This window comes from Pinus tabuliformis, chromosome 6, assembly GCF_031772625.1.
Source record: "Pinus tabuliformis cultivar Carrire ecotype Pingquan chromosome 6, CPIR1, whole genome shotgun sequence".
NCBI lineage: Eukaryota > Viridiplantae > Streptophyta > Pinopsida > Pinales > Pinaceae > Pinus > Pinus tabuliformis.
This window is the reverse complement of record NC_142292.1, coordinates 721840446-721962341: the sequence shown is the minus strand read 5'-3', so window position 1 is coordinate 721962341 and position 121896 is coordinate 721840446. Positions and strand designations below refer to the sequence as shown.

Genomic DNA, 121896 nt, shown 5'->3' with positions numbered 1-121896 from the left:
AGGACTTGAACCTGGAACTTTGGGGGACCATCGTCTTTGCTCACACGACCATCACCGATCAAGATGCCTCACTCGAGCCAAACTTATAAACACTTAAATATAATCAAGATTTTTGATATATCAATCCATAGAATTTGACATGGAATGGTTTATGAATAATTAAACTTCAACAAAATTTACATATATCTTGATTAATCTAATTATTTAAATGAATTTTTTATTTGAGAAATTTTTTATTATATTAAATAAATTTTATTAAATAGTTAAATAACAATGCTATTGCAAACACTACATTATCATGTTGCAATAATATGTTAAATTTGTAAACTTACCATTCAAGTCTTTCAATATAAGAAATAACACATACCATCGCGAGTCAAGATACCTCACCTGAGCTAAATTTATAAACACTTAAATATAATCAAGATTTTAGATATATCAATCCATAAAATTTGACATAGAATGGTTTATGAATAATTAAACTTCAACAAAATTTATATATATTTTGATTAATCTAATTATTTTATTTTTTATTTTTTTTGAGAATTTTTATTATTATATTAAATAAATTTCAATAAATAGTTAAATAACAATGCTAGTGCAAACACTACATTACCTTATTGCAATAATATGTTAAATTTGTAAACTTTACCATTCACGTCTTTCAATATAAGAAATAAAATTTCATTTTTAACTGATTTGAATATGTGAGAAACACTTTTATGTTTGAACCTTGAGCATATATTGTTAGGAAGAACCTATAAAACATCTACATTCTTGCTAACTATATAAACGAGACAACAATGCTTTGAATAATCTCTCAACAATTGAGTTGTGACAAATTTATTTACAACGATGGCGATGTTCTCAAATATTTTTATTATTACAACAAAAAAACGTAGAGTTAAGTCTCATCTAAAGAGAAAAACATAATTATTAATGATTATGGTGCCACTTAAGGTTTGTTCCATTAACAATCCACTAACATCATCAATTACGATGGCCATGTTCTCAAATATTTTTATTATTACAACCAAACAAACTTAGAGTTTGTGAAAGCTTGTAAGTCTCAATTGAAGAGAAAAACATAATTATTAATGAAAAATTAATATGGTGTCACTTAAGGTTTGTTCCATTAACAATCCACTAACATCATCAATTACACCTATGGCGATGTTCTCAAATATTTTTATTATTACACCCAAAAATCTTAAAGTTTGTGAAAGCTTGCAAGTCTCATCTAAAGAGAAAAGCACAATTATTAATGAAAAAATTAATATGGTGCCACTTAATGTTTATCTATTAACAATCCACTAACATCATCAATTCAAAGGTTTTAATGCACAACAAAAACAATTTTTTATTATTACAACCAAAAAAACGTACAGTGTGTGAAAGCTTGTAAGTCTCATCTAAAGAGAAAAGCACAATTATTAATGAAAAATTAATATGGTGCCACTTAATGTTTGTTCCATTAACAATCCACTAACATCATCAATTCAAAGGTTTTAATGTGCAATAAAAACGAATTTTTATTATTACAACAAAAAAACTTAAAGTTTGTGAAAGCTTGTAAGTCTCATCTAAAGAGAAAAGCACAATTATTAATGAAAAAATTAATATGGTGCCACTTAATGTTTGTTCCATTAACAATCCACTAACATCATCAATTCAAAGGTTTTAATGTACAATAAAAACAAATTAGTATTAGACGTTGGTTGGGTGATAAACCAGCATGGAATGTTTATATCATCGATTCAAAGGTTTTAATGCACAAAAAACAAACTAGTATTAAACGTTGGTTAGGTGATAAATGAGCATGGAATGTGTATATCAATGATTGAGATTTTAATGATAACAACAAATTAGTATTACACGTTGGTTAGGTGATAAACCAACATTGGAAATCTTATATGTATATGCGATGAACCAACATTGGAAATCTTATATGTATATGCGATGAATGATCTTTTTCTTTACCCATTCAAACTTATGTGGTTAAACTCTCATTGAAAATAGTTATTAAATTCTCATTGATAATTAGTGTTACTTAATTGACCATTAAGTCACTCCCATACCATGATTTGTAACCTACCAAATCCCTAACCTATGAGGTCTCATGCACCACGACAACAACTTATGCAAAGGTACGGTTAGCATAAAAGACATTGGACAAACAAAACATGTCAAATAAATAATACGAGACACTAGCACTAGTTGCGTGACCTTTGGTTTCAAACATATCTTAGTAGACAATAATACTTTGCATATCCTTTTCATGGTCTTTAAAGGAGTATAACCCAAAGACAATGCCCATGAAGGTTAGGACCCACTAATGATAAAGTAACAACCCGAGGAATGAGAGACACTAACACTAGCTGCATGGTCAAATAGAGAATGAGACACAACACTAATTGCATGGTGACCTGATGATTTCAAACATTTCCAAGTAGATGATAATATTCTCCATATCCTTTTGTGGGTGTTCAATGCATTATAACTCCAAAACAATGCCAATCAAGGTTGGGACCCACTAATGATTAAGGAAACACTTAATATTGGCAATTCCTATTTCCAACCCCATTGAAACATAAATGCAGCCTGACATGCAAGGGATATAGCAGTTCTCTTGTATTTATGTTTCAATGGGGTTGACTTTGGCATTTTAGCAACAAAGCAACTGTTATTCCCCGCATGTCAGGTTGCATTTATGTTTCAATGGGGTTGGAAATAGGAATTGCCATATATTTCACCATAGCCAAAGATGAACAATGATAGTCACATCCCCACTCGTGGTCAATAATGATGGCTCAAAGGTGCTTGATTATTTATGGTTTATGCCTTTGGTATTGTGCCCTGTAGCCCTTGAAAGCCGTGATGATTGTCTTTCTTATTGTTGTACTCTATACTCTCCTCCATTGTTTTCGATTTAAAAATAATAATCTATTCAAAGGAAAAACAATCTTGTGGAAGAGGATAAATATAGTTATCCTCCTTTGAAAGAGGAAGGGATTTATGTGCTAAGAGTACGGCCACGCCTAGTAGGGTAGTTCGATAGCCTAGCAGAAGCAATATAATGCCAACATAAAACTACACTACACTACCCTAAGCATCAATATGTTTTGCCTTTGTTATAGCTTGGTTCATACGCCAAACAATACCCCTCTAGGCATACAACATTGACTCGACACTAAATCTCATGCAAGTTCATATATAAGATAAACTCTCTCTATCCTGGCCATGCGAAAGCATTATGCAAGTTCATATATAAGATAAACTATATCTAACCTTGGCTATGCAGAAGCTCAATCATTGCTAATCATGGTCAACCTGAAGGACACATCTGGAATGGGGGTAAGGCATGGCGACTAATGATGAAAGAAGGGCATGACCATGCATATAGCTTGACCAATTCCTCCCATTGCATGCCATATACACCACACCACCAATTCCTCCCATTGCATGCCATATACACCACACCGTTTAAGCTACTCCACGCCATTAATACCTGTCGAGAGGATAGGTACAGCGCATTGATCGAAGATATCTAAGGTCACGCAATCTTTAATGCCTGCATGGCGGATAACGAAGAAAGAACGGCATGATCATGCATATCGCTGGCCCAATTCCTCCCATTGGATGCCATATATACCACGCCTTTTAAGTTACTCCACGCCATTAACACCTGTCGAGAGGCTAGGTAGCTTTCACTATAAGTGCTTTCGGCAATGACAGGAAACGTTGCAAAGATCAGGATGGTGGAATCCCTGTGCCTCCGACCAAGTAGATATTAACGGTGCAGCAATGTGAAGCTGTGAAGCAAATCGTTGCAGAAACTACGAGTAGATAATAACAGTGCAGCAATGTGAAGCTGTGAAGCAAATCGTTGCAGAAACTACGAGTAGATAATAACAGTGCAACAATGTGAAGCTGTGAAGCAAATTGTTGCATAAACTACGAGCGCCTCTAAAGCGAAACCGAAGAAGGAAGCACAGACGCTTTAGAAAGAAGCACAGACAGAAAGTGTGGCAGAACTTGCTGGCACTATCAAAGTAAAAGAAAAAAGCACACATACAAAATGTGCCAGAAACTGGTAGTACGTTTTCTTCGCCACAGAAGTCCGCTAAGACTTAGCTGCTCATATTGGATACCTAAAGGCTAAGACTTAGCTGCTCATATTGGAGTAATGGAGTCCTAAAGATGAGTTCACTTTTTTTCAATGGGCTTTCGTCTTAGACAGGAACGGTCTTGCGGACTTGCCTTCTAACATGATTTCTGTTATGATTATGTTAAGTCCTTGTTAGACACACAGTTTGAGAATTCTCAGTTATTTTGTAAACTTAGACGCTCTAGGCCAAGTTCCAATTAATCACTGCTAAGATGGAAGTCAGTAACTTCTTCAAAAAAATAAATAGCCTGCATCAAATTGTTTTGTATGGTATTTAGAAGCCATTGTTTTGTATGGTATTTAGAAGTCATTGTGGGTGAAGAGGCAGGCAATGCATCTGTCGATCGTAAGGGGAGGAAGAAGAATGGAGTTGAGGTACCAAAGGAAGATACTAAAAAAAATCACATGTGAGAAAGACTAACGAGAGACAGAAGGCAATGCATATGTGCACAAGCCAGTTGAGGCAGAGAAGGTAGATACCCAAAGGAAGACGTGAATAAGAGCAAGGGGAACAAGAAGAGTACTGAGAAGATAAACCGACAAGAAAGGATGCACAAATAGGTCCAGAACAGTATGATCAATTCTGTGCTGTAAGGGACGCTTCTCTCAAGGAGCTGAAGGATGTTATTCAGAGGATCTTCAAAGACACGCAATCAGAGGTCAGTGCTATGCTGCAGGGTTGTCTCCATTAACACTGATATGTTCATTTTCGTCTATCAAGTGATGTGATGCTTACCGGTTAAAACTGGACAAAAGTGCTTCCTTTGCTTGGTAAATCTCTTATGTCCTTGTCCTAATAGGCCTCTTGGAGGAACATATGCCTCCAAAATATCTTTCATACTGTGACAATCTTCTCATTGTTGCTATAGAAAAGTGGAGAACTTCCAGAGTCTTCATTTTGTTATAGTTACCTAATTTCTAGGTGGACTTTCTTATTTTGCATTTCTGTTGGACAGTTCAGTGCTGAAAGGGACGCTGTTCTCAAGGAGCTGAAGGATGCTATTCAGAAGATCTTCAAGGACATGCAATCAGAGGTCAGGGCTATGCTGCAGAGTTGTCTCCATCAACACTGATATGTTCATTTTCGTCTCGTCTATAAAGCGATGTGATGTTTACTGGTTAAAACTGGACAAAAGAGCTTCCACTACTTGGTAAATCCCTATGTCCGTGTCCTAATAGGCCTCTTGGAGAAACGCGTACCTCCACAATATCTTCCATACCGTCACAATCTTTTGATTGTTGTTACAGAAAATTGGAGAACTTCCATAGTCTTGATTTTGTTATAGTTATCTAATTTCTAGGTGTACTTTCTTATTTTGCATTTTTGTTGGACAGTTATGTGCCGAAAGGGACGCTGAAAGGGGTCCTCTCAAGGAGCTGAAGGATGTTATTTAGAAGACTTTCAAGAGCATGCAATTAGAGGTCAGGGCTATGCTGCAGTCTTGTTTCCATTAAGACTGATATGTTCATTTTCGTCTACCAAGCGATGTGATACTTACTGGTGAAAAATGGACAAAAGTGCTTCCACTGCTTAGTAAATCCTTTTTGTCCGTCCTAATAGCCCTCCTACCTAATAGGCCTCCTAGTGGAACACGAGCCTCCAAAATATCTTCCATACTGTGACAATGTTCCGAGTGTTGTTACAGGAAAGTGGAGAACTTCCAGAGTCTTGATTTTGTTATAGTTATCAAATTTCTAGTTGGACTTACTCAAACTATTTTTTGAGCATCTTTCTTCTCTACCTCAACTCCATTCTTCTTCCCTATGCTCTTCACCCCACAATTGCTTCCAATGCCATACAAAGCAGCTAGATGCGGGCTATTTATTTTTTGAAAGCTATATTTATTGACCATCATCTTAGCCGTGATTGACTGGAACTTGGCCCTAGCGCGTCTAAATTCTTAAACTGTATGTCCAACATGGGCTTAACATAATCATACACAGGAACCATGATAGAAGGAAAGTTCACAAATCTGTTCCTCTCTCAGAGAAACAAAAGCCCATTGAAGAACGTGAGCTCATTTTCAGGACTCCAGTACTGATCAGCTTTCTTAGCAGACTTCTGTGGCGTAGAAGGGGTACAAATAGTTTCTGCCACATTTGGTATCTGAGCTTTCTTATTTAGTTTCTGCCACATTTTGTGTCTGAGCTTTCTTATTTAGTTTGATGGTGCTAGCAAGTTCTGGCACACTTTCTTTCTGTGATTCCTTCTTCGCTTTGGAGGTGCTCGTAATTTCTGCAACAATCGTTTCAAAACTTCACATTGTTGTCCTGTTATTATCTTCTTGGTCAGAGGTTCAGGGATCCATCATTTGCCTGCTCTTTGCGGCGTTTCTTCGCATTACCCCATCCGCCGAAATCACTTTTACTACTGAAAGCCGATGGGATTACCGATGGCTGCTTCTGCTGCTGTGAGTTTGTAAGTTTTTTCAAATTCAAAAATGAGCGCAGCAGTGAACAGGGTAGAGATGAGGCATCAAAGATTGCGTGACCTTACGTCTCTTCAATCAAATTGTTAACGGCTCGGTGTATATGGCATGCAATGGGAGGAATTGAACAAACTAGATGCATGGTCATGCCCTTTCATCGTTATACGCCACGCCTCACCTCCATTCAGGATGCATCTCCATTCATGATGTAGAGATGTACTTTAGTTGACCATGTAGATGCCCACTTAGGAATGACTGGGCTTCTGCATGGCAAATAATATTCGTCATATTATACATGATTGGTCAAACTTTCTGAAAAGGAATGCTCAATATATGTGCTAAAATGCTAATCCCTTATGTTGTGGGATTGTTTGACGCAACGAGGTCTAGAGGCTTTGGTATATTGTTATTTACTAGGGATGTGCCAAAACCTATGGGATTTGGATGCGAGAGTAAATAGTTGTACGTTTTGAAATGAGATCTTGTTGATGTAGTTCATTTCCCTAATTTAGGGAAACTACCTTATGCCGAAGGCAACAAAATGAAGTATGTTTGCCACATGTTTGACAAATTGTCTCACTAGATATTGTTTGAATGGATCTCAATATTATAAGATATAATTTCGGAAAAACTAGTATTACAGCCATGGAATTTAATGAAATAATGTTTTCATCAATTGCTCAGCTTCAATCATGTCATTCCAAACACGTCTTAATTTGGTTTCTTATATTGAACTGATTTATCCGCTAATATGAAGAACAATTTCACCAATTTAATAACATTTCAAGAAATTAGAGATAAGTCATCAAAAAATTAGAAATAAGCCATCCCCACACAAATCAAAGTTCTATTCATAATTATTAATGCCTAAAAAGTAAAAACATTTAATTCGAAAAATAAAACGTGGGAGAATTATTATTGGTTTTGATATGTTAAACCACAATTATGTATAGGATATAAATGAATACTCATTTTTTTTCCCGTTTTAATTTTCTGTAAGCTTCCACGTATAGGGATTTTGAACCAAGAATTTTGATTGTAACATTGCAAGGGTTCTCTAGTTATAGATAAAAAAACAATGACTTTGTACAAAAGAAGGCATAACAACGATTTTAAGAGGATCTTCATCAAACGAGGAAGAATGAAATTCGATCAATTGCAAAAAGCATAATTATTTTCATGCATATCCCCAACCTTACGAGGACACTTATTTTTCTCTGGGCACTGAAGCCAATGAATACTCTTATTGATCCTACAGTGAAAAAGAATGGTGCCTCCATTGATTACATATGGAATTTAGGGGTTCTTTTCCTGCCATTTTTTTTGCAAATTATAGTACATGATTCTTTGTTCATTGCTTTGTTTGGCGCATGAGCATGTAATCATCTAGACCCTGCGTAAACAAAGATGTCATTTGGCAAGCAAAGTTAGAGATGAGGCTTGGAAAGAGACTACTCGTTTTGACCTTGGCAGCTTAACAGCTAACAGTTGATTCTGCTCATGGCAGCTGACAAATTTATAATCACCCAGATTTCACTATTTTCTCCCATATCTTTATCTCTACAAAATTTATCCTTTTTGACTACATCTCTACATAAGGAAACCAAATTGCAAGTCATTATACCTTGTCTCGGTACGAATTATAGACTGGTTCTGTAACAGGTTCCACAATTCTCTCCTCACCTGCAAAGAGTATTATGTAAGTCTTGGATTTTCCAGACATAAATTATACAATTCTCTTGGAAGAAGTCAAGAAAATAATAAGCGATACAGATCTGATACGGGATGAAGACTTACATGTATTTTGAAACGGTGGACTCATAAAAGTATCCATACTTGATGAAAAAAATGTATGACCAGAAAAACTCCCTGAAAAGGGCAATTGATATATCGTCTTCTGAATATCCACATAAATTGAATTTCAACTTCCAAACAAATTCAAATATTCAGAAAAGATGCCATACCTTGGTTATTTGGAAACTCTGTATTTGACCCTGCTGTCCTGCGAGTCATGGAGAACTGCTCAGTAGGTCCTGGCAACTTTTCTAAACTTCCCATGTGTAAAAAGCCATTCCCATCCAGACCACCTACATTACAGGTAGTGAATGGTGCACCCAGTGGCATTGGTGGGTTAGAGGAGAACGCTTCAATACTAGGCACTGCAGAAGCTTGATTGAAACTCATGTTTCTCATGGATGAGGCATCCAGTGAGGATGGTTGCATGAACGCAGGCACTTCCATGGCCCTTTCAACCTGACTGCTGTAAACAATTGGGTCAGTTTTCAATTGGTAGCTTCAAATCGTTGAATCACAGAAACATGTACATAATAACGAGAACATAATCTAGCTTTGAGATCTTACTTTCCAAAATCGTCACGTGAGAAATGTGTGATCTGTGGTGTAAGCTGAGTAGAGAACCCACTAGAGACAACATAATGTTGCTTGCTTGTTTGGAGCTGTGGTTGTTGAATATCTGGTAAGTATGAGTACACGATATTTCAATAAGATTCTCAACACAGTGGTTGCTATGTCATTAAAATTTTGTGAAAAATAACTGAGTGCAGCAACTAAACAATTTTGAAAAGCTAGTTCCATGCCAAATCCTGGTTGCACGCATCAAATGCTTTACAAAATTCATCTGTTCAAGCATGGAAAAATTGAACATAATTAAAGATGGTTAAGTACTTACTAAGCTCAAGTCTTTGTGCATCTACTTTGAAAACAAATAAAGATAGGATATTGGTTGGTTACCTAGTGCCCTTTCCATCACTATGAGCTGGTGTTGTTGCTCAAGCAAACGGTTGAATAACAATATCTGCTCTTTTACTCTCAACCATATGTAGTAATTCCTGAAAAATTCATGATTTTCCCTCTCGAGCCTTTGCCACACTGTAAAATTCAATAACAAATTTCATGTCAAGTTTAATGACACAAGCAGAACATTGAAGTTTCAACATAGTTGAATCTGATTCAGAGAAGCATGACATGGATTTCCTTCACCTCTTGTGTATAACAGGTCCTGTCCTAATGTTGCTTGAGCTTTCTGGAGATAAACTCTAATTTTTTTTAAATGTTAAACATTTCAAGTGGGCATTCCACTCATCATTAGGAACAAATAAAGCATAAATAAAAAAGTGCTAAAATTAAGATTAATATTTAATATTTATAGGTTAAAGCTTAAAATTAACCATTGTGGAAAATAGTTGCAACTCTTTTTGACACCAGTTAATTTTTCCTTTCTATATTATTTGTCCCTGATGATTAGTGAACTGTCCACCTGAAACATTGGATGTTTCAAAGACTTTTACACAGTTGATCTCTAGAAAGCTCAAGCAACATTGAGACTAACTGTAAAAACCTACATACTCAGGTCCTGTTCTGCTGAAACCGAGTGCATTGCAGTGGAGAAAAACATAAATATTCCATATGGTACATTGAAAGATAGAAGTTCCAAAGATGGCTAAAAAGTTCAACAACGAACACTTGCCTAGTTGTGACCTGTTACTGATAATCAATATTCAGGTAGATCCTCAAGATGTGAGACAAGCTTGAAAATGTTGAAGTGCTTGGCAGGTATTCAAATCTTAAGAGGAGTGTATTCAACCTATGGACCAATTCTATAGATCCTAAATATTTTTCAAAGGTTGAATGTTGAAGTGCTTGGCAAGTAATAAAATCTTAAGAGGAGTGTATTCAAATTTCAACCTGTGGACCAATTCTATATATCCTAAATATTTTTCAAAGGTTGACTGTTCTCAAGTATAATACCTTTTATATGACCCGAAGCTCTTTATGACAAAGATGAGTACATGAACTACGATTGAAAACAAGAAAAAAATATATGTAATTTTTTTCTTCTGGATATTTAAAAAAAGGGGACATTGCAAAGAGATTAATCTGAAATCTAAACGTAAAACTTATTCTACTATGTTGGGAAAAATTCAAGTGCAAAACAACAGCTAAACAAAATGTTAATACTGAAGCTCAGGCTGTGAATATTTCAACTTGCATCATAAAAGTTCCCACTGGTTAAACTGTTGCAGCCCTAAGTTTGATTAATAGAAAACTGTTCATTAATCCACAAGTAACTTTTGCGGTGTATGCTTTGATCAGTGAGAGTTTAGATGTTGATAAAAAAGGGAGATATTAGCCTCAAAAGCATATCCATGCTTGGCCATATTAAGTGGTTGGATCCAGTTTACATAAGTAGGGCATTACAAACAAAGGCGTTTACATAGACCATTATGTTAACAAGTACCCAAAAGTCCCGGATATAGAAGGACCTGGACCTATAACATCAACTGGAACCTGGAGGCTGCCTACAGCACTGCAAAACTACTATAAATAGCCCTCTTCTAACTTCAAGTGCTCCTAATTATATTTACATGCATTGATGAGCACTTATTTTGCTATAAAAGGGGTTTATTGGCAGAGAAGTGACAAACTATTCTAGAAGTGTAATGATCTGCTTACAGTGGCTGTTTTTTGGAGCCTCTCATATCATCTATTATGAGCTTTCAACCATGACGACTGCAACTTGGTCTGGAAATGCAGCAGTTGGGTTAAAGCCTTTGGGGAAATTTCTTCTATTCTGAGAACTATTCTTCCATTTTGCTCCTAAAACACAGCTAACTGCAGTAAAACCTCAGTAGCATGCATAATAGGAAACATTTAGTTGGAAATTAGATCGTATACTATAATGCTTGCATTATATAAGGGGTGGTTTGGACAAGAAAACAGATATAGGGTCGGGTCATTTGATTACATTCCATCCTTATTTTGCATTTTTAAGAGAACTTGCATAACTATCTACCTACCTATATCTCGACTCTTAACTATATAGTGTGGATGGAATGTTTATGTTTTATGGTGGACGTATGGTGATGGTTCATGTGGCTTGTTTATTTGGAATGATTATGAGGAATATCTTGTGGATGTTTATTGTCGATGCACATGCTTTCATTTTCCACGCACAAGAAAATGACGAGAGTGATCCATTGAGTTCATAACTTTTCGAGATGATTTCATCATTTTGGCCATGTTGATCACAACAGTGAAATGGTAGAGCCATGCATATTCTCATATTGCTGCTATGATTTTGCTTAGACTTTGTCTTTTATTATAATTGGATACTATCATATCACCTGTGTTTCCCATGTATTGAGGTAATTTGAAATTCCAACTGGGCTGAGGGGTGGAGCCTATATAGAAACCCCATTTCTTATCTTGACTCCTTGCACTGTATAAAACTGTGAAGTACTAAGTTTATGCTATCCATTAGTGTTAAAATTGGCAACTAGGCCAAATTCCATGTGGGTCATCTTATTTATGGCCGCTGATATTTTTCTTGGACCCCTCTCATCGAGAGGTGTAGGATTGATCTAAAGATCATCCAATTCCGATAAGTATTTACGAAGATATGAATTTATTTGTGTTATGGAACAATTCGTCAAGGTCGGCCAGCAACCAAATAACCCCCATGTGTGCTCAACATTTTAGTATAAAAGAAGGTGACTTGATAGTCATTTAAACACACACTTCACTTTTGATTTCTCTTCACTTGTTTTTGGTTTTAGTGGAAGAGAAGTCTAAGAGGAGGAAGCGTTAGACGTAGTAAGGAAGGCGCCTAAGCTTTAAGTCTAAACACAATTCTAGATGATGCCCTAGCAAGGAAGACGCAATCATGTTGTGAAGAAGAGATGCCCTACTCCTCTACGCTATCATCTATACGCTGTCCCAAGGATGCCCTAACCAACAAAGAGGGACAGAACAATGTGGTGTTTTAGGGTTGTTTCTAGGGTATGTTTGAGGGCCGAATTGCTGTGAGGGGAGGCCGAGACAACTCCCTAAAGGGCCGAGGCAAGGAGAGGCTGGTTCAGCCTGCGTGGAGGTGTCTTGGGTGCAGAATTCTTGAAGGAAGGGCAGCGTATGGTGTTGTAGGTGGGCTGCAGGTCCTAACTCTCTTTGGAGGGCAGCGTGGAGCTGTTTAGGGGCTATCTATGCCCAGGACAGCAGCCAAGGGTGCTAGCACCTCTTCAAGACTAGGCCGCAACAAAAGGGAGATTGTTTGTGTAGGTATTTAAGGGTTGTTGCAGCATGCACATGCCCTAACTGGGGACAACAGTACAACAAACTTGGAGCAGTAATTGCGATGTGTGTTGGATCCGTTCTTTGGGTCACAGTTTGGATCAAATTGTTGGGCAGTCTGTGGGAATCAAATTGGTGGCTTGACATAGCAGCAATGGTACATAGGAGCAATGGTACTTGGTGCAGCCAGTACATGGATCCATTAGTCTTGTTATTATAAGGTAGTGACTCGTGAGATGGAGTAACAAATTCTGCATGTCTATTAATTCTTCCAGCTTACCATTATGTGCAAGGACAATATGGCACTGACTACGGAATGAGAGACCACTTCTGAGGGTTAAGTTGATAACGATGCACTACATGGACAATATTATTTTGGAACATCACACACCATTAGTAAACGAGTATGCAATAACTAGCATGTAGGAGCCATTTCATAAGAAAAAGAAATACTACAACTCATATAAGCAGCCACAAAACCCAGAGTAAAGTAATAGACCTTTTCAAAAGTATCCATAGTATGTAAAGAAAAAGGCATCAACAAAAAAATTCCTTAAAGAATTAGTACTCGGCTCCTTTAATAAAAATTAGGATTTAGAATGGTGTTCTGTTCGAATTTTGAGGTACCATCAATGTATCTATAGAGGATAAGTTTGAAGTGGCTTAGATAAGATTAATTTTGTAAATGTCCACAAATGACCAAGGAAGAGGTCATCTGACTAGAGAGTATAATCGTAGGTCAAAACAACCATGGAAGTCTCTAGATTATAGAACACTCTGATGCTAAAATGTTGTACAAGAAAGATATGAAATATGCTAAAAGAGGGCAAAAAGCATGAGCTAAGTAAAGCAAAAGTGAAAAAACCCTGTGAAACTCAAGGTCCAAGGTCAACATCAACATATGGATGGAAATAAAAAAGAGATAGAGGAAGGAAAAGGAGGCATCCTTGTCTCCATCTATCATTGTGAAGAAATTGATACAAAGCTTAATGGTGTCCTTAAAGAGTGCTTGGGGTTGAGGGGGTTTGACTGCATTACCTAGGAGGTGCCATGGAGTGAAACAATTCATCTCTCTTGACATTTGAGGTAGAGGGCATGAATCTCATGATAGAGATCTAGTTGTTGGGTGTGATTGTTCAGAGGTTTTTTGTTACATGTTTAATCGTTGTCAAGGGGTCCAGGGGAGACAACAACTTTTATGATCCCCCCTCCCCCCCCAGTGGGGGTTCTTGGGTAGTGCCCCCCAAAGCTAAAAATAGATGAAAAATTGCCTTGTAAAATATTGTAATTTTGTAGTCAATCTGTGCCATTCATTAGGCAGATGATCTGACGGTAGAAGTTATGTTAATTTAGGGTTTATTTACCCTAGAAAGCAACCCTTGGTTTATATGAGGGAATTGTATTGCGGCTGTGTATTATTATTTCGAGTGAGAGAGAGAGAGGGGAGGTTGTGTGAGTGCAAAGAGGAAACATCGGATCTGTTGTAAGTTGCATTTCTTCATTTTGCTGGATAATATAAAAGTATTGGTTGTTTCTCCGTGGATGTAGCCCAAATTGGGTGAACCACATATATCTGTCTCTCTTGTTTTATGCGTTTTTGCATTTGTGGTTCCACAATATTTTATATATTTCATTGCTCTGTTATTTAATTTCTAACACTTGGTATCAGAGCTGAAGGTTTATTTCGCTGATAAACTAGCAGGAGAGAAGGGTTCTTGGTTTGAGTGGGAGCAATGGCAAAAGATGGTAGGTTTATGGTTGAGAAATTTAATAGTCAAAACTACTAGCTGTGGAAGATGCAGATGGAAGATTATTTGTATAAAAAAGAATTGTACCTACCATTGAGCGGAAAATCAAAGAAGTTGATGAGTATGATGGACATAGAATGGGAGATTCTCGACAGAAAGGCACTAGAAACAATACAACTGTGCCTGGTAGCGTCAATGACATTCGATATTTCAAACGAAATGACAACAAAAGGTTTAATGACGGCATTGGCCAAACTATATGAAAAACCCTCGGCCTCAAATAAGGTATTTCTTATGAAGTGTCTATTTAATATGGAAATGTTAGAAGGTGTATCTGTTGCTGATCATTTAAATGAATTTAACACAGTTATCAACCAGTTAAGTTTTGTAGGGGTAAACTTTGATGATAAAATTAGGGCTCTGTTATTTCTGTGCTCATTGCTAGAAAGTTGGACTGGCCTAGTTATGGCTATTAGTAACTCTGTCTTTGAATCTAATACTTTAAAGTTTGATGATGTTGTTGGTGCCATCCTTAGTGAGGAAATGTGACGGAAAATATCTGGTGAGACATCAGGTAATGCTTTGACTGCAGAGACTAGAAGAAGAAAAATGGAAAGAGGAAGGAGGCCAGGAAATCGCCATAAGTCAAGAAAAGGCAGATCCAAATCCAGATCAGGGATAATGTGCTAGAAATGTGGGAAGAAAGGACACCTGAAAAAAGATTACAAATATCGGAAGCAAAAAGAAGGAGATGGACAACAAGAAAACAATCATGAAGTGAATGTGACAGGTGATGTGTTGCAAGATGCTTTGATTCTTTCATTAGAGAATATTATTGATGCTTGGGTGGTAGATTCAGGGGCCTCATTCCATGCCACACTTGATAGGAAACATTTTCATGATTATGTTCAAGGAGATTTTGGACAAGTTCATCTGGGTGATGATAAACCCTATAAAATCGTTGGAATAGGTAAGGTTTTTATAAAACAATAAAATGGAAACCAATGGCTATTGAAGGAGGTAAGGCATGTTCCAGATCTAAAGAAAAATCTAATTTCAACAGGGCAATTGGGAGGTGAAGGCTGTATAATTACTTTTACAGAGAAAACTGAAAAGGTCACTAAAGGAGCCTTGGTAATAGCAAAAAGAGAAAATGTTGGTACATTGTATTTATGCAATAGTATTTCTAATTCTATTAATGCTTTAACCTCCACAAGAGCATATACGACACTCTGGCATCATAGGCTCGGGCACATGAGTGAGAAGGGCATGCAGATTTTTCACTCAAGAAATTTGTTGTTAGGTTTGAAACATGTTGATTTGGATTTCTGTGAAAATTGTGTTTATGGAAAACAATAGAGTCAGATTTATCAGAGTTGGAAAGGAAAAGAAGAGTGGAAATTAGAGCTTGTGGATACAGATGTATGGGAACCAACTCAAGTATCATCTCTCGGTGGCTCTAACTATTATGTTACTTTTATTGATGATGCAACTAGGAAAACCTGGATTTATTGTATTCAAAATAAATTTGATGTATTTGATACTTTCAAGAAATGGAAAACTTTGGCTGAGAATGAGACAAGAAAGAAGTTGAAGAGTCTTAGATCAGACAATGGAGGTGAATACTGCAACAAAGAGTTTGATAACCACTATTCAGAGCATGGAATTCGCAGAGAGAAGACAATTCCAGAAACGCCACAAGAAAATGGTGTGTCAGAAAGGACAAATAGGACAATCATGGAGCGTGCAAGGTGCATGAGATTGCATACAAAATTGCCCTTACAATTTTGGGTAGATGCTATAGATATTGTTGTTTATCTAATAAACAAAGGGCCTTCATGTTCCTTGGAGGGTGGTATTCCAGAGGAGGCATGGACAAGTAAAAAGATAAACTACTCATTTTTTAAGACTTTGGGTTGTGAAACCTTTGTCCACATCAATAAAGAAAATAGAACAACGTTTTAGGCAAAATCAAAGAAATGTACTTTTATTGGATATGTTGTAAATGATTTTGGTTATCGCTTATATGATTATGAAAATCACAAAATCATTAGGAGTAGAGATGTCATATTCAATGAAAAGGTCTTGTATAAGGATCAGATGCAGGGAAGGAAACAGGAAAAATAAAACAAAAAATACGTAGTGCTTGATAAGATCACAAAAAATGTAAAAGTGCATGAAAATCATACTAATCAGCAACCACAACAACAACAACAAGCACAAAAACAACAAACACCTGAAAGTGGCATTAGAAGATCTACCAGGATAAGTAGACCCCCTAAACGATACTCACCTTCATTATATTATGTATTGTTGATTGATTTTGGTGAACCAGAAAGATATGAAGAAGAAAGGCAGGTAGAAACTAGGAAGAAGTGGGAGCAAGCCATGGAAGAAAATAGGGACTCCTTGATGCATAACCAGACTTGGGACTTAGTCAAGTTACCTGCAGGTAAAACAACATTGCAGAATAAATGGGTTTACAGGTTGAAGGAAGAAAATGGGGTAAACATAAGTATAAGGTTAGACTTGTGGTGAAGTGGTTTGCACAAAAGAAAAATATAAACTGTGAATATTCCTAATACTCAAGGAACCCCTACTCTAGCAAACCTGAATCAAATTCACCTACTTGATTTTAATTACATTCATCAAGTTATTCTTTTGAATACTGAAGCAAATTACTTCTGCAACCTACACTACTTAAATTTGATTACATGAAACAAGGAAACTGAGCAAAGAATAAGATACATAAGACACAATTATTTTTGGATAAAATAGTCCCCGGAAAAACCCAATGCGGGAAAACTGGTGCAACAACTCTGAGGGTTTATTATTATGCAGGAGAAAATTCTGAATACAAATCTAGGATGCTTCAACTAACAACCCTTTACAGAGAAAATACTAGACAAAAGACTAGTGAAATAATCTCACCTTGTCACTGGAGAATCAGGGACTGATCCTTAACTCTGGGAAGCTCTGCGTCACCTTCTAATGGCCTTTGCGTCAAATTGCATCACCCCTCCTGGGTATTATGCTGCTTCTCTGCTCTGGATCTTCTGCTAACTAAGAATTCAAATTTCTTGCCTCCAGTCTCACACTTTGGCTTCCGGCACCTGAACTTCGAATTCCCTCAGTAGAAACTCGACTTCCCCTCACTAACTGCGTTGCCTCTACATCAGCATTGCGTAGGCCAGCGTCAACCCTCCTCTGGATATCTTTCTGTCCTCTCTCTGCTTTGGACTCTCCGAAAACTCCTCCTCTTGGATTCTCACTGCCCTTCTGCTGCAAGATCTCCCCAATCGATTTTCCTCCTGAGAATTTCTCACCTCAAAAAATCGATTTCCTCAATCTCTCTGTGTGTTTCTAAATGAACCCCAAACCTCCTCCTTATACTTTTCTTGTTGAAACTCCAATGAGAGAGATTACGTCTCTAATAAACGGCTAAGATTAAAACTTGACTTGATCCGCCTTCTAGATCATTCTCACCCATATTTTGATTAATACCCATTAATATTTTAATTTTCCTAAGTTTAGACTTTCTAGATCTCCATTAAAAATATTATTTATTTTAATAAAATACAATCCGGGTGGAATTTCACCATACGCTTTCTAGGTTCTTTAGAACTTATGTGTCTTAGCCTCTACACCAGTTTTCAAGGCTAGAGAATTTTTGATGCTACAAAAAACCAGTGTTGATAATATCGGCGATATATCGCCGAAATTTGAAAATATCGCGATATTTTCAGGAAAACGATATATCACTGAGTAAATATCGCGATATTTTCCGTTTTGAAAAAATCACGAAAACGGAAAATATCGCGATATTTTGAAAATATCGACTGTGTTTATAAATCTGAAATAAATAAAAAATTAAAAAAAAAAAAAAAAAAAGAAGAAGAAGAAAGAAAGATTTTTTATGCTTGCCGATAAGATGTTTTCTGGACCCTTGCCGATATTTTGTTGATACCGATATTATCAACACTGCAAAAAACTAACATAAACTTTGATGAATTTTTGTATCCTGTTGTTAAAATGACTTCAATCATAACCATTTGAAGTCTAGTGTCAACAAAAGATTTGCATCTTGAGCAGTTAGATGTAAAGACAACCTTTCTCCATGGGGATTTGGAGGAAGAAATATATATGCAACAACCACAAGGGTATGAGGTCAAAGGGAAAGAGAAGTTAGTGTGCAAATTGAAGAAGAGCTTGTATGTCTTAAAACAGACTCCAAGGCAATAGTATCTAAAATTTGACAGGTTTATGTCTGAACAGGGTTATACTAGTTGTCACTCTGACCATTATGTTTATCTTAAAAAGCAAAATGATGGAAACTATATTATATTGTTATTGCATGTAGATGGCATGCTTGTTGCAGAGTCTAACATGCAGGAAATAAATGTGCTCAAAGGAAAATTGGCATTTTTTTTTGCAATGAAGGATTTGGGTGCTGCAAAACAAATCCTTGGTATGAGAATAACTAGACATAGGAAAAATCACAAATTAACCAAATGATGTTTTTGAGGTGAAATCCTTGGTGTTTGAGGTAAAGTTGATCATCTTTCTATGAGATGGTCATTTATAGAAAGATGATCAACTTTATAAATGACCCCCCATGTTGGAGGAAAAGAATTGCATGGGACCTCTTAAGATCCACCACACCCTCACCCTCTTAATGGAGGAACTCTTGGAAAACATCACTGAAGCCATCCAATCATAATTCCTTCTTTGATTCATTAAGGGGCCTAATTTATTCTCTTTAAGCGGATAAATTGGGAATGATGATCTTTAGATGAGATGGAGGTTTTGACTTGCTCACAAGTAGTCACATCACAAGGTAGGATTAAATTAATTTTGTTTATCTTTAGATTTATTTTTATTCACCATTTTTTTCCAAATGGGAATTCATTCCTTATGGACAATGAACTTGGACATAAGATCCACCCCACCCTCACACACTTAAGTAAAGAATAGGGTTTGGTACCTTGCCAATGTCATACAATAATTTACCTAAAAGTTACATGAAAAAATATTCAATATAATAAATATTGACATCCGCAAACCCCACAAAGAAGAGGAGCATGTTGTTGAAGAATCTAGGCCAATTAGATTATAAGATTCTTCTTCACGATGATAACTATTTGTGAGGTATTTTTACTTTTCCTTATTCGCACAATCTTCTCTTTGACATTATTAGAGTGTGCGTTTCTTATTTCATCAAATAGCTACCAAAAAAAAAGAGACAAAAACACAAGATGTTGGCTTTCTGCCAGGGCCAAAACCTCTCACTCTTTGAGAGGAAAACCTGCACACAATTCTTCTTATAGAGATTTCAATTGACGAATACCAAGACCATGACCCTTGACCTGTTTTGCCACTCCAAGACCAAGACACCAATCCTCTTCTTTGTCACTGCTAAGATCATCATCATCGCTGCATCACAGAGGCCATTACTACTACACCACCGAGATCTTCATTACTGCTGCAACATCATTGTTGCAACTTCACTGAGGTCTTCATGAGATCTCCATATGAATGAGAGTTGCTCTTAGATTCACCAAGATCATTACTGTTTCATCATAGTTGTGCCTTCCCCGAGATCATAAGCGCACTCCTACTGAAGTTATCACCATATCAACGAGGTCTCTAACTTATTTTCATCATGACTTTATAATATGTCTTTATCACTGTATCGAGATCTGCATCATGACCTTGTCTTCACTAGGATTATAACTGAGACCATGGTTGCCATTATGATGGAGTCTAGTATGTCGAGAGTGTCTTATTGTGGGTTCACAATTATGTCGAGACAATGATCATTACTACTATGAGACATAGAGATGCTTGATTGAATTCCTTATGATTGTAATTACTTGCACCATGATTATGCCTGAAATTGCAGAGACATACTGCACCCATCTGAAATACTGTACTTATGTACTCAACCGAAACACTGTAACCCTGTACCTTATCCGAATTACTGTACCCTGTAGTTCATCCGTAATTTCAGAGATATCTGAGATCCTGTATGACCCTTCCTCCAGCTAAATCGAATTTCCTTCTGGAGGTCATTGTGCAACCTCTTTATGGCTATCTCTACCTCTCTCCAAGCTACTCTCCGGAACTAGAAAATTTCCTCCGAATTCACTTTTGTTCCCCTCTCTGGCTCAAACTCTTCTAGTAGAATGTTGCTCTTCGGAAATCGAATTGCCCAAGAAAACTTGCTCTCCAAGTGCGTTCCTCCATCTACCCGTCGACCTCTTCTTATAATCTCTAATTGGGAATCCAACGACCAAGATTAAATCTTAATCAATGGCTGAGATCATTTCGTAGTCGCTCCGTGTGAGTTTCTGGAGAAATCTCACCTTCAATTAATTCGTTAATTAATCATTTACCCTAAGTTAGACTTAAGAAAAAAATAATCACTGATTAATTAACTTAATTAAGGCGTCTCTAGATGGATTTTCCTGAAACTTTTTCCAGGTTCTGGAGTCCTAGTGTTTCATAGCCTCTCTGACAACTGTCGAGACTAGAACACCATCTGATGCTACAAAAACTAACACCAAGCAACAAAAGGGCAAACAAAAGAAGGAGAAGGACATGAGAAAAGTGAGATGCTTTGCTTGTCACAAGATGGGTCACTATGCCTTTCAGTGTCCCAATAAGAAGGGGAAGAAGGGTGTTGTAGCTTCAGCCGAGGTGGATGAGTTTTTCATCAAATTTCATATAGAGTTTGCTTTAGTGGTGAGTCTTGCCACTTGTGTTACATCTTCTAGTGTCTAGTTTGTTGACAATGGAGCTTCTTGCCATATGATTGGAGTGAGAGAGCACTTTACGAGTCTTACTGAGGATGATATAGACTTGGAGGTGTGCTTGGTGATAATTCGAAGGTCAAAGCAGCAAAAGTGGGGATTGTATCCTTTTAGAGGGAGTCATCGCTTAACTTGAAAGTGACAGAGGTTCTATATGTTCTAGGGCTGAAGAAGAACCTGATTTCAGTCTCAAGTATTGAGGATAGGTGATATGTAGTGGTGTTCCGGGATGGACAAGTGCTTATGTATCCCAAGGGATCCAACATCACTTGTGCTAGAGTGATGAGTCCATAGTGGGAGACTTTATAGGTTTATGTTTCAGCCTACTAGAGCCTTAGTGGCACAGATCAATAATAGTGTGTTGTGTGAGTTATGGCATAGAAGGATGACCCACTTGTACCATGGAGCATTCAGAATGCTAAGGGAGATTGTTACCAGTGTACCATATTTCAGTTGAGCATCATGAAGTGTGCAGGGGTGTGCTTTGGGAAAGTGCACCAAGACACGTCTCCCAAGCAATGAGAGCAAGGTAGTAGGTATCCTGGACTTGATACGCCTATGTCTTCTGTACCATTGAGTGGATAAAAGTATCATGTGACTTTCATTGATGACTACTCTATGAAGACCTGGATTTTCTTTCTGAAGACCAAGGATCACGCCTTCAAGAGGTTCCAAGAGATTAAGGATCTTGTGGAGAACCAAGCAGGGAAGAAGATCAAGGTCCTAAGGATAGACAACGGGGAAAAGTATACCTCCAATGAGATGAAAGAATTTTGTAGGAGTGCAGGCATCAAAAGGGAGTACCTAGTTCCATATAATCCCCAACAGAATGCGGTGGCGGAGAGGAAGAACAAGGCCATAGTGGGGGGGCAGCGAGAGCTATGTTGCATGATTAGGGGCTACCTTTCTTCTTATGGGTAGAGGCTTATAACACTGCAATGTATTTGCAGAACAAGAGTCTGCATCGAGTATTACGGAGTAAGGCTCTCAAGGAGACTTGTTTTGGGAAGAAACCTGATATTGGGCACATCAAAATTTTTGGGTGCCCTACTTATTCACACTTCCCTAAGGAGAAGAGGACGAAGCTAGAACCCACTGCAGAAAAGGGTATCTTTGTGGGTTACAATGAGACCAACAAGACCTACCGCATATACAATCCTGCGTAGAGGAAATTTGTCCTGAGGTGGGATGTGAGATTTGAGGAGGAGAGGGCCTTGAAGAGGTCTCGAGAGGTTGATCAAGTAGAGCAACAGGGCTCCTCAGCAAGGGAGCACACCACAGGTTACCTATAGGTTCACCAAGGTCAAGAGGATCACTGACTTCGGGGGTGACAGGATCACAAAGTTTAGGATCACAGTGCACAGATACCCAGAGTACAGGTTCACCACAGGCCACAAGAGGGGCATCCTCATCAGGAGGCTCCAGGGGAGCATTTTCACACACCAGTTCTGGAGGCCACTTCAAAGAAGAGGAAGCCAAGATGGCTTCGTGAGACCCTGCAAGAAGCACAGGGGTCATTGGGGAAACCCAAGTGGTCAGTGAGGGAGGGCAGAACACTAGAGAGGTTGGGTGGCTATGTGGCAGATGTTGTGGAGACAAAGCCAACTAGCTACGAGGAGGTTGCAAGCCAACAAATCTGGAGGGGTGCCATGGTGGAAGAATATGCTTCCATCCTGAAGAATGATGTGTGGGAGATAATGTCGAGACTTGAGGGGAAAGTCAATAGTGACTTACAAGGGGCTCTACAAGATCAAACATGCTGCAGATAGTAGCATGGAAAAGTTTAAATCCAGATTTGTGACATGAGGGTTCTCATAGGTAAAGGGAGTTGACTATGAGGAGTCCTTCGCACCGGTGGCTCGATATACCTATTAGACTAGTGATCTCCATCGTAGCTGAGATGGGGTGGAAGATTCACCAGATGGATGTGAAGACCACTTTTCTCAGTGGGGTCATATAGGAGCAGGTTTACATTGAGCAGCCACAGGGCTTTGAGGTGCATGGGAGAGAGTATCATGTGTGTAGGCTTAAGAAAGCCTTATATGGAGTGAAGTAGGAATTGAGAGCACTCCAAGTCTCCTTTTTTGTTTCTTTGCCACCAACCCTACCTTCTCATACAAGACAATCAACTTTTAACACTTCAAGCTTTCTCTAGGTTTTTCCCTCTCACAAACCCTAGCACCTTCCTCCCTTACATCAACATAAGTGCAAAGACTCAAGACATGTTTACTAACGAGATGCAATGATCTAATGAACTTTCTTCTATGATGCTTCTTGTTGATCCTATATGGTTTGCATCCCACAAACCCTAGGTCTTCTTCTCTTGCCTCACATAATCACCAACACTTGTAGGCAATGTTGCAATGGAATATAAAAAGTACATCAACATAAGCTCCAAGTCTTCTTCAAAGTAAGCATCAAACCAACATCCAAGACTCCTTTAGCGCTTCATATTCTTGCTTTGGGTTTACATCAAACAACCCTAAGTCTTAATCACTACAATGCTTCTCTGAGATAATTGCAATTATAGAATAACAATTACATCAATGGTAAGTAATGGCAAAGACTCTCTCCATCCTCTATATAGAAGAGATGAGGGAGGCCAACACAAAACATAAACTAGGTCCACACAAGTAACTCTAGACCTATATCAACAAAGCAACCTTACATGGAGCACTCTACAACACAAGGATGGCAAGTGTCATACTAGTGTTTTACCTAACCCCAAGGTGTTGCACCCTCCAAGCATGATGGTCCTTTGGGTCTAACACCCCTCCTCTAAGATGTTGTGCTATCCAACAAGTTGTTGGACCAACACTTCTTTTACATTGTGGTTCTTCCCCCAAGTTTCCTCGTGGAAGGTGTTCCTCCTCTAGTTGTGTGTCAAGTGCCAAACATTGCATAACATGTGTGCCAAGGTAGTTACTTTCTCCAATGCGTCTTGTCAACATATGTCTCTATGTCCACAACCAACCTCCATGAAGTATGCTCCATAACCCAAGCATTCTCAAGTCAAGTATCCAACTTCCAAGGTGTATCTCACGTGGTCTCATGCTCTTATGGCTAAGTGCTCTCTTCCAAGTGCCTAACACTCATCCTCCTAGGGAGGTAACCCTTCTAATCAAGCAACTAACTCCCCCATTGTGTGCACCCAATGGGTTAGTCATCATGCCATATAGGATAAAAATCTCCTAGATAAGCATGCTATAGTAGCATTCTATCCAAGGTCAAACATCCCACTCAAACTAAGCCATCCATATGTCCATCAAGCATCACCAAGGGACTAAGAGACCTAGCACACTCCTCACTAGGTGAAATTTGTTTTGCAGTAACCCCAAAAGCTGACACCAACTTCAAAGCAAGTTCAATAACAAACCACTTGACATCATCCAAAACTACAAATGCTTGGTCCTAGGATTCAATTAATGGCTAAATAAGCATATGTGCACAAGGAATAGATTCTATGTTAGTTTTTGTAGCATTGTGTTCCAGCCACAAAATTTTGTGGAGAGGCTAGAATACATGAGATCTCCAAAACCGAAAAATCGTTTCTAGAAATTCCACCTAGAAGTGTCTCAATTAGATTATTAACGAAACTTCAAAGCCATTCAGAATCTACATTCCTAGTAGTAGGAAGATAGTAGTAAGACGAAACGTGAAGTTCATGGAGGACTGAGCTTCCAGGAGGTCTCGAGAGATGTCTGCCAGTGATCAGAATCAATCAGCAAAAGCTCCTTTAGTCCAGGAGCAAAGGCAGCCACAGGGGTAGCCAATGGGACAAGCAGGAGGGCAGTCACAAGGATCAAGTACTGTGACCAATACCAGTATTTCCTTAGGGGCAGGAAATCTTGGGAGTTCTCAACAGATGGAGCAGCAGAGGCAGGGTGAGAAGGAGCTAGCAGAACCTCCCACGAATAGTGGTCGAGCCAGCAGAGAGGTTCGTCAGACATTAAAGAACGTAGAGGAGTTTACTGGGACTCCTAAGACAAGCAAGAGACAATGTAGACAATCTAACAGATATCAAACATTGGTAGCTCAGGTTACAAAACCTTCCAGCTTTTAGGAGGCCGCACAACATCAGGTGTGGATAGATGCCATGGTAAAAGAGTATAGCTCTATCATGATGAATGATGTTTGGGAGGTAGTGCCCAAGCCAAGAGACAGAGCAGCTGTAGGTTCGAGATGGATCTACAAGATTAAATATGCGGCAGACGACAGTGTGGAAAAGTACAAGGCTAGGTTCGTGGAAAAGGTGTATGCACAAAATGAAGTGATAGATTATGAGGAAACCTTCGCCCCAGTTGCCAGATACACTTCCATCCAATCAGTTATATCTCTAGCAGCTCAAACGGGATGGAAGATTCACCAGATGGATGTCAAGACAACCTTCTTGAATGGAGCAATAGAGGAGGAAGTGTACATAGAACAACCAGAGGGCTTTGAGACTCATGAGAGGCGCACGCATGTGTGCAAATTGAAGAAGGCTCTATACAGGCTCAAGCAGGCTCCCAGGGCATGGTATGGTAGAATTGACACCTACTTGCAGTAGATGGGGTTCGTCAAGAGTGACGCAAATCCCAACCTTTACTATTTGATGGTAGAGGATGAGCCCCTCGTTCTAGTTTTGTATGTGGATGATCTATTCTTGATAGGATCATCAGGGCTCATAGAGAAGTACAAGAAGAACTTGGTAGCAAAATTTGACATGAAGGATATGGGGTTGATGCACTATTTCCTAGGATTGGAGGTGTGGCAGAAGGATGGGGAGATCTTCCTTGTGCAAGGAAGATATGCTACAGAAATTCTGAAGAGGTTCAGAATGCATAATTGCAAACCCATGTCTACACCCATGATTACCAACTGGAAGAATATAGATGCATCAGATGACAAGGATGTCGAACCCACCTTATATAGACAACTCATTGGGTCTCTCAAGTATCAGGTCAACACTAGGCCAAATATTTTCTTTGCAATCAATAACCTTAGTCAGTTCATTGTGGAACCGAAAAGGGTACATTGGGCAGCGGCGAGGCATATTCTGAGATATATTCGTGGCACAGTCAAGTATGGGTTGAAATATACTCGAGAGGATGACGTCAGACTTTCTGGGTACACAAATGTAGATTGGGCAGGCAAATCAGTGGACAAGAAAAGTACCTCTAGGCACTGCTTCAGTGTTGGATCAGGGATGGTTTCTTGGCATAGCAGGAAGTAGAAGTCAGTAGCACTGAGCTCTGCAGAAGCAGAGTATATGGCAGCCAGCACAACTACGTGTGAAGCTATATGGCTTCGGAAGCTAGGTTGCAGATATACTCACAAAAGCTCTAGGGAGAGCTAAGTTTGTCTATTTCAGAGAACATATGGGTATGGTGGAGAACCCGTTTTAGTAGCAGGGACAGACTATTTTGGATGTTGCAGTTGCAGCAACAATAAATGAGAGGGAGTTGAAATGCAGATGCAGTGTTGGCAACAGTTTTGCAAAGTCAACAACAACACAGATGCAATGTATATTAGAGTTGCGCAGTAGTTGGTAGGTAGCAGCAACCAAACATCAACAACGTAACAGGAGATGAAGGAGAGACAAAGTGTTGCTATAGGAAGCAACAACGTTAGAACACATTCCTCGCTAAGAAGGAGTGTTATTTTTTGTAGCATCGGATGTGTTCTAGCCACGAAATTTTATGGAGAGGCTAGAATACATGAGATCTCCAAAACCCAAAAATCGTTTCTGGAAATTCTGCCTAGAAGTGTCTCAATTAGATTATTTACGGATTTTTAAATATTTCCTAAGTCTAAACTTAGGGAATATGGTTAATTAATTAGTATTAAGTGAGATAAAGCGTGAATCATCTAAAAACTCACACGGATCGACCCAAAAATGATCCTAGCCATTGATTAAGTTTTAATCTTGGCCATTGGTGCTGCAACATTGGATTATAAAAGAAAGTCAATGTGGTGATGGAGATCATTCAATGCAGATACTTAGTTGCACAGGCAATTTGATTTCCTCAATAGCAACAACTCAACAGAGAAGATAGAGCTAGAAGGTGAGTAGCAGGTGGAGCAGGAGAGCAACAACATTCCGGGAGAAAGTTTTCAGCTCCCAGAAAAGTCAAAGGAAGGAACGTTGAAATATTCAGAGGGCCAATGTAGGGACTGCACAGAGGATGATGTGGGTCTCTCACATAGAGGTTGGGGCAAGCTATTTCGGAGGCAAAAAATAGATGTGGGGTGAGAAAAAATTCTCACAATATTTTTGCTAGTGTTTTATTCAAATTAGATTGCCAATTGGGCATCTAAATTATTGTACTCAAATTTGCTACTAAACATTAATAATAAAACCCTCATCTGCTGCCCTAGTTTTCCCAAGTTGGATTTTTCTGGGGACAATTGTCCAAAAATAACTGTGTCAATTTTATTGTGTGTGCTATAATTTCTCAATTTCCAGTATTTTATTTTCCATAGTATTTGTATGATGAAAATTGCAGCTGTGATTTTATTCGTTATTTGTCGTAGTAAATAAACTTTAGAATTAATTTCAAAGTTAGAAGAAAAAATTCGAGCAGCTACAATGGAAAGAATTTTCACATTCTATGCATGTGGAAAGTCACTTTCCCACTACATCATAGTTGCAGTTCAACAAAAGATAGGTTTGGGGATAATCAATTCAATATATGGACACTCATAATGCCTATGTTTTGTACATATGTGATTTATTGTCCAAGCATATCATAAAGTGGTGCCAAATAAAAAGAGTTCAAAATCATATAGTGACTAACTTTGTATAGTTAAAAGCAACTACTAGCTATGAAATAATGTTAGTAGAGGCCCACAAGAGTGTGGTCTAGTGGCAAGCAACAAGAGTGTGGTCTAGTGGCAAGCAACAAGGTGATTGAGCGTATTAACATGGAGAACCAAGTTCAAAACACCTTGAGTGGATGTAGATGAGGGTAGGTGCAAGTCCTGTGTGACTTTGGCAACATAGATATGCCCATCATAGTGTGGCAACTTATCTAAAGAAATTCTATAAGACATATTTCTAAAAAAAGAAAAACAAAGCTAGCAAAATTAGGCTTTGTAGCCACTTGCATTGGAAGTCATAAGGGTGCTGAATTTGTATAGGCAAAGAGTCGATAAAATAAACAAAATAATACCTAGTCAAATATACAAATAAGGAGAAATGCATAGAAGCTCTTCAATAAAAATGGTTAAAATGTTGGAATATAGAAAATAAAGAATATTTTCCAAATAAGAAGGCAATGAAAACCACAAACATGTTTGCTAAAAGTAGGCAAATGAATGAGAAATGTGAGGGAAAAAAACAGTACTACATAACCAAATTCAACACGACATGCAAAATCAAAGTGCAAGAATATCCAAAAATCAGTATGCCATGAAAAGATAAACATATATTAGCACCACAAGCCAATTTTACTGAAATAAATTATTGAATACAATGAAACCTTTGACCAGGTTGCCAAGATGGATTCTATCTATGAATGCTTCACAAATATGGCAGGTTCATCAGATAGATGCTAAAAAAAATTCCCTCATGGTTATCTTTAAGAAGAAATCTATATGTAGCAACCACATGATTTGTTCAAGAAGGTTCAACACCACTGGTTTGTCAACTTAAGAAATCTTTATATGGACTAAACTAAGCACCCAGTGCTTGGTAAAAGAAAATCCATAATTTTTTTCTCAATTCTACATTTTCTTGTTGTAAGAGTGAAACTAATTTTTGCATTTGTCAGTAAGAAATCCTTATTATTATGGTCTATGTAGAAGACTTGAATACGGTTGGCTACTCCACCTCTTAGATTAAAGCATTGAAGTTAAGGCTTCAAGAGTCTTTTGAAATGATTGATCTTGCTACACTTCTCTACTTTCTAGGAATACAAATTACTTAGTATACCTCTGAGATCTCCCTATCTCTCTCTCAACCTCAATGTGTTCTAGATTTGATGCAATGCTTTACGATGGAGGATTATAATCTAATTAGTACCCCTCTTGCCACTGGGATGAAGTTTTAGGAAATTCACCACTAGTCTTTATTCGATGCTACTATCCATTTCTTTTAGTGGGTAGTCTTCTCTACCTTACTCATACTCGACTAGATGTTTTCTTCTCTATTTGTTTGTGTTTTCAGCATCCACAGGCAACTCATGAGTTACAACTACAAATAATAAAGTGTATTTTGTGCTATTTGAAGGGCACTACTCATTTGGGTATTCATTACAAGGTTACTTGAAGTGTCCCCCCTTGGTCCAACTAGAATTCATGCTCCAAGTGGGGTATTGTTGGTTGATGTAGCTCGAACAAGTTTTCTAACCTTAGGTGGTGTCAGTGAGGCCTGGAACACAAGAGCGGAAAATATCTCCAAGCCCAGTTTATTTTATAAAGTGAAAATGAATTAATCAGTTTTAATTATTTTCCTAAGTTTTAACTTAGGGAAATAGATTACTTAATTAGTAATAATTGAGACATGCTCGATTTTCCTCCAAAGACTTCTAGTAAAGTTTCTAAGTGACCTTAGCCATCGATTAGATTATTTCTGATCTAGATCTTGGTTGTTGATTTCTCAACAATAGATTATAAAGGAAATCAATGGGAAATCTTGGAAATCAAACCATTGCAGTGTAAAGGGCGCAATGATAGCATGGGGTTTGACACCAGTGAGGATTTCAACAACAGTTGAAGCAATAAATATTTCCGAAGTTTCTTTCATCAGTATTCTTCCAGTTTCCGAGATCTGAAGGAGGAATTCTCCCAGAGTTATTCTGCAGATAAAGACGCTGAGATTACCAGGAGAGGCTTCTGAAGCCACACTACTTCACGTTTTGTGACACTAGTTGTGATATACTCTGCTTCTGTTGTCCTGAATGTGATAGAAATATGCTTTCTACTAAACCAAGATATCGTAGATGATCCCAAGCTAATGTAGGACCCCTAGGGTGCTCTTTCTGTCCTCTGCACTCCCTGTTCAATTTGAATCCATATCTTCCTGCAGTCTTACTTCACCACCTGGGACATATCTCAAACCATATCCAACTATACCACATAGGTACATCAACACATGCTTCGTTGCAACCCAATGTACATGCCTCAACTCAACCATTAACTAGCTCAAGGTGCTCATTACAAAGCCAAATATCTAGCCTGGTGTTAACTAGGTACATCAAGGATCCAATCAACTACCTATACATCATGAGATCCACCAAATCTGAATCTCCAATCCCAAGAAATAGTGTATCTGGCTAGAATCCTTCATTTCAATCTTCAAGCCCAACTCCCTCTAACATTGAAGTAGATCTTCCTGTGGTAACCTTGGTTTCTTCCTCTGCCACGAAAGCACATCCTCCTGCCACTATTGCTTTGTCACATAAGCAAGTCCTTCTGCCACTTCTGCTCCCTTTGTCACGTAAGTAAGTCCTTCTGCCATTGCAGCTCCCTCTTTCATGTAAGCAAGTCCTTTTGCTATTTGACATGGTTTCCTCAAAGAAAGCATACTTCTCCTAGAGACCTCCCATCTCTGAGCGTTTAGTCTGGAAATCATGACACCCTCTTGGAAGATTGCTCTTTCCACTATGCCTAACTATCTACTCCCTTGGTATTGGAAGCTCTTTTTATCATCTGGCACAGTCTTGGATGTATGTACAATTTCTTCATCTTGAACATTAATCACTCTTGCTTAGTTTATGCTCAGTCCCTTAAGTCATACAAGAACCTATCCATCGAAGTCTAGAACAAAAAATATCCTTGTACTCCCTCTTACTGGGAGAACCCTCTTGCCACAAACTTTGCTTCATTCTTCTCGGTGCTGCCATCTGCTGCCAGAATAATTCCCTTGACATCTTTCAAGATGTACCTGCAAACCTCGTTTTGGAGGCCATGGAAGAAAAAATTATAACCAAGCAAAAAATACAAAGACAAGAGGCTCACCAAGGAAAAATAACAATAATCAAGGGAGAAAGATATGGACTACTTATCTCTTGATTAAGGAATAAATTGCTAAGGGTTGTAAAGGATTGTTAACTTCCTATAGATCCTTGCCTCCTTGCAGAAACAATGAAGTCTATCTGTAATCTCATCAAGCTTAAATTCCTTTGTCTTCTTCTAAGGTGGATGCTCATCCTCATCCTCATCATCAAGCTATTCTAGGATTTCATTCCAAAAACTTCAATACAAACTGTAACCTCCGAGCCTTCTCAAGGGTTTACAAACCCTTAGTCTTCCAACTCATGTAACACACAAACATAAAGACTCCAAAATAAATACATCAATAAAAACACCTCAACTCACTCTGGATGTAGAATAGCTTCCTTCTAAAACCTATATTCCATCTTGGGCTTGTTCCTTCAGCGCACAATCTTTAGTACCACTTGTTGTCTTGGTTGTAGCACTTGTCCTTTGGCTGCTACAAACTTCATCCAGTCTTGGCTGTCCACTTGGCAACCCTAAGCTCGATCTCCACGACAAACTTCTTCACTTGGGAAGATCCTTTAGCCCTTTTATACCTTGTTGTAGCCTCTACACTAACCCTAACCAGACATTTGTTTGTTCCTCCTAGGCTACGACATTACTATCCAAACTCATGGCCTCCCTATTTGCATTAGTGTGCTACTGCAACAATCATCAAATAGAATTAGCCTCTCCTAATTAGTTGTGGGTCACTTCAAGGATCCTTTTTGACTCCTTGGCTAGCCCTCTTAAGCCCTTTCATGCCCTCAGCCTCCCTGTACAATCAATGTTCAACCTTTGGTGCCCTACCTCAGCCCTGCAATTGGTCTTTACTATCTTCAACCTCCAAATCTAGGACTCATCCCTTGAACAAAACTCTATTACAACTGTGGGGAAGATCTTATAGCCCTATTCAGGCCTCGACCTCTCTAGAACACGTAGGTCTACCAAATAGATCCTTAACCCACACAATGGAGACCCTCGATCTTCCACAAGCATCCCTCATCTAGCCTGATCTTAATGTCTAAGGCCCTCAACTTGCCTTGCTTTCCCAACAACCCTTCTCCTAGGGCTAGGGAAGCCTATAACCTTGCTTCTATTCATCCATAGAGCCCTCAGCCTCTCTAAGACAGACAAACTCTCCAAACTCGGTTTCTCTCAAACAGAATTACATAGGTCTCCTCCTTGCTGCAACCAAAACTAGGGCACACTCCAACCCTCTTCTAGCGCTAGTTACCTTAAACTCAAACCAACCCTTGATCAAATCACAGAAGAACTTCAACCTTCTCTAGGGTTGTCCTTTCAATCTTATTCAATGAAACATAACTCCTAATTCAGCCTACTCATGCTAGTTGTGGTTCTTCTTTTACTCCAAGGCTACGACCGCTTAAGGTTGCTCTTCTTTGCATAAGTGAGTCCATCCACATTGTCTATTACGCAAACTTCAATGGTTGCTCTTGTAACAAGCTCTGATACCATGTTGAATTTTTCTACATGATGCATAGTAGAAACCAATCTTCTGATTTGATAATTACAACCTAATGACCTTCAAACAGCTTATCTAATGCTACTGATATCATTGAGCAATTATACACAGAAGATTTCAGCAATAAATACAACAGAAACAAGAAAGATCATAAAGAGACAGCCATGTACAATAGAGACAACAAATTTTCCACAGGAAACCCAAATTTGAGAGAAAACCCTAGAATTTTTCTTCTAGGAGAAATTATTCTTTAGCAAGGTTTACAATTCCAAATTGTCTAGAAATTTGTGCCAAAAATCCAAGTCCTCTATCTGCTACCACATGTGGCTATTATAGAAGAGAGATGATGATGAGTGAGTGATCAAGTGAAGTGTCACATCATGTATATATATACAAGTTGAATGGGTGCATTTAGCCCAAGGGATATGTCCCTTCATGAGTTGGGTCGTCTTGTCCTTTTTGAGCCTACATGAAGCCCAATAAAAAAATTGAATTTTTATTTTATTAAATTTTCTAGGCCGACTTAGGAGGACTCTTGGCATGCTGGAATAGCTCCTAAAGCTACACAAAAATCAACAATGATTTACAAATATACATGTTTTAATATATTCTACAATTAATTTGGCATTCTACATAGTTTGCCTTTTCATTTTTTAACATTAAATATAATTGTATATATATATATATATATATATATATATATATATATATATATATATATATAATAGATTCTTCTAGGATGCTTTGCTTCTGAGGATTTCTGGAAAATGGTAACCTTGATTCACTATACAACAAATTCCCCTCTTCTTCTTCAAAGATTTCTCTAATGCACATGAGGTTGATGATCTTGATGGGCATCATTTCACCTTAGGTCACTCATTTACTCTTGGTTTTGGACCAATTCCTAGTGTTATAAGAAGAAATAGGTTGTGGTTTTGTTTTCTATATAAGCCAAATATGCAAATGTTCTTCGAGGTAGGAAGCCTCTTGTCTAGATGAGGATGGTTCTTGGTTAGTTGTGTCTTCCTCAAAAGGGACCCACCTTGTTATATTGTGACAATCAAAGTACCATCAAACTTATTCACAATGTTGTGAATCATTAGAAATCTCAACATGTTTAGCATTGAATGCATTATATCTACCAACTCTATGATCTAGGATATATTGTGCTTATATTTGTTCCTTCAACCGATCAACGTGTAAATTATCTGCTCCAAAATATTGTCAAGGTCCACCTTCACTAGTTTGCAACGTGGTATAAATGGGATGTTGTTTATAATCACATCTCTTCATGGCCGTTGTTCAACTTAAGGTGGTTGTTCAACTTAAAGTGGGCTATTGGAATTATTAGTGCAATCTATGCTAGAAAGGTAGCCCAAAACCTATATCAACAATAATTTTTTCCTAATTCCACACTAAAAGGGATCTCGTTGCTTTCATAAATGATAATTTCAATGTGTTTTTGTAAATGTAAAGTATTTGTGTTTCATTATAACATTGATTTTAAAAGTACTAGCATTTTTCATAATTAAAATTTTCCATTTACAACATTTTTCTATATTTGGGATAGGGTCCCCTATGTTAGGGTATACCCTCAATGTACCCTTTTGTCTTTTGGAAGGTCTTTCGAGATATACTAGGTAAGCATTTTTGCATACCTCTGTCCCCAAAAACAAAAAACTTGGCAAAACATGGCTATTGGTATGTGATTTAAATCCACTTTCACAAACCTTCCTGGTGTGCAAAGTTTCTTTCATTTGCTTTTGGTTTGATACCTGAGAGAGATCTTTTGGGATTGAATTGAGGATCTATGTTAAACCACATCATGGCAATTATTGCATTTGTTCTCTTGTTACTTTTTGAACTCTATTGAGATCTAGGGATTGATTAATTCTTACTTCTTGAGATCTAAAGTGTATCAATTACCCTTGTGTTGCATGAGATTTCCTTTTTGTTTGCTTCTTATGGTTCCTTATATATGGACCAAACCATGAAAACTTACCCTTCTTTTGTAGATTTCTTGAAAAGAAGAACAAAATAGAACAACTTAGATTGAACTCTTTGCGATACAACAAAACATCTTTGGAAACGATAAATGCGAAGGAAGGCAAATAGGAATGTATTCTAAAATTTAAAACAAATAAAAAAATAGTGGCCAAGCAAGGATTACAATTTATTTCATTGTTGCAACTGAAACCACTGGGATCCATTTGGTTATGAAAGAGGATAAAAAGGTAGCTAGGGTTTTGACCAAATCTAAGCCCTAAGTTGGTTAGTTAGGGATAGCAAAGAGCTATAAATAGGCATTTGGGGTGCTCATTGTAAAGCATGGGTTTTTTCTTACCAACTATCTCTTGAACTCTCTAGTCTTATCTCCTCTTTGTACTCTTATTCTAGTGTATATAATATCTATTTTATAATATGTAACAGAGTTTATGTTTGAATTTGTATTATGGCTATTGTTTTCAAGTTTATTCTATTTGATCTTTAAAGAATACCAACATTTGGGGATGTGATCAATGAAATACAACTCTTGTTGGGTTATATGTTGTGCATTGTATGAAAATGGAAAAGCCATAACAAACTCTAAAATATCTATAACATAAAAGAGAGTCACACTCACCAAATTTGAAGATAACAACAAGAGCCCACCAAAGCATTCTACATGAAGAGCACACGATACTTGTCCATGAGTTGTATATAATGAAGAGATTGACCTATAGATCTTGAAGTCATGCCACTGTGAAGAGAGTGAGGTCATTGAACTTGTTAAACAAACAACTTGTGCAAGAGAGTGTGCAATCAATAAGCTCACCCCAAAATGGGTAGGTAAAACTGTAAAAGGAGCTTCCCCAAAGAACAAAGATGTAATGGGAGACCTCATAAATTGATAAAGCTTAAGGAAACAATAGAGAAAATTGAAGGAAATATAATGAACCAACTGATTGATGTCATGTTCATTGGTCCACAAATATTTGCATGAACCAACTAAAGAACCCTCTATGCTACCCAACCTTGTCCACATCAAATGGCACTGAATATTGCTTCCATACCTAGCATGTTCTACATACACCCTAAACCTATTATCACATGTCAATTAGTCCATCAATCAATTTCCCTCGAGAACATTAAGAGCAATTTAAGATGCCCATACAACTAATGCCAAAGCGTATTAAGGTTTGATGCAATTTTGGCTACCAATGCATGCTCCCTGACTTATCCAATTTCAACAAGTCTGAACACTCCATGATCCTCCACAACAAGAGAAATAGTCTTTTTGTTCAACTTGTCAAATATATAGCATTTGTGATTGATAAAATTGACATCTTAATCTAGCTAGGGGCAATATCTCATAATCTAACCAACTAATAGTAGATTAAGCTCCATAATTGGCACCTGGTACATATTAAGGAAAATCAACATTTTCCCTTGAAAGGAAATATGCACATTCCCTTTTCCAACTACTTTATATTCTTCCCCTCCACCAAACATCCTTGAATTCTTGGAGGAACAAGTAGTATACTCTGTGAACCAATCCTGCCTATTGGTGAAGTGTCATGATGACCTAAATCAATGTACCAAGTGAAGGAATGGAGCTAATCTTCTAGCCGTTTCGCCATGAATGCAAATAAGATCAATTCCTTCTCCTCTATATGCTCTACAACATGAGCCTTCTACTAAGGCCCTCCTTGGTTTATTTGATTATCAACCAACCTCTTTCTACAATGTTTTCTCATATGGCCCACATTGCCACAATAGTGACATGTGATGTTCTTCTAACTCTTGGTTGCAACTTTACTGCTAGCTTGATTTTTCTTATTTTCCTATTTTCATTTGCCCTTGATATTAGTTGCAAAGGCTTGTTTTGAATCCTCTATCTCATTGCAACTACTAAGTTGTTTCTTCCATTTATCTTGTTGTGAGAGCTTATTGCACAATTCATCATAAATATTTGTAGTGGTCATGTTCAAGGTCTCAATAAAGTGCTCATGAGCATGTGGTAGGTTTTTCAGTGCAACTACTACCATTTCATCTTCTTCAATCTTTTGACCAATGGAAAACAAGTATTCTTGAATATCCTTGATCTTGAGTAAATGCTCCTACAAGGATGAACTCTCAACCATCATGATCAAGAACAACATACTCTACAAGAAGAAGGCCCTTATTCAAAATCTCATGCAAATCTTTTAGATGCTTCCAAATCATCACTGAAGACTTCCCTATTTGGACCTTAGGCATCATTTCATTTATCATGGAGAACTTAAGCAACATTATTGCATGTTTATCTTGCTCATAAAACCTGTCTGAATCCCAACACCTAACTATTGGTCAGATATCTTTACCAAGGATGATAGTAGCCAAGCACCTGTACTAAAAATGACCCATGTATGTTGCTTCATGTTATGCTCTTGATCTGCGAGAAATCTAGAATACCAGAAATACGAAGCAATATAGCCTGAAACACAAAAATATCACATGAAATCAAACAAGTTGAAAAGATAGTCCTTTCGCGTTATTTTTTTCTTTTTGTGGGAAAATGTCAAAAACCTCTTTCGTATTGAGGGTAAAGGATGTTAGGATATTCCGACACATAGGAAATAGTTAAGTACAACTTGGTCTAGTATAGGGTTAGGTAAAGTGTGTTTCTTTACTATGTACATTTTGTAACTTACAATCCGACGGTCACGATATGTAGTGATCTGACGGTTCATTCTCTCCTCGGTATTACTGACACTTGATCCGTGGCTTGACACCCGATTGGTCCATGATTTCTATTTAAAGCGCATGGAGGGTCATTTGTAGGGTAATCCGTCTATGAGAGAAGCTTATGTAAATTTTCATTCTTTTATTAATAAATTGCCTGAAGTGGCCGCGTTGGCTCAGGCCGTGGACTGTTTCCCTATTTGAGGGTTTTGACCACGTCAACATACTGGTGTATTGATCTGCGATCTGGTTGTGAGCGGTGTCCTTTGGTGTTCTGTCTGAGGAACTTACCCTGTAAATTCCTACAAAGGACCCCATAGTTTCGATCTGAGGTGAACCTAAAAAATGTCACTATCATCAAAAAATAAGGTTTTCACAGTGAACTACGAGATAAAAGTATAATCCCTAATACTAAGTTGTAAATTGCTTATGTCGTATTGCTTGTCACTTGTGTCAACAAAATTCATTTCAATTATATTTGATTCAGGAATCACTAATTGGTTAGCACATTTAGTACTAACATAATTAGTATCTACAATATGATCGATAGAGATTATAATATCCCTTCCTACCAGTGATCCTTTGGTTTTAAGTATTGCACCAACACATTTACTAAAGGCTTTAAGAAATCTTCCATTACTAGTTCCCATTTTTCTTTTTTCCTGGATGAACTTAAGATTTTTTAAAGTAACACTTTTTAATACTTAAGAACAAAATTTGTAATTTTTTTTATTTTTAATTCTCCTTTTATTAAAGCCTTAGATGTTAGCCTTTTTATCTTTACCAAAGTCACTTTCCAAAATATAATGAGCCCCTTTGTTTCTTTAAGTATTAATACCTTCTTCAAATGTTGACACTTTATATAACCCTTTTAAATTGTAAAGTCTTATTATAGTAATAATACTTATGAAAACCTTCACCTTCTCTGCTTATAATGAAGTTTTTTCCCTTTCATATATATTTTCCTCTCCACTAAAACTCTTTCTATATATAGAGGTGCTTTTGGAACTATACCAAAATAAAAAATAACTTTTTCCCTCTCTACACTTTTAAAATTTACTTTAATGTGCTTTTATGTATTAATCAACAACTTTTATAAATCCAAAAAGACACTTTTTAATTTCTTTCTATCCTTATAATATAAGCACCCCACCTTATTCAATAATGTAAAAAGTCATGTCTTCCAAATACAAGGTCGTGGCTTTTCTCTTACACCCTGTTGATTGTATGAATAGCAAATTTGACGCAGATACGAAAGGCGTAGGTGTGTAGCTATTAAGGTGGTGTTTGGGATGGATGGTATGTGACAACGGAATAGAGACAATGCAGCTAGACAAGGGTGCGAAATACATAGACGTGGAAGTATGTACAATGGCAGATATGGCTGTCGTTGTGGCTGACAGACGATTGCCGACAGTGGTTGTTGTCGGCGGACTGTGTGGTAGTTGGCAGACGATGGTGTCGATGGTGGTTGGAACTGTGGCGTGTGGCATTGAAAACAGTTGCAATGCAGCGGTTCGACGTTGTCGAGTCGAGTCTGTTGTTGATGGTTGCCGGCGACTGAGTGGGCAAAGGTAAGTGTTGCTTCCTTTTTTCATTTTAATTATTTATTTTTATTTATTTTTTCTATTCTATTTTTTCCCTTTTATTTTTTATATTTATTTTATTTTATTTCAAATTTTCTAATATCTAATTTTTTATTAATTTTTTTATAAACATTTTTTTCTTTTTTATTTTTTATATTTATTTTATTTTATTTCAAATTTTCTAATATCTAATTTTTTTTTTTTAGGTATTTTTTTTTACCTTTTTTTTTTTAATTTTATTTTTTGACTATTTATTTATTTATTTTAATTTTACATATGATTTTATATATATATATATATATATATATATATATATATATATATATATATATATATCTTTTTTTTATATTTAATATATACCAATGTTCCACCAAGTCTCCGGGACAGGGAGACGGGGAGATGTCGAGGTATATATAATATAAGTTTTAATTATATATATTATAAATTTATATATATGTATATAATTTTGAAATTTTCATGTTCATATTCATTGTTCAATAATGCTAATTCATCAAGATTCAATACCATAAGATTCAATAATAAAATTCAATATGAAATTCAAATATTCAAATACAATGTACATTGATCCATATCAATTATCATTCATCAATCATCATTCTATAATTTACATCATTCTATAATTTACATTGAAAATAATAACTGAAACTAACATATATTCCAAACAGTTGTTTCTATATGATTAAATCAAAAAGTTATAAATAAATTAACTTCTAATATATCTAACCAACCTCTGCTATTTCGCTTTGGTTTTCACTAAAAGAATGACGATAGATGAACCACATACCTGTAATCTTACAATGCTCTTAATTTGTTCACGGTCTAGAGGTTGGAAAACAATATACTCATCAATGCGATTCATGAACTCAGGGCGGAATGTCATTTGAGCCACTTCCATAACCCTGTTCTTCATTCTCTCATACAGTTCCTCTTTTGAGCCGGGTTCATCATCAAGCCTACTCAGAATGTACTGAGAACCAATGTTTGAAGTCATAATAATGACAGTGTTGGTGACGCTTATAGTTCGACCCTGAGAATCAGTGACCCTTCCGTCATCTAAAATCTGAAGTAGAATATTGAAGGCATCTGTATGTGCCTTCTCAATTTCATCAAACAGAATCACTACATAAGGCCTTCTACGTATAGACTCAGTCAACTGTCCCCCTTCTTCATAACCCACATACCCTAGTGGTGCTCCAATCAACCTTGAAACTGCATGCTTCTCCATGTATTCACTCAAGTCAATCCTCACTAGAGCTTCATCAGTGTTAAATAAATAGGATGCAAGAGCCTTAGCTAATTCTATTTTGCCAACACCTGTTGGGCAACGACTCCTAAGTGCTAACAGCAAGCCGCTGCGTGGAGAAGAGTGAGGATGCGCTGAAGCTCTCGTGGGCGCAGTGAGAGCAGATGGAAGAAAAATATGCGTTGAGGTAAGAGCATAATGAATGGCGGCAGAATGAAAACTTGAAAAGTGGAGTTAACCCTAACTTGTTCATGTAATTTTTTATTTGTAATTGTTAATTTAGTTTATTTTTATTTTTTATGTTTTTTTAATAAATTAATTTTCATTTTTAAATTTTTTTTTTGGTTTATAAAGGGTAATTAGACAAAAATGAAGGGGGGACGCCCAGAAGAACCGCATTTTCGGGGGGACGCCCAGAAGAACCTCATTTTCGGGGGGACGCCCAGAAGAACCCCATTTTCGGGGGGACGCCCAGAAGTACCCCTTTCGGGGAGTCGAGTCTCCCACATTGGGGAAACGCACCCCCTTGCGTCTCCCCGAGTCTCCCCAAAAGGGGGACGTGGGGAAACGCACCCCCGAGAGTCCCCCCGTCCCGGGTGCGTGGGGTGCGAGGGGTGCGCGCACCCCACCCTGGGGGACGCGTCCCCGTGGAACACTGATATATACTCCCTTTCTTTTTAAATAATCTCTTTTGTCTTACTTTTTTGTTCCTTTTTTATTTTTTTCAATAAAAAATCTCTCTTGTATAGTTTATATATATATATATATATATATTCCCTTTATGGCGAAGGGCCAATTGGCGAGAATGGAGAAACTCCAACTTGTGTAGTGAAACGCTTCACTTGCGATGACAACAAGGTTGATGGAGGATTGATGGCCAAAGGCCAGATCATATTGGTTCTCTATGCAACTGTTGAGCGGCCAAAGAATCGACCAACTCTGATACCAACTTAACAAAACAAAGTTCGTATACTCAAAGGAATGCTCTGATACCAATGTAACGAACAAGGTTCGTTATCGTAAGTTAAACACTCCAAAAGATTTGGAATATAAAGATCTCCATTGAAGATACAATAATATATATTAAAATGTATAAAAGAGAATGATGTTACAAATGAGAGTGAGGGCCTTTTTATATACCCTAGGTAGGTACCCCTTTATGAAGAGTCATGTCCTTAGGGACATACCTCTTCATTAACTAATTACTAATTAATCATTATTTATGATGTGTTATTATCATTTATATCTTTATTTTATTCATAACAACTTTTGAGAACATGTTCTAAGTTGGCCTCCCTGGATAACATTTATGATGCCACTGCCACCACCGCGATCTCTCTTGGTCCAAGTAAAGGGCTTCCACATGTAATTTAGTTCCATCCTCCCAGATATTATTAAGGAAGAAATATTGTTCCATTTGTGCCACCCATACTGCGAGGTTAGAGCCATCAAATTTGTACATGTCTAGCTTGGGTGTTCAGTGGCTCAAAGATTGGTGATCTCCATGGAAATGAATGTGATGGCTAGATTTTCCTTCTATGTGTGCATCAACACTATGCTCTTCCCTCATGGGTTTGCGAGGCATCTTTACAGCGGTCAATACTTGTGAGAGTTGGGAGGTAATGAACTCCTAGAACTCATTGAATTTTTTCTCGAGGTTGTCAACTTTTCAACAACCCTTTCTGTAGCCATAACTTGAAACATGGTACCGCGCATACAATAGCCCCGATCAAATTTTGAGCTTACTTAAGAGTAGTATGCTTGGAAAGAGGACAAGCTCAGGAGTCTAGTGACGTGGGTCACTTGAAGCCACGTCGGGAAAAATTTGGGACTGCCTGAAAATTGGGGGCTTACAAGTGAATGGTACCATTATGACCAGCTCGTCGTCCTGAATCTTATGGGCTAGGTCTCTTGCAAGTGTCCCAAGATGGCCCCAGACTTCTTTTTAACTCCAAAAGGAGTTTTACTCCCTGCCGATCAATACTGTAGTGGCCGAATTCCAGAAAGCCTGATACTACCAAATGTCTTGCGAAAATCGACCTGGATTGTATTAACAAAAACCCCAAGGTCTTAGTACTACAAAATGTGTTGCAACAATCTGATCTAGACTATGGCGGCCAAAACCCTCACTGCACAAGAGTTTGATATGTGTTGTGAAAACCCCAACTGCTGACTATGATCTGTATGGTGGCGAAAAAACCCCAACTACTGGATTTGATCTGGACAATGGCAGTCGAACACCAACAAATGGATCTGATTTCGAAGAAAAGGTAGGGGACGATCTTCAGATTGCTAAGGGAACTGTGGTCTCAAAGAAGTGTCAAGTGATATATATCGCAATATATGCAAGGGTCCAACAATAGTACTCGGTCCAATCTTTCAGGGTGCTAACTAAGGAGGATCGACTGTACCCTTAGTTGTACTCCCCGACTACCCTATTGTACGTGCGAGTAATCTCCCTGAGTGTTGTTCTCAGTGTACTGTAGCAGCAAAACGACTGACAGCGTATCTAAGGTTAGGTTTCAGGTTACCTTAGGGGGCTTCCGATATACCCAAGGATACATGGAAGTGCAATCTGTGCACGGTTCTATCTAGTGCGCTACTACTCAAAGGGGTACCCACAAGGGTTATAAGGGAAGTCCAACAAGTGTGACCACCTCTTGTAGTTCTTGCGTGCATGCTTCCCCAAATCCACAGGTTTATGCGCTCAACGACAAATCCCGTGGTTTAAAAACGTCGGAACATGTCTCTAGCCTAAAAATATCTCTGCGAAAATTGGAGGTACAATTGGCCCTGGAAAGTGCTCGAATACCACTTGTTATGCTCTTGACCTGAGAGAAATCTAGAATACCAGAAATACGAAGCAATATAGCCCAAAACACAAAAATATCACATGAAATGAGACAAGTTGCAACGATATTTTATTATTCAGAAGCAATATACAATGTTCACTTGCTTCTTCGAGGGGCAACCTCCAATAGAGCAAAACTCAATTACAATAAGACTCCATGATTCTTCCCCTACTAAGACTATTTATAACTTAATGACATCCAAAACTCTAACTACTAGTGGTCCCTTGCATAACACAGGTTAACCACTTTATTTATTAACTATGGCCCATTTATAACTAATTGTGATCCCTTTTCTATAATGTGGGTCAACCACTTAGAATTATTATTAATGCGGATAACTGCTTACGGGCTTTATTGACTCAACTAACTAACTATGACACGGACTAGGCCTCTTGGGGTTATTACATAACTAAAAGGGTTAGGGTTGGACCCTAACACTTCCACATATTATAGTTTTTTCCAAAGAGCATCTCACTGCCTTCTAACATGACGTTATGTAAAGAAGCCATGGATACAAGTAAAAAGTGTGCATCTTTACAATAAATTTGTCTAGAAATAAGCCAAAAACCACATGGATTTTGCCAAATCTACTTTAAAACACTCAATAAACTATAGATATGCTCTCAAACAGCTGAAAAACACACAAATCTTGACAAATATGTTCTCAAACAGATTTAAAAGAATCAATTCTGCTTCCAACCAGCACCAAAATTCTCAATCTCTACTTAGATCTGCTTGAAAAAATCAGCATCGAATTCTTCCATATCTACAAATATGAGCAGAAATAGAGGTAAGAACGAAGTCAATCTGCTCCAAAATCCATCATATAGGTCCACATTTTAATTCAAGAACTCCCTAGTGGCATTTGTATAGTTCTAGTGCCTACAATTTCTGTGCCATATAGTTGTACAATTGAACTTGATGTCTGTATGATTCAATGTGGCTGATCAATGATTTTATGGCACACGTGGATATTGTACGACAATTGTATGGCTCACATGTGATGGCTGGACAGTCATATGACCGAGTTTGTATGCTTTAAAAAATTCCCTTATTTTCTTCTTCTTTTGAACTTGGATTTTAAAAACTGAAATTCAAATGATCCTAGTTTCAAATGTTCCAAAACCCTTTTGACTCTTTGACGTGTCATGCTGGCAATTCCTTAATCCATCTTTGTTGGGAATTGTCCCTGGGTCTTCATGCTTGCACAAATTTCGTGGCACCCAAGCTATTGAGGTCACAAAAGTGGAAGCCTCGTCTTTGAAAGATCCGAGACCCTTGATGCAACTTCAAGAGTACTAGGCTCTGATATCATATAACGATGACATCAACACATAAAGGAAATCAAGATTGCATTAATAATAAGAAATCAAAAGGTCTCTTATTTTTTTATATTTACTTTAACAAGCAAGCTGAAAATGATCATCAAATGTGAAGACACCATATTGCAAATAAGACGAAATTAAACAACACGTATAAAAGAATGCACGTTACAACACTAGAGAGGACCAAGCCATACCAGCTTTAAACACATGAAGCCCACTATGCATGTCACCCGTCCCCCCCAAAAATACTCACATACCCTGCGTCCCCGCGGTTTGGGGACTTTTGGACCCTTAGGAAACGCCCCCAAACTGTTGGGGACTCCATTGGGGACTTGCTAGCCGTCCCCAAGATGTTCCGGACAGATTTCAAGGATGCTCTGGACATATTTCAGAGATGTTTTTGGCAGATTTCAAGGGTTTACTGGGCAGATTTCTGGGATGTTCTGGGAAGGTTTTAGGGATAATCCAAGCACAGAGCTTCAATTTTGACAATCATGGATATTGATGATTGAACAATATGATCAATTTTCCCATTCTTTTTTTTGGAATGCATTGAATCTAAATTTTTTGTACAGGTTGCAACTCAAAACATGGGTTTTGTATGACGAGTTTCATTTTGGATTTCTAGTGATTTAGATATTGGATTTTCAATGGTAAAATTACAAGTGTCAAGAAAACATGAAATACAACATTTTAAAAGGATGATCCTTGTGGTTATTTTTCTTGTTCTTTCTTAGGATCATCTCAACTTTTACATATTGTATGTAGGTTTCAAGGACTCATTCAAGTTTAGTGCTTCCATCATCCCAACCCCAAGCATTGTGAAAACAATCAGATAGTTGTGAATTGGATCGAGCACTAAATGTTTAAATAAATTCCTATTCAAATTTCAATCCCCTTCTTAATCTGAAATATGAATTTAATATCATTAGAAAACCAAATTATTTTATGGTGGTTTTCAACACAGCTATAAAAGTTTGCAAAACCTATTGAAAAGGGAATGCCTCTTGTGTTTAACATAGTCATCATTAACAAGAAATATGAGGAAAAAGAAATATAAAGACAGTTTTCCTTGATAGATTGTTCATGGACCTTATTACAAATTTAAAGTAGTTACACTTAAGTTTCCTAAAACTAAAGCTCATGTCTAGTGGCCAATAATGGAATGTCACTCAACCCCTTTTCAAATCGTTTGAGATTTTAATTTGCGAGTGTAAGGGTTGCGCATAATACTAGCTTGAAACAACTACAAATGTTAATATTGAATTCTGCATAAACAACTACAAATGTTAATATTGAATTCTGCATATATATATATATATATAGTCGTCCCCAACTCCCCGTTCCCAGAAAATTTGGGGGTGCGCTCTCGCTGTTCCGGGGACTCGTCCCCCCATCCCCATCATTCCCCTATCCCCAAAACTAGTGCAACATAGCAAAAAAATGAGTCGAAGGCACTAGCTGCAATCGCTACAACTTTTAATGCCTTGGATAATTGAATCATGTGATGATGAGGTTCACACAATAATTATATTAATTTTTTTAACCTATAGTGTCTCTACCGGTTTTTAATTCATCTGTCATTAGTGAAAGTGGATCAAGTTGTCAAAATTAACATTTGGTGAGTTGACATCCACAAGCTACCAATGAATTTCACTCTTCCACTCAACCTATTTTGTTGGTAGACTGCAAAAACAACCGAAATTAAAGATAAGTTGTCAAATTTCATGGGTTGAACTTTGACAAGCTACACATAAATATACAACCCAATGCACTACATATTATGTAGCACTTGAATTGTTTGGTTATAGAGCTTTGTCTGAAGTGCGTTGTGGCCTTGTACATCAATCAATACAAATATTGTGGATTGCATATTGTAGAAATTTCAAGAATCAGTTGCTCAATGCAAATTTAGAAATTTAACCTCAATGTTGAGGTTTCTCAGATCTATTTCTTATGAACTTTTAGCCTTTGGGCTGAATCTGAAATATTAAATTACAGCAGCAAATACTTATTTTCTCTTCAACCCAAATCATAAATTAGCCCAAGAAAATAAATACCAAACAATTGTAGATCAATGCAGCAATGCTTCAGTCATTAGGGCACAGTTCCCTAGCAATTTACGGATTTAGAAAGACAATAAATTATATTATTACAGTAGCAAATCTATCACTTTATATTCTAAATGTTTGTTAAATTACTTAACAAATTATACTCAATGTTATGTCAAATAAGCATGCATAAACAATAACCAACACTAGAACTACTCCATCATCAAGATAACATAAGATGAAATTCAAATCTACAACTACATAAAGGTTTTGTTACCGCTCAATCTAGCAGGGGTCCTAGGAGGGGCTCCTAGAGGGAAACTACTAGACCAAATGGCAACAATGGGACAAGGACCCAGTGTCACCTCAGTCGATGTCCCTTGCTCTTTACGGGCTTTCACTGATGGGAGGATCCCGATATAAGGGAAATCACTACAAATGGTAGATCAATGATGGAAAGATAGTGATTTCAAAATCCCCTTCACAGGAGAGGCTCAAATGATGGGGCTTCCTTGCTCAAGAAGCAAGGTATAGGGCTCTACAAGAAAGGCTTGAGAGGAAGCTTAGACCTAGGGATGAGGGATATTCCTTGATAAGGGATGCCCTAGATCTAAGATTCCTATGATAAAAGGGTTAGTAAGATGAACCTTGTGAAAATAGAATGACAAGGTTGTGGGACCACAAAGAAACCCTAGTGGACCCAAAGAAGGTCAAGGGCTTACGGTGACACTTCAAACAAAAGGTCTTGACCAAGTGAGGGAGGAGAAAAAGATCAAAGAGAATGGATTTGACTTGAATTTTCAATGAAATGATCCTTGATGAAGCCACTAACCTATGAAACCTAGTACCAAGAGTGGAGTTGGAGCTAGGGCTTGGGATAATTCCAAATCTAGCCAAGGGAATTCTCTCAAGATTTGTGAGGGCCTAGAGGACACCCTAGTGCAATTGTGCTCCAAATCGCTCACCAAATGGATGGTTGCAATAAATTCCGCGTGATGCCCTAGGAGACACTATGGTTAGGGCCTAGAAAAAAGAGAGAGGGAGGTGAAAAGATTTTCGTTTAGGTGATCACCAAGGATAGGACCAATGCCTAGTCTATTGCGAAAATGGAGTCAACGAGATTTCAACCTTTGGAATATCTTTTGCCCAATCAAGAACTTCCCCAACAACTTCGCATAGCCCTAAAGTCAACGACTAGGTTGCTAAGAAAATGTATACTTCCTATTTCTGCAATTTGATGACTTATCAAGGCAATAATAAATCCCTAGGAACATTCATTCACCATACTAGACATGTAACATTTGCAAAATCCTCACAAAATTAACTTCGCACTTCAATTAGGACAAAAACTTAGATTTCGTGAGCGAAAATTCCATACGTTATTCATGTGACATAAAATAGATAAATATATCTTGAAGAAGCACTTACAAGTATAGCGAATATATCCAATCATCAAAGAGAGACAAAATTGAAGCTCTAAGACCAAGAAAAGATATCCAAATGTCAAAATGCATCAATGCTCATCCAATTTGTCCTCCAATAGCTATAGTGAAATTCCAGAAGAAAAAAAGATCTAAATCCAAGTGATCATTAGAAAATAATGAGCTTGTCTTCAATTTATATCATCCTCTAAGGGTTCGATTTTCCTAATTAGGCCTAATGATGCCCCAACTAATAAATAATGTGCAAAAATAACATTACTTGGTAACAAGCCCACCAAGATAGCTCCATAATACAACAATAAGCCTCTTAAGAGGGAAAAATGATAGATACAATAGGTCGAAGGGCCATTGAAGAGGCCTAGTAGAGTCCAATATGTGCCAAAGTGAACATATGAGCTCCAAACATAGTGATAAAAGGGGTGGTCCCTTGATATCCAAGCAAATGACCTGTGGTGCCTCCAAATGGTTGTTGGGGCACAAAACATCCTCATGGGTCTCCAAATGGATTGAACATGCATGTATCCCACATCTATAAGGGCTAGAAGAATGATGCAAGCCCTCCCTTTATCTCCCATGGAGAGACATATCCTCATCTAGGCTTTGGATCAACTACCAAGTGTGTGGTGCAAGAGTGTAGTTGTCGGGCAAGGTGGTCCAGGTGCATCATCATCGTCAAATAAATGGAATATGAACAAGCAACAAGTGGAATTGAAGGATCCATGATGTGGCAATCTGCTCTTTGCTATAGTAGAGGCCCATGGCTCTCAATGCTCACCCTACAAATGCCAATATGACCCTCTAGAGGCTCGAACCTCGTATAGGGAGACCAAACCCCAAATGAAGACCCACCTGCAATCTTGTATAAGATCAAATGTGTCTCCTCACCTTCCAGTACAACAAATCATTAGTGCAATCAAGTAAATGAGCTTACAAATCATGGAACCAAGCAGACACTTCATAATGGCATGCCTTTCAATAATGGGCTTTAGAGTATACAAGTGTCTCCAAGTTCAAAAAGAAGGTTAACCAAGGACCCTATTAGGTTCTTTCAACCTCTACGGGAGTGACAGGTCTATGGTACATCCCTCATGTGGCAAGTGTCATGTGATATAACGATGGAACAAAATAGGCGCATCAGGGGAGGGTCCAAGCCACGTGCCACAGTACAAGGGTAGGTATGATGAGGAGAGCTCACACTTGGGTATGTAGATGTAGGAGGGAGAAATCCTGGTACATGAGTCACCCCGGCCTTTGTTTTTCCACCCTTCTTCATATGTCTTTTGCCTTTTATTGTTTTTCCTTTATAACTACTTGGGGTTCCAGGGGATGAGAGCATGATGTGAATGATATAGCAATGAATAGCCCCTTAAGGTTGGGCAGTTCATCGCCCACCAAGGGTTGGAACAATCATGGGTTCCGTAATGATGCGGGGGGGCCAATATGAGGGGCCCTAGGAACCAGGATGATGGCTATGATAATAGGGGTATAGCTCATGATGGCTTTTGCCCACGTGCTAAATTTGTATGACCTGACCATATTTGGCATTTTGTGGTACATTTCTTGTTGAGAGTGACCAAATTATGCTTTTTATTTTCTTTTTAGTTGCATCAACCTCCGAGGCATCTTTCCAGCCCCGACCCAAAGTGTGGGCAAGGGGAGAGGGAGGCTAACTCCTTGTGGATCCAATTGATAAATGTGGACCCAGATGGGAAATATGTGAGAAGGGATTATAATGAGCGGAGGGGAGTGATGTATATGGTGTCGTGAAGTGGGACCACACAACCAAAATCAGGATTTCCCATGTAGTGGCACTCCTAAAGCTAGTAGCTAATAAAGGAGATCCCATGGGACTAGAATACAAGGTTAACCACCAAATTGGACAAAGGGACAAGAGCACAAACCAAACCCATTCTTTTCACCAAATCCCCCCACTAATCCATCTTCAAAAGTGTCCATGACAAGCAAGCAAAAATACCCAACTACATAATGGAAGCCATACCTTCGGAGTTGGAAGGCCCACCTTCGGAGTTGGAAGGCCCACCTTCGAACATATGATCATAACAGATGGGCGAAGAATCATAAAGGTTGGCTCAGGTGGCAGAGATGGTGGCACATCGAACTATCTGAGGCTACAAGGGGTTGTTGGCTGCCAGCTAAAGACAATCTAGGAGAAAAAATTCTCCTATGGGTATCACCCACAGGTGGTGGGTAACAGGTCTGACAACCATAACACTTCATACAAGTACATACCATAGCTTAATACAAGCTAGTACAAATCAATCTATCTTATCTCTCGCTAGGGTATCCACCAAACTAGCAAACCCTAGCAACCAACTCCTCCTAACTAGGAACCTCTCCAAGTTAAGCTAGTTGCTCCACTTAAGAACCATAACAAGCACGTATAATACACAGATGAGTCCAACTTGGCACCTTCACTTGTATCACACAAATGTATAAGATAGTCTTCACCTATCTTCTCCACACTAAGTAATTTCTGTTGATTTTTTGGGTAGCATCGGATGTGCTCTAGCTCAGAAATTTTGTGGAGGGGCTAGAACACATGAGATCTCCAAGACCCAGAAATCGTTTGGCGAAATTCCACCCGCATTGTATTTTATTAAAATAATTAATATTTTTAATGGGGTTCCTAAGTCTAAACTTAGGAAAATTAAAATATTAATGGGTATTAATGAAAATATGGGTGAGAAGCTTCTAAGACACGAGGATCAAGTCTAATCTAATCTTAGCCGTTGATTAGAGATTAGATCATGATCGTTGAATTCTCAACAGAAAAAGTATAAAGGAAGGCTTGGGGTCAATTGGAGAATACACACCGGGAGAGAAACACTAGAGCTAATTCAAAATTCTGGGGCGCAGTTTGCTGAGAATTTCAGAGTGAGTTTCTAGTGCAGAGGGGTAGTTTGGTAGAGGGACTTCAATCCAAGGCCGAGAATACATACAAAGAGGCAGCACAACACCAAGTAGAGACAACACAGCTCCAAAAGGGGTGACGTAGAGGCTAAAGGAGCTGACGCAGTCACTTAGAGGCAGCGCTAGGGTTTCTGTGAGGTAGACCGGGCATCAGTTTAGCAGACCAATTTCCGATCCAGAAGGTTCACTGGGAGAGTGACACAGCTCCTAGAGGAGGTGACGCAGTTCCAGCGCAGAGCTGGGAGCAACCATCGCTGCATAGCGCTAGGGACAATGCAATCACCTGTGGGGTTTGTTCATCCAATCGCTGGATTCACCAAAATATCTGTCTCCGGATAGAGGTACTTATGCCGGGTTTATTCTCTGTTGGGTGAGCTAAATTTGGTGCCTTAGTTGTATTAAGAAATCTACCTAATAATAAAACCCTCATATCTGTTGCACTGGTTTTCCCACACTGGATTTTTCCGGGGATGTTTAGTCCAAAAATAAGTGTGTCCTTTGCGTGATTGTCTCATTTATTTTTCAATACTTGATTTGTATATTGGTGTAGGCTGTAGTGTATTTGCGTTAATATTTTCTGAATAATTCTAAAAATAACTTGTTAAATTGAAGAACACATGTAGGTAATGAAAATCAGTTTATTGCAGCAGGATTTTTGGTTTGTTAGATTCAGAAATTTTCACATGGTATCAGAGCGATTGCAGATCAAGGACTGAAGCCATCGACGAAAGGACGGAGGAAAATCTGTGTGTGAAGACAGTTGTCTCGAGAGATAGTGCAGTTTCTGGCTGAGAGTGGAGGAGGGGTGACTGTAGGCTCACGCAGAGCCCGCGTCAACCTAATTGGGTGACGTTACTGCTGCAGAGGGTAGCGCATTGATTATCGGGCCAACGCAGAGACTGTTGAGTCTAGTTTTTCCAATTGTCGTGGCTAGAGGTGCAACACAGATTTTATCTAGAGTTGCTAGTGGGGTGTTGATTCTGTTGGTGCAGAACAGTACCTAGTGGGGCTGAAGTAAAGTAGAGGGAATCAGTTCCTTAGAAGATTTCTTGCCAATAAATCTAGATCCAGTGCTGAGCAACAACAAAGAGAGATCATAGAGGGGGTGGTTTGATAGTGGTTGGCAGAAGGATTTCTGTGAAGGAAATCGAAATTCAGAGGAAGCTTGTTCCTTAGAGGATTTCTAGTGCCAAAGAAATCCAAATCCAAGTGTTGTTGGGGCAGCAACGAAAGAGGGAGAAGAGAACTAGTTCGACATTCATTTGAGCAGAGATGACTGTTAACGGACTGAGGGATCAGGACAGGTTGGATGGAGCATCCAACTTCATCATCTGGAAGGCCAGGATCCTGGTAGTCTTGGATAAAAATCACATCGAGGATTATGCCTTGAGGACAGTTGTTGTTCCAGTTGATGTTGATCCTCTAAAAAAGTACGAGGAGGCTCAGGCAAAAGCAAAGTGCATGATCTTGGACAAGGTCAAGGATCATGTGATCCCACATATTGCTAAGAAGGACATAGTAAGGGAAATATGGGGGGTGTTGTCGCGCAGATTGGCACGACAACGCTCAGACCGGGGGCTGTCACTCTGATCCCCGATCCCTCCGTTTAAGCCTGTTTCCCGCGGCTAAGGGGGGTAGTCCCTGTGAGATGATGAGGCCAACTGTCGACCAGTTGGTTGGGAAACACGAGATACGATATAAAAAGGCTCGATGGATTTGGTTAATTTAGCGGACCAGTGCTTTGTGGAGTCAATGCTTAAATGATTACTTTTTAAATGATAAAGACACATGGACCATGAACAGCAATCATCTATCATCCGCTAAGACGCAATGCTCTCAGAATGACAAAAAAAAACGATATCCAGCAACTAAAAATTTGAAAAGATGAATACTTTAAATCACCACGAGAATAAAAAACCATCAACCAGATATCAATTTCGCATCTCGGCTTGAAAACTTTAGATCTCAGCATGAAAGATATATCGCGAAAGCAAACTGAAACTGGCAAAATAATTTTCCACAAAATTTTAATTTTTTCAAAATTTTTTTTTTTTTTTTTTTTTTTTTTTCAATAAAAAATGATAATTAAAAATCTAAAAAAAAAATTAAAATTTAAAATCTATTCTACAACTAAAATCTAAGAAAATTTACTATACAAAAATATAACCCTAAGTCTAAAAACTGAATAAAATCTTTTTTTTTTTATTTTTATCTCCTTTTTTATAAAAAAATCTAATCTAATTAAGATCTAAACTAAAATATAAAACATAAATAAAAAACTATACAAAATTAAAAGTTAAACAAAATTAAAATCTAATAAAACATCTCATTAAAATCTAATTAAAGCTATGCCTAAAAAATATCTTTTTCATTTTTTATTTTTATATCATGGAAATCTATAAAAAGAAAACGATTCACTAAGAGCTTAAATCTAAAAGTCTAACTATTGAAAATAAAACTAAAAAATATATTTTTTCATTTTTATTTTATTATAAAAGAAAATCTAAAAAAAATTTACAAATAAATCTAAAGAAAAAGTGAATTAAACTAAAATCTAAACTAAAACACTAACGCTAACATATTAAAAAAAAAAACTAAATTAAAACGAAACTAAATACAATAAAATCTAACTGAAACGTAAGCATTTCCCTTTTTTTTTTTTTTTTTATTGATTTGAGTGTTAATGTATCCAAAACGCATCCAAAACAAAAGAAATAAAAACAGACTTACGCTATACGCAGGCAAAGAACTGAACGACGCAACCCTGAATCGAAATGCAACTGAGCTCACGCCAGAACCCGTGAGAAATCCGCGTGGATGTTTGCCTGAAGCGCAGACGGAAGCTGGGGGTTATTGTTTCTCTGCGTATGCATCTGAGGTGAGGCCGAAACCCTGAGGCGCGTGACAGAATGCTGGAGCTGAAGACCCTTGTCTGCTGGTTCGATTCATTACCATGAAAAACGCAGACATATAACATCTGAGCCAGTGATAGCCTGTGGATCGATTTCCCTCTGCGTATGCATCTGAGTCAAGGGCGTCCTTAAAACGAAACCATTCGAATGTGCATCACAACCGAATGCTCAAACCGTCAAAGGCATTACGCTTCACTTAAACGCAGTCAAATGTGATGAACAGTTATGATATGCAGAACGTAATGAATGAAGCCGTTGTTTGCCTGACGTTTTCTCAGTGTGCCCAATATGTCAGAACGTTATGCTATTTGCTTGAAGCTTCTCACGCTGAGCGTCTTTGTTTGTGTGATGAAATGAGGGAGCCCGTATAGCAGTGGCTGTGAAAGGATTGCATGCACGATGGCAGTTGGCAGAAATAAAATCTTGGATTTTCTAGCCGCGGCGATTTGATTTGATTATGGCTTTGCAGCCTGCTGCGAAACCCTGCAACTTGAAATGATGAAATCACCCAAAAAATAATATGTACATAAAACCAAAACAGAAAACCCTAATGGAAAATTTGTGAAAAGCAGAAATTTTTAACCCCAGATCATAAAAACTGAAACCCTAGATAGCTAATTGATTAATGTACAGACTTGGCCCCTTAACAGCCAGATTTAGCCATAAATACAGAGATTTTTCAGATTTATCAGAAATTTCGAACTTCACTATGAACAGAAAGAAAATCTCTCAATGTAAAACAGAAAAGAAACTTTGAATGATTAACCCAGGGCCAAGATCAGCTGGGCTCTGCAAAGAAAAGCCTGTGGGAGTCGGCTGGTTCAGCCTAGAACTTCCCCAAACGCCCACGATTTCCTTCAGAAAGGTTGTCCTGCACATCTCAAGCAACCATCAGCAAAGAGAGAGAGAATGCTGCTAGATCTCAGGAAATAATGGAGATACCTGCCATTATCCCAGAAACCCTAGCAACACTCAAACCCTAGCAAGTGAACAAGATACCTGTGTTCACAATACTCTAAAAACAAGCTAGAACTAATGGCTGAAAACTGAAATATGCGGAAAATTAAAGATCTCACAGCAATCCCAGAGAGTAACACCAGCCAGTTTTGAACCCCAAAGTCTTTTTATTAATCAGAAAATCAGATTGCAAGAGAGCTTTTTCAGTACAGACTCACATATCAGATGCTTTGAAATGGCCCCCTAAGACCCTATATAAAGGAAATGATCCTAACGGCTAGTTCGAGTGATCCATGTAGAAATGATCTCGACCGTTGATGAGGATCAAGACATCTCTTGATCTCATCCGTCGATTTATTCACTTAAAATATTATTATTTTATTAGTTAGGGTTTTTGCTTGATTTTAATTTTTTATTATTTTATTATTTTTATTCATTTTTTTAATTTTTTAATTCATTTTAAAATGGATCACTGAACTAAACCTTCGGAAACATCACCTAGGACCTAGGACTTAGGACTTAGGACTCATGAGGGGATTTAAAACATTTCTCGACCCTCAGGACACATTACATCATGACTTTTACAAAAATACATCTTAAGGGACAAACCCATTTAATACAGACCCTCACAAAACACCCAGCTCTGCGACACAACGATAATCTAGCAGATTTAACACACTAGGATTTTCCTAAAGTTCTAATGACAAAGTCAATCCCGGCTTTGGGGTCAGGTTTGAAGGAAAACTCTGCCGATCCGTGGATCGGTGAGACAAAAAACCTTCCGGGACGAAGCTTATCATCAGAAAGTTAGGTCCACCTAGGCAAATTACATACATGACTTCATGTCTGCTAAGATTATTTACAGTTAATACATGCAGACTGGGTTTACAAAAAAGATCAAGCTGCTGATGATGGCAGGATGGCACGAACATGCTGATCAGGTGCTTTTCTTTCTGTCAAGAAAAGCGGGGTGCACTGCATGGGTAGTTGACCAGTAGAGGTCAACAGGGGGCCTTAACAACATTGTACGAGGGAACTTTCGTTTAGTGGAAGATGTTGCTTGAGAGTCAGCTGAGACAGTTTCAGATGCAGAAGGGAGAAGAAATCGATCCGTTCCTTCTCAGTTTGCAAAGGATCAATGACCAACTAACTTCCGTAGGAGCTACACCAAATCTTGAATTTATGGTCAGGATTGTCCTGAATGCAGTCACTAAACACTGGGAAACCTTTGTCCAAAGCATCTTGAGCAAGGCTTCTTTTCCCAGTTGGGAGGAGATGTGGGCAACTCTTTGATAGGAACAGATCAGATGGTTAACCAAGGCGGGAAGCAACAACAAAGGGATCAGAGTCAAGGAGGAGGAAGGGAAGATGCGGCTCTCGCATCAGCAGGACAACAAGGGCTACAGAAACGAAATAAAAAGGACGTATCCAAAGTCTTATGCTTTAGATGTGGAGAAATGGGTCATTTCGCCACGTAGTGCCCTTAGAAGAAGGGCAAAGAAGAGGAGTCCGATTCAAAGGCTGCTCCAACAAAAACTGACGAAGAGGACGATGATGATTGCGCCATGAGTGGTCATGCACCTCTAGAGAAGAGGTGGGGCGATATTGAGCTGTAGTCGGGAGGACTACATGCGGGGCAGAGTTTGAGGTGCCCAAACTCTTGGATCACGTACGGTTGCGGGAGCCCTTAATGACAGTAGTAGAATGACGGGAGTCAGTTGGTGCAAGAGATGATGGAGCAACAATGGCAGTGCTAGAGTGCCAAAGTCTGAAGCAGTGCAGTGAAGCGTTGCAACAGTGGGGAAAGCACTAAGCAGATACAACAACAGGGCAGTAGCATCAAAGGGTCAACACAGATTAGCAGAAGAGGTAGCTTCAACGTCAAGGGGCATCGAGACTGACCAGCATGTCAGCTTTTGGGTGACTTTTCAGTTGCTTACTTCTTAGCAACTGAGTTGCAGTGCAACACTGAGCAGTGGCAGTGCTATGAGCAGCATGATGCAACATATTGAGAGGGAGTTGTTGTACAGATGCAACAATGACAGTGGCAGTGTCATGGGCAGTAGTACAGACTACATCAGCGCATTGGATGAAGGGCAGCAGGCCCAACATCAACAACGCAAAGGACCAATGTCGTGGATCAGTGTGATACTTCTGCTGGGAAGTATTTCTAGAGCACATTCCTTGCGAAGAGGGAGTGTTGATTTTTTGGGTAGCATCGGATGTGCTCTAGCTCCGAAATTTTATGGAGGGGCTAAAACACATGAAATCTCCAAGACCCAGAAATCGTTTGGTGAAATTCCACCCATATTGTATTTTATTAAAATAATTAATATTTTTAATGGGGTTCTTAAGTCTAAACTTAGGAAAATTAAAATATTAATGGGCATTAATGAAAATATGGGTGAAAAGCTTCTAAGAGACAAGGATCAAGTCTAATTTAATCTTAGCCCTTGATTAGAGATTAAATCACGATCGTTGATTTCTCAATAGGAAAAGTATAAAGGAAGGCTTGGGGTCAGTTGGAGAACACACACAGGGAGAGAAACACTTAAGCTAATTCGAAATTCAGGGGCATGGTTTGTTGACAATTTCGGAGTGAGTTTCTAGTGCAGAGGGGCAGTTTGTTGTGAAACCAACTCACAAAAAGACAAAAAATATTAGATAAACGCCTTAGAATTCAGGCTCTTCGAGGGGGCAACCTCCTTTACATTACACAAATGAACAATTCTTGGATGATACAAATGACAAGACCTCCTTTCTATATATAGGAGTCTAAGGGGTCATAATATAACGAGAGTAGACATAACAATAATAATGTAAGGGCACAATAATAACAATAGTGGGCTTCTATGGGGCACAATAATAACAATATGTGGACTACATGGGTACAACAATATAGTAAGGGGGTTGTACTAATAACAATAAAGGGTTACACTAGTAGTATAGGGGCCTAACATGCCTCTCTCCTTCAAAACGTGTTGTCCTCAACGCTTGGGTAGTCCTTGATACTTATGTATAAAATTCTTGTCTTCCCATGTGGAATCTTCAATGCGTAAGTTCTTCCACTTGATGAGATACTATGAAATTAATCGATTTTGTAGCTGTCGGGTTCTTATTTCTGTGACTACTCCAGGTTCTAATATCATTTTTCCTTCCTCTTCAAGTTCTGGCAATATTGTTTGAATTGGGATCTTCTGTAACTTTTGAATGAGTGGCCACACTTCTTCTTCCTTTTTCCAATCATCCCTTGCTTCATTTATCCAATCTGGTTGGATAATAGAAATAGCACAAAACAATGCTTCCAAATCCTCATCCTTTCTTGAGAGTGCATCTGCAACAAAAATTTTCTTCCCTTTTCTGTAGAGGATGTCAACGTCATAACCCAACATTTTTGTGACCCATTTTTTATGTTCTTCTAAAGATAATATTTGTTCTAAAAAGTATATAAAACTATCATGATCCATTTTTACCTTGAAATGTCTTCCCATTGGGTAAGGTCCCCATTTCTTAAGTGCATGTAGTATTGCCAACATTTCCTTCCCATAAATAGCTGGCTTGAGATGTAGTCGTAAAAATACGCAATCACCTACATCAAAAGTTTTTTCACTGTGATGTTGATCTACCTATTGTTTCATTCGATTCTGCACCAAAGTAGCGTTATCCTTTAAAAGTTGGAGAACTTTTTGTTGATGCTCGATGTGATCTTTCACTGCTTGAACCTTTTTCTTCTTGATATGCCTTTTATCTTGAGAGTTTGAGGAGTGGTAATTTCTTCCAATGTTTTACAAGATATGGTCGGATTCATTTCTTGATACTCGATGTGACCTTTCACTTCTTGAACATTTATCTTCTTGATATGTCCTTCTATCTTGATAGTTTGAGGAGTGGTAATTCCAACCAATGCATTACAAGATATGGTTGGATTCATTTCTTGTTTCTCGATGTGATCTTTCACTTCTTGAACCTTTTTCTTCTTGATATATCCTTCTATCTTAAGAGCTTGAGGAGTAGTAATTCTTTCCAATGCTTTATAAGATATGGTCGGATTCATTTCTTCTTTCTCTGGGGTTGGTTCCTGGAGTATATGCTCCTCTTTTGACGTTTCTCCTCTCCATAATCAAGGTAAAATAATTTCTTCTTGGCACACTTATGACCTTTAATGTATTTGTTATCAAAATTGTAACAAAGCCCTTTTTCTCTCTTTTCTTCCAATTGTTGTGGTGTAACCCTTGTAGATTGTGGAAGGCTAGGGGAAAAAACACTTCCATCTTTATAGTTATGAGGGGTAGACTTCCTTGTTGCCATAATTTTTCTTTCCACTTTGTAACAAAGCTCTTTTGCTCTTTTTTCTTCCAATTGTTGTGGTTTTGCTCTAAAGAAGGTGTTTCTCTTTGTATCCTCATAATGTGCTACCATTTCCTCTGTGAAAATTGACCATGTAACAAGTTGTTTACGAGAACAAAGCCCTTTATACCATAAAAATTGATCCGGTTCTAAATATGAAGATGCAATACATACCTTTTATAACAGTGGTACACCACGTATATCAAAGTATTGCTCCATCTGTAGTATCCAATTTACCGGATCCTTACCGTCAAACTTCCTCATCTCGCTTTTTCTTGATTTTAGGAGCTCAATCTTGAAACGATTGTAACTCTGTAATTTCAGATTTCCAAGTTCTGAAATTTCATCTTGTAGTAGCCCTCTGTGTCCTCTTTCCAGTGCCACTAGTCTGATTGAAATTGGATTCTCCAAGAAAGTTATGCACAATCTCCCAACATGACTTGATTATATACCTTTTCAGAAAAGCGAACTTGTAGGAAGTGCCATGTGTCACTGTTTTGACCTTTGGATCTAAAAAATATACACAGGAAACTACAGTCCGTCCGCTTTCCGTAACTTACGAAATTTCAATTTGATGCTCAGGAAGAAAGTTATGACGATTTTCCTAAGGTCACCTATTTAGGATGTAATTCGAGAGCCTGCAGAAACCCTAAGTTTCTTAGATTATATCTCCGAACATATAGCGAGACAAGATCTGAAATTTGGACCTGAGCTTCACCACAATTTCCGTTCAAATGGGTTTTAATTTCAGAGTCTGAAACTTCATAGACTAAATATTATAGCGAAAATTCCACGATGACCTGTTTTAGATGAAATTCTAGAGCTTCCAAAAACTCTAACTTCCTCAAGATCATATCTCTAAAAATATAGCGAGACAAGATCTGAAATTCGGACACAAAGTTCAGACCGATTTCTTCTCAAATGGGTTTTTTTTTTTTGCTTCTGAGATTTTATTGCGAAAACGTTATAGCGAAAATTCCATGATGACCTGTTTGGAGCAGCGAAACCCTAAAATCCAAAGCTCTGATACCAAATGTTGTGAAACCAATGCACAAAAAGATAGAAAAGATAGATAAACGCCTTAGAATTCAGCCTCTTCGAGGGGGAAACCTCCTTTACATTACAAAAAGGAACAATTTTTGGATGATAAAAATGACAAGACCTCCTTTCTATATAGGAGTCTAAGGGGTCATAATATAACGAGAGCCGACATAACGATAATAATGTAAGAGCACAATAATAACAATAGTGGGCTTCTATGGGGCACAATAATAACAATATGGGGACTACATGGGTACAATAATATAGTAAGGGGGTTGTACTAATAACAATAAGGGGTTACACTAGTAGTATAGGGGCCTAACACAGTTCAGTAGAGGGACTTCAATCCAAGGCCGAGAATACATAGCAGAGAGGCAGCACAACACCAGGGAGAGACAATGCAACTCCAAAAGGGGTGACGCAAAGGCTAGAGGAGCTGATGCAGTCACTTAGAGGCAGCGCTGGGGTTTCTGTGAGGCGAATCGAGCATCAATTTAGCAAATCGATTTCTGACCCTAGAAGGCTCACTGGGAGGGTGACACAGCTCCTAGAGAAGGTGACGCAGTTCTAGCGCAGAGCTGGGAGCAACCATCGCTGTACAACACTGGGGACAACGCAGTCACTTATGGGGTTTGTTCATTCAGTTGTTGGATTCGCCAAAATATCTGTCTCCGAATAAAGGTACTTCTACCGGGTTTATTCTCTATTGGGTGAGTCGGATTTGGCACCCTAGTTGTATTCAGAAATCTGCTTAATAATAAAACCCTCATATCTGCTGCACTGGTTTTCCCACACTGGGTTTTTCCGGGGACATTTAGTCCAAAACTAAGTGTCCTTTCCGTGATTGTCTCAATTATTTTTCAGTACTTGAACTGTATATTGGTGTACCCTGTCGTGTAATTGCATTAATATTTTCTGAATAATTCTGAAAATAACTTGTTAAACTGAAGAACACAAGTAGGTAATGCAAATCAATTTACTGCAATAGGATTTCTGGTTTGTTAGATTCAGAAATTTTCACAATTTCTCCTTGGTATCTTCACTTGTATCCAACAAGTGTTCAAAATAGTTTACCACTATATTCTCTACATCAAGCACTCCAAGTAGTACCACTATATCCAAATGCTACAAAACCTAATCATCTTCTCTCACAAGAACTACAAGATCAAGTCCTCCTTTTTCTCCTCTATGGTTTACCCCAAACCCTAGCTTCCCTTTTCTTCTTAAGGCAAAATCATAACCCTATTCTTCCCTTGAATTTACTCTAAAACCCTAGTGCTCAAGACAAAGAACAAATAAAAATGAGGGGTACAAAGAGATTGGCTCACTCTAGTGTTCACATCTCTAACACATTTTTATTAGAATCAGATCGGAACTAGCCGTTTCGACCCCAAAACTAGTCTGGCCAGTGGCTTGGAACCAGAAAAGGCCGGTACAGTAACACAAATCGGTCAGTCCTATACAAATTACAATGCAGCCAAGGATACTTCGAATGTAAATTTAACACACCAAAAACAAACAAACAAATAAACAATAATTTATGATTGGGGCAACCTAATATTTATCTCGAGGGCCCCACTAACTCTCCCTCTCGACATATGAGTACCTATCCCTTCTGAAACATCACAGCAAATCCTCTATCCTTCATAGCTAGGACTAACATCAATTTCTTCCTCAACCCTAGCACATAGAGCACCTCTTTATCCTCCAGTGACACTCAAGACTCAAGTTGGAACATGATGGTTCCAACACCCCTCACTGCTTACCTAGTATCATTGCCACGCTCCACATGTAATTCTAAGTCTTTCTCTGTAAAACTACCAAAGAGCTTTCATGTTGTTGTCATGTGGAGTGATGAACGACTGTCCAAGCACCAAGCACTCCCGATGGTAGTGCTAGTAGATAGACAAGAGACCAATGAGAAGTCATTCTCTACCTTTGCTACAAACTCATCAAATTCTACCTTTGCTAATGTTTTTTTCCACTGCAACTTCCCCTTCCCCTTCTTTTTCTCTGAACATTATGATGCATAATGGCCATTCTTGTGGCAAATGAAGCACTTGATTTTAATCAATTCCTTATTCTTTCCCAACTATGAGGTTGGCCCCTCACCCTTAACCTTCTTACTAGAAAACTTTCCTTTGTCTTTCTTATCGTAACTAACCAAGGCCAGATTCTCCTCTCCACGTCTTTTCTTGCTAACCTTAGACTCCTTCTCAACCCCTTCCTAGATGCAGTCATCCCAAAGCCTCTCCCAATTGGGAAGGTGTTCCTGACCACAAATTCTCTTAACAAATGGTTCCCATGACTTGGTGGACCCATTCAGTGCCACATTCACTTACTCTTCATGCTTCACTTTCTCCATAATTGCTACAAGTCAATCCCGTATTTCAGTGATCTTTATGAGGAAACTAGTAATATAATCTTGACATCTGGATGGATTTCAACTTGTTCTTTAAAATCATCTTTTAGTGCACATTATCGCTCTTGAATAATTCCGCTAGAACCTTGAACATTCCCCTTGTTGTCTTCTTTTTTGCCAAGTAAGGGAACAAGTGATCCTTCACAACATCTATAGTGGCTTGCTAAGCCATAATGTCCTTTTCATGGGCTTCTAATGGTGTTGGATCTGTTGGTAGTTGAATCTTCTTATCAACAATCTCTCAAAGGTCATTCTCTTTCTGTAAAAAGGTAACCCTTGCCTTCCAAGATAGGAAATTTGAAACCCCATCCAACTTGTCTTCAAATCTGAGACTGGTTGCTGCCATTTTTAGATCTGAACAAAGATACTGTCGCCTGTTATTCCTTCTAGAATTCACTATTGTTTTTCTACTATGCAAATTAAGAAATCAACCTCCTCTTCGAAGATTCTCTGATACCATGTTAATTTTCTAATCCCAACAAATTACCATTTATTTCCTAGTAAATTTCCTTGCTCATCCTCAAATTTAAATTTCAGCTTTATTGAATAAAAAATACCACTAGGATTTTAACTGGAAAATAAATAAATAAAACAACAAAAACAAAACAACCTGTTGACCACTCATGTGTCAACTACCCCTTGAGCAGAGTATAGTTCAAAGCAATACAAAAAATTTCAGATTTCATCATCATCATACAGTTTTGGTCATTATGATGTAATTCAAATTATGTTGCCCTATGGGCCTTGATATAAAAATGATTCTTGTCAGTTTATAAAGCCATGTAAAAAATCTAGGCAAGCCTATGATTTTACCAGAGAATTTCACTCTAGGGAGTTGTTTTTCCTCCGCCAATTATTTGTGTTTTTAAACATTTATAATTGGTAGAGTTTTTCTCCCAAGCATGCCCCAAAGCTAGAGTGGGGCTCAATGGTAAGGTCTTAGGTGAGTCCTAGTGTATCGAGCCTATGCAAATTGTCATACTAGATCATCTGTAAAGTGTTGCAGAATTTGGTTGAATCTAGAAGTCATGTTTTTCTTGTCAAAATTCCCCTCCCGTATGGGAATTTCAATGTAATATTTCATGTAAAGATGTAAAAAGTGTTGCCTATAGGAGTTCTAGGGGGTATGGGTACTTAATTTTACACCTCAACTCCTAAAATTTCTATCTAGACATACTTTTAGGGTGGAAAAATATGTCTAACCCCCTCTAGAATCATTATTATTATTTTCTTACAAAAAATGGCAAAATAATTAGCCAGAAATTAGTCAAAAAAATAAAAATGCGAGAAACTAAATTTTCTTCAAGTGGAAAAATAATTAAAAAAGGAATATGCACATATTCCAAAAAAGGGATCAAATTGAAAGATGAGAAAAGTCTCATTTCCAAGGCATAAAAGACCCAAAAAAAATTCGTTGGGCCAGAAGGAAAATATTTTCTAAAGGGAAATCAAATTTTTTGGTTCAAGTGGTTTTTTTGAATGAGGGAATTTCAAGAAAAATATTTTTGAAGACATTCCAATGGTCCAAAACCACACAGAGGTCAAAGATTGGTCCATCCAGCACATCAATCAAGGAAGTCAAATTATTCTGGTTATTTGTGGAACAATAATCAAGGGTTCGAATTAATTTGAAGAGGATCAAGTCAAGTAGCTAGTTTTTCCACTTGGAAGCTCTCATGCTCTCATTTTTTCTTATAAGGAAGCTCTAAACTCCTCATGTATCATCATGTAATCTTGAGCTCTTGGCTAAGTGAAGCTTTGCTACTGTTGTAATATTTTTCTGAGCAATATAATAAAAGTCTTTGGGGCAAAGCCATGGTGTTATTCTTCAGTTATATGGTATAATTTTTATGATCTCTTGCGTTTAATTTTCTACTAGCATTTTAATATTGTTATTTCCATTAGCTCTTGAAGACTCATTGGTGTAAAGTTATCTTGCATCATTGTATAGATTCGAGAAACACACAAGGTGGAATAGATCTATTGGTTTTTGGTTAAACCCTTAGACTCCAAATATCTGTGGATCTAACAATTATCTTTCAAGTGTGTAGAAATTTTATTGTTGATCAGATCTTGGATATTTGGGGACATTCTCGATTGAATTAACCAATTATTCAAGCATAGAAGTTGAAGAACCCATAGTGGGTCACTTGAAGACTTATCTTTTGAAATAATAAAAGGGGTTTTCCTTACCATTTGCTTTAGATCTAAATTTAAAATATTTTCAAAATCCTTCAAAATTATTTGAAATCTTTAATGAATAGATTTGTTGTTAAAGAACTTTTATTTGTGAATTTGTGAATAGATCTTGTATATATATATATATATATATATATATATATATATATATATATATATTTCATTCTAACCTTGTATATATTTCCATCTATTTGTATATATCCGTTGGGTTTTCCTTGAGTTTTTATTGTAGATTTGAAGGAAGGCATCGATTTAGGCTTGGATCTATTTGTATATATTGTTTGCAAGCTTGATCCCATCAAGATCTTGAAGGAGATCGATTTCTCAAGCTAAGATTAGCCTCCTAGCCTAGACGGATAGGGCTTTGGAGGTCAACGAAATATTTTTGAAGGGTGATCTAGCCTTTTCTTGAAGGCCACAAGGGTTTTGAGGGTTCCTTTTGCCTCAAGACCGGACTATCCAAGGGATTTCACCTGTATATTCTTTTTGCAAAATTTTTCAAGGGTTTCACTTAAGGTTTTGGGCCTTGGCTATTATTTTCTTCAGATCTCACTCTTTGGGCTAGTCGCTAGTCGTGAAGGGTTATACTTGGCATCAATAAGGGTTTCGATATTATTTTTGTGGCTCATATTTTTTTTTGAGGCTCTTCCTTGTAGGCCGCTAGCATTTCTCCCTCTTTTCTCTTGGTCACAAGCCTCTAGGGCTTTGATTTTGCATTCAATATTTTTATGCTGACCCTTGTTGATTTTGCAGATATTCCACTAAATTTTGTAGGGGTCTTTCAATAAATTTTTTCCACAAAAGTGATTTTCAAGGGCTTGTTTTCATTTGCAAAAGATTTGAAGGAAACCGCATAATATTAGGCATATTTTCTCAACTCTGAGGGCTCCTAAAGGAGCCTCCTCTTCACTTGGTGCCAAAATTTGTTTGATTTGGTGAAGCCGAATTTTTCTGAAGTCATTTGAGCTTTGAAACATTTAAGAATCAACATAAAAAATTTGATAAAATTTTGATTGAATTTATGGGCTGGGCGTGAGGGTTTTGCAGGCTTTCCTCCTCAAGCTATGAGTTCTCTTGTGATTGGTATAATCTTTTGTTAAAGGCCAAGTGCCCTTGAGGGTTGGATCAACCTTGTTTCAAGTGCTCTTTCATCATTGTAATCCTCCTTAAGATTGAAGAGTCCTTTCCCTTTGTCAAAAGGACTTCTCTTAAAGTAATATAATAAGATCTTCTCCTTGAGGGAGATTGGGATCTTAATTCCATGGTATCCCACCTCCTTATTTAAGAGGGAGACATCCTCTTTTCTCCTCTTATTTTTTTAGATCTAGCTTACTAACTTGTTTCTCTTGCATTGTTAGTTTCATTGTTATCATAGTTTAGATCTCATCTCTTAGTTGCATTCATCCATTGAGTATTTGATCTATCTATTGCACTTGAAAGTGTTCTCTTTGTTTCATTTGCAAGTTAAAGATTTAAAGTAGTCTCTTTCTAATCTTGTTAGTAATCTCATTTGCCATCATTCACATATGCTTTCATTGTAAAACTTTACTTGTTCCATTGTCTAACATAAGTAAAGTTATCTTAAGAAGCATTTATTGTTGAAGGCATTTGGGACATCGTTCTATCATCTAATCTAATTGCATTTCTATTGTTTTATTGAGTAATATTTGCTTCATTGATCATTATTGTAAGCTAATCATTTTGTGCTCATAAGTGTATATCGATTGTAAGTGAAATGGCTCTTTCTCTCATTGAAGCATTGTTGTAGTTGGATCTAATTTGCATTCCTAAAATTTACCTCCAAGCATAAGCTTGGTTGATAAGCTTCTTCATATCGAATTTGAGAAGCCTGACCCTTAAACAAAGGTTAAAACGAGTGACCTTGCAGTTCTCTTGTGGCCGAGTCCTTTGTAGAAACGGAGGCACTTGGGTTGCTAGAACACCTGGGTAGGTATCGTTAATGAGGCCTTGGCCTCCTTCCCCTGTAGTTGTTCCAACAACCTTGTTCTAAGAATTGCTTCGATAATTGAGGAGAAGGTTTTCACCATAGAATAGACATATAATTAAAATCAACCACGATCTCGCATATCAGATAGGTAGATCTTACATTCATCTTGCATTTCACTTGGTTACTGTAATTGGTATTGTGAGCTCATCTATTACTTGTGAAATCTTATAATGTTGTACTTGTCATTTTCAAAGTCTATTATTTCTTGACTATTATCTTTACTTGAAGTGCATCTCTTATTTGCAATGCAAGTTATCTCTCATTGCTCATATATCCAATTATTTTAATCTTTTGATTTCTCTTGCTAACCTTGTCTTGCAACATTGCTTGTCTTATAACTTGAGATATAGTTTATATTGTGCAAGTACTTTAATTTGTATTTGAGCATTGTTAATTAAGGCACTGGTCTCTCACTCTATCATTCTAAGTGTCATATTGATCTAATTAAATATATCCCATAACATCTCACATTACTCAATAATAATAATGTTTACTTACCAATTAACTCTAAATCAAATTGCCTAGAGGAGTGATTACCTTGCCCTTAGTCTCCTAGTGTTGATTTCTGGTAGCATCGGATGTGCTCTTAGCCTCAAAATTTGCAGGGAGGCTAGGACACATGTATTCCACAATACCGATAAATCGTTTTGGGAAATTCCACTCGGAGACAGTTTTATTAAAATAATTAATTATTTTTAATGGAGGCCTAAGTCTAAACTTAGGGAATTAATATTTAATGGGTATTAATCTAAACTGTGGGTGAAACTTCTAGAAGAAGACGGAGATCGAGTCAAAATGATCTGAGCCATTGATTGGAATCTAATCTGGGACATTGGTTCTCAACTGGAGGATTATAAGAAGGACATCAATGGGCACCTGGAAAACACATCGAATAGAATTTAGAAGATCGAATTTCTAAAGTAGAGCAGATGCCAGTTTGAAATTCGAAGTGAGCTTTTGCAGTGAGGCGCAGGGATAGTTCCAGTTGGAGATTTCTCCTGATCCGAGAATACTCAACAGAGGAGGCAGAGAGAGATCCGAGAGGGGTAGTGCAGAGCCAGAAGAGGTTGATGTAGGGCCACGTAGAGGTAGCATAGGCTGACGCAGAGGCAACAAATCAAAAATTTGCTAGAGGCATCGATTTCTGTAGCTGGAAGCCGGGGTGTGAGACCGGGAGAACAAAAGTCGGAATCTCAAAGGCAAATTGATCAGCCGGGAGGAGTGACACAAACCCTAGACAATGTGATGTTGGGCTGACGTAGTGACTGCGCAGAGGCAACTAGGGGCTAGTCATTCAGTGGCTGGATTAGCCAAGGTCTCCTGTGATAGTGTGAGGTAAACTCACTTATCTCTCTGTCAGTGATATTTTCTATATTGGATAGCCAGGAGCGCATCCAGAGATTGTATTCAGAAATTACTACTGCATAATAATAAAACCCTCAGTTGTTGCACCAATTTTCCCGCATTGGGTTTTTCTAGGGACATTTGTCCAAAAATAACTATGTAGATGTGTTGTGTATTTCCTTCTTGTTCAATTTCTTATTTCCACATTTTATTTAAATGGTGAAGGCTGCAGTGTATTAGTTTCGATGTTTACTGTAGGAAACAATAAATAATTTTGTTCAGTAATTAACAAATAGAACGTAATCAGTCACCGCAGTAGAAATTTGGGGCTTCCAGATTTTCACATGGTATCAGAGCTGTAGGTGAAACATGAGAACAGAGCCGGAAGAGCCCAACGCTGAAGGAAGAAGGGAAATCGGAGTGCTGCATTGGCAACAAATTAAATCCCAAGAGGGATTGCATAGTTCAGGCCAAGAGGGCAAGATTTTTGTGGTAAATCTCTCTCTGAGTGAGTCGACAAAGAGGTAGGCTTTCCAAATCGAAATTTGTCAGTGGTAGAGGGAGCAGCGCAGCAGTAGCTTCAATGAAGAGGGGTTTCTGGTGCGATGCATTTTTCTGCAGGAAATTGCTGAGCAGAAAGACATCAGAAGAAAGCATAGACACTTGAGGGAATTTCTTCCTCAGAGAATTCCTAGCCAGGGGAATTCGAAATCTCATTTGTTGAGCAACAGCAGGAGAGAGGAGGTCATTCGACTTCTCGATTGGCAGCCAGTGGATTAAGAGATCAGGATAGGTTGGATGGGGCATCCAACTACGTGATTTGGAAGGCAAGGATGTCGTGCCTTCTGGATGAGCATTTTCTCAAGATCTACGTCAACATTGTTGAAGAATCTCGGGCAAGTGTGATTAATGTGATTCTTCTAGACTTGATAACAATTTGTGAAGTGCTCTTTCGCTTTATCTTAGCTTGATCTTCTTCTTATTATTAGTGTGTGTGTGTTAGCTTCATCAAACTGCTACCAAAACAAAGAGACAAGAACACAAGATGTTTGGCTTTCTGCCAAGGCCAAAACCTCTCCCTCTTGGAGAGGAAAACCTGCACGAAATTCTTCTTATGGAGTTTCAATTGACGAACACCAAGACCATGACCCTAGACCTACTAGGCCACTCCAAGATCAAGACACCAATCCTCACTTTGTTGCTACACCAGAGGTCATCACTACTGCATCACTTCATTACTGCTGCAACATCTTTGTTGTCCCTTCACTGAAGTCTTCATCAAATAGATCTTCCATGTTGAGATATGTATTGGAGAGTTGTCCTTTGATTCACATGATCATGATTGTCTTCTTGTAGCCTTTACTGAGATCATGACCACGTTAGGGTCATGAATGCACCTTGACTGAGAGTGTAGCTATGTATGTACAACAATCATCCTTATCTGCAACTGTGAGAGTATGTGAGAGTGTACAATAGTCATCCTTATCTGAAACTGTGAGGGTATGTGAGAGTATACAACAATCATCCTTATCTGAAACTGTGAGGGTATGTGAGAGTATACAACAGTCATCCTCATCCTAAACAACGAGGGTATATGAGAGTATACAACAGTCATCTTCATCCGAAAAGCCAGAGGGATCCTTCCCTAACCGAAACATTGTCCTGCACCTTTTCCGAGACATCTGTAACCTTTAAACTTGACCGAGATTTCAGAGAGTAGTGCGAGAATCTTCTTGTCCAAATGTGAGGGTGTAGGCTCCTATATATAGTAGTTTGTCCCTGTATTTGAGCCGACATGTCATTTATATTTATCTTGAGGCCAACATGTCTTCCTTTCTTCATCATTTTGCTGGCAGACATCTTCGTGCTTGTCTTTGGAGGATTGTGCTTGTCTTGGAGGGCCTTTTAGACTAGTATATATATTTACACATATGCTCAAGAAGAGCTCTTTACATGTCTTTGACTCATTGACTTTCCTATACCTATGGAATGAGGAAGAAAATCATTCTTATAATTTACAAAAAATAATATTCCTTTTTCTTAACAAATGCAAAGATCAAAGTTACAATTGTAAATACCAAACCTAGTTACACTTTCTTCAACGAACAACGTGGTAGCTGAGCCCGTGGATCTAGATCCACTCAAGAAGTACAAGGGAGAAATGGCAAAGACCAAGAGAATGATCCTCGACGAAGTGAAGGATCATGTAGTTTGTCACATTGCTGGCAAAGACACCGCCAAGGATATGTGGGATGCTTTGTCGACATTATATCAGGGATCTTCTGAGCAACGAAAGATGTACTTGGAGCAGAAGATGAGATCTATGCAGATGAGAAAGAGGGAACGCATTGATCTGTTCCTTACTAAGCTTTAGGAGACCCAAGACGAGCTGGCAGTTGTGAGGTCCACACCTCAAGCTTCCGAGATGGTAAGACTACCCCTAAATTCAGATTTTGAGGAGTGACAAGTTTTTGTCCAGAGCATCCTGGGCAGGGTGACTTTCCCAGACTGGGATGGAATGTGGGCAGCTCTTAAGCAAGAAGAGCTGAGGAGAGACTTGGTCAAGTGTAAAATTGAAGGAAGCAGTAGCAGTGGGTCGACGCCCAAGGAGAAGGAAGAGAATGTAGCCTTCGCATCCAAGGGGCAGCAAGAGTAGTGGAAGAAGAAGAAAGATGTTTCGAAGATTAAATGCTTCAGGTGTGGTGAATTCAGTCACTACGCAACACGGTGTCCTCTCAGAAAGAAGGACAAAGATGAGAAGCATGATTCGAACGTTGCACCTGCGATGATCGAGGAGTAGTTTGCCATGACAGCCAAGATTCCTCCAGGAGGGAGGTGAGCTGATTTAGAATGTGGTTTTAAAGAATTGCAGATGGGCAGGATCCTTGAGGAACCCACCTCTTGGATCAATTCCTTCCTACAGGAGCCTAGATCAGTGGTAGCAGGATGAACCGGGTCAGTTGATGCAAAGGAGTGTCGGAGCGACAGTTGCAGTGGCTAGGAGCGCCAAAGAATGAGCAGCGCAGAGCTAGAGTTGACAACAGTGCAGTTGGCACAGAGCAGAGTTAGTAGCAGCGCAGAGGCTTCAGAGGGTCAACATAGAGACTAGCAGCAGTCAGAACTCCAGCAACAAATGCATCATGTTGAACACCAGTTCAGTAATTTGGGATGCTTTTTCATTGTTGATGCAATAGTAGCAGCAGATGGAGAAGGATGCAGTGCAAATGCAGTGTTGTCAGTGGCAAGGCCAACAGGAATACAGATGTAGAATTCGGGATGGAGTTGCAGTATATATACAATGTTGGCCGTGGCAGTGTCAGCAGCAATACAGATGCAACATTTGCACAAGAGTTGGTGGGCAGCAATGTCAGACATCAACAGCATAGAGGGAGATGTTACAGAGAAGGGTGATGCTTCAGCAGGTTGCATTACTAGAGCACATTCTCGCAAAGAGGGAGTGTTGATTTCTGGTAGCATCGGATGTGCTCTTAGCCTCAAAATTTGCAGGGAGGCTAGGACACATGTATTCCACAATACCCAAAAAATGTTTTGGGAAATTCCACCCAGAGACGGTTTTATTAAAATAATTAATTATTTTTAATGGAGGCCTAAGTCTAAACTTAGGGAATTAAAATAATTAATGGGTATTAATCTAAACTATGGGTGAAACTTCTAGAAGAAGACGAAGATAGTCCAAATGATCTAAGCCATTGATTAGAATCTAATCTGGCTCGTTGGTTCTCAATTGGAGGATTATAATAAGGACATCGATGGGCACTTGGAGAACACATCAAATACAGTTCTGAAGATCGAATTTCTAAAGCAGAGCAGCTGCCAATGAGAAATTCGAAGTGAGATTTTGCAGTGAGGGGCAAGGATAGTTCCAGTTGTATATTTCTTGTGATCCGAAAATACTCAGCAGAGGAGGCAAAGAGAGATCTGGGAGAGGGAGCAACATAGGCTGACATAGAGGCAACACAGAGCCTTGAGGAGATCTAAAATTTGCTAGAGGGATCAATTTCTGTAGCTGGAGGTCGGGATGTGAGACCAACAGAACAGAAGTCAGAATCTCAGAGGCAAATCTATCAACCGGGAGGAGTGACGCAGACCCTAGACAGTGTGACATTGGGCTGATGCAGAGGCAATCATTCATTGGCTGGATCAACCAGGGTCCCCTGTGATAGTGTGAGGTAATCTCACTTATCTCTCTGTCAATGATATTCTCTATATTGGATAGACAGGAGGGCATCCAGGGATTGTATTCAGGGATTACTAATGCATAATAATAAAACCTTCAACTTTTGCATCGGTTTTCCCGCATTGGGATTTTCTAGGGACATTTGTTTGTGTATTTCCTTCTTGTTCAGTTTCTTGTTTCCGCATTTTATTTAAATGGTGAAAGTTGCAGTGTATTAGTTTCGATGTTTACTGTAGGAAATAGTAAATAATTTTGTTTAGTAATTAACAAATAGAAGAAACGTAATCAGTTGCTGCAATAGAAATTTGGGGCTTCCAAATTTTCACACCTAGAACTTGTTGTTCTGACAAGTTTTTCCTCTTTCATCTATCTTTAGGGACTAGCCCCATAGCTTATCTAGGAGAGAGCTTAAACAAAGTGAGTAGGGAATAGGTGACAACCCCTACTCTGAGCGTTGCACCTTAGGTGTACACTTTGGGTGACAACACAACCAATTTCCATAGAAAAAATACACAAATATTTTCCCTTCAAAATTCGCCTTTCATTTGTCCATCTCTTCACCCTTGGCATTTGGATCTGAATCCTTAGACTCCTCGACACATCCTCTCTCAAAGAATCACTCCCAATCTTTTGTTGTTCTTCTTACCTGCGATGATTAGTGGTCTTCTACCTGAATGGTACCCGATCCACCGACTGCCTCTCTTGAGGCTAGGGTTCTTGGTGTCACCGTATCATCTTGCATTTTGGACTCTTGTCAGTCCCCTGCGAAGTCATTATGTGACACTGTAAAAGCTTCAGTTGGATGCCTCCCTTCTGGTATAAAGATGTTTCCCGTCAGTGAGGCCCCCATTGTTGAGATTCCCTTGGGGGGTGACGCCCTTAGTGAAGTTGAGATTTTTTTGTAGTCGATCTAATCTACAGGTTTATTGGGTTGTGTTTGAAGCTAGTTGATCTGCACTCCTGGGTTAATGAACATTGGAAGCCCCTCATTTCAATTGACCTAAACATTTATCCTTTGGCTAGAGTATTCTTCATCATTGTTTTCCACAAAGTTGGAGATTAGGCGAGGATTCTCGAATCTGGTCCATTGTTTTGGTGTTGTGTTGGCTTATTCTTGTAGCCCTAGTTCCCCTCTTTTGATCCGCTCTTGGCTTCAATCTCGATTGCCCCTGTATGGTTAAGGCTTCCTAATCTTCCTCTGCATTTGTGGAATCTCGCTTCTTTAGCGTCAATTGGTAATGCCTTAGGCAGGGTTCACTATCATAGTGAAAACACTATACTAGATCTAAATCCCACATTTGCTTGAACCTGTGTGGATATGGACTTCAACAAGGGTTTTGCTGAAATAAAACTCATTGGATCAGATTTCTCTTGGGCTCAATCCTTGGATTATGAAAATGTCTCCTTCAGATGCAGAGGTTGCTATGATACTGGACACTCTATTAAATCATGTCCCAATGTAGGGAAATCAAAGTCTAAATCATCTTCTCGTAGGCCAAAATGGTTGGCTGATGCCTCTTTTGATCATTACTCAATCTCTATGGAGGCTCCCCTTTCAGCTTCTCACAAGGACTGCGATGAGCAAAAGGGTATAACAATTTATGAGCCTTCAGATGTCAAGTCTCAAGCTTTGTCCGCCTCATCTGAAAACAGCGTGAATGATTTCAAGAGTGAGGCAGTGTTGGACATTTCTTCTAAGTCCTCCCCCATTTCCTCACAAGTTTCACGTTCACATCAGATTACAGCATGAGACCCATCCTCATTGGACAAAGGAAACGCAACTTCAGTTTCAATAGGTCTTGCGTCTCCAAGGAGCAACAACAAGAAAGTCATATCGTGGTCTGACCAAGTAGAGGCAGTCCTCCCTCCTCCGGTTCACCTGGTGGATTCCAACAACACAGCCTCCCAAGCTTCTTTAGACAACGACGTCTCTGCATATCCATCAAAAGATGGGGCTTGGACCCAAGTTAAAATAATGTCAAAAAATTGTTCTCCAGAAAAGGCAAAATTTTAGTCAAAAAATTATTAGTAGAAATTTGTTGCAAAATCATCTGGATATTAGGAGTCTTTTGGAAAGTTTACAGTTGGAATGGATTTAATCATCATGTAGAGTATGAACACAATGCTAGGTTCTGGGTTGCTCTTGTGTGTCCTAACCCAATCCTTCAAGCTTATTTTGATTTCATTATCGTTCAGAAAATGTATTAGTTCAGGTTCGAGCCCTTCTTCTATTAATACAAATTACTATTCGTTTTGTTTAAAAAAATACTTGCCTTTCATTTAATAATTTTTCAAACATACAATGGCTCCCTTACTAGGAAAATAGCCCACTCAAAAAAAAACAATTTAGCTCCAACAAAATTCTAGGAATAAATTATGAACCCGTACAAGTTGTATGACCCTCCTAAAAAAATTTGAATCACTCGCAAACCACTTGCTTCTTGTTGATGTGGCACGCCTTACCGCTCAAACTAGCAGGGGTCCTAGGAGGGGATCCTAAAGGGCAACTACTAGGTCAAGGGTAACAATGGAGTGATAGCCCATTGTCACCTCAGCTAAGGCTCCCTACTCTTTACGGACTTTCACGATGGGAGGAGACCCAATATAAAGAGGAACCACTAGATGAATAGGTCAATAAGAGGATGAGGAGCAATTCCTAAGGACTATTCAAAAGAGAAACTCAATTGTATGGTTTTCTTGCTTAGGAAGCAAGGTGATAAGCTCTCTAGGAAGGGATAAAAGGATTCTCAAGGCTAGGGTTTGGGAATATATCTTGTAAAGATGATTCCTAGGCCTAGAAATCCTTATGGAGAATTGGTATTTGTGTGATCTTTGTGGAATTGGAGTTGTTAGGTTGCGGGACCACACAAGACCATGTGGACCTAGAACTAGGTCAAGGAAGTGGAGTTCATCACTTAAGGAGGGGGCTTGACCTAATTGTGGAAGAGAATAGGATCAATGGACAAATCTTCTTAAGATAGAATACAATGATCCAAATGAGGTCACTAGCCAAGGGAAACCTAGGGCAAGCAACGATCCTTGGGCTAGGGCTTGCAATATCTCGAGATCCCACCGTCAGAATTTCGTGAAATTTGGAGGGCCTCTAGAGGAAACCCAAATGAAAAAATGGGCAAGAGATTGAAGTCCTATGATGGCTAGAATGTGAGATAAGTGATGCCCTAGATGAATTATGGAGGCTAGGCCGAGAACAAGAAAGAGAGGTGAGAGAAATAAGCTTTGAAAGTGACCACCTATGGAGGATTAGTGCCTTGTCCTTTGAGAGATGGAGTCAAGGAGATTTTAATGTTCATAAAGAATTTACCCAATCATGGAGGTCTTTAAGCAACTTCCCATGGCATTAGGGCATGATAGAAGCTACTTCAAGAACTTTATATTTCAATTTGCAATAATTGATGACTTATTGAGATGTATTTAACACAAATTATCTCTAGGAACATTCACCCATTCATACATGGCCCATGACATGATGCAACACTATAAAATATCAAAATTTCCACCAATTCGTATAGAAAAGCAGTAAATTTCAGATGTGTATAGCGAAAATCCCAGCAACATTCATGTGACAAATTAAATAACAAGTTTAGGCATGAAAAGAGAACTTACATGTACAAAAGAGTATTCCCAGTCATCAAATTGTGCCAATAATGAAGCTCCAAGACAAGAAAGATAGATTCAAACATCAAAATTCACCCATATCATCCAAACTTGTCCTCCAAAGGGATAGTGAAAATCTCACAAGAGCTAATAACCCAATCCAAGTGATAATGATCAAAATGAATCATCTCACTTCTATTTATGCAATCATTAAGGAGTTCGATTTACCTATTTTGGCCTAATTGAGCCCCAAATAATAAAATAATGTGCAATAATAACATCCCTTGGTGACAAGCCCACCAAGATAGCTCAATAATATAATAATAAGCCTCTCAAGAGGGTCGAATGATCAATAAAGTGAGTCGTTGGGCCTTTGAGGAGGCCTAATGAAGTCCAAAGGGTGCCATGATGTGAAACTGGACTCCCAACATAGTGGACAAGGGGTTGGCCCCTTGTTTTCTAAGCAAGAACCTATGGTGCTTCCAAGTGGATGTGGGGCCACAAGGACATCTTCATGGGTCTCCAAGTGGATCGAAAATGCACATAGATCATCTGTAAGGGCTAGGATGATGATATAAGCCCTCCCTTTGCAGCAGGAGACAACCTCTGGGTCCTAGAACATCTACCAAGTGTATGGTGCAAGTGTGGAGCTAACTGGGCATAGTGAACAAGGTGCATCGTCCTCATCCAAAAGGTGGAACACGAGTAATCAATGGGCAGTGTTGGGGATCCATGAAGTAATCTCTACTATGGTGGAGGCCCACAACTCTCAACGCTCACGCTACAAGGGTTCATGTGGCCCTCTGGAGGGCTAGGACCCCGTATAAGGAGACCAAGCCCCAAATGGCGACCCACCTTCAATCTTGCATAAGATCCAATGCGTCCCTTCGCCCTCCAATACAACAAATCATTAGAATAATCAAGTAAAAGAATTTACAAATCATGGAAACAATGGAGCATTTCATAGTGGCATGCCCTTCCATAGTGGGCTTTAGCATGTACAAGTGTCTCCAAGCTCAATAAGGGGGTTAGCCAAGTATCTTATTATAGGTGGTTTCATCATTTAAAGGGGGTGACATGTCCATGGTACATACTTCAAGTGGTAAGTGGCAAATGATAAAGTAATGGAACGAAGTGGGGATGAGGGGAAGCATCCAAATCACATGTTATGGTACAAGGATAGCTATAATAAGGGAAGCCCACACCTAGATATATGAGTGTAGGAGGGAGCAAATCGTGGTACATGAGTTACCCTGACCTTTTTTTTCCACCTTTCTTCATATGCTTTTTGCCTTTGATTGATTTTTCTTCATAATTTCTCAAGGCTCCAAGGGATGAGAGCATGTTGTGTAATATGTAGCAATGGATACCCCTTTAGGGGAGGGGGCAGTTCATTGCCCACCAAGGGTTGGGACAATCATGGGTTCCTTAATGATGGAGGGGGCTCATCTAGGGCTCATAGAAACCAGGGTGATGGCCATGGAAAAAGCGTAGGGATCATGTTTGGCTTTTTCCCACGTGCTAAACTTGAGAGTGGCAAAATTATGATTTTTCTTTTCTTTTTAGCTGCATCAATCTTCGACTCTCGGGGCATCATTCGAGGCCCAACCCAAGGTGTGGGCAAGGGGAAGGAAAGGCTGACCCTATGTGGACACAGTGGGCACATGTGGACCCGGACAAGAGAAATGATGAATGGCGTCAAAATGAGCAAAAAGGGGTAATGTATATGGTGTCGGGAAGCAGGACAATGCAACCAAAATCAGGATTTCTCATGTAGTGCCAACCCTAAATCTAGTGGCCAGTAAAAGAGATCCCATGGTACTGGATGCAAGGCTAAACACCAAATTGGGCATGGGAGACAAGAGCACAGGCCTAGCCCACACTTTTTGCCGAACCCCCCCAACAATCCATGCCCCAAAGTGTCCATGAAAAGTAAACAAAATTACTCAACTAAACAATGAAAGGCCATACCTTTGGGGAGGGACTCGGGAGGCCCACCTTCAAACATACATTCATAACAAATGGGCGAGGGACCACATGGCTGGCTCAGGTGGCGAAGAAAATGGCACATCGAACTATCTAGTGGCTACAAGGGGTTGCTAGCTGCCGCCTGAGGACCATCTAAGAGAAAAATTTTCTCTTATATACACTACCCACAGGTGGTGGGTAACAACACACATGACCTCTCTAGCCTAGTGTATGGCCACATTATAGATCAAATCTACACCCCCATCTATTGTATAGCCTAATCTGCACCTCGACCTACTCGATTTGCCCTTGTATAGCCATGGCCTCCACACTTGGATGATTTCCCTTTGTACCACACACTGTTGTCTTCTTATGGATGCTGCAGACTTGGATGAATGTCCTTCTTCACCCATTTACTTATATCCTCACTTATCTCATTGTGCCTTGTGCTCAATAATGTGTCTCCTCCCAAGTTTTGAGTTATGATTAAATCCACAACCCTAATCTCCAAAGTAATTTCTGGTTGAGATTAGATCTCAACTTCAATTGAGATCAACAATTGAGATTTATCTAATTCACTAATGCAAATAGCCTTTGCATTTCATTAGATTAAATTCAAATTTTCTCATAAAAGGAAATTACTTTAATAATTAAAGTAATTGTTAACTTTAAAGGGTAATTTGGTGACTCCATGCATCTAGACACTTTATATCACTTTAGAAATACTTTCCTAAGCTACAAACATCAACACCTTGAAACAAAGAAAGGTGAGGATGTGAAGGCTCAGGCATTGTGGAATGTGAGCCTAATGATTGGCTTTCCCCCACTCCTAAGAAGGTTGCAATCTATTTGAAAGATCATGCCTCATTTCTTCCCTTTGATCTCTCTTTTTATGCATTTGAAGAATGGATTGATTTACAATGCGAAATTTATGGGGTGTATGCTCGGTAAATCCCCAATTCAGTCCTTGGGATTCTAGCAAGGTGAAATTTCAAACAATTGATTCCACCAAATATTTCCATAGCACATAACTTGCAATTCAACTTCATTTTATTTTATTTTTAAACAGAACGGCTATGTATTTTGTTTATAAAGTCTAGATTTCATGGCCAAAACCATTTACATTCCTTTGTAACATCATTTGCCTCAAAATTCCAATACATCCATAACATCATTTTCTTATTACCACGACATTTTTGTACTACAACATTACACTGGAAACACACGTAAATTCTACAAAACTTTCCCAAAACAATTCGAATTTGCAACACATACAACAAATTTGATTAATACGCCCCAAAGGGGCTTGGGTTTGAGTTGTCACCATATATCACCTACATGTCACGGTCTGGTCCAACTCACTCCAACTCTCTTTCAGCTACAGCAGCCTATGGATTCAGTGTCGGAATAGGGAAGCCATAAGCATCATCTTCCTCAAAGCCCCACACCGCGTCTCGATTCCTTGTCTTCAACAACAATATTTCAGTCTCCATTCCAATAAGCCTCCTCTCCATGCAAGCTTGCATCCACTCCAGCTTGTGATCCACCACTTTGGACCTGTCATCCAGCCCCTTTTCTATAAGATCTAGCCTCCTATTAACCAACTCATACATGCCCATTAGGATTTTGAATAGTCTCTCCATAGACCTCTTCCATCGCGCCATTTCATTCGCAGCGCCCTGACTCTCCATGACTGCAATTGTCCAAGAACTCAGTTGAACAATCAAGCGAGGAAAAGTAGAGAAAGACACAAATGCTCCTCGACCCATCCTATATAACAAAGCCATCGTTCGCTGGCAAAGTCTCTCCCCAAGAAAGAGCATTAATTCTACTCGCAAGTGGTGCCTCAAAATATTTTCTCCTGCCATCCTGTATGTCCTCGCACAAAGAGCTCACATGGGAACAAAAATGCTCCAAACCTCATAGAGCTTCAAAATGATCCTCAACAATGTATAAGGAGGTTGCTTAAACCACATCGCCCTCCAAAACATAATATACAGGTGTGATCACCTTCATACATGTGATGCAACATGTATGTGATGAACCCATCGCACATTTGTCCTCTAGCGTCCTCCATCCCCAAGGAGTGGAATTCCACCTGGCAATTAACACTTATTCTTCTTGGTTTGATCATATCGGCCTTTGAGATATTCTCATTTATTTCTAATAAGCCCATGGGATTGGAGCCCTGAACCTCCCTCCATTCTGAAATTCAATTATACCTTGCTCAAGTTGGGAGCCAAGTTTGGTGAGGTTTTCCGCTTCATCGTTTAGATTTCGAAGAATATGCTAATAGGAAATTTCTTCAAATTTTGAGGACAAAAGGGCAATCTGGTGTACAATTGAAGGAAGATTGAAAGTCTTCCAGATAATGCCTTAGAAATTTGCCTTATTACAACCACTGAGTCTCCAAGAATTGTTAATTTCTTGATTCTTTTACCCCATGGCTAAAAGTCTATACCTTTCCACAAAACCCAAAATTCGGCTTGGTTGTTTGTTGCAGTTCCTAGGCCCCAAGCAAACTATACACCTTTTTTTTCTTCGGGGCTATATATCACCCCTCTCGCTCTTGCCGCCCCTAATTGAACCTCATTTTATTATGACCAACATAACATAGAAAATACTCCCACATTGGGTCCAATGGATTTGGAATTTGAAATGTGTAGAGCACTGATTAAATTTGTAAACCCACGGGACAAAAAAATGGGGAGAACATAGAATATGGAGCTACAAAAAAATTCAAAAATGCTCCAATTAAAATACCATAGCTACAAAAGTGTTAAATACTCCATTCAAAAAGGCAAAGAAGAGGTATCTAATGGACATTGCATACCAATCCTAAATCATGAAAAACAAAGAAAAAGAAGGCATATTTTTTTTTTACATACCTGGGAATATGGATATGGTATATAGGAGTAGATCTCCACTCCACAAATGCTTAGCTTATGGCAAAGAAAATAGATTTTCCCTTGTTTACTTGATGAAAAATGGTCACTCTATCCTCAAAGCTCAATCCTCCCTCAAGAAAAATCACAAAGTGACCCTCAAAAACCTGAACCGGCACTTTATTCCAAATTTTACAACAGCAGGGGGGGAATTTTCCATTGACTCACAATAAATTTGAAATTTTCACAATAAATTTGAAATTACCGTGATAAATTCAAAGAGGACAAATTATATCAATAAGTTAGTGCAATATTATCAACAACTTTGGTTTCAGCAATATTATCATGATAAGTGCAACACTGTTAAGCACAATTTGGGTGGTAACATTTTGGCACCATTGCAGGGATAAAGTGCATTCACCTAGAAATTTGAAGACTATGCTTCATGGCACATTTGTGAGAGTGTTATATTGAAGATCTTTTCTCACACAATGACAGCATGAAAGGACAAAGCTCTTGGTCCTCACAGACTTTGAAAACGTTGTTGGATGTAGAGGTGAGCACATCCATCAATTGTGAAGGCTCTTTGAAAAAAGCTCATCTTGGCTACTCCACCTGTGATATTGGTACAGAGTATGTGTTATATTTTCAGATTTTGGTTGGCTCATATTGAAGATCTCAAGTAGGATATGGACGCTACATGGGGATTTTTAAATTTCTCGAAAATTACGAGATATCCAAATGAGCCCTCTCCCCTGCAAACATTTGAGCAAATTTCGATTTTCATTGGACAATCCCATAAGGTTGCCCAGCACGTTTGGGACTTCATGGATTTTATGGCAGACCTAAACACTATTCATGAGGATGCAACGATGAAATTTTTTGTCAATACATTAAGAGGAATTGCAACACATTCATTTCATAGAAGTTGTCCAGGATGTGTCTTCAATTTAGTTTTTATCAGGGATTTTTTGCAGATTTTATGATTGTGAATAGGTGCTTGAAGAATTCTATGGCAAAGACTTTCTGCTTAAACTTGGTCTCCAATGAAGAAAAAAGTATGAGGCTGCTTTGTGAGCCTATCAAAGCAATCCCACGGATCTGCTTTTCAAAAACCTGGCTGAAAGGTATGATGTAGTAAATTTAGGTTGATGCTATGGGGAAAAAATACCATCAGAGCAGTGACCTGCCCATCATCATATTTAATGAGGACGATACACAACATGACTTACAGCTCTGCACCAGTGATACAACATCCTTACATGATTCAGTCTATGATGACATAGATGTGCAACGTTGTGATCATATTTCACGAAAAGAACAGCCAGGCAACAGTTACAACAAAACCCTAAATGTAGTTGACCATAGTCTGTCTACTAAAAAGTCAAATTTTGAGCAGATTCTTGAGGTGAAAATTCACCCTAAGTTTGACTGGGCAGAAAGTGAATGCAACATAACTGTAAGCACTCATGGCATTGTACTTGGCAGTCTTGAATCCAAACCAAATAGTGACAAAACTATCATGCTGAGTTTTGTTGGTCCTAGTCCTCATAGATCCAAGGTTAGTGATGACTGTGATGAAGGTTATGACAGTCCTATTTTGTTAGTTGATATGCCTTTGGAAATGCACACAGTTAGATGTTAACAGCTCTCTAAAGGTTTTGATACCCATGAGGATCAACAAGATTGTCAGATGATAAATGAAATGTGTGATAAAACCATGAACAGTGAAATGGAGATTGAAGAACCTCTTGGGATTCAAGAGATAAGTTTTGATATCTCTGAATTTGTGAATGACAAAACCAGAAAAGACCCGTTGTCTTAGTTAGGATATAACAGTCATAGGTTGTGTTTGGTATATTTTGATTACACTCCCATATTTGATGACTATGTTGAACTGTGACAAAAGGAAGCACAGACGGGCTGATGCTGATCTTATTGCAAGATTAAATCCATGAACCTAATGAAATGGAAATAAGGAACACTTTGGCTGATTCTCATCCTGAAGGAGGCCACTTTCATCTTGTTGAAGAAATTAAAAAGAAGACTCTTGCACCTGCAGTCCTAAATCTAGACCTGACACAAATGAATCTATTCTTACCTCTGCTATAGACTATGTATTTTGATGCATAGTAAAAGATTGATGGATGGTAGACCAAGGAGAATATTTCTCTATGGATCTTGGGCCACAGAACGGCCTAGAGGGTTTTCAATTCATTCTTTGTGAGATTACAAGCCAGGTTGATTTCCCTGTCACCACACAAGAGGAAGGAAGAAACATCTTTGAAGCTCTCAAAGCAATCTAAAGAAGAGTGTTAATACACTGATATCCAGCCCATATTTTGATGAATTTACCATCAATGGTGAGCAAGTAACATTTGCAGCGCATCCAAACTCAAGCCAGTCAAACCACATGCTATCAAAGATCATGGTCAAATTGAGCTTCGAACCATAACCAACCACCACACAGTTTTTCCTTATAAGGAAAGGGGGACTCGTGGTCTCAAGCTCAAATTGATGAAGAAAAAACCTACAGCCCATACAAACCCATGCTCAGATGATCACTGGGTGCATGAGAGGCCAGGTCATGAAAAGCTACACACCCAAGCTAGTGACAAAGGTTCATGTGCCATTTATGGGCAAAGTCCCGAGACCAAAATAAATATATGTGCCATGTAAAATAAGAAGCCTAGCAAGCATTAAGGGATCATTTGTTGGGAAGCACTCATCAATGGTTATTCCTCACCCATTCCAAAGTGAAACCATCAAGCAGAAATTGATAAGGAGTCCAGATATGAGGTGAATTGGCCTCCATGCTACCTGTGTACTTGCAATTGACCCACATTTCCAATCCAATACTAGTGGTTGAATGTTGCACTGTTTTGTAGACCATTTCCCATCAATGGTTCTTTGAGTTATTAACACTAAAACACAGGGTCCGGGAGCATTCAACGATGATCCTCCTCACATGGTCCAGAACAAAAGTATAATTGATCAAAAAGACACACCATGTCAACTGGATATAAAGAAAAATTGGCCCTCTCAATCTGTGAGTGTCAACATTTTTGATGCCTGTTCTAGTACATGTTGGACACCTAATCCTCAATGGGTTAGTGTGGAAGCCGAATGGACAAAAGGAGTCCAAGAGACCTTGGGATGTGAAACCCAATGGTCGCAACATGTACTATAAATGTAAATCATTTGTTAATAAAAATTGTACTCTCATGATTTATCCTTTAGATTATTCTTGCTGCCATGTGTGTTTAACATGGTATCAGAGCCACTACGTTCATAATCTGCTCAATCTTTTGTGAGCCACTTGTTTTTGTGTGGCCTGTGTAAACCTACACATCGATTATATGCTGGTTGTATATGTGAGATGGTGATGACACATATATTTTGAAGATCGATTATATGCTGGTGTATATGTGCGTTGGACTGATAACCTATGGTGCAGTGACAACATGTGCGTTGATCCTCTGCGACGAGTTCCATGTTGTATGCATTTTTTTGTGTTGAATGTGTAAACTATGCTTTGTTAGTGTTGTGTTGAAGACTGTGTATGGTGAGTTTGGAACTGTTTAAATATGTAAGGTTTGGTATGGTGCGTTGAATTATTTTGAAGGCCGTAAATGCATTGTGAATTCCATGAAAAAAATGCGCATCCCTGTGTCTCTAGCTATTTGTATTCATTCGACTTAGGATTGAATGGTGGATACCTGTTTTCCGATTTTGAGATGGATAGTTTGGAAGGGTATTTTTAATTGGAACGTTGTAGAATCTGTGTTGCTTTCTGCATTTGGGCAGTGACTAAGGTGTTGTGGTTAATGTTCTGTCCAGCTTCCAATAAACACTCTGTCTTCAGTGTCAGTCTTTCAATCTTCTGTTGGCCTGGTGTTTTCCTTAAAAAAAGCTGAAAAATTACTCAACTCTTCGGGCATGTCTCGCATCTACCATTATGTGACCTTCTGCGACCTGAGAGAATGCTAGATTATCTGACATATTGTCATTCCCTGCCAAGCTTGTCTGAGATTCCCTAAATAAAGCATTATTGTCAGGCTTCATTTGTATAATTTGAATGGCTCTGCGACATAGTGGGTTCGTATCTTGCAGGACCAACGGAGGCAGATTCCAGGTGGGATCTTACTATAGAAAAGGGACAAAAGGAACTGGAAATCGACATACAAGAATGAGTTGGAGACTGGAAATCTAGAAAGAAAAACAAAGCGATTTCTTGTGACAATTTGCACCGCCACGCTCTTCGCTGACAGAAGCACAGAAAAATGATTTTACCAAACAAGCGTTATTCTGATTTGAAAGTGGGCACTAATCCGATGGAGGTCTCAAACATGGGAGCTTGAGAATAATATTACAGTTGTAATTGAAGGTCACCTTTCCTTGAAGCAGCCCAGCTCCAAATCCGTCACCACCACTACTTCCACCAGTGGAAACCCCTTTCCATGAAGAGTTTCTGCCACTGCCTCCCATATCGGTTTGAGGATCTATGACATCGAGGCCAAGTCCTTGAGCCATAAACAACGGTGTCGCGGATATCTTCTCCTCTACACTTTCTGGTGTGTAAAGATTCTCATTATTTCTCCAGCTGCAATAAACTTGCCCCCATTGTGTGAATATGCCAGGCAAGTCAATGCGTTCGGGGTTCTAGAGGCCACAAGGAACCGGACTTGGTGATTTGCATCAACTTTGTACACGACAACGGCACACCCAGCAAGATAGGCAAAATCTCCATTTGAAAAATTGAAAGCAAAGCCACTACAGTTTCTTGTTGTCAAACCTATAACCTTCTCCAATTCAAGCTTCCCACAAGGATCAACTCTCCGGGCTTTCTTCTTTAAAAGCCTCATTCTAAACTGTGAGGGTCTTACTCAGAGACGTGACCTGCGTGAGCATCGGATTTTAAAGAATATGCAATATAAGCAGCCTCTTGTCCGAAGAAAACATTTATCTGCGTGATACTAGCACGAGTTGGCCTGCGGAAAATGAAAGAACTATAAAAGGTGAAGACATTAAGGAGGACAGATTCAAAATAAATCTCTAGCAGAATCGAATGGACGGTTGTGATTCCTTATGTGGAGACTGTCAACAGAAGAAATTCTAAGGCCTCTGCGTGATTTAAATTGCAGGTCCGACTTGCCAAATTGTTTAACAAGACTTGAGACCTGGGCTCCATCACTCCCAGAACACCGGCCACCATTACTACATCTATGTAATTTCTGGCCACTGTGCCACCGGCCAGAAGGTGAGTAGTTGCTCCCCGCAGTTTTCCATCGCCGGCTCCTGTGTCTGCTCTGGATTCAGCAGATCCACATATACTGAAGTGCATATGGTATTAGTTGAATGCCTTTTGAATACCTTCGGTGAAGTTTTTTACATCATTGGGGTCATTTCCAATAAAAAAGGGGTTGAGATTCTTGGGTTTATTATTGAAGGAAGAGGTCGAGCTACCCTTGTGTATATTCTTGGAGTTTGAGCCGTGTCTCCATTGCTGGTATTAGCAGAACCAAGACTGAACTTTCTCTCTTATTGGTTGAACGTGCTATCTCTCCCATCCCTTGCTGAAATATTACTGCGCAGGAGATAGATGGGCCATCTAGGCCACGCGTTATCATTTTTTAATTTTCTCTGCTAGAATGAGAGGATTTATTTATAAGAAAGTTGAAGTGCGAATTGATTGAAATCAACCTTTGCAACAACATCAAGAATGTGTCGTCCAGGAGCGTTTTCAAATCGATGGCGAGATTCGACCAAGAAATTTTGATATAAGTTTGGCCAGATGCTGTATAGTGGACCTAGATATTGTTTTGTTGGTGATATTAGGGGCGAAAACATTGCAGCAGACAGAGGATGTTGTCTTAAGGTTTCAGAAACAGTCCTGTGAATTTTGATGGAAATCGACTTTGGAACTTTAAAAGCAATCGTTTAGTACAAAACTTCGCGGATTTTTTATTCTTTTTGCATTCCTGAGCTTCCAGAAGGGATATAGAGGCAAGTTCTATAAAGTTTGAAGGAATCAGCTACGTAACTTAATTTAAAAGTATTTGAAAGTCTAGTCAGACGTGACATTTCTACAGAATTTAAAGGACAGAATCTCTGAAAGTCTGGTATTGGACAATGTATTTCTCAAACTGATATTCTTCATTTTTGAAATCTTCAATAGCTGGGGTTTGTCTAGCCTTGCTATAGTCTCCACTAGGATTGTTGAGTGTTCATTTCTTTGTTGAGACAATGGCTAGAATTGATGTTACATTAGAGTTGTTAAATATCCTAATTCATTCCACTGTTGATGGAATGGTAAAAATTAGGTCCGATACACTTTCTGATATTAAAATTTGTTTGCAAAATGCACAAGATAAGATTGAATTTTTGCAGCTTGAATCTCAACTACAGCAGGAAGAATTACAACAGTGGAGTCATCATTCTGAACCTGTTTCTGTTCAGAAGATTGAAACAAACTCCCATAAACAACAAGACAATAATGTTACAATTTATTCAGGTTTAAAACCCAATAAAGCAACAAGGTTACATGCAGATGCAGAAGTTCAGCTTGCACTTCCCAATCCCATCATCAAACCTTGGGAAGAGCTTGTCCACAACAAGCATAGAATTGGTCTTGGATATGAGAAGGACTTGTCCTTTCATATTCCAGACTACTCAAGGCCCATTCAGTTTCAGAGTGTTGGATTCATTCATGACAGTTCACCTGCTCTTCATGACAGTTCATCTCCAGCGATTCCAGATTCTACTCCTCTTCCACAGCAACAACAACAGATTGTGAAATGCTAACACTGTGACCGAGTTGGCCATTTGAAAGATCATTGTTGTGATCTTCATCCATGTAAGCACTGTCATAAAACCACCCATTCTTCACATAGATGCTTCAGAAACAAATGTCCTGCAAGAACAAAGATTCATCTTGGATGGATCGCTTCTTGGCAATGGGCATCGACAGCTAAGAAGATATTCCAATCACATGTCAGAACTTGTTCCAGAGTATTGAACAGTCTTGTAGTTGAGTTTTCTCCATCATCTCACCTTGTATGATGGTCATCTACAAGCTTCAAAGTCACATCAAGCGAGCCTAAGCCACAACCTGCCATACCAGATTCAGAGTTGTAGCCAGAAACAAAGATGCCCGTGAACATGCCTTCAGTTGGTAATCTGAGACACTTCCTCTAGCAGAATACTTCAGCTTTTTGCCAGTTTCGGAAGAATTCCAGGAACAAAATTGAGAACACTTCCTCTAGCAGAAGACTCCAGCTTCTTGCCAGTTTTGGAAGAGTTCCAGGAATTGCATTAAGCATTCCAGAGTTGTTGGTCATCCTTAAACCATCACAGGTTGAGACTTCCCTTTTCAGGTTGAAGTTCACCCTTTTATGCGAGGTGAGACCTCCCTTTCATGGTTGAAGGTTTCCCTCTTCAAAACAATAGGAGCACTTCCTCTAGCAGAAGACTTCAGCTTCTTGCCAATTTTGGAAGAGTTCCGAGAACTGCACTAAGCATTCCAGTGTTGTGGTCATCCTTAAACCACCGCCCTTTATACCAACATTTCGGAGAGCACATTCAGCCTAGTGCTGCCATGCATTTTTGCACATTTTGTATTACAGCTCTCTTCTTGGACTCATACATAACCCTTCGGATTAAGGGGGGGGAATGTTGGACACCTAATCCTCAATGGGTTAGTGTGGAAGCCGAATGGACAGTTTTCTCAAGCTTTCTAGTCTAACAAGGGCAGTGAAGAAATTCACTAGGGCCACCTCTATGCCAAAATAAGGGGTAACATAAGCTCCTACTGAGGAACACGTGCTCTTCTTGGGAGAGCGTGAGAACCTCAAAATATGTGTATATCTTTATTTTAGACTAGAAACTTGAAAGCTTGAGAAAATTGTATGTTAGTTATCCATCGGCTAGATCTAAGGATCTCTCACGAGATAATATTTTTTTTTTGTAAATGGGAAGATGAGCATCACTCTATAAAAGGAGATTCCCTTCCTCATGCATACTCACGGTTGTTTTTTTGGAATTACTCCTTAGAGCTTAGTTGACATATCTTCTTCGAGCATATGGTTGTGTAATGGGTTCTTTCTTTGTGGATGATTGTGGTCAAATATTAAAGCCTCTCTATCTTTTTTCTTATTTGATGCATAAGGATTAATTGTGAAATGCTCAAGTCTTCTACAAACTAACCAAATCTATCCATTTGAAGGGTAAAATCTACCACTTGGAAGGAAGATGTTCTAGGGTAAATCCTTCTTCATTTGTTGATTATTTGGTGCCTTGCTTTCTTTTTTCCTTCTGTTCCCTAGCAAGAAGTATGAAGTAAATTTGTCGAGTCATAGTTGATCTTATTGGTGAAGGTTCTTCTGGTGAGGTTTCCCTCTCGTTGAACCTTGATTTTCATTATTGATCTCAATCATGTGAGGTATTACCCTACCTTTTGATTCTAATCTCAAAGCCATAATCCTTGAATAAAATACACCAATTCTTAAGAGGGTTTCTAATTGAACTCATAAGCCATTTGATTCACCTTGAATATGTTGCCCATTGTTGGATTTGGCACTAATCTCTATCTCACCCATCACCTATTTTCAAACTCTAAAAAGCCCAAATCTCTACTTTACTAAGGCTACTCTCAACTTTACCTTGTACCTCATTGCCTGGTCATAATAATCCTACAAGGGTACGCCCTTGAGCCAAAGGAGATCCAACCTAAAGTGAAGATGGTTATTGAGGTAATAGTGGTGACCATCCTACTAATTGACACTTCAATTCTACCTTGTGGATTATGGATTTTACCATTAAGTACAATTTGGGTGGTAACACGTAGAACCATGAAAACCTAAAATCCATCAAAGATACTCCATGTTACCTCACAAACTAGCACTTTAAAAGTCCAAACAAGAATTGCTAGCCTACGGGCAACTTGGACAGGTCATCCAATGCCACCACAATAACCTTCTCCCTCTCTTTAGGTTGGCTAGTCTTCAACTCAACGAGTGCTTCCCTAATGTAGGATTGTTGAAGCTTAGGCAATAAGAGCTCAAAATGAAATGAAAAGGGGCTTTAGCATAACAAGTGTTGTAGTATACGAAAATGGGAAGATGATGGGTACATAAGGCCCAATGCCTATCCATTGGGCATGGAGTCAAAGGATCAAACTATGAGTAATTCTATTACATATAATTAAGGCATGAAAGAACTAAAATAAACCAATCTACAGTCTTCCTTAATTTGCTAATCTGAAATATACTTGGAGGAACCAAGTAAGTAGAGTCTCTAAAGATGGTTTGGAGTTTGCTTATCAAATGGAAAAAGTGATTCCTAACCATCTCACATCAAGTTATTTGACCATCATAATGGCATTTCCATCAAATAAACATCAAAAGTATTGAAATGGAAATCAACCACTCTCAAGACACTCCTATTAGGTAAGTTGCAACAACTCAAATTTAAGAAGATAGTTATGATCTTACCCATGCATTAGCCCTTCATAGCATATCCCTTTGCAAGTATTTCAATCAAGAACATTTAACAAGAGAAACTCAACACATACACCTCATAGGAGATAAATCTTTGTACTTGCTTTACCCTCAAGATATTCAACTAAGCTCTAGGGGAAGAGTCCACAAATCCAACCATTGGAAATGAGTGAGGGGGCTACTCTTTAGATAGAGTCCTTTACTCAACTTCATACAATATAATAATAACATGGATCTAGATCCATACCCTTTCCAAGGAATACAATAGCGTATGTCACTCTTTAACTTCCTCAACAACTCTCCAACAAAATAATAATGAATGGCTATAAATGCACAATTTTCTCCAACAAGAATAACAAAATAATGCTTAACAACATATTTCTAGATCCACAAGATTCTCTATGAGATATTAATATAATAATGCTTAGTAACTCTTATATGCATGATTTAGGCAATATGAAGTTGCATAACAGCACTAGAAACTTTCCTCAAAGTTGGGCAGTCCTTCAATCATTTCACAAACTCCTTGAATTGGGAATCTCCATGGGAACATGTGCCAAGGTATGGAATGCTCCCCAAAGACTTACTTCCCAGCACCTCTTAACTATTTTATCTTCAACAAATCCAAAAATAATGGTTCCTTCATCCTTATAAAGTAGATCTAATGCAAAATGGCTCCATTAGCCGTTGCAAGAATTACCCAAGGACGAGATGGCCTTTTAGACTATGCCAACAAGAGTCAAAAGGTAGAGCATCCTTCTTTAATGTAACCACTTCCTTAATATACCTGCAAATACTAAAATAACCCTTTCCTTGATAAGTCAACTCTCCCTTAATTTATGCATCAAAGGAAGACTTTAATGAATGTTGTTTAAGGGAATTACTTCCTCCATAACTGCTTGACCAAGCCTTGGACTATGTATTGGCTGGGTTATATCATATCCAAAGAATGTGGAGTTCTCTCATAAAGTTGACCTATCTGACCATGTCAACGAGATGTCCATACATCAATCATATATTCTCCTTAATGCACCTTGAAGTGGCTCTTATCTATGCCATTAAATGCCTCCATATACACTGGGTGCTCCTCTACTCCAGAATGCAACTATACTAATATTTTGATGCTTGGCAACTTTCCTTGTGCTCATAGATAGCCTAGCCTATACCTCACCGTCTTATTATTATGACACCATAAAACAGGGCTATAATCATGTTGCCATCAAACAATGGAAAGGACACAAAAATCTTTTCTGAAGGGTAGCATAATGAACTCTAATCTGAGGCTTGTTGACCACTGAAGTGTACCCAAATATTTTTTGCCCAAGGATGTATCAAAGGCTTCATGTACCATCAGAGATCATCATATCACCAGAATTTTTCAACTCTACTTCTTCTCACCTTCTGCTATTGTACTCAGATTCCACAAGCTCTGTGAGAATGATGTAAAGTGATGCTAGTATGATGAGTTGAGTCATGTAATAGGCCTAAGTAACTTGGGACCTTGTCATTAAGTGAGTTTACTCAGGGAGGTTTTTTTCACTTGGTCAATTATTATATCCTTACGAGGACTTAATAATTAATTGAGTTTTTTTCCTCCAAGCATAACCCCAAAGTCGAAGTACGGCTTGAAGGTGAGGCCTTGGGTGAGTCCTAGTATCCAGAGTCATTGTATATTACCATACTAGATCACTCGTAAAATTTTGATGAATTTGATTAGGTCTAGGAGTCGTTTTTAAAAAAATTTAAATTTCCCACAGGGCGGAAATTTGAATAAAATCTTAATGTAATATGTAATAAGTGATGTCTAGAGAAGTTGTATGGGGTATGTGTGCTCAAAATTACACCTATCACCCTTAAATTTCTACTATGACACACTTTGAGGGGTAAAAAATAAGTTCTAGACCCTCAAGACCCACTTTTCCTAAGTCTAGTGGAAATGTGGTAATAAATTAGAGAAAATAAATATCTACACATGCTAAATGATGTGGAAATGAGGTGGAAAATTATCAAGGAGTTAAAGAGTAATGTGGACTCCACAATGGACCAAGAATGAAGGAGAAACATGTGACAAAAAGGGAGATTGAATTTCTTGGAGAGACCATGAGTTCCCAAAGATAAATCGCATAAATTGTGGAAGATAGCTCGAGTTCCAAGTTGAGTTGAGTATTTGGTGGAGATTTGATTGAGTCTTCTTGAGTTGAAGTGGAGAGGGGTCTCATACCACTCCACTTCACACAACCACATGTCCTTTTGTCACTCCAACGAGTTCTCCTCAAGGATTGCGTGGGCCTCTCTAGAGGAAATCAAATGGCCACTTGGGAAATTTGAATTTGCATGTAAAAGCATTGGGATTGCGACACATTTGTTTTGGGATTGTGACCATTTGCCTTGGGATTGGATCCCAAACTTCTATATAATAGAGTCATGGGCTCTCACTATGTATCATCCATTGTTTACAAGCTATTATGCTTGGGAAAGCTCTGCTCTTATGTACACTTGTTCTCAATTGCAATAAAAGACTTTGGAGTTCATTTATGAGTTGATGTTCCATTGGAGTATGATGATTGGCTCACTATTGGTATAATTTATTTTGTTCATATTTTGATTTATGTTATTTGCATATGCTCTTGTAGATGTGTTAATGTAAAGCTATCTTGCATTGGCAATTGATTTAGGAATACGCACTAGGTGTAGAAATCTCTAGCTATTTTCTAATAAATTTCTAGAGTTTTCTTATTATTGTTTATTTGCTAAATCTATATAAGACTAATGTTTGATTGAAGTTTTGTAACGGAAAATCTTGTTGAATCAAATATCAAGCGTGAGGGGAAGTCTTCAGAGAGACCAACCCACTCTTGATCCATTCTCCAAGGAGCTCTCATTGGTTATTTGAATTCCATAGTCCATCCTATGAAGTGGTTTCTTGCAGGGATTTTCTTGAACATAGCTTGTATACAAGCAAATACTTCATAATTTAAATCTCTTTAAAAAATTGTGCTTTCATTGATTTATTTAGATATTTAAGAGCATTTCCCAAACTAGGCAAGTGATGGGGTTCACTCCCATCACTTGATTTGGTTTTGCATATTATTTTGTATCATACTTACATGTTATTTTTACATTGATTTGGTCTTAGTTTTGCAACCCATAGTTGGAGTTTTGACACAAGTGCCTTGAGGAAAGACCATTGAACTCTAACTAGTTTTCTTGTAGGACCTCTCAAGCATCCAAGATTTATTTCAAAGAGACCGTGGGCACTAGGAGGAGCTGAAAATAAGGATACGTCGTGGCCCTTGCGGTTGTTATTGTTGGAGGGATATTATAGTTATTTCTAGCTCCAAATCTTGTACTCATTTCCTTCATCTTTTGGGCATCAGGCTATAACTCCATTTTAATATCATAATAAAAGATCTCTTTTTCTTGTGGGAGCTTGGGTTTTACCCAAGATACCATTTCTCCTCTTTTAGAAGAAGGATTTTGTGTGAGCGGATTAATTTTGCATGTTTTCTAACTTTCCTTTTTAACTCATTTTGCATGCTTTAAAATTAACATCTCGTCATCACATTTCAATTTCTAAGTTAAATTTTGCTACAAGTTTCATTTAATACTTTCCATTTCAATTTTTTTTAGAGTACAAGTTGATATTTTGCTTTAGAGAAACTCACTTCTTGCATGCAAGTATTTGGAGTTATGTGGCAAGTTTAATTTAGTTGCTTCACAATTGTCTTTCTTTGGAATACAATTGCCTCACTATAGGCTCATTTTTTATTTTGCTCACTTATTTTCCAAGCAAACTTTACATGCAAGCATTGTATTCTTGGCTCCATATCATTTAAATTTTGCTTGAGTTTATTGGCTTATCATTTACTAAATCAATTACAATTTCATTTGCTTATGAAGCTTATGTTTATGTGTCTTGAACAATTTTGAAGTTATATCATTGTGAGCATCTTCCATTTACTTGAGGCAATTCCTCTTTTGCAAAGCAGACTTGCATTTAATTCATTTTCAAGCTAATTTTTCCAATTGAAGTTACATTTGCAATTTACGTTGAGCATTATCCCATTTCCATTATATTGAAGCATTGCAAATCTCTCTTGGGAAAACTTACTTGCATGGCATTTAGGCATTTTAGCATAGTTTGCATTTTAACTCAATTAACCTCCAAGCATAAGCTTGGTTGATAGATATCATAGGGAAAAGACTTTCTTGGAAAATTCTTCCAATTGGTACAAAGTAAGGTAAAGAGTGTGTGACCCTACAGTTATGGAGGTGACTTGTCCCCTTGTAGGAATGAATGACATGCTAGCTAATAAGACTCAGTGGAAGGGTATCATTAACGACACCATCGTGTCCTCAGCCCCTTTTTCTTATAGTCGCCCCAATTTTTACCCTTTGGCAAGAGTTCAAGAGGAAGATCTCTCACTTAGAGTAGGCATTTAGCTTAAAATTAACCAAGATAATTGCATCTAATCTTAGTTAAGTGCATTTCATCTTAATTCACTTTACTTTTCAAGCTATTTTACTTGCAAATTATTTATATACTTCTAGTCTTTAATCAGAAAACCCTAGATTTCCAAGTAATGTAACCCTAACCCTAGTACTCTAGATGCTCCAAGAAACCACAACACCTCTAAGACAAGAGATAAAGTACAAAGAAGTACAAAGAGAGAGAGAGTAGAGGGTTACTCTCACATCTCTAAAATAGATAATGATGAATGAATATGAGATCATCATTTCTAATGTCTAACTCACAAGAACAAACCCAAGCATCTTACAAGAGCAAGCTCCCAACCAAGATGTATGCTCTAGACTACATAACTTCACCTAGGGTTTTCTCATGAACAATGGTGCCTTACTCCAAGTAGAAAAGTAAAAAGAAAAGAGTACAACTGCGATGTTGAAAGAGCTCTATAAGAGGTAAGGGACACCAACAATACATTTGTGGGAAACTTGCAACCTACTACAAACACAAGTAAGCTCACACATGTAAAGCACTACATTCCAAGGGTACATAGGTCAATCTCCAAAGTGATGTCATGCACAAAGCTCCAATACAAGGGTGTTGCACAAGATGCTTCCAATGCTCCTACAAGCCTCCAAGCGCTCCAACACTTCTCCTAGGCCATGTGCTCCTTTGGGTCCACTTCACTTACATGAACCTTATCGCAACTTAGACATCCTCAAGTCAACTTTGAGACTCCATGAAAGCATCCAAGCCACCCCATGCTATCTAGGGCTTGTCACACACCCATGCGGGTGACCCCTAGGACAAAGTTTTCTCCTATTGTTTCAACTTGCCATCTGTTGAGAAATTAGGGGCATTATATTTCTCTTGGATCTTTGACATTTACTTGTGAAAAAAATCTTATGTGCTTGTTAGTTATTATTTATGTTTTCCTTTCATCAAGATAAATTTCATAGAATGAATAAAAAACAACACAAGATGTAGGCACACAGCTAGGGAAAAACCCCTAGGTAGGGGAAAACCCAATCAAGGACTCTTCCTTTAGTAGATTCATATGACAATGAGACAACCAAGGCCCTTAACGTAAACACCTATCCATCCATCAAGTCAGCCTTGTAGATGACATAGCCTTCTTCCAAAACTGATCTTCTTTAATCATAACATTTCAACTCCTGCAACCATGAAAGTTTTGGTCCTGCAATAGTAGAAGTCTCCGATCCTATAAGCACAAAGAGATTTTGGTTCTCTAATCGTAATAGAAACAATCTTTTTCTTTGTGGTATAGTCCTCCCTTTTAGATGTCAAAACTGTCTACTTATTACTATGTTCCTTCCTTGATATATGGCTGAGTTACAGATCTTCCTGTAAGGTATGTGAATCCATCAAACTAGGTCAAGTACCCTTTCCTTTGCTGCCTGTAATCCATGTGAATTTCCTTTTGTTCTTTTAGGCATTTGTTTTCTTCACTTGTAGACATACAACACCTTGCTTTTTGCGCTTTGTATTACTTCTGCAATTGTTATCCTTGCTTCAGTACCTTCTCTCATTGAGCCAAGTTTAGTAGCCTATATATAGTTGTTTCCAATTGTAGTTGAGGCTGACATGAATGAATGGAGGAGCTGACTTCCACAATATCAATTTGAGGCCAACTTACAAGGGGATCAAGGCTGACTTGATGGAGGAGAGGTAGGACATTAATTAGACACTCAAATATTTTTCTATCATGATCCCAAGAAGGGTTTCTTACATCAGACTTTGACTTTGACTCAACAGAAAAATCCTAGAAGCTTACAATGTAGGCTTGACCTATAACCATTAACCGAAGCATGAAATCCATGCTTTAATAAGTCAATTTAATAATAATAATAAATTCTTTTGACAAATATATTACATCTTGACTGAAGTACAATTATGAAGACCGATACTAGTTACATTTTTCAACACTCCCTCTTAACTAGGGAGGTATTCATAATAACATATATATATAGAGGTACATGGAAGATCTCGAAATGAACTACAAAGAGTTCTAGCACACTTAGTGTTGCAGACTAGATACCTGACCAAGGTAATCTATCCGGGTGGGACTAAGATGGACTCAAGCTTTCAACCAGTCTAGGTACCATCAAGATTACTAACTAACCATCAACCTAGGGATCTAGGTGCATATCCAAGATCAGAGCTCCAAGACCAATGCCACCCTCCCTCTTCGGGATCTAGACATCAACACAAAGGCCGGCCAGATGTCCTCCCAAGCATCTACCATTAGATGCTTCAACTCTCCCTATCAAACTAGATATATCCATTTGTCTAAGCATGCTTCCAGAGTGTTCAATCTTCTTGTGGAGATATTTTACCTATACAAACATAAACCCCAATCAATAATAAACTTTCAAATATACAAGTAAGCACAAACCTTCAAGGTCCTTAATTATTCGAATGCTGCTAATATTATCAAGTTATCCATATTCAATTTGTCAAAAGCCTTCTTCTTCTTTCATTTCTTTAGCAACATTAATTCATTCTCCAATTTCTTCTTCAAGGTATCCACTATTATAATATGCCCTCCCTCTTAATTGGGGAGATATACCTTTTCTCCTATCCAGGCTCCCTCTTAACTTTAGGGAGATCAACTACTTCCTTCTTCTATGACATCGAAGAACTTTTCATTTACGACATCAAGGAAATCTTGATATATAACTTCCTTCATCATGCTAATATGGACATCTTCATTATCTTGAAGCTTATGTACCTACAAAACTTTGATAGCAAGTGCAACCAAATATAACCATACAGAGGCATGAAGTTGACTATAGAAAAATCATGTTAATGTTATGGAAGCATCTATATTTTAGACATCAAATGCCTAAATTTGGTTGGGTTTATAATCAACAAAAGTTACAAACTCAACTACTTGCTAGAGTTTTGTTACAAACCCTAGACTACAAAGAGATATATAACAGGCTTTATTCCATCTTCGAAATACAAAGCCTTAGATATGAATAACAACTCTACTATACATGTTAGATATACTAGGGTTTGTTGCAAACCCTAGATTTTATGATCAAAATTAAATGTTATTGGAAGCAATATCATATCCTATCCTAGAATATCAATCTTCTACAAGGTTTTCTACAAACCATGAGAATCAACAATTAGGTCAGTATATTCGCATATACATATCTAGGCTTTCATAATCATGCTTTTTCATTTCATAATACCATATTCTAGGTAAACCTAATGACACAAACAACAAATTTTATTTAGGCTAGGTTTTTTATCATGTTGATGGCTATATACCTAGTGTTTCATTCCTAGGACCTTATCTTAACTAATACAAGGGTCTAGCTTATAAACTTTAATTTACCAAACCCCAAAGATCTATGGCTTCAATACATAGCATAGAAATTACCAGCAAACCCTAAAGGACTTGGGTTTCTATACAGAAACTCTAAACATCAAGAAGATAAGATTTCTAGACCTCGTTACCAACCTTAAGTAGACTAGGGTTTCATAATCAATATTGACCAGTGTTGAAAATATCGGTATCGGCAAAATATCGACGACAGTCCAGAAAATATCTTATCGGAAATATCAATGAAAATATCAGCAAATATCGGCAAGCATAAAAAATAATTTTTTCAAATTTTTAAACATAGCCAATATTTTGCCGATATTTTCAAAATATCGCGATATTTTCTCGACGATATATCGTTCTGCCGAAAATATCGCGATATTTTCGAACATCGCCGATATATCGCAAATATTATCAACAGTGATATTGACACACCCTTAGGTTATGGTTTTACAGTGCACCCCTTTAGGGTTCCATAAGAATGATAAATAATGCGGGTAGATTTAATCTAATGATTAATCACCCTAACAAGAATCTTTGAGATTCAAAATCCTTAATACAAGAAAGTTAGTAATACAAGCCAAATTTTAAAAGGATTGTACTTCTTTAATGAAAATCTTTAGCTATGAAATCGTATACATATCTCTGGATATTTTTACAGACCTTCAAATAACATCTCCAAGATTCATTTTCTCAAGAGTCAACTTGTAACCATCAAGTCATCATACTTGCAATATTAAGTATATCCAAAAATATACAAGTACAATATCTAGAGTTTCTATTTTCCATTAGAGTATGAACTCCTAAAAATTTTCTTGCAGGCCTTAGGACATTATTGATTAATTTGCAATGAAATGTCATAAACTTTGTACTAATTACAAATCCTATTATGAGACAGGGAGTGGGACTTTCATATGTATTGTCAAGTCCTAGATATTAACAATTCTAGAATCATATAATCAGATTCTTAATAGATAAACATGTTATACATACCTTAGAACTTGCATACCTTTGTTTGATACTTCATTTAAGCGTATTGCTCCCTTTGCAAATTGTAATCATGATGTTAGATGTATGAAAGAATAAAAACTAAGTTTATTGCTTAGGTTTGGTTCTTCCTTCAAGACCGAGATTCTTTTCCACAGGTTGGCTTACTTCTGGTTAGGACCTTTTCTACAAAACATTGCTATATGCCTCAAATTTCCATCATTAAGAAGTCTACCAATATCGGTTCTCTTTCTTATTGATCAGGGTCCAATGTCCTTTCAATCTCATGGCTTTTATACCACTTTTTAGGCATCCATTATGTGCTTATATCGTCAACTTCTACTTGAAGGTAATGTTGACTTTACATTTAGGTTGTATACTTATGCTCAGAACTTTTGAAGGAGGCTAGGCTTCTTTCTATCGTGACTGAGATACGTTCTTCTATCAATGGCGCACTGAAATTTGTGATATACAAAGCATGAATTTGATCTTCCATAGGTACAGACATTCTCTGAGATGACACCATTAATTCAGATCCTTTTAATGGAGATTTCAGACCTTGAGAACTAAAGTAAGACCCTTACTCTTTTCACCAGGATATCCGGCCTGCCTTAGGCTACTAGATTGGTCCTTCAGTCCTTTATAATAAGAAAATAATATCTCTGCTATCCATGCTCAGATCTATGGCATAGCTACTGTGGGAATAGTTAGTGTATGTGCCCAAAATTTGATCATCCTTGTCCTTAGTAGTTCATCCCTAGGTGGATGTTCTTTTTTTCTTGATTTGAAGCCAATGGTGACCTCTTTCCTGCCCTTGCACGAACCAAGCTCTGATACCATGTTGATAAATTACAGGCATTATATTTCTCTTGGATCTTTGACATTTACTTGTGAAAAAATCTTATGTTCTTGTTAGTTCTTATTTATGTTTTCCTTTCATCAAGATAAATGCCAGACAATGAATAAAAGAGGACACAAGATGTAGGCACACAGCCAAGGCAAAACCCTTAGGTAGGGGAAAACCCAGTCAAGAACTCTTCCTTCTGTAAATTCATATGACAGTGAGACAACCAAGACTCTTAACGTAAACTTCTCTCCATCCATCAAGTCAGCCTTTTAGATGACATAGCCTTTTTCCAAAACTGATCTTCTTCAATCATAACATTTTAACTCCTGCAACCATGAAAGTTTAGGTCCTGCAATTGTACACAAATTTTGGTCCTGCAATAGTAGAAGTCTTCGATCCTATAATCACAAGGAGATTTCGGTTATCTAAATGTAATAGCAACAATCTTTTTCTTTGTGGTATAGTCCTTCCTTTTAGATGTCAAAACCATCTACGTATTATTATGTTCCTTCCTTGATATATAGCTAAGTTTCAGACCTTCCTATAAGGTATGTGAATCCATCAAACTAGGTCGAGTAGCCTTTCCCTTGCTGCCTGTAATCCATGCGAATTTCCTTTTATTCTTTTCAGCATTTATTTTCTTCACTTGTAAACATCCAACACCTTGCTTTTTGCCCTTCGTTTTACTTCTGCACTTCTTATCCTTGCTCCAATACCTTCTCTCATTGAGCTGAGTTTAGTAGGCTATATAGTTGTTTCCAACTATAGTTGAGGCCGACATGAATGACTAGAGGAGCCGACTTCCAGAGTATCAATTTGAGGCTGACTTACAAGGGGATCAAGGTTTACTTGATGGAGGAGAAGTAGGACATCAATTAGACACACAAATATTGTTCTATCATGATCCCAAGAAGGGCTTCTTACATCAGACTTTGACTTTGACTCAACAGAAAAATCCCAAAAGCCTACAATGGAGGCTTGACCTATAACCATTGACCCAAGCATGAAATCTATGCTTTAATAAGTCAATTTAATATTAATAATAAAATTTTCTTTTGACAAATATCTTACATTATGAAGACCGACACTAGTTACATTTTTCAACACCAACCAACAACCCTATCATGATCCACAGATAGCCAACCTCATATACCTCTCATCCACTCTCCAGTTAGTACTTTCTTTCATCTATCCTACTCATCTGATGAAGGTGGGTCATCTAATATTACAAGATAATACAAAAAGTGTATGGACAAAAGCCTAGCCTAAGCTCTAGCCCCCTCATTAGCCCTCACCTAGTTATATCATGATCTATCTAAATGAAAGGAATTTTAAATATGCCAACCTCAATGAACAAGGAACCACTTCATCTTTATGGGGTCAATAATGATTATCATGAATCAATGTGTCTGTAATCCAAGCTATATATGTAAAATAATGATGAAAAAGTTGCACAAGGGGGTGGTAAAAATAGGCCGAGGAAAGGGATAACTCAAAGCCCCATAGTTTCTCCCTCTTCACAATATAACACTCAAGGATGTTGTGAATTTCATGGCCCAATACAAGACAATGGCATCCTCCATGAAGTAGACTCGACACCATGTCATTGATCACTTACACCCACTAATTGATGGGTCAGCCTATGAATTGTTCCTCTCCTAAGGGTTGGAAGCACGTAATAGGGCCTTGAATAACCCTCCCATACTTAAGTATGGTAACCTGTTTACTTCATAAGCTACAAAGACATTTCAAGATGATGTTTGTGTGAAATACTTTGATGACTTTAACATTGAATATGGCCCACTCTAAAGAAAGAGGACGTTTAGTCCCACTTGATGATTGCATGGGGCACTTTGATGTAGGATATTGGGCACTTACTTAGAAGTGTTGACCTTGGGAGGCCTTAGCACAATTAACGATACTATTTCCTCCCTCTAGGACCTTAGACACTACCTTCTATGGATTAGAGGTTACCTTGAAAGCAGATGTATCCCAGAAATGACAAGACATTCCCAGGATGGCATTGCTCCTACTTTATGGATGTTGCCCAATTTTTTAGGATGTTTGATGATGATGATGACTTGAGACCCATCTACAATGGGTGGTACACTATTTTCCACGATGATGTCATGCCCTGGCATTATGATATCCCCTTCATGATGTTTGGATTGATGATGTGGGCACCCTTATGGAGGATGTCGGGGTTGATGATGCCTTGCTTGATGATTTAGCACTCATTTGATGAAGGTTCATGAATTTTGGATGAGATGCAACCCTTTAGAACCATCCATTGAACTTGTATGGAGAGATGCACCTTTTTGGAGGATGATTTCACCCTTGGATGGAATTTAACTCACATATGTGGGTTAATTGAGGCATATTTGTATCTTTTATCACTTATTTAGCTATCTTTGGGGGTTAGCTTGTGACATATCTACCTTGTAATCATGATTTAATATTATTTTAGGGCTTTTAGGCTAAATTTAAAGGAAATCGACTTGGCTGCCCTCAAAGATGATTGTCACACTTAGAGATCACAGGCCTTAACTACTTGCTAATTCTCTCTTGTGCGCTATGGAGCACTAGTTGAGCAAACTTCTTATGAACCTTAGTTTATGATAGTAAAGTGCAATTTCTTGATTGCATGTGTTTGGGAACCTATTTGAGCCTCCATTGGTCAAACTAAACCCTATAGATTTAGCCATAGGAACCTTTGAGCTCACCCTCTTGAAATTATCCCTTTAAATCACCTAAAATCTAATCATTGCATAACTATTCTTGGGTGAGTCTTGTAGTAGAGCCCTTAGAGGGCATTTAGTTTACTTGATCCCTAATATCTATTGAAAAAGACTCCTTTGTGGGGATTAAATCTAACCACGGAAACCAAGGAGAGCAATTGACAAGGTGACAATGGTAACTCTCTGATTGTTTCTCTCAATCTAGTTTGCCCAGTGAGGCTTTGCACTAGGGTGCTAGATTTTGCAGTAACGGGGATCAAAAACGTCCTCTAAAATGCCAAATGGTCCTACTCTAATTCAAGGTGTCCTCTTAAGCAAGCAACAAATCTCAACATGGCCATCATGATAAATGTCCCAAGCTATCTAAAGATCTCCAATGATCCAAGCAAATCCATTGAGTAAGCCACTCTAATGTGAAAATCAACATGGACTATCCAATAGTTAATCATACAATATGTACCCCAAATCTCATCAAGCACATGCAAACATGGTGTAAACACTTTTAGAGTAACCTGAAAAGCTAACATCACACTCTTTAAGACCAAGAGTAGTCATCCAGTGAACCTATAACACACCTAAAAGAAAAACGACAACAAAACAAGTAGAAAAACCCTTCTAGGATTCATGCACTTCTCGCAAGTGCACTAGGGTGCCAGAGGCGATCTGGGATGGGTGACCTCCCAGGAAGTCCTGGTTACCGTGTGCAAGCCCCGGAAGTGATGTTGACGCTATGTGATTTATTTCACCAATTTCAATCCCACTTCTTCACTCCTGTGAGTATCACCCAATGCAATGAGTGCTAAGTGAATTATTCAAATCATGAGAAATTAGTCACTTACCACTACCTCTCATGGAAATGGTCATACGTGAATGACTTACTTAACGCAGTTGAATACCAAAAATGATATCTAACTTGTACTAGGTCAAGCACCTCTCCTAGGTACTAACCAACTGAAACATGCAACTCACTCTTCACCAAGAGAGTGATTTCTATCAAAATTAGTTGTGATACAATGTAGAAATTCTAAGAATTGATTGAAATTCAAAGATTTCACCTCAATCCTGAGATTTTCGAGATCTATTTTCTATGAACTTTTAGCCTGAAGGCTGAATCTGAAATTTTCAATTACAACAGCTAACACTTCTCTTCTCTTCAACCCAAATCACAAGTTACTCCAAGAAAATAAATACCAATCAAATCTACTTCAATGCAATGTTGCAAACATCTCAATTTTATTGCAAAAAAAACTGTGAAATCGTGACTTATTGACCTAGCTGATGTTTGTCGATTTTTACCAATCTCTTGGCGGTACCTTAAGTTTGTCAATCTTTGACAATTTTACAAATATTTTCTTGATTTTTATGATTTTTGGTTTTTCGGACCCTTGCTAATTTCATCCCAATGTCGATATTTGCAACAATGTTTCATCCTTAGGACACACTTCCCAAACAAATTATAGATATGAAAATGACTCATTATAATAGTAAATCTACCACTTTAGGTTCTAGATGTTTGTTAAATCACTTAACAAATTTCATTCAATGTTATGTCAAATCAAAATGCATAACCATCACTAAAAACGAATCCATCATCAAGATAACATAAGATGAAATCCAATTATGCAACTACACAAAGTATGGGCAACGACAAGTTAACACTTCATATATATATATATATATATATATATATATAAGATGAAGTGAACCTCATTCGAATCTCATCAAAAAATTCGAACTCGAACCAAACCTAACCATTGTCAACTCAAACTTGAACCCAAAAATGTGACTTAACTTCAAACTCCAAACCCTAGCTAGGGTATCCACCGAAAAAACAAAACCTTGCCACCAACTCCAACTACCTAGGTATCTCTCCCAACTATAATTTGTCATTTTATCAAAGAAACACAACGAACAATTATAACACACTAGCAAGTCCTCCTTGGCACCTTCACTTGTATGATACAAGTGGACAAGCTAGTCTCCCCCTATCTTCTCCACACTCCAAGTAGTAATAGAGTTTCTAAATGCCAAAAGCCCCTAGACTTCTTCTCTCAATAACTACAAGATCAAGTTCTCCCTTGGCTCCTCTAGCATTTATCCCAAACCCTATCTTTCCTTGTCTTCTTAAGGCAAAACCCTAACCCTAGTCTTCCCTTGAATTTCCTCCAAAACCCTCATGCTCAAGATACACACAGGAAATACAATGAAGAGTACAAAGAGGCTAGTTCGCTCTAGCTCTCAAAACTATAACACAAGCATGTGATTATGTGAGTGAAATGCAATGAATGTATAATGGTAAGAGAGCCACCGCTATTTATATGAAAACTGAAGGAGGCCAACAATAACAAGTGACCTAGTCCACAACAAGCAACTTAACTAAACAATAGAAAGGCTTGTTACCCCTTAAGCCCAAGGTCACAAGTTAAAGCCTTGTAATAACCATGTGAGACCTTGTATCATGTATCCTAGATCTTGTTAGGTCGTGTTGAGTTTTGGTAGCATCGGATGTGCTCTAGCCATGAAAATTGGTGGAGAGGCTAAGGCACATGAGATCTCCAAGATCTAGAAATCGTTTGGGGAAATTCCACCCGGATAGAGAGATATTAAAATAATTAATACTTTTAATGAGACCCTAAGTCTAAACTTAGGGAAATTAAAATATTAATGTGCATTAATATAATATGGGTGAGAAAGTTCTAAATAACAAGGATCAAGCCAAATCTAATCTTAGTCATTGATTAGGGACTTAATCTCGGTCGTTGAATCGTTAACAGGAAAAGTATAAGGGGAGGCTTGAGGGTCAATTGGAGATGCACCAAGTTGATCAAGAATTCGATTTTCTGAGGCAAGGTTTGCTGAGAAATCGAGTTAATGATTTGTTGCAGCGAGGGGCAGTTCGGCAGAAGGCCGAGAATACATATCCGAGAGGCAGAGAAAGTGTCGGAGAGACAATACAGAGCCTTGGAACACTGACGCAGAGGCAACCAAGACTAACGCAGAGGCTAAGGAGGCCAGCACAGGTGATGCAAAGGGCCAAGAGGTTAACGCAGAAGCAGCAGAGCTAACGCTGGGTTGAAGAGGCAGCATTGAGGAACTTTCGTGGGGCAGACTAGGAGCTGAGAGGCAGACGCAGACTAGAACAGGATGACGCAGTTCCAGAGAGAAGCTTGGAGCAGCTTTCTTTGTCCAACTAAGGAACTGTCGAAGTTGTTGTGGGATCAATCATCTGGTTGCTGATCAGCCGGAATATCTGTCTCCAAGGAGAGGTACTTCTGCCAAGGAAATTCTCTGAAGGGTGAGCCATTTCTAGCACCCTAGTTGTATTCAGAAAACTGCATAATAATAAAACCCTCATATCTACTGCACCGGTTTTCCCACATTGGATTTTCCCAGGGACGATTGTCCAAAAATAACGGTGTCCCTTGTGTTGTCTCAGTTATTTCAATTATTGATCTATATATGTGTGAAGGTTGCATTTGTGTTTATTTAGGTATTTGTATTTATATTTATAAATAACTTGTTAATGGAAAGAACAAGTAGGAGATAATAAACTAGATAATGCAGTAGGGATTTCTGATGTGTCAAACTTAGAAATTTCCACATGGTATCATAGGATTGCATATCACAAGAGGACTGAAGGTACCAACAGAAATCTGAAATTTGCAGCAGTAGCAACTGTCCCAAGAGACAGTGTTGTTCCAAAACAGAAGCAGCTAGAGAAGAAGTGACACAAAGCCTGCATCAGCGTTTCGAGCCAGGAGGAGGGTCAGCGCAGAGGCAGAGAGGGGCAGATCAGACCCATGCAGTGCCCGATCATCTTTCTCAGCCAAGAAGGACTAACGTTGTGGCCAGGAGGAGCAGATTCAGCCCTTGCCGGGATTGCGCAGAACCTGAAAGGCTCAATTTCTTCAATTGCCGGAGCTTGAGGAGCTGTGGGCAGATTGTGATTTGAGGCGCTAGTAGGACGTCGTTTCTGTCAATACAGAACAGTGGCTAAGGGGGCAAAAGCAAGGTAGAGGGAGTCACTAACTTGACGGATTTCTAGCCAAGGAATCCAGATCCAAGTTGCAGTTGCAAGGAGGATTGGAGAGGAGCGATTCGATGGCTAGCCAGAGGATTTCCAGGAGGGAAATCAAGACTTAGAGGGAGATTTTCAGGAGGGAAGTCGAGACTTAGAGGGATTCCAGAAGAGGAGCTGAAATGGCAGTCAATGGATTGAGGGATCAGGACAGATTGGACAGAGCCTCCAATTTTGTCATCTGGAAGGCTAGGATCCTAGCAATCCTAGACAGACATCGCATCAAGGACTTTGCCTTGAAAACCGTAGCTATCCCAATTGAACTAGCTGCTAATGAGAAGTATGAGGAGAAGGCAAAATGTTTGATCCTAGATGGGGTCAAAGATCATGTCATACCACATATTACTGAGAAGAATATAGCTAGGGAGATGTGGAAGCACTGACCACCTTATACCAGGGCTCTTCCGTGCAGAGGAAGATGCCATTGTAAAATCAGCTGCAGTCATATCAGATGCAGAAGGGAGAGCAGATAGATCCATTCCTTCTCAGGTTGCAGGAGATTCACGACCAGCTTACTTCCGTGGGGTCTACATGGAATCCATAGTTTATGGTCAGGACTGCCCTGAATGCAGTCTCCGAGGAGTGGGAGACATTTTCCCAAAGTATTTTGGGCAGGGCTACTCTTCCCAGTTGGGAGCAGATGTGGGCAGCTCTTCGCCAAGAAGAGATCAGAAGGATGACCAAGGCGCGGAGTAGTGGCAAGGGAAGTCGAATCAAGAAAGAGGAGGATGATGCGGCTCTAGCATTTGCAAGACAGCAAGGGAAGAGGAAGAAGAAGGACATCTCCAAGGTTAAGTGCTTCCATTGTGGGGAGCTAGGACATTATGCATCCCAGTCTCCTAGGAAGAAAAATAAGGGAGAGGGTTCCGATTCAAAGGCAGCTCCAACTAAGGCAGAGAAAGAGGTCGAGACTGATGACGATTGTGCCATGAGTGCTCATGCGCCTCTAGAAAAGAGGTGGGGTGATATCGAGTTGTACTCAGGAGGACTACATACTAAGGCTAGGATCCTTGAGGTGCCCAAACTCTTGGATCACATCCGACTACGGAAGCCCTTAACGATAGTAGCATGATGACAAATGTCGGGTGGAGCAAAGTGTGGTGGAGCAGCAAGGCAAGGCTAGGGTGCAGAAGTCTACAGCAGCGCAGCAGAGGTTGCAGCAGTGCGAGAGGCACAGAGGTGTTTGCAGCAGCGCAATGACAGCAGAGGGAGAACGGGTTAGCACTTTAGCATCAAGTGGCTTCCATGCTTACTAGGATGTCAGTATTTGGGGGAAGTCAGTTACCTACTTCTCGGTAACTGAGTTGCAGTGCAGCAGTTAGCAGTGGCAGTGCTAGGGGCAGCATGGACAACATATTGAGAGGGAGTTGCAGTACAGATGTAGCAGTGGCAGTGGCAGTGTCATGGGCAGCAGTGCAAGGAGCAACAGTGCAGAAGATGTGAGGCAGTAGGCCAAGCATCAGCACAGGTACCGATGTGGAAGATAAGTGTGATGTTTCTATAGTGAAGCATTGTTAGAGCACATTCCTCGCTAAGAGGGAGTGTTGATTTTTGGTAGCATCGGATGTGCTCTAGCCATGAAAATTGGTGGAGAGGCTAAGGCACATGAAATCTCCAAGGCCCAGAAATCGTTTGGGGAAATTCCACCCGAATGGAGAGATATTAAAATAATTAATATTTTTAATGAGACCCTAAGTTTAAACTTAGGGAAATTAAAATATTAATGTGTATTAATATAATATGGGTGAGAAAGTTCTAAATAATGATGATCAAGCCAAATCTAATCTTAGCCATTGATTAGGGACTTAATCTCAGTCGTTGAATCGTCAACAAGAAACGTATAAGAGGAGGCTTGAGGGTTAGTTGGAGATACACCAAGTTGATCAAGAATTCGATTTTCTAGGGCAAGGTTCGCTAAGAAATCGAGTTAGTGATCTGTTGCAATGAGGGGTAGTTTGGCAAAAGGCCGAGATACATATCAGAGAGGCAGAGAAAGTGTTGGAGAGACAACGCAGAGCCTTCGGAAGGTGACGCAGAGGCTGAGGAGGCTAGCGCAGGTGATGCAGAGGCCTAAGAGGTTGGTGCAAAAGCAGCAGAGGCTCGCAGAGCTAACGCTGGGCTGAAGAGGCAGCACTGAGGAACTTTCATGGGGTAGACTAGGAGCTAAGAGGCAGACGCAAAGAAGAAGAGGGTGACGCAGTTCCAGAGAGAAGCTTGGAGCAGCTTTTGTTGTCCAGCGAAGGAATTGTTGAAGTTGTTGTGGGATCAATCATCCAGTCGCTGATCAGCCAGAATATCTGTCTCTGAGGCGAGGTACTTCTGCCAAGGAAATTCTTTGAAGGGTGAGCCATTTCTGGCACCCTAGTTGTATTCAGAAAACTGCATAATAATAAAACCCTCATATCTGCTACACCGGTTTTCCCGCATTGGGTTTTTCTGGGGACAATTGTCCAAAAATAATGGTGTCCCTTGTGTTGTCTCAGTTATTTCAATTGTTGATCTATATATGTGTGAAGGTTGCATTTGTGTTTATTTCGGTATTTATATTAATAAATAACTTGTTAATGGAAAGAACAAGTAGGAGATAATAAACCAGATAATGCAGTAGGGATTTTTGATGTGTCAAACTTAGAAATTTCCACAGGCCGGACCATGGTCAGTCCCTTTGAGTTTATCTCTATTCCTTTCATCATGGATAGGATTGGAGGACTTTGGATGAGCTTACTTGAGGACTCATGGTTTTAGAGGAGCTTTGTTTTTGTAAGGGTGATCACCAATATAGGGGCCAGTTCAACCCATGTCGAGTGCACCTATGTCTTACCACATGGTTATGAGTCTATTGAGTTTGTAGGTGGCATTGGCTTTGGTGCAATACTCCTTAGATGTTTCTCATACGTGGCAATCTCACAATTAGTAGCCATTCATGCTTACCAAGGCAATTCATGTTTCTCAATCCAAAGTGGCCTCAAAAGTCCAAAATTCAACTTGGTCCTATATTGCAGAGCTTGATGGGAGGGTGACATGCCATGTGGAATTTTCCAATTAGTGAAAGCATGCTCAAGATATGGCTAGTCAAAGCTGATCAATAGGTACTACAGGGTTCCATATAGCCGGCAACGTTAGGATATTTTTTACATGCATTACATCAAAAGTGGTGTACATGAGGAGAGGAACAAAACCCATGTTTCAGTTTCTCATGTACTTCAAGGGCATTAGAGATCTCTTGTTTGGGCGTGATGAGGTGGTACTAATCGAGTTGATGTGGCAGTATAGTGGAGTTTTGGAGCTGTCAAGGAATATGACAGGTTACAAGTTTTAGTGCAATTTCCCTTATTTTTTACCCTTGTTTGTGTGAATTTCTTCTTTGCTGATTGATTGCGAGATAAACAAAATTATAGAAGTAAAAGGTAACCCATCTAAGGCACCCACTAATAATTGTTGGCCATCCACTAACATTGCTAGAATCTACGGCATTAAAAACAGTGGGTTTTTTTTTGAGGTTTTACTCAACAAGTGACTATTACATGCTTCTTTTAGCTTCTCTTTCACCATTTAAATTTGAAGGTTTGATTTAAACATTTAATTCACATTTCAATGTTTCATGATGATGACAAATTTGCATAATTCAATGATTGTCCTAGAAGAGCTAGATCCTCATCCTACACTGGATTGGTGTCAATCAGAGGAAGCTCTTCTTTTGCGACTTCAAGACTTGGCAAACCTCAAGGGTCAACCATTCCAAGACATGGGGAGAAACTACTCTGTACTCCTTTTACCAACTAGTATTCAGAATTTAGTTAACTTCATCAGAATGGCTTCCAATTCTCGGTTTGGATCCTTTTTGGACTCATATCATATACGAAATACTTATTCATACATGACATTTTGGCACCCACTGATATTGTACAGTATGGACATGGTTTTGTTAAACATCAAGAAAATGATTTATTTAATTCAAAATATGTTTATATATTTATTTTTTGTACTTTATGAGTCTTTTCCGAGTTTTTAAATATTTTTTTCCTGATTGATTCAAAATCTCTTTCCTTGCTGACTTTTTCCTGACTCTGAATCTGGTGATTTTGGTTCGCACTAACCGTATTATAAATCAGAGTAGTATTTAATTGTGACTTTTTAGAGTTCCTGGTGGATTTCTGGCCAGAATCCGGCGAAAAATTGTGGCCAAATCTTGATTCGTGTTGTTTAAACTGGTTCTTTGACTGCATATATGGATTCAGGAATCAGCACCCTCAAAAACCCCAGGGGCACTTCCATTGTGAAGCATTCACCTGTCAAACTTGTGATTTCAACGAATCCCTACCGGATTCTAGACAAATTAGATCAAAAAATAAACCGGAAAACTTTCCAAAAATCGTACTTAAAGACTATTCTATTATAAATCTGACATGTTCGCAAAAGTTCATTATTGTCTAGGCAATAAACCCTATGTATGAGCTCATACTTTTAGAGTAGTTGTGCAATAATTGGGTAGTTTGTTCGACACGGTCATTTTTCATGCAATGTATCTATAGTTTACCCGTGTGCTTTTATATTACACATGATCTGTCTCGTTTAAGCAGATCTGGTTTCTTAACGGCAGTCTATTCAAGCCCAATTGAGTTTCACATAACTATGTTTCCATGCAGTTCAAAGCGAAGTTTATTGTTTGTTTAATATTTCAGGTCTTGCAATGGGGTATCCTATGAATAAAGTGTGATGCAAAACAGATCTGTCATTGAATACGTAGAATTTCTTCAAACAGAAGTCATATTGTTTGTTTAATTAAGATCAAAGGAAGTATTGTTTGTTTAAGACCAAAGCATGTTAGCGTGCCATATCCAATGAATCACGTATAATGTCAGTAAGTTTGTAATAGAGTCCCTAAATTGCTTTATTTACTTCAAATGAGTTCTTCATCGTTTTTGCTTAAGACACCTGTGTAAAAATGTCCTCTTTTATCATTGATAGTTTTCTGCATGACCTAAAATTCTGTGACTCAAATTCAAGATATATCAGCATTGCCATTACCTGAAGCGAATGAAAGTGCAGGCATCATCCCGCAGATACAAAATAAAGAAAAATATACCCAATCCAGCGAAGCCAATGTGCAACAATTTTATAGAGCTTAAAGCATCATTCAAACCATAGAAATAATCAAAACTGATGCAACTAATTCTCAAATAATAAACTATTTTTGAAGTATAGATTTGAGGGTTTATGAGGATTTCCTCGGTTATGTAAAATGTTGAGACAGCGATGGTAATTTAAAAGTCAAAACTAACAAAATGGAGAAATAAGCACCATAAATTACATGAATAGAAGTGCAATACTACTCACCGAGGCATGTAAACGATGGATCTATTTTTGCATGAGTAGAAAGTGCTTTGATGACCTCATTTTTAGTCATGTATGACTTTATACAAGTCTCTACAAAGTGCTTCACCTGTAAAAAATACTATTTAGTAAAGAAAAATTATGAGTTTAGTAAATTTTAAGTTTATTAGAAAAATTTTAAGGTCAAAAACAGGTTTTAAAACAAAAAAAAACATGCTATCAACATCAACTTAAAAAAATCAATAGCATTCAAGATGATGATGTCAATCAAAAAAGTAAATAGTTTTGGAGGGAAAAGATTAAAAAAAACTATTTTTTTCATATTTTTAGCTCATCGCCTGATAGGTTCACTCAAATTTCTAGCATAGGCACTTATTGGATTAGATATCCAAGTAGCATCCACACTGCATACTTTTAATAGACCCACCTTGAGATAAACTAGAAAACATCAAAAAATGTATTGCTATTCAAAACATGCAGCAATCCAACAAATATCACACTTCAAGTTTGAGTAAACCTATAAGGAGATAAGTTGCAAATACAATTAAATAAAAAATATCATTTTCTTTCTTTCCCTTTAGAAATTCATAATTCTTATTTTATTATTTTAACTATTATTTTCCATGGAGAACTGTTTTATAACTCAATTTTTTTTAATGCATTTTAAATGCAATAACTTACATGCAGAATTTCTTCCCAAGAGACTCTCCTGTTCTCACCACTTGCAGTGGGCGTGGAATTGAACTGTTGTAATGACGATGCTCTCTGATAATCATGCATTTGGTCACTTACGGATTGCCCCTGAACATTTGGATCTCCGTGTCTCTGTTCCGCAATTTGATGGAAACCCGTTACTCCCTGATTTTGGTTCCCTAGTTGTTGAAATTCTACTTCATTCTGTTGGACATGCAGTACTTTTATCAATCGTGATAGAACAAGCCTAGTCAAAAATATATTTAAGTCCTCTTATGTGGCAATGTGAACTCCGTACCTGTAATGGCCCATCAGTAGGTTGGCCCTGCTCTGGTGGTAGTGACTGGTGTATCCGGCCATATGCCAAATCATAATGTTTAGACCATGACAGCGATGAGGGGTCTTCCATTCTGTTTACATCCGATATTCAAGAGAATCCAATGTGCTTTGTTGAAAGGTTCCTGCATTTATCAACAAACTCGAAAATGTGAATATGAAGATTTCTATAGGAAAAGGTCATAAAAATTAAATATCCTACTAAATTCATTAATATTAATTATATGTTTATTAACAAGTGTGTATAAGAAACAGAGTGCGTTTGAGAGCTAAAACAGATATACAACGCCCAACATATATACAACGGCTTTTACTGTTCTCAGCATCTCAGTACATTTTCTTCTTTAACTTTAATATAATAAATAATTTACATCTCGATGTGTCTCATACCATTTTGACTAGGAAATTGCGAGTGTGATATGTTGCAAATAGATACTCAAAGCAAATAAAACTGCACTTGGCATAGAGAGGGCACCCGTATCAAATTCCGTTGCTGTTTAACCATGATTATTTTAAAAGCAGGGTAAAGTTAGCATGCCAAGTTGGCAACTAATATTCTGCCCTAAAAATATTATATAAATTTGCAGAATGAAGGATGGGCATCGGTGACTATTAATAAATTTGCAGAATGAAGGATGGTCATCGGTGGACTTAATAGGGGCTATTGCTGGAGAAAATTTATAACAATCATGATTCAAATTGGACCTATTGCTAGAGTAAAGGCTCAAATTTTATGCTTTTGAATCAGACTGCGGTAACTAATTGGGACTACAGCAACTAAATTACACAGTGTAAACAGAAAACACTTAAAACTGTTTAGAGGGAGAACAAAATTCTCCCATTCCGAAATATATGAATACAGATCGAAAATTGACCAGGTGTGAAAGTAAATTGATAAAAAGTCTGTAACTTACTAGCCGCGAGCTTAAATAATACTGAAGCCGGAATTCTACTTGATATCTTTGAACCAGAATTCTTCTTGATATCTTGCACGCAGTTACTCCGAAAAACTCCGACCAAAAAAATATTCGCACCTGTCTAAAACCTAGAATCAGCACATAGAACTGTAAATTCAAAACCCCATGTAGAAGTCGCCGGGAATCTTGTAATAGATAGATATCAGCAAAACACAAAAATTGCAGCCAAGCTAAATAGTGTTATAATTTGGATATAACACAAAATTCCGAAATACGAACTGTGGAATATAAGAAGATAGAATGCTTATTAAATATTACAGGAGTGCCCAACATTCCAGTGGAAAACGTAAGCAGGAGACTCCAGGAGAACCAACTTGGACAGTAATATTTATGCCCTCAAGAAAATAGAATTGTTTAAGGGTTGACAACTAAAACTCGAACGGAAACGTAGAACTGAAACAGAGTAAGACTCTCCAGGTTGAAAATAAAAACAAAAAAAACCTAACCACTCTCCAGAACCGATGCAGCAAATACTACCTTCCTTCCACATATTTAGCACAAGGCATAACGGGAATTCCAGCCTCATTACTAATAGCAATAAAATCAAGAATCTCTACATTTTAAAATGTAAAGATTATATGCATCCTTCATACTTGTTTGGCGTATCCAGAAGGCAAAGCTTGCTTTTAATAATGTTTGACAATGATCTTCAAACTTTTCATTTTGACTCAAAGTGCCTGAAATTTCCAGCGCACTTCTTTTCCAGTTTTCAAAAAAAAAAAAACACAACGTGTAAAAAATATACAATCTCCTGTGATTGTATGAGATAACTTTGAAATGAATAAACAGTTTAAACAAGGCGGAAGAAAACAATTTGCAAGCTTATGCGTGTCAATTCAAGAAAGATTCTTTCTCGTTTGGAGACCCTTTCATACATAAAATCATTAACTGCATGCGGCCTTGTCATTTATCAAACGAAAATATATTCAGGAATTTCTAATGTGAAGTTCAATGAACAAGAAGTAAAACATATTCTGGAAATTCAACTGTGAAACAATAAAGAACGTGCTCGAACTCAGCGGAATACAGTATAAAAAACAAATTTGCAAGGGAAAAAAAGTCAAATAACAAAACAGAATAAATAATGTGCTAAATAGAGACAAAATGTGAAACGGAAGCCATGTATTAACGGTTAATATGTCAAATAACAGAACATGTTCTATAATATTGGAAAATGTCAACAGGTAAAATACAAACAAGAAAGAACGTGCTTGAACTCGGCAAAAGGCCGAATAAAAGCAAATTTGCAGCGGAAGATGAGAAATAACGGGACAGATAAATATTATACTAGATGGAAACAAAATTTGCAACAGAAGCGATATATTAAAGGCTCAAAAGTCAAATAGTAGCACAGAATAAACAATATACTACACCGAAACAAGGTCTGCAACAGAAGCTTCAACAAGCAATATATTGAAAGTTTGGTCAAATTCTTCAAAGAAAAGCACGGGAAGTGAGATTTCTTCAATATTTTGGAACCCGAACCTGTATTTAGCAGCCGCCACAAGCATTTAAGCTTCGCCACCAATGAGCTTTCTCCGTTCTCGGAGGCAAAATCGACCGCAAGACCCGATGAAGTGCGAATGTGGACATCGATTGAATGGTAGAAAACCAAAAGGATTATAATCGGGATTTTTGCGGAATTTATAGTTCATATAAAGGGGATGATTCATGGAATCCACGGACCGCCACTGATGATAAACGACCAGTGTTTTTTCAATGCTTTATTTGTTTATTAATTATTTTAAATGTATCCATTTTTTCATTGCTTTCTTACTAAGCCAACAATGACGCCCATCCTTATCACACATGGCTGATGACGTGGAAAGCATATTCTTCAAAGCAGCCATCTTATAATTGTTCCAAGGCCACGTGTCCTTCCCTTTAAACGCATGCCTTTTGCCGCCTCAATTATTAATTCACTTCTACCCGTTTCTCTATCATCCGAATCGAAAGTTCGTATTCATTTTGTACGCTATCACTATGACGTGGTTATGTAAAGTACAGTGAATGGGTGAAAGTCGTGTGGTTAAAGTCACCTTTTAATTTAAAATTTATATTTAAATTGTATTATATCAGAACTGTTGTTGATAATGTTAAACATAACATAAAATATATTTTGTAAATGGACTCTATTATATATCGATCAAAGTTATAATTAAATGTATTACCATTTTAGAAATGAGTTTTATAATTAAAAGTATAAAACTTTAAAGGTAGAGTATACTTTTAATATTTAAATCTTTTTCTTTTTTTTTTTCTCCATAACACTTTTATATCTTAAATTTTTATTTGGTAGGCTTTGGTAGACTTTATAATAGGAGCTTGATTCTATGAGAATTAGATCTGTTTTATGATGAAGAATTAAAAATTTGATAAGGTTTTAACCAAAAAAATATTATCTATTAAAATTAATATTTAAATTTTGTTAGGAAATAAAATGATATTTTAAAGTTTACAAAACTAAAAATAATTTATAAAATTATGAGTTCCATATTTTTAGTTTTTTTTTAAAAGAGTTTAAATACCATTTCTTATCTATTTAATTAGTATTTTTAAAATTAAATAATTATTATTATTATTATTATTTGATTTTACAATAAAGAAAATTATATAAATTTCTAATTTAGTTAAAATTTAAAATTTATTTTTTACATTTGAAAATTATTAATGTATTTTTATTTAAAGAAATTAGATGATAATGTTCCCTCGTTCAAGTTCATTTTTTTCAAAAAAAGTGATATGTTTTGTTTCATTGAATAATAGAGTTGTCATTGTCACTAAATTAAAAATTGAATTACAATGTAACACATCATCCATCTTTTAATAGACAATGAACACTTAAAAACTCAAAGAAGTAAAGATAATTATTCAATTTTTCAATTTCGAAAAAAAAAAAAAAAAAAAAAAAAAAGTTTTTAAATTGTTTCTTTATATTTATTTTAATTTATATTGAAGTTAAAATACACTGAATATCTTTACAAAGATAATGCACAATTACAAGGTAAGAGTTTTTTTCTTCTACTTTGTTTTTAGTTTTTTAGGTTAGTTTTTTTCTTCTACTTTGTTTTTAGTTTTTTAGGTTAGTTTTTTTCTTCTACTTTGTTTTTAGTTTTTTAGGTTGCTTTACTTCATTGTGACAACAAAACATGTGTTAATAATGTCATGGGTATATTCCTCATGAAGGTGGGACTTGTATCTTCAATTTATTGATCTCTTTGAGAATGTTTTTGTGGATTTCATTGATAATTGTTTTATAATTTTATATGTCACAATTTTTTACAAGGCCTACTTGTATAAGACATCACTTTATGGGGTATCATCTTTCTAGGCTTCATCATCGATGACACCTTCTTTCTCTAGCATTTAAGTGTTTTCGCCTTTTAGACCTCTTAATTGTGACAATCTACCATCTTCTCTTCTCACATCATCTACCAAGGGCCTAAAACCCCATATACAAAATCTTTTTGGAATTTATATACTTTAGCTTTGCAAACCTCCCTATGGTATTTTCCATGTTGTCTTGTCACATTTATCATTAAGAATTCGACAGAAGAAAAAAAAAAAAACTTTCTTTTTTTTACATTTATGGCTTCTTCATGTCACACTATCACTTTCTCTTATCATCTAGGTCACTGAGAACTTGAAATATTGCAGACAAAAACTTTTCAATCATTCAACTTTTCATATTTACAAGTTTCTTCACCACACTTCACTAGGTTCTCTTATTATGTTGATCATCAAGAACTCATACCTTACAAAGAAAACCCTTATAGCTTTTCACCATTTCCATCTTTTTAATCAGGTCTTATAATGTTTTTTCCATCTAGTGTGGTTGTTTAGGAATCTAGGCTTCTATACACACCTATGATACACCCCCTTTTTGCATGATTTATCCTTGAATTATCAAATGATTAAAAATGACGCTACTATTTTTTTACTTTGACATCATCCAATCTTCAAAGATCCCTTGTTTGCATGATTTATCCCTGAATTATCAAATGATAAAAAATGATGCTACTCTTTTTTCTGACATCATCCAATCTTCAAAGATCAAAACCTTAACAAAATTATCTCTTCTACATGAAATTCTCATATATAGACTCATGGATGCAGCATTGTTGGCCATTCTCCATCTCGTGTGTTTCGTGTCGTCATCATCATAGGGGTCGAGTGTTATAACTTGGTCCCACCCGCGTGCTTGCCCGCTCTACAATTGCTGTATGGAGCCTCATTATGACTTATGCTTCTGTTTTCGCTGATTTACTAGAAGGAGTATTCTTGTTGCAGACACTTTAGATCATATCCGGAGATGGGACCTAAGTTAATTCATTCTAATATCTATTGAGTAGTAGGGGGCGGGATTGAAAGGCAAGTCTGATCTATGCTCTGCGAGAATATCTCGAAGCGTACTTCCTACCGACCCACTTGAGCGTTCAAATCTCGATTCAATGAAACTAAGTCAGGGGTTGAATGCAATGCACATCTTTATATGTACACATCTAAGAATGGACACAGACACGAACAAGATTAGACCGGGAAGGACAACCTGCCCTTTTCTTTATATCAGTCACCCTAGGACAATTGGTGAATTGATGGATACACAGATGGATGGATGAGATAGTTTGCTCATTTTAGTTCACCCAAGAAGAACTTGAAATGGCTGGTTGTCTGGCTGTCTGGCTGGCTTGAAATGCAAATGTGTGCCCCTTGGGATCGGTAAACTTTTTGAATCTGATTAACCAAATGAATTTGACTTTGTTCCATAGTTATCCTAGCGCTAATGAATAACCCCCAAAGACTTCCAAGAAATCTTGTCATATCCCCGGTCCAATTTTCAGAACTTTCTTTCAGATTCATCGATATTGAATTATTCAAACGGACTTCTGAAAATTGTTCAACTTTAGGAAGATCTTGAATTATATCACTGGATTTTAAGAGACATCTTTTCTTATTTTCCATTTCAAAAACAATATTTCTAGTGGCCCTTCCCTTCTGGTGGCCGCATAATAAGGGGGGAGGAGGAGGATGGTGAAAGAGATAGGGTGAGATAAGTTCGGGCGAGATCAGCTGGGGCGATAAACCGCATACATCTTCTTTTCTTTTTGGTTGGCCAATGTTGTTAGGTTCTCATTTATACATTTATAATCCTAACAAGATCCTCAACCATGAACCTTTCGATTTTGATATAGAAAATGAAACATCATGAGTAACTAATAACACAAAAATATTAAAATACTTAAAACATAAATGTGAATGGACATTCTCCACTAGTACAACGCATCTTTTTTGAATGTGTATTTCCACAACCCATAATCATGTTGATATAAGTTTTTTACTAATGTCTTTCTTTTCAATTGGTGTCACCACCCATCATCATGGACATCAATAAACTCCCTCACCATCATGGACATCAGTAAACTCCCACACGACACTACATGTATCCAGAAACTTATATCAACAATGCATATTATCTCTCAATAAAATTTATAATGAAAAACTTACAAAATCTTAATTTTTGGCTTGGAAATAACTTTTGTAATCTTAGTAAAAATTAAACATGAACTAAATTATATTCAACATTTAAAAAAAAAAATAAATAAATAAATAAATTTATAACAATTTTAATACGAAATTTTATACATAAAATTTTAACAAATAATCACAAAACTGTATTCTAAAATACTATAAAAATTATATTAAAATACTTACTAATTTTTCCCTGTCCTAATAAGTATAATAACCAAGTTTAATTAAAATTACTATATTAAAAAAAGAAAAAAAAGAGTCAACTTTAAAAAAAATATCCTTAATTTAAAATGTTATCCACAAACCAACTCACCAAATTTCTTATTATATAATATCATAAAAACAATTATATATATATATATATATATATATATTAAAAATATATAATATATATATATATATATAATATATATAAAATCATCCAACATAAATTTATATATTATATGTATTTATATATAAATTTTAACGTTTAATCATAATAAACATATAATTTAAAGAATATGATCTTGGTATGATAATTAATAAGCATGATGGTAATTATATGAAGTAATAATTTTTACACTGATTTGCAAGAGTGGTGGATAAAGTTACATTGTTATGGTTTTTTTGTCATTTTTGGGAAAGTGTAAATTGTTTTTTACTGATTGGTTGATGATTATTTTTATGTGGTTTTAAATTGAATGATATAACATAAAAATTATATTCTCCAATTGTCACAACCATAATGATTATTATTGATAGTTGTCCACCCTAATTTTACCAAATATTTGCATAAAAATTGGTGAATAACTATCCACATGGCATTTTGTTGTGCAAAAACTACAATAATAATCATTATTAAAGTTTACTTAAATATTTTTATTTCACTACATTTTGTCTTGTTTTCTTTCTTTTTTATTTAAAAATAAATATAATATTTTGATATCAATTTATTTCAAAATATACTTTATAAAAATAAACACATCAACAATAATAAAAATAAAAAATAAATTTAAACAATATATCAATTACATTTATATACAAATAACATAAGTACATTTGCTGCTTATCATTATTTATATTTTCTTCAACACTTTAAAAAGTAGGAGTAAAAATGTATATGTGCAAATTTAATTATATATTTTTACTTAATATCAATAAAAAATTAGTAAAAATAATAATAAATTAAAATGGTTAACATTTTAAAAACAAATAATTATGTAAATAAAGCAACTCCATTTGTATATATACAATTTTAGTTCTTTATTAATTTAACTATCAATTACTCAACATATTACATATGTTTAAGTATAAATAAATATAATATTTTTTTAACTAGTTCATACATCTTAACTCCTCTAATAAAGCATTTTTTTATTGTAAATGTATGTAGGAGGGTGTTTGGTGTCATTACTTTGATTTTGCAAATCCAATGTGTAAGAAAGGAATGAAGGTGTATGAAATGTATAAATATAAATTATTATTTTAATATAAATATATTTATTTTTATATAAATTAATAAATTTTTAAATAAAATTAATTATAAGGTTGATAATAATATAATATAAAATAAATAAATAATTGTAATGTAAAATATTTTAATTAATATAAATTAAAATTTATTATTAAATAATTAATTAAATTTAAATATATTTTAATTTTTTTATCATTTTTTTTGTGTTGTCTATCGAGGCACAATTTCACTTAGAAAGTCATTTTTGCTGAAATCTGATCATTCTTTTTTCACAAAATCTAACCACAAGAGTGTTTGAATCATTTTTTTTTATGGTGGAAATGGATTTATCACCATCAAAAACCCTGGGGCACCCAAAACCTGAAGCTTGACAACTGTAACCCAAAATTCCCAAAATTTCTATCGAATTTTTACCAAAATCATGACAAAATTTCCACTATTTTTCGAGCAAAATTGTGTGCGCCTTAAAGTGGATTTAAAAGCTTTCTTCTAAGGCGTGCTCATTAGAGTGGATTATTGTTTATTGTTATTTTTTAACATAAATTATATATATATATATATAAAGAGGAGGCTTATGGATTATATATTTATATGCATTCTTTTAAACATAAATAATTTTATAATTTTTATTATAAAGAAAAATAATTTATTTATTTTCATTTTATATAATCTAGAAAAAATATATGTGTGGTTGGAGGTGAGGGGTGCTTTTTGGCCAAGATGGAACTAAAGTCTTGAAATATTCATGGGGTCTTGGAAAAAACACTAACAATTAAGCAAAAGTATACGGTCTCCTACATGGCCTCCTTCTCGCTAGAGAATTAAATGTTTCCTCTTACTATGATTGGGGACTCTATCTTAACCGT

General features: G+C 37.8%; 1 protein-coding gene and 1 long non-coding RNA gene across 6 annotated transcripts; one reads left to right on the top strand and one right to left on the bottom strand.

The window, feature by feature from the left end:
• The first annotated feature begins 3473 nt into the window (after positions 1 to 3473).
• LOC149260725 (uncharacterized) lies at positions 3474 to 5594 on the top strand. Its single transcript, XR_016258313.1, has 3 exons — positions 3474 to 4939; positions 5125 to 5319; positions 5504 to 5594. It is a non-coding gene; the product is annotated as an uncharacterized LOC149260725 (long non-coding RNA).
• A 2113-nt stretch (positions 5595 to 7707) lies between these two features.
• On the bottom strand, positions 7708 to 115742 carry LOC149260724 (uncharacterized). Of its 5 annotated transcripts, none has more exons than XM_089420997.1 (11): positions 115534 to 115742; positions 113986 to 114116; positions 113034 to 113196; positions 112724 to 112939; positions 112046 to 112163; positions 9349 to 9486; positions 8959 to 9070; positions 8562 to 8857; positions 8395 to 8466; positions 8222 to 8280; positions 7708 to 7990 (listed from the first exon to the last, which is right to left on the bottom strand). In XM_089420997.1, exons 3-11 carry the CDS (start codon positions 113142 to 113144, stop codon positions 7949 to 7951), a joined length of 1164 nt encoding a protein of 387 aa, XP_089277123.1. In that variant the 5' UTR covers positions 113145 to 113196; positions 113986 to 114116; positions 115534 to 115742; the 3' UTR covers positions 7708 to 7948. The 5 variants fall into 5 exon arrangements, with proteins under 5 accessions (XP_089277123.1, XP_089277124.1, XP_089277119.1 ...); XM_089420998.1 differs by having other exon boundaries at positions 113986 to 114109; XM_089420993.1 differs by having other exon boundaries at positions 113986 to 114105.
• Positions 115743 to 121896: the final 6154 nt, after the last annotated feature.

Coding starts and splice junctions, on each gene's coding strand:
- LOC149260724 (XM_089420997.1), bottom strand. CDS start 113,144: ATGGAAGACCCCTCATCGCTGTCATGGTCTAAACATTATGATTTGGCA. Junction 112,164..112,723: donor CTTGGGAAGAAATTCTGCAT/GTAAGTTATTGC, acceptor TTTACTAAATAG/TATTTTTTACAGGTGAAGCA. Junction 8,858..8,958: donor TCACGTGACGATTTTGGAAA/GTAAGATCTCAA, acceptor AATTGTTTACAG/CAGTCAGGTTGAAAGGGCCA.